Source organism: Zootoca vivipara, chromosome 4 (assembly GCF_963506605.1).
Source record: "Zootoca vivipara chromosome 4, rZooViv1.1, whole genome shotgun sequence".
Taxonomy (NCBI): domain Eukaryota; kingdom Metazoa; phylum Chordata; class Lepidosauria; order Squamata; family Lacertidae; genus Zootoca; species Zootoca vivipara.
Window position 1 is genome coordinate 81,094,801 of NC_083279.1, and position 144,179 is coordinate 81,238,979.

General features: G+C 43.4%; 2 protein-coding genes across 2 annotated transcripts; one reads left to right on the forward strand and one right to left on the reverse strand.

The window, feature by feature from the left end:
• Positions 1-16,071: 16,071 nt before the first annotated feature.
• ARHGAP20 (Rho GTPase activating protein 20) lies at positions 16,072-96,498 on the forward strand. Its single transcript, XM_035116227.2, has 15 exons — positions 16,072-16,413; positions 36,420-36,505; positions 68,390-68,560; positions 73,146-73,295; positions 75,105-75,146; positions 75,566-75,650; positions 78,242-78,319; positions 79,274-79,340; positions 82,367-82,555; positions 91,090-91,235; positions 91,407-91,568; positions 92,962-93,071; positions 93,453-93,642; positions 95,649-95,763; positions 96,181-96,498. The coding sequence occupies exons 1-15, from the start codon at positions 16,315-16,317 to the stop codon at positions 96,438-96,440; spliced, it is 1,950 nt and encodes a 649-aa protein (XP_034972118.2). The 5' UTR covers positions 16,072-16,314; the 3' UTR covers positions 96,441-96,498.
• A 20,399-nt stretch (positions 96,499-116,897) lies between these two features.
• FDX1 (ferredoxin 1) lies at positions 116,898-135,177 on the reverse strand. The gene is made up of 4 exons (XM_035115864.2): positions 134,881-135,177; positions 125,507-125,631; positions 119,462-119,591; positions 116,898-118,374 (listed from the first exon to the last, which is right to left on the reverse strand). The coding sequence occupies exons 1-4, from the start codon at positions 135,033-135,035 to the stop codon at positions 118,254-118,256; spliced, it is 531 nt and encodes a 176-aa protein (XP_034971755.1). The 5' UTR covers positions 135,036-135,177; the 3' UTR covers positions 116,898-118,253.
• Between the last annotated feature and the right edge of the window lie 9,002 nt (positions 135,178-144,179).

A 144,179-nucleotide genomic window follows, 5' to 3' on the forward strand; every position in this document is an offset into this window, starting at 1 on the left:
TATTTTAAAAAAAATTGCCCCAGTGTGCATCATTTCATTTTATACTTACTTGCACTGAACCATATTTGACATTTAATTGCCCAGCAATCCATTTTGGAGGTATCTTCACATTCCCTTTACCCTAGCATATGCATTTTTGTACACATTCCCTGTCTGGAGAAGTGCATTGCAAAACTGGAAAGAGTGTGAATTTTGAAGAATGGACTGGGTTTTGGTTCTCATATTCTTTTCGAAAGTGTGAATTGGGTAGGTTTGCCTTTAAATGTGGACTGAATCGGTTTTCTCCCCCATCTGTAGCAGTAGCCCATGGCAGGGCATAAGACTTGACCTCCTCCTCACTCCCTTGTCCAAGTGGCTTTCCAGCCAAATCTGCGTGGTTAAATTCTAAACGAAACAAGGAAATATTCTATCCCAGCCCTTTCTGGATAATCCACGGTGCTGTTTATTTTGACTCTTGAAACAGAGACTTCGGTTTTGGCACGGGTTTGGAGGCAACAGCTGTCTCCATGCCCATGTAGGTAAACAGAACTGTGTAGTGTACAACTAATGCTGTAATGCATTAAAAGACTGACCTTTGTTCCGGTTAAAAGACTGACCTTTGTTCCGGTTTCCGCCGGCAGGAATGGCGGACCTGTTTTCCATCCCTCTGACCTTCGTAAGGAATTTGGCGGTTGCTAGGGGAGTAAATGGCAACCCCCTACCCTCTCCGGGGGTTACGGAGAGGGGCCGCTGGCCCGCGATGCCCCCAGACCCACTCCGACTGTTTATGGAGTGGGGGGAGCTTGGGCTGAAAAGCACTTACGAGGGCCAGGACTCCCGGACGCTAATCTGCATGGCGGGGATTTCCATGGTTAAAGAAGATAATTAGGCTTAAATCTATGGACATACTTCAGAAGGAGGGGAAGAAGCGCTGTTTACTGCTGAGAAATCTATGCTGCTGAGGGAGAGGAGTTAAAGGCTGTATATCATCTGGAAGAAGGATTGATGGGGACGGAGCGATAAGGGAATTGAGTTTTTTTTTATTTTTGTTCATATGAGTTACTTCGTACCTTCCCAGACGCGATGTCCTGGCGTGTTTGGAGTGAAAGAGAAGCAAAAGACTGTGTGAGTTGAACTTTATAAACTGTTGTTACTGAGCATATTTTTTAAAGATGTGGAGTTGCCGATGAGAAAAGCCCCCCCCCTAGTCGGACGGAAGGAGTCCTGGACGCGTTCGGAGGATTTATGAGCTGTGACGCACTTTGAATTGGAGCAGCGACCTGAAGCTAAGTTCAGCTATAGGGCAAGGAGATCCATTAATTTACCAAGAGTTTATGGTTTGATGTTTGGGTCTTCTGCCTGGAAAAGCTGTAAATTTTATAAAGATCGTTAATCTTCATGGCTATGAGAGAAAACGAAAGTGATTTGAGCTTTTTAAGATGGCGCTGCTTCGACGCAACAGGGAGCTCCAGACTAAGAAGATTTATGGGGAGGCTGGACTGATTAACCCACACAGGAGAAAGAACATTTGTGAAACCTTGTTTGATATTTATCTCAGCAGCTGGGAAACAATCGGTTGAAAGTGGAAAACATCTATGTGACTGTAAGGGGAAGATCTGGATTATTATGAACTTGGAGGACGATTTGAACTTTAGAAAAAAGACGGCAGTGGACGGTTGCGAGGAATCCCCAATTTCTTGAAGCATGGGAACCCAAATAAAAAATTATTTAGACGATTTGGCATAACATTCGGTTTGATTGATATATATATGTGTATAATTTGAAATAATGAATGTGATATAATTGGTTTTAATTGGAAAATTAATAAAATATATTTAAAAAAAAAAAGACTGACCTTTGCTGTGTGCCGTGCATCATTTTACTCAGCATTGTCTGTGTTCTGTGGCTTCGTCTAGAAATCCCCTACGGCTCCAGCAGTTCATGCCGTACAACTCCATCTGGACCCCAAAATCTGGTGTGTTTGCTTGTGTTGAAATATAGCTGTGCACCCTGGTCTTGATTTTGAAAGCACAGATTATTATTATTATTATTATTATTATTATTATTATTATTATTATTATTTGCTTTGGGATTGTATTTCTCCCCACAGTGTGTGGCCAGGAAGAACACTGTGTATGCATTTGCAGAGTTACCTCTTAGGGAACTGGGGAAGAGGATAATTAGAAAAGAACAGGCACAGACCTAGTCATGGTTGGCATGTTAAACTGAATGTGATTCATCTGGCATTTGGGATCACAAGCAGGTTCAGCTGGAAGCTTGCTCAAAGGACAATACGTTATGACTTAGAGAGCCAGTGTGGTGTAGTGGTTAAGAGCGGCAGACTCCTAATCTGGGGAACCGGGTTCGCGTCTCCGCTTCTCCACATGCAGCTGCTGGGTGACCTTGGGCTAGTCACACTTCTCTGAAGTCTCTCAGCCCCACCCACCTCACAGGGAGTCTGTTGTGGGGGAGGAAGGGAAAGGAGAATGTTAGCCGCTTTGAGACTCCTTCGGGAAGTGATAAAGCGGGATATCAAATCCAAACTCTTCTTCTTCTTCTTCTTTTCAAGGTGGCAAAAGGATGCCCCCTACGTCTTGTAAGAGCCAACAGTCGGTGTAGTAGTACCGGTAATATGTGGGTTTCCAGACATGTCCACATGTTACCTTCAAAGAATGTACAGTCTGTGTACCTGTGTACACAATAGGTGAGCTGCGCAGATCAACATGAGTACATTCTTTCAGTACATGCCCAAACATCATCATCATGATCATCATCATCATCATCATCATTATTTATTGAATTATCTACCAGGGGTCAGCAAACCTTTTCAGCAGGGGGCTGGTCCACTGTCCCTCAGACCTTGTGGGGGGCCGGACTATATTTTTTTTGGGGGGGGGAATGAACGAATTCCTATGCCCCACAAATAACCCAGAGATGCATTTTAAATAAATGGACACATTCTACTCTTGTAAAAACACCAGGCAGGCCCCACAAATAACCCAGAGATGCATTTTAAATAAAAGGACACTTTCTACTCATGTAAAAACACGCTGATTCCCAGACCATCCGCGGGCCGGATTGAGAAGGTGATTGGGCCAGATTCGGCCCCCGGGCCTTAGGTTGCCTTTCCATGATCTATACAGTATCTCCCTTCATCTAAGGAACACAGGGCAGTTTACAAGATAAACACTGGTACACATGTAGAGACATTCTGCCATTTAAAACAAACAAACAAACATACAAATAAAATACATTAGTGAAATTATAAAGTAAGGTTTGAAATGAAGCATGACCAGGGATAAGGAATTATGAGAGTTGGAGTCTAATAACCTGTCTAGAAGGCCACAGGTTCACCACATTTGCCCAAATGAATGTAGGTAGGTCAGGCAATTGGCCGTCGTCAGAAACATTGTCCGGGCAGAAACTGGACGTATGGCAGAAAATCCAGACGTCTGACAGCGTCGTTTTTTTGGCAATTTCCCTAAAATTATCTCAAAGCCTTCAAAAAAATCTCAACAACTTTGGTCCCCTCCCCAAAAACTTTGCCCCCCCCCAAAAAAATCAACCACTTTTCTGTCCATATTTTCACTTTCTGAAATATGGCACCTATTTCAAGAGGCCTTTGCACCACTGAATGCTGCCCTAGTGCCCCTATTTTCTGGATGTCTCAATCTGTGTTTTAAAATTTGTATGTTTTTTTTTTTTGCACATGAGGTTTATGTTATGTATTGGTTTAATTTGTGTACATGAGTTTCTCTGCTAGTCCTGTAACTACCTTTCCCGCTCCAGGGCCATTCAAATGGGTGCGGTGACAGTTGCTATTGGTTAACTTGTTAGCACAATTTGGATCCTCACTCTGACAGGGTCCCGCCAAAATCTAAATGTATCCTTTCCCCAACCCCTGCTCCTGAGAGTATAAAAGGAGCTCACCCTTTCCCTCCAGTCAGTCAAGATTCCTACTGCAATAAAGAAGACTGTTCTTGCTATACTTGACTCCTAGCAGTTCCTTGCTAGTATGCTGAATCACTATTCTGAGCTGACTTCACGAAGAGCTGAAATCACACTCACGACATAACAGTTTATATTTCTCAAGTAAATAAAGAAAACCTGCTAACGCCTGGGGTGACTTTTCTGAAGAGCATCAGTGGGTCCATTTTTCTGCCACCTTGGCCTGATTCTGAGACACAACAGCGGATGCCTTATATAGACCTCTCCAGAGATCTCACCCCTCAAATCCCATGAGACTCTGAAAGTCCATGAGATTTCATACTCTCCTCTTCTCGAGGTGACAGGAAGGTCTCAGTCATCACAAGGGCTTCCTCCTCAGCTTGTGGCACCCAGGAAGCTTCCTGGACACCAGCAGTGGAGTCCAGCAATGGAGGACAGGAGATGGATCAGTGCTGCTTCCTCCCACCATCACAGAGTAAAGGGTGTCTAACTGTTATGGGCTCAGACTTCAGAATCAGGGTGGGCTACAAATCCAATAAAGGAGCTGTAAAATAAATACTGTAATACAATTTAATTTTGGACTAAATTGGGCCATAATGTTAAACCATGTTTAGATTATGACCCTGCAAAGGTTTAATCAAATTGCATACAGGTGCTGGAAATGTAACCTAAGAAAAGCAGATTTTTACAAGTAAGGTGGTCATGTTCAAAACTGCAAGGATTCTCAGATATGGTATTGTCAGAGTTAGTCAGCTTATCAAAAACTGGCTAAGGATCCTGTTGTTATAGGCCTTCTTGGACTATTAAATGTAATAGATATAGATGACTGGGCACGAATTTTAAATCTTTTTATTTAATTTTTTGCTGCAGCAGAAAATGTGTTGGCTGAGCCTTGGAAACATTATACAAAACCCGATCAGGACGGAAAACGTTTGCCTGAGGTTAAGGGTATATTGAGAATGGGAAAATTAAGACACAATATTAAAAATTACCAAAATTACGGTAACAAGAATCTTATATACAGTATTGTCAGTTTTTTCGTGGGCAAGTTAAAGAGACCAAGTCTATGTAATGTTCTGCTTTGGTTGCTGTTGAAAAACTTTTAATAACAAAAATTAAGATGCTGGTGATGTTTTACAAGCATCTGGGATTGAGCATGAAACTTACTTTGCAAGCAAAATTACTTGCAAAACTAATAAATACTAGGGAGGTAACCCCTTTCACCAGGCTTTTATAGAAAAATAAGTAAAAGGGGCTGCTCGCGAGGCCACTTTAAAGGCAGCTCGAACCACATGGAAGCAATACATTTTCCCATGGAAGTGTGTTTTGATGAAGTTAACGTATGGCATACATTCCATATAATTAGAGATGGTATAAAGTAACTGCAAAGAAAAATGAAAAAGCCCTCCATGAAATGTCAAGGGGCAACACAATTCTGTGCAATAAACAGCATGTGTTTATAAATAGAAGACCTTGCCAGGGAATCTTGATTACATATTGTGACAGAGTTTTAATATTCCTGGACAAAGGGAATGCGGGCAACGAAAGATTCTTTGAGTTTAGTAAAACAATGGATACAACCTCGCTTTCAAAATATTGATATTGGCGCAGATACAGACAACATCACATGGACTGAATGGGCTGCCTGAGTAACTATAAACACAAGGTTAGAGCAAAGAGCATATTGTCCCGCAAAGCCAGGATCTTAGGAAAGTGCTTCGTGGGGTACCCTACCGAGGCAGCTGTGGTTAAACATCCCTTTAATAGTGTCGGAGAGTAACTGGCCTCTCAAGGGAATCTCTGAAGATGAGAGGAAGAACAGCAAACGTGGATAAAGATAACAGATTTAAGCAGGCTGACCTAGCTAAATAATAAAAATTGAGCAGAAAATAAAATAGACCTATAGATTTAAAAAGAAGAAGAAGGAAGGCTAAGCTTATTCATCTGTTTATTGATTATTGGGAGCAGGGGTGGTGGTGGTTTATGACCGAAGGGAGAACATCCTTGTGTTGCCTAGACAATTGGGGGTAACGCTTCCTATTTTTATCACAGTATAGGAAGATATTGAGAGCCACCCCTTACCTATAATATGCAAGGGCACCTCTATCTTCCCATGCTGTGTTACAAGCCAGTGCTGGGGAAATATTGATTATCACCCAGTTGCAGTGCCGGCCCAATACATTTTGCTGCCTGAAGCAAAGGACGAGATGGCCAGGGCCCATTCTATGTGCAGAAGTTGAATTTTACTTCCACAAAGGTAATAATACTGATATAAGAAAGTAAGCTAAAACCACACAGGCCTTTTCCTGTCCTGGGGCAGGCTCACCACCACCTGTTTCTTTCCTTTATTATTTAAATAAAGTTTATTCAACAACAAACAGCAACAAATGGGATTGGGAAGCACCCTTCACTGCATCTGAGGCAAGCAAATGCACTGAAAGGCTAGGGCAGGGTCACCAACTGGAAGTGGCCCACGGAGGCAGTTTAATCGGTCCATGAGCCGCCCCCCAAAACAAGCCGCCCGCTCAGCGAGTCCCCGCGCTCTGTGCTAAACCAGCACAATGCGGCACAAGGACTCTCTTCCGCGGCTCCAGAAATCGCTTCATGCGATTTTCAGCATCTGGGCATGCACAGAAGCGATTTTCGGCGTCACGCACCGGCCCGGCCCATGGAGGATCTCCGCGGGAGTGATCCAGCCCATGCCCGGTAAGCCTTGCTGACCCCTGGGCTAGGGGAATGCCTGGAGACCCCAGGTAAAATGGCCAAGGGAAGTGCCACTGTTCTCACACAGGCAACTGTTCCACTCTGCCTAACGGTAGGGCCAGCTCTGCCCAGTTGCCTAGGCAATTTGGGACATCTCGTGCAGAGGCTGATAGCTGGAAAGCAACTGGAAGGAAAACCCTCAATAAGCATTAATATGCCTGCTAATGACATCACTCAAATCCAAGGAATTATGTCAATATAATCTCTTAGGGATGGGCCTTGTCTCATGTGCCAACTTTACTGAAACATGCGTTTCAGCAGACTAAGGAAGTACGAGACATCCGATTTGTGAGAAAAGTATTTATTAGAGGAGATACAGGCAATCATTTCCTCAAAGGGGTTATGGGGTTTTCTTTGGACATGTTAGCTCTTAGACACAGTAAATTTGAGAAGGCCTGCAATACCTGACAAATGATTTGGCATGTGAAATAATCACTCATTGCCAGCTTTCTGATTCCCCCTCAGCAAGGCGATGTGCAATGAGGTAACACAGGAATTATGGCATCCTTCAGAAAGTCGTATTGCAAATATTAAATCCACCACAGTGTCCGAGGCCAAGCCACTTTACCCTGAGAAATAGTGTTATTATGCCTGGTTGCAATAGTTCAGCGCTGAAGCATTTCAGGGCCTGAAAAAACAGAGGTGATGTCATGTTGTAAAGCAACAAAATTCCTTTAAGATCTGACATACATCTTCACATGTTTAAATTATAGTTCACAGACGACGATTTTTGCTTTCTTGGTTGCTCAAAATTAGCCCCTTGGGCACATAACTTGTCCAGAGTCCAAAATGCATTCATTTTCCTGTCAGGCCTCCAGAGATCATCATTACCCATTCATTCCTCTGGCCAGAAGGAAACCTCTGTGGAATAGAATGAAACAATAAACCTCAAAACAGCAAGAAGAACCAAGATACTAGTCCTTTGACTACTGATACATGTAGGAGTAAGACTCTTACTGAAGCAATTAACATGTCGTATACCTATCCGCACTACAAACTTATAGTACTTTTATTATCTTTGCAACTGGAATGGTTTCTTCCCAAAAGATGTTGCGAATTGTAGTCTGAATGAAGTCCTGAGAATAGTCCTGAGGTCCCCTTACAGGACAACAGTTCCACCTACCAGATTTTCCCGTGAAGGTGAAGGATGGTCCTAAACACTCTTACTACAGAATAAGTCCCGTTGAACTTAACGAGGAGGGATCTGAAGGAAGCAAGAGAGGAGAGCTTTGAAGGTAAAGTCAAGGAGCTTGTCCCGGATCTGGAAGTGGGCAGGAAATCAGCACAGTAGAGGGCTTTAAGGATGGATGTCATGTGATCAACATGATGACAGGAGTGGACGATTTTGCCTACAGAGTGTTGTATAGATGTGAGGGGAATGAGTGAGGTGAGGCCTCGTAAGACCAGAAAGGAGAAAGAGGTCTAGCATCAGCATGGCAACGGAGCGTGAAACACTGAAAAATGCTTTGCAAATGGGATATGGAATAAAAACCTGAAAGATCATTGATAATGGGCATGTGTAGTGCTTTGAGTCCCTGATTGAAATCTGACCTCAGTCATGACCATCTCGCTATTCTTTTTGAGCAGATCCACACCATAAATTTAAAACCACATTTCATGCACTTTTAAAGCATTTGACTTCTCCCAAAGAACCCTGGGAACTGTAGTTTGCGCCAGGCAAAGCTACAGTTCCCAGCATCCTTAACAAACGACAGTTCCCAGGATTCTTTGGGAGAAATCATGTGCTTTAAATGTGCCCTGAATGTGATTTAGATGTATGCTGTGGATATGTCCTTAGTCTCATCCACTCTCTGCCTCCCAATCTGCAATATGAGGATGATAATATTGACCTAACCTAAAGGGCTGTTTAAAGGATTAACTGAGATAATGGATAAAGGATGAGGACCCTGTGGCCTTTAAAATGTAGCTGAACTTGAACTCCTATAAGCCCTAGGTAGCATGGCCAGTGGTCATGGATGATGGGTATTGTAGTCCAACATCTGGAGGATCACAGTTTCACTATCCCTTATGTATATAATGTAGTATGAATACTCAATAAACTCTCCAACACTACCTACAGCGCAACCCCATGCATGTTTACTCAGAAGTAAGTCTCACTAAGATTGCAGAGATTCTGTGTTCATGTGTTTGGGAATAAGCAAAAGTGTGATTTACTTTTGAGGAAATCTGTCTAGGAGTGGATTGAAAGTGACAGCCTGAGCTTTTCAGAATCAATGCTCATACTAAAATTCAAAGGCATCTTCTCTATTGCAGGGGTAGGAAACCTAAGGCTCGGGGGCCAGATGCGGCCCAATCGCCTTCTCAATCCGGCCCGCGGACGGTCCGGGAATCAGCATGTTTTTACATGAGTAGAATCTGTCCTTTTAATTAAAATGCATCTCTGGGTTATTTGTGGGGCATAGGAATTTGTTCATTTTTTTCTTCTTCAAAATATTGTCCGGCCCACCGCATGGTCTGAGGGACAGTGGACCGGCCCATGGCTGGAAAAGGTTGCCGACCCCCTGCTCTACAGTATATTTTGAAAAGTTGTTTTGTCTGTTCACTATGCATTTGGACACCTCTTAAGATATCGCACCAAAATTTTGCATGATGGTTCCTGAGATCAAACAGGTGGTTTCTATGTGTGGATACAATGCATTTTGAATCAAGATGGCAGACTGAACTTTTCAAAACTGCACTGGTTTTTGTTTTTGTTTCTTAGACTTTACCAGAAATGCCAGGCGCTGCTGCTGTTTTGTTATGTTAACATTGTTATAGGTTTTGTTTTCTGATTTTAGTTCATGATTTTATTAGAATCTGTGTTTGTTTTGATTGTGATACTTGTATAACCTGCCCTAGAATTATTTAGTGAAGGGCAAGTTATGAATGAATAAGAAGTTATGAGCAAAAATCCTGGTTTATTCTCACCCCTTACTTTAAAAACTTAATAGCATTTGGGTTTTACTTTATGAAACAGCTCAGACTCTGCTTGCCCAGAACATATGGGAAAGCTGCTCAAAAATTAGATTTTACCTCAGAAGAAAAGAGCTGAGTTCCCTCCCAATTATTTCCTCATGTCCTCCTGCAGATTAAAGAGCCAAAGAACAGTTCCTTCTTTCTTTATTAGGAAACTGAAACTGGGATCACAATGAAAATGATTAATTTTGATCACAGTTTAGCGTTTTGACAGACTCTGAGCTTCGCTTCAGTCAGCTGCAGATGCTGTTAATAAATTTAGATGTGAAATTATAGCCACAGGTGATAAAGTTGTCAAGAAACATTCTGGATGCCTAGAATTAAGCTACTGGGCAGTTTTCTGTACTCTGAGACAAATGTCTCATTAGTACCTCATTAACACCAGCTGCCAATGATAGGCAGCTCCTGGGCAAGCTGCTGTTCAGAAAGAGACTCCCGTGAGGCCTGAAAAGAAAAAGCTTTGCCAAACGCACAGCCATCTCAGCAGGGTTGGCCCAAGACAACGTGCCGGCTGAGGCGAAAGACAATATGACCATATACAGAAGCCAACTACTGTATATGGGCACTTGAATCTGACTATAGCACCTGTGTTGGAATGTATATTATTTTGTTTATTAAACTTGTATACCGCCCTACATTCGAAGATGACAGGGCAGTTCACAACATCCTCCACCAAACATCAGACAACAGGACGGGTAAGGGACTCAGGACGGGCCATGTGAGAGATCTACATTGGCTCCCAGTACGTTTCCGAGCACAATTCAAAGTGTTGGTGCTGACCTTTAAAGCCCTAAATGGCCTCGGTCCAGTATACCTGAAGGAGCGTCTCCACCTCCATCATTCTGCCCGGACACTGAGGCCCAGCACCGAGGGCCTTCTGGCTGTTCCCTCGTTGCGAGAAGCCAAGTTGCAGGGAACTAGGCAGAGGGCCTTCTCGGTGGTGGCGCCTGCCCTGTGGAACGCCTTCCCAACAGATGTCAAAGAGGAAAACAACTACCAGACTTTTAGAAGACATCTGAAGGCAGCCCTGTTCAGGGAGGCTTTTAATGTTTAATAGATTACTGTGTTTTATTTTTCTGTTGGAAGCCGCCCAGAGTGCCTGGGGAAACCCAGCCAGATGGGCGGGGTATAAATAATAATATATTATTATTATTATTATTATTATTATTATTATTATTTTATTATTATGTGGCCACAGAGGGGAATGGCTGAGGGTATCCGATGCTGATACTCGCCTGAGGCAACCACCTCACCTTGCCTATTATTTATTAAATTTGTATACTGCCCTTCATCTGCAGATCTCGGGGTGCTTATAGTCTTGTGGCACCTTGAAGACTAACACATTAATTATGGCATAGGTTTTCATGGACTGCAGTCCACTTAATCAAACACATGAGGTACTATCCTGAATGGCAGGTATTACCTTATTGGCCCGAATATAAGCCACACTTCCCCCACCCACCCACCCCAATTCTGACCTTTAAAAGTTAAAGTGCGGCTTAAATTCGCAACCTTACAAAAATCGGCTTTTACAATATCGCTGCTGAAACAGACATACGGTAAAATGGAACAAAAAAAGTCACCTTGGCAGCGGTGGCCGCTGGGACAGCACACTGGTGACAAGGCAGCTAGCTATGGGGTTCAGGATAAGTCTCATACACACACATTTCTTCCAGTGTTCACCGCTGCTCCCTTGCCCTGCTTTCCACTGCCTAAGTTGTCAGCTTCACGCTGCCTAATGGTGGAACCACCCCAATATCTTTTAGTTAATCGCTAACTTCTAGCATCTCCAGACTCATCTGCTTGTATGCAGGAGCTCACACGTTGGATCCGGATTTTGGTTCTTCTAATGCTGCTAACGTTGTTCCAAATGGCTCACCACAAGGTTTTCCATGTAGCTGTCACAGGCTGATATGGTTGAGTTATTTCTGCTATGCTAAAGAAAAAAAACTGGTTGCACAATATGGGTGATGCATTTTTTTTAAAAAAATATATTCTTAGGACATTTGGCCAAATGTTAGTGCTCCTCCAAAAATACTAATTAGACATGAACGCTTTGTTCTATCCGGCATCTGCAGGAAAATTCAAGGTCGCAGTGCCTATGGTTCCCCCCCCCGCCCGCCCCGATCTAAGGGAGGCATAAAATGTTTATGAGGGTCAGAAGCTAGGGTTGAGAGAGCGTTCCAGGATAGCAGTGGAATATCAGCTCAGTGAGGACTCCTGAGTGGGACTTCCCAGTCCTGTGAACCAGAGCTTCTCACTAGGAGCCAGCAGATGGCAGCAGCCCCAGTTTGGGTTTCCTTCTGACATAGGATCCAAATCCACAAGTTCTGCCTCCTCAAAATACATTGGGCAAATTGTAAGATTAACTGTCAATGTCACACTGGGCTTCTAAAAACCCACATTTGGAAGTAATGTAATAAATCATCATCATCATCATCATCAAACCTGTGCCAGCTGATGCCAACTTAAACCAGAATAACCTGCATTACAGCTGGAACACGTGACACCACTTCTGTGCCCTTTCTACTGGGTACCAGTGCAATTATGAATCTTTAAGGCCCAAAATAGTTAGGGACTGGATTAATTTGAGGACCATCTGCACTGGAGGAGACATTTCTGAGAGTCTCATGGACTGCAAGCAGCTCAAACCTATCCATTCTGAAGGAAATCAGCCCTGATAACCTCAAAACAGGCCAGCAGGCATGGACCAGGGGACCAGGGGACAAAAAGCCAAGGGGGTAGAAAGGAAATGGGGAATGGGGTATCCTGCATGAGGGCAGGGCTGGCTGGCTGACTGAAATGCTGGACAGAAGCGCTGTGCAGCACAGCATTTTGTTCCAGATCCTGCTTGTTTATTGTGCTTGCCTGAGTGTTATAATGCATGGCCTTACTTTGGCTTCTTACAGCTGATATGGAGAAGGCGCTATTTCAAATGAAAAATTAAAGGCAGCAAGGATTCAATGAGCAGGAAACAACTTTGCTCTTGAAATGTTAATGCTCATGCAGTTGAAGCAAATGTGCAGACATTTCTCTCTGAAGGCAATACGGTCTAGGACTAGAAAATAATTGCTTCACCCCAAAGCCAAGAAAACTAAGTCATACAGGTCAAATCCTCCATAGCAGAAGGGGTGTCCCAGGTCCAGTGTCTGCTTGCCAAGGGATTACTATGCAGAATTGTAGAGTTGGAAGGGACCCAGAGGGTCATCTATTGCCCATTTCCCATTCTCTGGACAGAGGGAAAGGGAAACACTTGCCAATTACTAGGCAAACACAGAGAAGGCTATCACAGCTACTTATGGGAATTTGGAATAAGGAAACAAAAATCAAGTTATATAGTAGGGCCAAAATGCAAGCTACACATATTCCAAGTGGACTGTGCTTCTTTGTGGCTGGGGTGAGGTTTCAAGACAGTTTGGCAGGCACAATTTCTCCCTTTGCTGCAATAAAAGTGGAAGAAGACACCGGAATTGTGTCACAGAATTTCTAAAAGTGTGGAAATCTTATGCCACCTAGAACAGAACGAGTAATCCCAAGAGTGCCTACATGGAAAGGGCTGGTGTTTAAGGTTCTCTTTGTTTGCCCAGCCATTTCCTCTGAAAATACAGAGTGGTAAATAGTCGAGTTAAATCAAATGAACTGTAAAGAGACAAGTTGCTGCTAAGCCCAGCCTTAAAGGGGAAGCTTAGGGTAGAGCTGTTCCTACACATGAACAATATGGATACAGGATCTGAGTTGCAGTGAAGGCTTGCAGCTCCCTCCTTGAAATATACTCGGAGTCGAGAGTGAACTTCATGTTCTTTATCCATGCTCTTTATTCAGCAACAGAAGAGAAGAATGGCTCTTTCCCCAAAATGTCTGCTTATATACATTATTTACACAATGGGCCTTGCGTGATTGGCTACTTCAGGGCTGCACCTGTAGGCCAATCAGGTTGCGGGTTCACTTCTGCTAGCAGCCTGATTGGCTGCTCCTGCAGGCCAATCAGGTTGCTGACTCGCTTCATCCAGGAGTCTGATTGGCTGCTCCTGTAGGCCAATCAGGTTGCTGATTCACTTCCACCTGGAGCTGGATTGGGTGGCTCCTGCAGACCAATCAGACTGCTGCATTCTGGATCTTATTGTTCTAGGGATTTAGCTCAGTACATAACACTGCTGCTAACCAGTAAGGAGGGGCCGGAGACAGAGAAGTTAAAAGATGACACTGGGGGGGGGGGGAATCCTTTATTTAGAAGGTCAAGACATGTGGTCTTAGCTCTTTGCTCATATTTACATAAGGGGGTGGGCTTTTACCAATCCTTTCCTAGGAGGTCACCCAGCCCAATGCAGGATGGAGCTGTAGCATTCCTGACCAATGGCAGTCTGGCGAAGAAAAGCTCAGGAAGGCTGTTCCAGTGTCAAAGAGCTCATTCCATTAGGAAGCTTCTCCTTAAGCAAGAACAGGTGTGGGAAAGCTTTGGCCTTCCAGAAGTTGCTGAACTACAATGCCCATCCTCCATACCCATGAACATGCTTGCTGGATCTGATGGGTGTTGTAGTTCAGCAATATCTGGAGGGCCAAAGGTTTTCCTCACCTGTCCTGGAATGATCTCCTGCTCCTCTTTAAGGTGTAGACCGGAGTTTGCATTTGCAGGAGCATCAACATCCTGGCTTGAAAGCCTCTCCCTTGAAAGTCCTCCCTAGCTAGTAAATTTTACAAGGGCAGCCGCAGCAGATATACCAGCTAGGTAAGGTAAAGGGACCCCTGACCATTAGGTCCAGTCGTGACCGACTCTGGGGTTGCGGCGCTCATCTCTCTTTATTGGCCAAGGGAGCTTCCAGGTCATGTGGCCAGCATGACAAAGCTGCTTCTGGCGAACCAGAGCAGCACACAGAAACGCCGTTTACCTTCCCACTGTAGCGGTACCTATTTATCTACTTGCACTTTGACATGCTTTCGAACTGCTAGGTTGGCATGAGCTGGGACCGAGCAACGGGAGCTCAGCCCATCGCAGGTATTCGAACTGCTGACCTGATCAGCAAGCCCTAGGCCAGGCATCCCCAAACTGCGGCCCTCCAGATGTTTTCGCCTACAACTCCCATGATCCCTAGCTAGCAGGGCCAATGGTCAGGGAAGATGGGAATTGGAGTCCAAAACATCTGGAGGGCCAAAGTTTGGGGGTGCCTGCCCTAGGCTCTGTGGTTTAACCCACAGCGATACCAGCTAAGGAAGGGCTAAATTTCAAGCAGGTGGAACCCTCCTAAGATTAAGGATTTTGTTTCTAGGCACACTGCAGGAACACTGTTCTTGACTTTTGAAAATGGGCTGTAAGCTGCATTCTACACCAAGTTTATATTCTTTCTGATTACTCCTGATTTTTTATTATTTGCCTCACTGGGAGTGGGAGAGAATAAGGGAGGTCAGTTGCTGTCAGGAAGCATGAAAGGTCGTTCTGTTTACGATAATTGCAAAATTCCAAAGTTCACATCAGGGCAACACCTTCAGTTGGCCAACCTTAATATTATTTATACTGGAAAGACAGATCGTGAAGCTGAGGCTCCAATACTTTGGCCACCTCATGAGAAGAGAAGACTCCCTGGAAAAGACCCTGATGTTGGGAAAGATTGAGGGCACTAGGAGAAGGGGACGACAGAGGACGAGATGGTTGGACAGTGTTCTCGAAGCTACAAACATGAGCTTGACCAAACTGCAGGAGGCAGTGGAAGACAGGAGTGCCTGGCGTGCTCTGGTCCATGGGGTCACGAAGAGTCGGACACGACTAAACGACTAAACAACAACAACATTATTTATTAGGAACACAGAAAAGTCCACACCAGACTGACGCCTTTATAGAGCCAACCCAAATGGTTGTTCACTATTTCATGGCATTTTGGCTGCCCTAAAGTAAAGGTACACCTCACCCCCTTACCGACACGATTGTTTTCCTTATACAGCTCCCTCGGCAAGACATTTCTCCAATAATTACAACCCATAATAATAAAAATGACAAAAGAAATAAAATAACCACCAGCGTTGCAGCGAGCCTCTTAATGAAGAAATTGGAAGAGGGTAAAACGCGGATCTACACGGATCCTCATGGATCCCCCACTTTTTTATAAACAACTCCAATAAATTCACTGTCCCAAGAAATTCAACAAGCAAAAATTAGCAACAATAATGGAAGACTAACAAACGAGCAAACTTAATCAAGCCGCTTTACTTCCACCGCAGACCCAACCACGCGGTGTGTGGGTGGGCGTGCGTGCCATGGGGCGGGGCTTGTAATTGCAGGCGGCGTTCGAAAGGCTACCTCGAGGGCGTGGCTAACGTTGCTGCGGGGCGGAGCCTCGCGACGGAGCTTCCCTGCGCTTCGCCCTGGGGGGGCGTGGCCAGCTGCGCCGTTGCCTGGCGCACTCGGGTTGCCTCTATGCATTGGCGCGCGAGCTGTTCGTCCCTGCGAAGCTGCTGCTGTTGCTGGGCTCGTGGAGATGCTGCAGTAGCGGCGGCGTTAGCGTTGGCTGGGAAGCTCTTTGCTGCTGCTTCATTCATGGTCGCAGGAGGGGTTGCCGTGGCTGCCGCAGCCGCCTTCTCTTGCCCACGACCAGCCTGTGATGACTCCGGGCGTATTTCGGGCTGTTTGAACGGCGGCGGCGGGGAAAGGGGAGCTTGATGAAAGCGATGTCTCCCCAACAGGATCACATCGGGCAGGGGCGCTCTTCCTCCCTGACCGGAGGGTCCCGGCTCTCCGCAGCCTCCGACGCCACCAAGGTGAGTGAACCCGCCGCCGCCTCTTTGCAACCCTGCCTGGATCGGGGGGGGACGGGGACGGGACGGGACCGAAAACCACTTCCTCCTGTGCAGACAAGAAGACGGACCGGTCGCCTCCTTCGTCCTTGGGTTTTGCAGCGAAGGCTCCCCGTTGCTTATAATAATAGCTTAACCTGCCCCTTCCTGAAACTTGCAGGGTGGTCATTTTACGCGCAACTCGGGGAGCAAGCCCTATCGGTTTCCAATGGAGCTTTGCTCCCCGAGGAAGCCGAGCTAGCGCTGCAGCCTCTCCGCGTGCCCAACTTAAAGCACGCTCGTGGGGAAGCAGGTCCTGCAGAGCTCAAGTAGAAAAAAGACCTCAGTGGCAACTGCAGCCTCTTAACTGGTAGGGAGGGCTCGAGTCTGTGCAAGCCCCTCGTTCACTTTTTTATTGCATGAACCCCCCCGCCGCCTCTTTGCCCATGTCATTTTCTCTCCCTGTCCATCAATTTCGGGAAATAATGGGGGGCGGTGTACACCCACCTTCGATGTCCCCTCTCCACCATTTCCAGTGGGTTATCCTTGCGGGTGCATTTGTCCTGAAGCGTGCTGGTGGGCGGGGAAGGTCAGGGTGGCGGCGGTGCAAAAAGAATCGCTGCAACCTGCGAAGGTTCCGGGTCCTTAAATGCTGCAGAGAGACGGTCCTGCGCTCGCAAAGCCACGTTTTGGGAGAGCGCAGTGGATGGAGGTCGCTTGCGCTCGGGGGGTGGGAGAACGGGGCTGCACGCCTCGCGGAAAATGTGCCGCATAGCTGGCGCGGGGGATCGATCGATCTTTCCCTCCCTCGCCCTTGGTAAGATCTCCAACGGAGCGCACCACCACGCAGTTCGTCGTGATCGAGAGAAACCACCGAGCTGCTGTTCTTGGCACATCGCGTTCCTTAAAAGCGCCACCAGGAATCCCTCGGGAGGCGGGCGACCGCCTCGGTCCTTTTCCCCTCCCTCCCTCCCTCCGCGCCGCATGCGTGCTTCACCTTCCCTGCCCCAGGTGTTTTGCACTTGATGGATGGACGGACGCGGTTCTGTTTTTGAGTAGCCGCTGCTGCAAGGCGCTCTCGGAGCCCCGCAGGAGCAGCGGCGAAGGGGCTTCTCTTTCTTTCTGCGCCGGCTGCTCATGACGTGAGGCTCGGCGATCGGGGGACTTCGTGATCGGTCTGCTTTGAAGGTGGCATCGTCGCGACAGGCGTGCCGGGCGATCTCGTCGGGGTGGCATTTTCTACATAGATGCTGGCTAGATCTGTGGTGGCTCCCTTGGCATGTATTGTTCCAGGTAGTCTTGGATCCTGGACTTAATGGTCTTAGTCGTCTATCTTCTCTCCCACCAGTAATGTGTATTAATTCACCTGCTTCAAATTGTGGGGTGATTGAGGGCCCACCTACTCATTTTGCTGAATGGGCACCTGGATTGTGGCCTAAAGTCCTGTCCTTGTGGTGCCGACTACCTCTGTTGCCTCTAAATGAGAATGGGACAAAAGTGGAGGAGGGTTGGCATTCCTGGTTTTGCTTGCGCCTGCAGCTGTATTTCTATCTAAAATTACATATTTTAAATAGAGTGGTGCTCTTGCCCAGTGCAAGCTTATCTGAGATGTATGGGGAAATAAACCCCATTGAAAAAATAAGCATAGAATATTATGCATTCTCATAATTTGTGCAACAAGGTATGAGCGTGGAACTCAGGCTGAGAGATTGTGTCTGGCCTAATGTCATTTTGTGGTTGGTGAGATTTTTGAACTTTTTGGAGAAGTGAACGGGAGGTGCACTTGTTCTTGCTTTTTGCATGATGTTGTGGTTAATGTGTTTTGTTTGAATCAAGACCTGGAGACCAGTGTTCGAATCTCCATGGGGCTATGAAGCTCATTGAGTGACTTTGGGCCACCCACTGTTTCTTCTCAGCTTAGACAACCTCACAGGGTTGTTGTGAAGGGTAATAGGGAATCGTGAATGTCACCTGGAACTCATTGGAGGAAAGATGGGATTTATATGGAATATCTATAATATACGCTGCAGCAAGTCTGCCGATAGATGGCTGCATCTTTTTAACATGTGTGTTCTGTGTACCTGCAGCCACTTCCAGCTTCTCAGCATGTCTGTGAGACAGAAGCATGCAACTATAACTGTACATGCAGCTGTCACACAGTTTTCTCTGCAGAAATGACAGTAGAACAGGAAATATTGGCTTTCAAATAATGGCCCCTTTTTCTGCATGAAATCATAGGTTATTTCCTGGAGAAGGCCAGCAGATGATGGAGAGGAGAAAAGTTGGGTAGTTCCTCTTCCCATCACCAAAAAAGGGGAGTTTTAGACATTCCCTGCTGTTTCTGAATTGACTTTGGATAGTACAACGTTTTACATTGGCGTATGACTTGATTTTTATACCTGGCTTTTGTTATACTGCATAAGATTCCATATCTGCTTGTTTTTCCTTAAACAAACTCTTAAAAACTGCCCTAGGGTAGTAATAAAGGACATGAACTTCTGCTAACCTAAGAACTTAAGAAGAATCGCACCAAGGGTGCATCTTGTTCAGTATCCTGTTCTGGGAAGTCTGCAAGCAGGCATGAAAGCAGCAACCCTCTCCAATATATGTCCTGCCCACCCCAGCAGCAGCTGGTATTCTGAGGCATCCTGAATTTAGAGGCTCCATTTAGCTTTTGCAAACTGGACCTGCTGCAACAAAATTTTGCAGCGTGAAGTGCTGCTTTTCAGGGTGCTGGCCAGCCCGCCCCGTCACCTTCAAGGATATTCTTTTCTATTACCCCTCCCGCTTGGTTTTCTGTGCACTGCCCCTCCTCCACGGCAGCTTGACCACTGAGCATGCTCAGTCCTCATTGGGCTTTTTTGGATTCTTCTCCCTCCCCAAATATTTTTTTTCTTCTGCAGATCTTGGGTTTCCTCCAAAGCCTGCTGCTACCTCGCTTTTGTGCATAGGTGGCACTGTTTTTGCAGTGCCAGAATCCACATGCAGCAAACGAATGTACTGATAAGAGTATAAATAGTGCAATGTGGTGCCCTGAGGCTGACGGGATCCGTGGCAGGGGAGCATGTGGGTGAAGTCTGGTATGTAGGTTGACTAGTAATATGTTTTATTTTAAAAAAGGCTGAAATCTTCTTAGAAATCACACCTCCTGACCAAATAGAGACACCTGTGTTGGGAGCTGGTTGTGTTGGAGTATTGCTTTTTCATATTCTTCCACCTGTTCTAACTCTAACATTCAAAACATGTTTTGGGATGAGCCCTGGTTGAAAGTAAATGCTACTCTTGCTGTGTTGACTCCGCTCAATACTACAGCTAGTTACAGTATTTCTAGAGAACTCGTACATAAATTGAATTGATGGCTTTAAAAGACCATTTGTAAAATCTGTATTGTGTCCTGAAATACTTTTGGATATATGTTTATGGCAGATGGTGGTAAGCATTTCCTTTATTGCATAGCCTACTGGTCTTTCAGTGGAATCCTGATCATGATTCAGGTAACTTTTAACAACGTTTAGGAATTCGCTCCCTTTTTATTGTTTCGGATCACAGGATCTGTGATCTTCAACTGCTCATCCTCCAGAATTTAAGCTGAGCTCCTGTAGGTTAGCATTGGGTTATCAGTGTGGTGTAGCAGATAGCATTTCAGGACTGGGCGTGAGAGACCCAGGTTCAATTATGTGTTCCACCATAAGGACCAGCAAGTATCACCTTTTTGGAGGGATCACTTAGCTCTGGCCCAGCCATACAGTAAGGTGAAGTGACCAGGTTTGGGCAGCAGCATGAAATAAACAGAATACAGTAGATGAAGACAGGAATCGGTGCCATAGCATCAGCTTTGCCAGCAGAGTATCTTAGCTTCAATCCCTAGTATCTCCAGGTATGGCTGGGGGAAGGTGCATGTCTGATACCCTGGGAAGCTGCTGCCAATCACTGTGAGTGAGATCAACCAATGGTTTCATAGAATCATAGAATCATAGAGTTGGAAGAGACCACAAGGGCCATCCAGTCCAACCCCCTGTCAGGAAGTTCTTCCTAATGTTTAGGTGGAATCTTCTTTCTTGTAGTTTGAATCCATTGCTCCGTGTCCGCTTCTCTGGAGCAGCAGAAAACAACCTTTCACCCTCTTCTATATGACATCCTTTAATATATTTGAACATGGCTATCATATCACCCCTTAACCTTCTCTTCTCTAGGCTAAACATACCCAGCTCCCTAAGCCGTTCCTCATAAGGCATTGTTTCCAGGCCTTTGACCATTTTGGTTGCCCTCCTCTGGACACGTTCCAGCTTGTCAGTATCCTTCTTGAACTGTGGTGCCCAGAACTGGACACAGTACTCCAGGTGAGGTCTGACCAGAGCAGAATACAGTGGTACTATTACTTCCCTTGATCTAGACGCTATACTCCTATTGATGCAGCCCAGAATTGCATTGGCTTTTTTAGCTGCTGCATCACACTGTTGACTCATGTCAAATTTGTGGTCTACCAGGACTCCTAGATCCTTTTCACATGTACTGCTCTCAAGCCAGGTGTCTCCCATCCTGTATTTGTGCCTTTCAAATTTTTTTGCCCAAGTGTAGTACTTTACATTTCTTCTTGTTAAAATTCATATTGTTTGCTTTGGTCCAGTTGCCTAATCTATTAAGGTCATTTTGAAATGTCTGTCCTCTGGGGTATTAGCCGCCCCTCCTAATTTGGTGTCATCTGCAAACTTGCTCAGGATGCCCTCAAGCCCACCATCCAAGTCAGTGATAAAGATGTTGAATAAGACTGGGCCCAAGACAGAACCCTGTGGCACCCCACTAGCCACTACTCTCCAGGATGAAGAGGAGCCTTTGGGTTCGGTCAGTCAGCCAGTTACAAATCCACTGAAAGGTAGCGTTGTCTAGCCCGCATTTTACCAGCTTCTTTACAAGAATATCATGGGGCACCTTGTCAAAGGCCTTGCTGAAATCAAGATAGGCTATATCCACAGCATTCCCTTCATCTATCAGGCTTGTAATTCTGTCAAAAAATGAGATCAGATTAGTCTGACATGACTTATTTTTCAGAAACCCATGCTGACTTTTAGTGATCACAGCGTTTCTTTCTAGGTGCTCACAGACCGTTTGAGTGTAAGGCAGCATCCTATTTTGTTAATGGAGTAGCAATATTTTTAAGAGGTTAGGTATATTGTTTGGGTATGTTCAATGAAATACAGGTAAATTAGAATAAGCAGAGTGTTATCAACCAAATGCACCACTCTTAATTCATTTGGATCATCTGTTGTGCTTGTAAACACCTAGGAGAATTCCAGTGTAGAAACTGCCACCATGCTACAAAATTTTCCTGCACTTCAGAACATGCTTTGGTGTGTGGGCTTGCCTTTGTGTGTGAAACTTGGCAGAAGAAAGAGTGTGAATTATGAGTCAGATACTGTATGTTGGGGGCTCAGAATATGTTTCAGCATACATTCTCTCTCTCCCTACCCCCATTTTTGTTTCTTAAAAAACTGGCCCTGCCAGATACTATTCCAGAATAAATAGTGCGAAGACTAAAAGGAACCAAGCTGGGAAGGAAATCTCCTATTTGCAGGGTTTGCATTAAAATGTCATTAAATCCCCGCAAGCGCATTCTCCTTGGAGAATTGCTGCAGCAGGCTGCCAGATTGTTTATTGGGATTTTAATGCCTGCCTGGGTTATTACAGTACACTTCATAAATATTTCCCGTCCTGATCATGTTGGGCAGAGAGGGAGAGAGATGGGGACTCCGTATATGTAGTTTTCTCTTGGACCGCAGCCCTCAAGCACAATGCGAGATTCCTGTCCTGGTAAACATTTCGCTTTTGCCAGTGCATTGGCCCTTCAAAGTCAAGGGCCTTTGAGCATCTGAAATCCTGTTCGACCGTAGTTCTGGTGGCAATAAGAAATCATGCCTTGGCTTAAGATCACAGGGGTAACTGTGTTAGTCCTTTCTTAGTAAAGCAACACAGAAATTCCAATGAAAATCCTCATCTTTTTATATTTTACATGGCTGTTTATTTGCATATATTTTAAATTTTTATATATGGATGTTTTATTATGTTTTATGATGGCCTGTACTTATAATGCCTAATAAAGTTTTGGCAAAGTAAAAGCAACACACATTCTTGAGGCACCTTAGTGACTATCGAATTTATTCTGGCATACGTTTTTGTAGACTGGAGTCCAGTTAATCCAGTGCATTTGATAAAGTGAACCGTAAGCCACAAAAGCTCATACAGTAATATATTTACTAGTTTTAAGGTGCCACAATATTATTTGTTAACATCAGTCGATACTGTATGGAGAATAGCTGAAAATGTTTTATTGTAGTACTGCCAATGCCTCCTATATAGATGTTTATTTCTGTGTGGGACCAGGCTAGATTCCAGTGAGTATTTGAATTATCCTCTTCAGACTATTAGTGAGAGCATAAGTATATGAATACAAGTAACTATAAAATGAGACCGCACTATTTTGCAGTATCAAAATACTGCAGCAAGGAAATATTTGCTCAGGTATGTATTCTCACTATACGCATGGTTGCCTGTAGACATCCAGTTGGGAAGCTCTTTATACAGGGAAGGAGTGGGTTCTTATTTTCATGCATCTGATGTGCCACAAACATTTAAGTTTCCTTCTTTGATCTCATCCTCCTGTAAAAAGTTTCAGTTCAACATTGGCATGCATTCTTCTTGCCACATCTTTGAGACAAATGGGATACTTGTGGGAATGAAATCTTCCGACCTTGGGGTTGTATCCAATGTTCGCCCTTCTCAGGGCAGACCCAATGAAAAGGACTGACTTAATTTTAGCAGGTCTGCTCCTGAGTAGAACGTATTTAGATCCAACCCACGATTAACAAATGTGTAAGTGGGAAGCCTCAACCCCGTATGAACAGGATTGAGCACACTGTCATGTTTTGTAATGACTCTAAGGAGTTGCTGGTTTTTAGAAAATGGTGGCAGGTGAATCAGTGTAAATATCAGCTTGCAAACATTATATTGCGTAATTTCATGTAAGGTAGAGCTGAATTTTGATAGCTACTTACAAACGCACCACATAGATAATGTGAAGTGATTGTCCACACAATGAACTCATTTCCCTCTGTGGGTAGTAAGTATAACCAATTTTGGACTCACAGCTGTCCATGGAGGCGCAGGTCAATTCTGTGTCCAGGGCAGCTGTCTATCAGCTCCATCTGGTACGCAGGCTGAGACCCTACCTGCCTGCAGACTGTCTCACCAGAGTGGTGCATGCTCTAGTTATCTCCCGCTTGGACTACTGCAATGCGCTCTAAAAAAACTACAACTAATCCAGAATGCGGCAGCTAGACTGGTGACTGGGAGCAGCCGCCGAGACCACATAACACCGGTCTTGAAAGATCTACATTGGCTCCCAGAACGTTTCCGAGCACAATTCAAAGTGTTGGTGCTGACCTTTAAAGCCCTAAATTGCCTGGGTCCAGTATACCTGAAGGAGCGTCTCCACCTCCATCATTCTGCCCGGACACTGAGGTCCAGCACCGAGGGCCTTCTGGCGGTTCCCATGTTGCGAGAAGCCAAGTTGCAGGGAACTAGGCAGAGGGCCTTCTCGGTGGTGGCGCCTGCCCTGTGGAACGCCTTCCCAACAGATGTCAAAGAGGAAAACAACTACCAGACTTTTAGAAGACATCTGAAGGCAGCCCTGTTCAGGGAGGCTTTTAATGTTTAATAGATTACTGTGTTATATTTTTCTGTTGGAAGCCGCCCAGAGTAGCTGGGGAAACCCAGCCAGATGGGCGGGGTATAAATAATAAATTATTATTATTATTATTATTATTATTATTATTATTATTATTATTATTATTTTGCCTAGCGCCTAAAGATATGTAACAAAGCGTACTTAACCTGAAGCGAGCTTTCCCATTGAAAGTAATGGAAAGTGGATTAATCCATTTCAGACGGGTCCGCGAAGTACTCAACCTGAAGCGTACTTAACCCAAAGTATGAGTGTAATTGGTTCTGGAAGACTGTACTTAACCTGAAGCGTACTTAACCTGAAGCGAACTTTCCCATTGAAAGTAATGGGAAGTGGATTAATCCGTTCCAGACGGGTCCGCGGAGTATTTAAACTGAAAGTACTCAAACCAAGGCGAACTTAAACCGAGGTATGACTGTATCTAACTAGCCAACCTCCTGGGTGTATTCTGTCTCTCGCAAAATAAATGCAGAATGCATACAGATCTTGGGTAGAAATATGCAGTGAAATGCATCAATGTTTAATAGGTTATCCCTTAATTGGAATAGACAAAGATAAAGTGGGTGGGGTAGATTTTGCAGGAATGGGCTGAGAAACTATGGTTTGTGTCAAGCTTCTATCAAAATTTGGCCTATTAAGAATTATCATTGTGACGTCTGCTACAGGTCTTTTCTAATCACATCTTCTGAAACCAAGAGACAAATGACATTGTATGCTGGAAGATCTGTGTCTTCCCCCAAGTGGGCTAGCTTCCCTTGGTATAAACAGTGCTGAAAAAATACAGGTACTTCACAGGTATTTGATGCCAATGGTAGAAATGTGAACTTTTAAGGCAGCCAACATTTTCCCTCAGCGCTGGGACTTGGGTAGTTGAGGCTTGCCTCAGAGAATTTAAAAGAGAAATTCTATGATCTGGAAAGGAACTTGTGAGTCATCAAGCTGAATAGAGAGGAAGATATTTATATTAATTATCGCATCATGTCTCGTGCATGAGAGAGAGGGTTTAAGGTTGGTTATTTAATACAAATAATTTAAATTGGTTTAGGGAAGCAAATGCTTTGAGAGTAAGACTCGAGCACTTCAAACAGATGCACAACATATTGACTAGCAGGAGTTAGAAATTTGCAGTGGCTTAAGGCCTCTGTAGTATGTAATAGGCACATTTTTGAGAACTATTATACACATTTTATTTTAGGATAACAACTTTCCTAAAAGGTAACTTGTATAACAGTAATGCAAGTCAGAATTATCACAAGTGTAGGCTTTTCAGCATTCTAAAAGTGTTTATACATATTTAGTAGCAGCATGGCAGGCAGAGATTCAACAGAGGAAGCTTTCTAAAGCGTAATCTCAAGAAAAGTCGCATATTTCAAAATCCTTCCTTGTATCTGTTAATGACGCAGGAACCTGTTGGTGACTGCTGCTCCCCATGTGACAAGCTGTTCTTGTTCATAGATCATTTTTCTATGTGAATTCATTCAAGAACCTAAGGACAGTTTGTTATAAAAGCTGGTTGCTGCCAGGACAGCTCAGGCATTGTAATCAAGTGAGTACATTACATACTGTGACAGCCATGTGTCGGTCCTTTGTATTCTCCATTGTTTGTTATCAGAGGTGTTCAAAATACTGTACTGTAGTTGTGTTTCTCCGTATCTCACATTTGCTTTCTGCTGGAGCTTAGCTCAGGGTGACGTGTGGCTGGCTGGCTGGGACTGATGGGAATTGTAGTTCAAAATAGTTGGAGGGCACCAGGTTGGCAAAGGCCAGGGGATTCCGCCCTGCTTCCTCTGTAACCGTGTGTATGTGAGTCGGGGGGAGGTTAGGATGCTTTTTGAAATAGTATTGCTTCAGATGGCTTATCTCTTTCTGCCCTGACTTCTTCTGGAAAATAAGATTGGATCCTGTTTTGTGTGTTTGAGTCCTCTGCATTTCTGTTTTATTTGCTTTCCTATGCTTTTTATAGAATCATAGAATTGGAAGGGACCACAAGGGTCATCTAGTCCAACCCTGTGCGATGCAGGAATCTTTTGCCCAGCTTGGGTCTTGAATCCACAACCCTGAGGTTAAGATTAAGAGCTTCATGCTCCGTTGACAGAACTATGTTTTTATTCTTATTCTTTTATTCTTACTGGTTTTTAGCTGTGTTTTTGTGTTATATATGACTGTACCATTTTTTGAAACTTTAAGCTATTCATAGGTGCTTTTAAATAAATAAAAATACAGGATTTCTTTAAGGCTGCACATTTTGGAGCTCATCACATTGAACACTGAAACATTGAACGTCCATGTACACATAGAATCATAGAATCATAGAGTTGGAAGAGACCACAAGGGCCATCCAGTCCAACCCCCTGCCACACAGGAAACACCATCAAAGCATTCTTGACATATGGCTGTCAAGCCTCTGCTTAAAGACCTCCAAAGAAGGAGACTCCACCACACTCCTTGGCAGCAAATTCCACTGTCGAACAGCTCTTACTGTCAGGAAGTTCTTCCTAATGTTTAGGTGGAATATTCTTTCTTGTAGTTTGAATCCATTGCTTCAAACATGCTTCAAACAGAGTTGCAGGGATCTGGAAATGCTTCCCGAAACTAAAAAAAAAGTTTGTAAGGGTCAGCAGGGTATGATTTGCTTCACTTCAGATACTGGGTTAGCTTGTCTCATTCTGCATGATTTTATATCGACACCCTTGTCACCCTTCCCTTACGCTTTCAGACTGCGTCTATCAAAAAGTGTTCATGTGGTAATTATTGCTGAGATGACAATGGAATTCCGGCACACAGTTAAAATGGGAAAGTTGAGAGCGGCCAGGGTTCACTTTTTGGCCTTGGAGGAGGGTTGCTCTAGCCTTTGACATCTCTGTGATGGAAACTGGAGTAGAAAACCAGTTCAGTTTTTAGACCGAAGTGCCGAAGTCACAGGGATGTTGGACTGTATCTGTTTCTGTGGTCCTTCCTTTGTTTTGGGCCTCCCCATTTGGGGGCCTGTTCTCTTCCTGGGGGCCATTTTGAAGAAGGAAATGGCAGCCAAACAAAGTCACTCGCTGTGGGAACCCGGTTCAGTGGAACTGACGCTTTCTTGACAAAATGTCAAGACAGGAACAACATATATTGAAACCCTGTTTAAATATGGTCATATTCAAACGAAATTAGCATTTCGCGACAGGAACCATGTAAAGTGAGCTAAGTTCATAATTTAGGGAATGTGCTTTGTTATATCTCATAAACGCACGGGCAAAGGCTGCATGTACAAATTTAACATTGGTTGTACATCAGTGCCAAAGTTTCCACACAGAACCCTGGAAAATTAAAAGGCCGGTTCTGCCTTTGCAGAATTAACCACAAGACCTGAGTCCCTTCGAACGGGACAGTCGGTGTTAATTTGTCTTTTGGTTTGCAGCTCAGGAATTTCTCGAGACAGCAAGGCCAAAATATTAAGAATTGGAGCTAGTGCAAGAGGTATTGATGTTTGTTTTCTGGAATTGTGTACGTATTGTGGCAGATTTATTTGTCTCCTATCTCGCATAAGACGTGTATCGGTGTGACTGGCTTTACATTTGCCTGAACTGAGATGTCCAAATTTGATTTTTGGTGTTCCAATTTCGTTGTTTCCCAAATATGGAAAGATAAGAACGAAATGAAAAGAATGTTGACAAATGAACAGGAGAAAAAGTGAATTTTATTTAAAACAGTGTTGACTGTGTCTGAGAACTTTTTTCACATCCACATTTCCCCCAATGAGCACCTTCGTGTGGTATTTCTAAATAGAGCTAGAAAAAAAATCTAAATTTTGCTTATGGCAATGAATTCTTACATAAACTCTATACAGGACTCTTAAAAATTGAAAACATCCCTGCTTTGTTTTGAAGCACACTTAGTGAAGATTTTTATTATTATACTGATTACTAGGGTGGGCTATACTTGGGTGATAACTTAATTTATTCTGTTTTAGGCGTGGTCCTGCACTTCAGTGTAGCTATGTGTAGGATTGTACATGTAATTATAGGATACTTATCTAAAAATTAAAAGTGTGCCATTGTACTTCCATACTACAAACATAACTTTCATGATTACCTAGGTGAAAATTTGAGTAGTCTTAGGCTGCAACACTAAACACAAATTATTTGGAAGCTGCATTGATATCTTGGGCAATTTTATTATCCCAGCCATAGGCCAATGTAAGTTCATCCAACAGCAGCTATGTGCCGGTTAGCACAACATACCATGTTTAAATCAACACCAATCTGCCAATAAAAACTGCAGTATCAAAAGCAGAGAATACATTCTCAAATTGCCCAGGATAGCTGATTACATTAGAAACAACCCAATTGGACCTTAACCTCTGTTTAGCTATTGCAAAAGATGCTTCTCCCCTGGTCACAAACCCATTTCTGTGTGCATATTTTATTCTCTGTGTCCAGCAATGATATTTTTTTTAGGAGTGGCCTGAATAAGGAACATTCTAGTAAAGACCAAAGTTTGTTTTTCCTCTTTCTTTAAAATATTTATATACCATTTTTCTATTAAGATACAACTTCAGCATAGAAGAGTAATAAAACACATAAAAATATCAGACATGGAGAACAATCACTGCAGAGTGGGAAATGGCTTAGGACCACCCCTCTCCAAATGCAGCTACCTAGACTTTGAGGTCATCTGCCAAGACCCTCCTTTGTGTGCCTCCTCCACGAGATGACCTGAGGGTGGCAACACAAGAACATTCCTTTTCTTCATTGGCTCCCCATTCCTGAAATGCTCTCCCCAGGGAAATTTGGCTGGCGCCTTCATTATACACCTTTAGGTGCTAGACAAAAACTTTCCTCTTCTTCCAAGCATTTGGCTGATTGACATCCTTTTAAATAATTTGCAGGAGAGGGGATTATTGGTTTGCTTTTGTTCTTATTTTTGGTTTGTTTTTTATATATTATAATTTAATATTGTTAACCGCTCTGAGATCAACAGGTCTAATAGGACTGTATGTAATTTTAATAAATAATAAAATAAAATAAGTAAAAGTGCAGGCAACCAGCAGGTAAAAGAATGAACAGGCCCAGCAGTTTCAGTCACAAATTTATCAAGGAAGAATCAAAATAGGGGATGGGGAAGCTGTGGCTCTTCAGATGTTGATTGATTACAACTCATGTAGGTCCTGCTGGTTGGGGTTTATGGGAGTTGGGCTCTCAACAACATCACAAGAGCATCACTTTTGCTACCCTTTCTATGTGAATTGCTTTAAAACAAGCAAACAGATGGTCTTTACACTGCTCAAAAGACCACTGAGACAAGGCTTCCCTGGGATTTCCAAAGTTCAGCCACAGAGAGGTCTCTGCCTAGTCCATGCCAAACATCCTCATATGTTAGTGGAACCTGTGGAACCTGACAGGCTCTTTCAGGAGGAAGAGTGGGATATAAATAGAACAAATAATAACCTCTGAAAGTCATGATGAAGGGCAGGCTCATATTGAGAAGACCATTCTTCAGCTATTCTGGTCTCTATTATTATTATTATTATTATTATTATTATTATTATTATTGTCTCATATTGGACAGGAATGGTAAATATATGGCTCATGGGCTACATTCAGCCAGTAAATTTGTCTTTGGAGGCCTGCCAGTCCTCTGTCAAACTTGGATGTCTCTTCTATTCCTGTTTCCTTAGCACTAAGTCATATTAGCAGTGGTGCCATGCCAGAGAGAGAACATGTTCTTTTGCAAGCTAAGTGGAAGGCTTTCCTACTTATAGAATAATAATAATAATAATAATTAATAACAATAATAAATAATAATAAATAATAATAAATAATAATTATTTATTATTATTTATACCCCGCCCATCTGGCTGAGTTTCCCCAGCCACTCTGGGCGGCTTCCAACAGAAAAATAAAACACAATAATCTATTCAACATTAAAAAGCCTCCCTGAACAGGGCTGCCTTCAGATGTCTTCTAAAAGTCTGGTAGTTGTTTTCCTCTTTGACATCTGTTGGGAGGGCGTTCCACAGGGCAGGCGCCACCACCGAGAAGGCCCTCTGCCTAGTTCCCTGCAACTTGGCTTCTCGCAACGAGGGAACCACCAGAAGGCCCTCGGTGCTGGACCTCAGTGTCCGGGCAGAATGATGGAGGTGGAGACGCTCCTTCAGGTATACTGGACCGAGGCCATTTAGGGCTTTAAAGGTAAGCACCAACACCAACACTTTGAATTGTGCAGTGCTGGGCTGGGAGAAGCCCAGCTGCAATCGTGAGGGAAAATAATTGGTTCTCCTCTTCAGAAACCAGTCTCTGAAGAGTGATCTTTTCTTACTCAATGATTCCACTTCCACTGCTGTTTCTGATTGATTGACAAGCATCAATCCTCCTCTCTGTATGTCTGGTATGTATGTGGCTGTGAATCACTGAGAGCCTGTGTTTAATGGTATAGCTTCCTCTTGGTTTTATTCATAATAAACCCAACTACCAGTGATTGAGTCAAGTTGTGCAGAAAAATAAATTCCTGGTTCCTGGAGAATCCAGCAGCTGGAATAACATCTCTTATCTGGGTCATCTCTTATCTGGGTAATGCAGATTGAACACTGTGGGTATGTGATGTGAATAGATACTAGTGTAGCCTGCTGTAGGGTAAAGATGTTTCTCCTTGGCTGTATTTATATGTTTTGGTATTTATTCATACTTTGAATGAGTTTCACTCTGGGTGAACTTTTAAATTCACCTTTGTTGATGCCCTTGAGAGGGAGTTCACGCTGAGAAACAGTATCTGAGAGCCAGTAACTTGCTCCAAACTTTCCTACATGTTTTGAGGTCTCTGAGTGGGGTTTCTTCAGCACTGGAACTTGGCACATTTTGTGCTGGCTCACTTGCAAAAAGACGTATCCCTGGTAGCAGTTTGGAACAAGTTTAGGACTGTCTGAGCCATGTCATTTAAAAAAATCCTGCTGGGGAAGCCCTGAAGTCTAGGAGGATGGGCACACTCTGCCAAGTGTTAATGTACTTGCTTTGTTTGTGTGCATTTCTGTCTGTGTGTGTGTGTGTGTTTGTGTGTGTGTGTGTGTGTGTGTGCATGCACACTCTTCTGGTTAAACAGAAGCTGGAATAAAGAAGCATGTCACAGTTGTGCTGCAACACTATAACGTCATAGTCCTGGGCTGAAAGCCTATTGGCAAAGTGTCTTGTTTAAAACATCTGAGTTTTTTAAGCAAATGGTTCTTTCCACCCAAGTTTGATTAAATGGCAAGTGATCTCCTGCTGCCAAATGTAAATTATAGTCATAGTCTTGTGTAATCTTTTCACCTTTCCACTATTGATGATATATAGTGTACAGGCTTTTCTTTTCTCAACCTTGCAACAACCCTGGGAGCTGACTTGGGATGTAAGAAGCAGCTCTGTTTTTCTTCCACTGCAGTTCATCTTTCAGTAAAAACGATACTATTCATCTTGCTGTTTGTAGCACTGAAATTACGTAAATGACATTGTCATTATGTTATTCCATCCCATTCATTTTATTGCAAAGGAAACTGCAAATGTGGTGGTGGTGGTGGAGAAGTGATCAATTTCATCCTGTTTGTGGACAGAAGGCAACAGTAACAGTGATTACCAATTGTATTCGCTAGATTGATTTGCACTCCGGGCATGGGAATGAATATGTGAATATTGGCAATTTGTGCTTCAATTTCCTCCAGAATTCTCCAAAACCCCTTTTTGCAGGTTGAATGAGGCTGACAGCTGTTCTTCTGACCAAGGTGCTAGACTTGGGCTTGAACCCTATTTTCTAGGGCCCACACTATGGACTCTGTTTGCTGGGCTGTACTTAGTTTCTTAGGACAGAAGGAGCAGTTTCATACTTTGACTAAAGGACTTCTATCCCAGTACTGTCTCCTCTGATTGGCAATTGTCCTCTAGATGCCTTCTAATATACAGTACTGTATGCAAAAACATATGTGTGACCACTAACCACCCTCTCTCTTAAATTTTAACTTTTCACCTATTCTTCAGTGGGGGGGAGTTACTGGTTTTGCGTTTGCTTTATTGGTATGTATTTTGCATTTTCATTTTGTCTTTTTATGTTGAGAACCACCCTGTGATCTTTGAATGAAAGGTGGTACACTATTGTAATAAAATAAATGAATAATCTAGCTTTTGGACAAAAAACAAGATACAACTTTATTCCACAGCTGTTCTTCATTAGATTTCTTTCTTTCAGTTTGCAGTGTTTGACTTGGGAGGAAGCCTTTCCTTTTCATTATTACTGTTTTCTAGAAATTTTTGAGCAAAAAAAGAAAAGAAAAGAAAAGCTTTTTACTCAGGGGAGCTTACAGAATAAAGTTAATTGGGATCCAGCTCAGTTACACCAACAGGCTTTGAACTCAGTTCTATAGTTCAGGGCCTTAGTAAAGGTGTTGAACAACTTGATTCAAAGCCTTACTCCGATATCACAGACCCTTGCATGGCACAGCATCTGTGTAAGATTGCGTCACACAGCATTGCAACTGTGCTTCGTGAAGCTGTTCCCTTGACAGTGAAAAGACTAGAGGCTAGAGCCCATGGAGCTTTGTACCAGACAGAATTACGTGTTAAGAAATATGCTTTTCCAAACACCAAATAGTTTGTGTTGACAGTCCCTATCAAACCAGTTACGGTATGCTAATATTAGCTTTGAATTGGTTATCTGTTTCTAAAGTCTTTAATTTGCTGGTACCCCAGTTTTTAATCCAAAGACGATGGGAGCCAGGAAGAAAGTGATAACCCATAGTCCAAACTCCGCTTCATGGGTGTGTCTGTGTTTTGCCTGCATCAGTTTGTCCTGTGAGATGCCTGCCTGCCTGCAGGTAAAAGTGTGCCTGCTAAATTTATATCAAACTAACTATCAGCTAATCTTTCCACTATCAGCTAGTAGAAATGGAAGAATGTTAGCATCTTTCTGGAGGACAGCCAGGCTTGAGGTGCTTAAGGCTGTGATTGCAATCCTTTCCCCAGCTCAGCTCTTCTCCCATTACTTTATTAGTTCTAACCCTTCTCCCCTCTATTTTTGTACTTGTGTCACAATGTGTGTGTATAGGAAAGCGGAAAGCCCTCAAACCCTGTAAGCAAATCTTCAGTTGGGGTAGGATCGATTTATGAAACAGGATAAAGAAGTAAAGTTGTTTATTATTATTACAGTATTATTATTATTATATTTTGTATAAAGCATTTATAAATTGCTTAATGTTTAAAAATCTTAATCAGAATACAAAAGTACAACATGTAATCAAAACAGTATGATAAAAAAGAGAGACAAAAATCAGTAAAGTAGTAGTATAAAAACAGATGAAACACAGTAAAGATAGGGTCCAATCTTATGGGTCCAGGGCAGTGGCCCATTTTTTGTTTCACTACCTATTTTTTATGATATGGTGCCATGAGTAAAATTTTCCCCAGATTTCTTAAGTGGTCTTACAGGTCTGTACAGGGGCAGGTGATCTTGATCTGTTCACAGGTAACCAAGTCTATTCAGTGGATCAAGTGCTGCTTCCGTGGCCACTGGCTGACACGATGAATTACTGTTTTTCCTTTAGTTCAGGAAATAACAATGGAGGCAATGGCTGCTTCTGGGTGACCAGTTTAATGAGTGTTTAGTCTCATCTGTTTGTGGAGAGATCTATATGTTGTTGGCTATTCATCCTGATTTGATTGTGGGGGAGATTAGACAATGTTGTGTCAACCAAGCAAGTGGTGTTATCCCACACTTTCCAGTGCATTTTCCTATGACTTTCCCTATATATAAAAAAGTCTGATCTTCTGGGAAATCAGGCATTTTTCACAAGAGCTCCAAATCAGCTTGTGTGCAACCTGAATTTGTTGGGATGGGATAGAATTCTACCTGGAAATAATGACAGTCTGAAGGCACCCAATATAACTGATAACGTTTGTGTATTGATTGAAATGCAAGTAGTAACTAATGGGCCACAACCCAGGCTCAGGTATAGTAATGGGGAAATTTAGTTGGATTATCTGGGTTCTCCCACCCCTCAAGTCAATAAATGTACAGTGGAACCTCGGTTTATGAACACCTCGGTTTATGAATTTTCGGTTTACGAACGCTGCAGACCCATCTGGAACGGATTAATTCACTTTCCATTACTTTCAATGGGAAAGTTCGCTTCAGTTTATGAACGCTTCAGTTTATGAACAGACTTCCGGAACCAATTACACCCATGCTTCGGGTTAAGTACGCTTCAGGTTGAGTACTCCGTGGACCCGTCTGGAACGGATTAATCGACTTTCCATTACTTTCAATGGGAAAGTTCGCTTCAGTTTATGAACGCTTCAGCTTATGAACAGACTTCCGGAACCAATTGTGTTCATAAACCGAGGTACCACTGTATGTGCAAACTGGCTAGTAATTCCTGCACAGCAGGGGGTTGAACTAGATGTCCCTTGGAGGTCACACCCAAATCTATGATTCTATGATTATAATAAATTTTGAGGACTGGTAACTTGTTTGCAAGTCTGCATATACTAGGGTTGTCACCTGGCTAAAGAAAACTTAGCTGAATAATCATATAAGTGTTAATCTATTTCAGCAATTTGTTATCATCATTGTTATTTATTAATTGCCTTCTATGCAAGCGTTTCAAGGTGATGGACAATAAAACTGTGAAATACAGTTAACACAAATGAAAAACAAGGGATAGTTTTAAAAAGCAAAAATGAAATCAACATCCATGGTAGAGACCCATTCATCTAGCTGGGAAAGCCTATTGGAACAAAACTGTCTTCAGATGTTTCAAAAAGGACAGATAGTGGACACTTGTCATCTCTCAACAGGAATGCTATACCGCAGAATAGGGACAGCCACACTGAAAGCCCTACTCTGAGTTAGTATGAAGCAGACTTTGATATCTTTGGAACTTTTAGGAGAGCCAGTTTCTCAAATAACCTGGTCCTGAGTTAGTATACTGTATATGAGAAAAAGTAGTAGTTCTAAAAAGTTACTTGTTATTAGATTACGCATGCTTATGTTGCGGTTAGGCGTGAGTTTAGAGCAGGGGTCCTCACTGTGAGGTTTGCGGACACCAGGGTGCCCATCAATGCCCCCCATGGTGCCTACAAAAAGGTCCTGTGCCCTTTCCTGCTCCTTTAGATGTGGCAGCCATTTTGTGTTTGTCACACACCTCACAACCACCATTTGTGACTAGCGCCTGCACCGCTTCCTCAAAATTCCAAATGTGCACACTGGTGCAAGAAACCTCACTATCCTGTCGTACAGGCCTTCTCCCTTCTCACGCAGTGGACTGAATGCCGCTTAACATATGCTTGCGACCTGCAGTTTATAAGTACTTAGATTAAACACTTTGCCAAAATACTTTAAATTCCTTTATTTAACCGATTAAATGATGCCCTGACACCTACCAGTCTGTATAAGGTTACAATCTTGCAGTTACTTATTTGGGATTAAGCTCTAAGGAAGGGAGTGGTACTGTATTTTTTTATTATATTTGGTGGTGTCTCAGGAGACAGTTCTCTTTTTCTCTGGATTTCATCAATCCTGCGTGTTGGACATAGTTTAGTAGTGTATTTTTAACTAATCCCAGAATGTGTGCTCATGCTGATATTTTTGTTGCTCAAACTGGGAGTGGAGCATGTTACCATGAAGCATTAATTGTGTTATTGTGTGGAACCTTATGGAAAGCAGGTTTCCTATAGTGAGTGTATGTAATATATATAAAAATATAGCTAGCAGCAGGTGCCAGACTGGGACCTCCAAGTAGCAAAGTCTTGTAAAGTCCAGACAGGATATGGGTTATTAACAGTGAGCACATTACTCTGTCATCTTTATCTTGTTGTTGAACCTTAATCCATTTTTAAGGCAGAAAACTTTGAGGCTGCAGACATATAATTGTATTGTTTCTGTGTGAGAGAGAGGACACTTCCATGAGAACAAGTAGGATCTGGAACACAATAATTGCCAATTAAGACCAGAGATGTAATTGGTCAGTGGGCAAACAACTTTAGTAACTCTTCTGGAATAAAACGTGCTAGAGTCCAATAGTCTTCTATATTCCCTTACCTGGCAACCTTCACATTGCCAGCATGGAATATTCTGCAGACATTTCGCTTCTGAGAAATGGTGAAGCCATTTCTGCCAACCTGATGTTTTAGGACCTTCAAATGGAACTGACTTGGTTGTGGTGGTTATTTTTCCCCCTTTCATGTTTTTCTTCCATACAGCTGCTGTTGTAAAACATTTCTTACATATTAATTTTGTTTCTGTTTTTCATCAGAAAATGAAGAGCTTGGCCCAAAGGCGTCAATCGGCACCATCCTTGGTTCTCAGCAAAGCGCTGACCAAGTCCAGAACGAGTGTCAGGTAAGGTGGAATGTGTTGTTACTGGCTCTACTTTTTTGCAGATTTCCTGGCCCAGATCATAATGTGTTTTTGACAAGTAGTTAACCACACAAGGCTGAAACACTGTTTGGAGAGAGAGATGTAAGCCACCCCCACAGCAGCCTTTTCCAGGTGGTATTGATTCTGAAAAGCATGTTAATTTCAGTTGTTCTACTCTCAGTAAAACTTATTTTCATACTACCTCAAGGCAGTATATACAGACCTGCTTACATTTAGAATCTTATGAATTGCCCAGGGAACATTTTGTTCTAGGTTGGCCTATAAATGGCATACATATTTACCGGTAATAAGATTTTCTAGTGGGGATCTTTGCAAGCAAATTAGTTATTTGGAATCAAGTGCAAGTAGTATGCGGCCTGCAGGTTGCATGTAGCTTACATACCCTTTCTGCAATTTTTGACCTCTGGGTTATAATCTGTGGGAAAGCTGCTCCCGTGTAGCGTGTGATTTCACAGGATTATGCAGATGAATAAAGTGCTCTGCAAGTGAAATTAGCATGATGTAAAGGTCAGTTTGCTCTCTGAGGACCCCTTCCTGATGTTGAGTGGGAGCCCATTGCTATTTACTGAATGAATCTTCCACCCTTTCTCCCAATTGATCCCAGTCAGTGGCGGAGCTAGCCGCTTGGATGCTGAGTGCAGTCCATGTGTCCTGCAGCCAGGGGCAGGCTGAGCCTCTCATGGGGTGGGGTGCACTGGATGGAGCCTCTCCGCCTCCTCCTCAGCTGTAGGGCACCTGAGGGAGAGGTGGTGGGCAGACGCAAGTCCCATGCTGCTGTTTTAGGCAGCGTGGAGCCTGCAAGCGCCCAAGCCGCCATGTCACTCCCAGGAGACATGTGTGGCTTGGGCGCGCTGCAGGCTCTGCAAGTGTAAGTGCCAGCTCCCACGGTGTGGCGCCCAGTGCCAGCCACATTTTGTTAAGTTTGCTGACTGAACTATAAAAGTTTTGTGAGCCCCATTTTTATTGGTATTATTTTTTAAAACTCTTATTTTTGTCGTTTTGTCATCCCCATCAGTGGTGACACCTGGAATGGCCCCAACACCCCGCACACCCCTTCCTCCGCCACTGACCCGAGTTTATCCTTTCCACCATCCTGTAGGCAGGTTATGCTGGAAAACTGTGTGTTTGGTCTTAGGCCTTTCTAGTCCAACCTCTACCATACTGGCTTTCCACTGAAGACATGGCCCCGTGTTGAAAATGATTGGTGGGAGTGTGGTTTCCTGCTTTACAACCAACCTACCCATTGTTTTGCTGTGAAAATAGTTTTCATTGGTCATGAATATGTTAGTTGGCTTATGAAGCTTTGAATTGTGGAGATAATTCTGGCCGCAGTTACAGGGGTAGAGGAAGGGAGGCGAGGTGGCGGTCCGCCCTGGGCACCGCCACTGAAGCCATGAGCAGAGGATCCCTCTGCAGCTGCGAGCAAAGGATCCTGCCACCGTCCGTATGGTGCCATCCGTAGTGGCGCATTCGCTGCTGGGAGGTTTGCCCTGCCCCTGTAGGCAGTTCACCCCACCCCTCGGCACCCCACACTGGGTGCCGGAGAGCCTTCATTCACCCCTGCACAGTTATCCATGTGCTAGGAACAATTGCAGATAACTCTAATGATCTGTATAGGAGACTATCTTATCTGCTAGAGATGGTTGGTTTCAAACTTCCCATCTTCAGGGAACCACTTTCACACTGACTTGTCTGTCCCAGAAAGCCTGCCTACTGAATCCCTTTGCTTGTGCAGCAATCTGGAGCAGATAGGGTGTAGTCAGTTCATGCTGAGCACTGCACTATTAACTTGCTCTTCATGGACTGAGTGAACCATAGAGGACCTCTAGTAGTACACAAGGTACTTTTCAAGGAAGCTTGTACTTGATAGACTCGGAGCTCAAACTAATTTCTATGATACTGCATGCGACTTGAGATATGTCTGGATGATAAGATTTAGCTAATTCTACCTGCATTGTCTGTCTTAAAGGGCTTATGTATCAGCTATCCTCAGATTAACTGGCACTGGAGAGAGATGTATCTCTCTCCACATTTTAATGTTCTATCCCAATAACCTTTTGAAGCAATTCCTATTAATCTATATGATAGTTCGAATAATTTCCAGGAATTGCATCTGTAAAAGTACCAGTAATTGGCAAAATCATAGGAGCACAGTTTAAATGAACTCTGAGCTCAGTTCAGTTGATTATTTTTCTCTTACTCTCCCTTCCCCCCGCTCCCGAAATTTCCTTCTCTGATTAACAAGAATTCAGTCTTCTTCAACAATAATCAAACAAATGGTCTTTGAATTTTTTTTCTGTGCTCAGTAAATGCTTGACTCTTGTGGATTGCTCCTTTTTATAAGCAGAAAAGAGAAATGAGTGACATGACCTCTGGTATGTTCAGATATTTCAAATATTTTGTTTTTAAAGCTGTCTTAATACTTAGCACCCTTTTGTAGGCAAAACATTGATTTCAAGCTTAAATGGATTATAACTTTATTCTGGCACTAAATCCTGTTGTTGATACTTAGTGCACTGTCTTTTTAATGGTTGATTAATGACCTGTAGATTACAAAACTCCTTTCCAAATCCAACTTACATCTGTGGGGGATTTATATGAATAGCCTTTCCTTAGCATTTCTGTATTTATTAAACATAATGAGGGAGTTTGGTCAGGAAATATTTAGAAAACCTAGTAAGTTTATAGCTTCATACCATTTTATGGTCCATTCTCAAATGTCTTCTTAGTACATGTATATAAACAGTATCTCAACATAGCACTGGCCTATGCCTATGGGATTATCCCACTTCCTCCTCCTCCTCTAAAAAAATCTGAACGACTGTTACTAGGATCCAACTATTCTAACGTCTGCAAGTAGGTGGTATTAGCATTTTATGGAAATTCGGACTGTAATCATGCCCCGGTTAGGTAAAGGTAGATCCTGTTGACTTAGAATCATAGATCGTAGAGTTGGAAAGGAATCTCAACCAAAGCATCCATGACAAATGGCTATTCGACCTCGGCTTGAAAACCTCTAATGAAGGAGAGTTCACCATGTCCCGAGGAACTCTTTCATTGCATTACTATGAGCAAGATAGATGGATATTTTTGTGTACGTCTGCAATTTCCATTTTGTAGAAAGAAATGTGGCAGGAGGCACTCTATCCTGTTCTGTCCCCAAGGTTCCAGGTTGATTGGGTGGTGTTCCCCTGCAAAGAATAGCCGAGCCATGTTTGTTAATTTCATTGGGTGTTGTTGTTGTTTTGTTGTTTAGTCGTGTCCAACTCTACCGTGACCCCATGGACCAGAGCATGCCAGGCACTTCTGTCTTCCACTGCCTGCCACAATTTGGTCAAACTCATGTTCATAGCATCGAGAACACTGTCCAACCATCTCGTCCTCTGTCGTCCCCTTCTCTTTGTGCCCTCCATCTTTCCCAACATCAGGGTCATTTCCAGGGAGTCTTCTCATGAGATGGCAGAAGTATTGGAGCCTCAGCTTCACGACCTGTCCTTCCAGTGAACACTCAGGGCTGATTTCCTTCAGAATGGATAAGTTTGATCTTCTTGCAGTCCATGGGACTCTCAAGGGTCTCCTCCAGCACCATAATTCAAAAGCATCAATTCTTCGGCGATCAGCCTTCTTTATGGTCCAGCTCTCACTTCCATATATTACTACAGGGGAAACCATAGCTTTAACTATACGGACCTTTGTCGGCAAGGTGATGTCTCTGCGTTTTGGGTGTACTCTTGAGTAAAACTTAGTTCACTGCCACCCATTATTTTCTTTAGTATCAAAGCTGGGTAATAAGTGCTGACACATACATAATTAGAACCCAAAATGATTCTACTGAGAAACAAGAGAGAGATCTTGAAATTTTTAGGGGAATCCTGAGATTTGCATAAAATTTTTTTTAATCCCTTAGAGGACAACATTATTTAAAAGCCCAGTGAGAATGAACCGTGCTTAGCACCAACATATAAAGTTCAATTTCTCTTGGAAATGGAAAGTGGGAAACAGAAGGAGGAGCAAAATGGCTTGATTGAGCTTCTTATAGCTTATATAGTACTAGTGGTTTTCAGCCCGTTCAATAACGGGCGCTAGAATCCTGGGGTTCGGAGAAGCGCCTGCGCAGCGCTTCTCCGAACCCTGGGACCTGTCCTTGCTGTCGGTGGCAGGGGGACAGGAACGGAGGAGGAGAAAGCGCTGCTTTCTCCTCCTCCGTTTCTCTCCCGCAGCCGCCGACAGGAAGCAGACATCCCAGGGTTCAGAGAAGTGCTTGCGCAGCGCTTCTCCGAACCCTGGGACCTGTCCTTGCTGTCGGCGGCAGGGGGACAGGAAGGTTTCTCCTTCCTTCCTCTCCCCCCCCCGCCTCCTCCAACCGCCGCTCCTCACGGCCAGGGAGGGTTGTGAGGAGGCCTTCGCCGGCCTCCACCCTCGCTTCCCTGACGTGCCCTGCAGTGAGGCGGTGTCCGGCGGGAGCGGCGGTTGGAGGAGGCAGAGTGGGGGGGGAGTGCGCGCGCGCAGTCTCTGCTGTCCAATCCCTGTATCCCTGGGGCACATGCGCAGTGACCCAGGGACACACGGGACAACTGGACGCAGGGACAACTTGGACATTATTATATAGGATTCCATGGGACAACTGGCACCAACATTTCTGGTTGGGATTAAGGATCACAGCAGCATTTTCTTGCAGAGCCTCCTTGTATAAATATACAGTAATATAAATCTAGTTAAAACCAGGATGCAGCCTACTTGCTAATGGCAGTGTACCAACTGACTATGGGAGGTTTAAGCACACAGTTGATAGGAGCCACCTTACCCATGACCCATCATTATTATTTCAGGCTTGTCTGGATTCAGTGTCAATTAGTTTTGCCAGTTAATAGTACTGATAGGACAGCATTGGTAATATTCAGACATCCTTTCTATTTCTATGTTTCTTTCTTCCATCAGTGCTGGAAGATTTTACAAAATGCTTGCAGATTTTTTTCCCATTAAAATGGACTTTTGTGGGAAATGCTAAGCAGATTTGAACTAGACATGTTGAAAATGACAGTCCAGGTTTCAGCAAAAACTGGATCCTGCATTTAATTCTGTGAATATCCGATAGAAGGATAGCTGGCTGCGAGTATGGTACACAGCTGTAATCCACTTGTTTACCGTTGGGACCTCATTGTGTGGGAGGCACCTCAGTGCTAACTCGTAATGCGGTGCTTGAGATATGCCTGAAACCAAATAATTCTGTTCTTTTCCAATTCTAGTAAAAAAAATATATTACTAAATGAAGACCAGCTAACAAAGCCCTGGTGGTTTGAGCTATGCAAATACAGAACTTTTGGGCCAAAACTGTTTTGTTTTCTTCATACTTGCTTCCACTTCTACCCTGAGCAAAAGCATTTCAGAATTGATTTATTATTCATAGCCATGGTTGGAGGCAATATGCTTCTGAATACCAGTTGCTGGAAACTGCAGGAGGGGAGAATGCTGTTGTCCTTCTTGAGTCTTGCTTGTAGATTTCCCATGAGCATTTGGTTAGACACTGTGAGAACAGGATGCTAGACTCGATGGGCAACTGGCTTGATCAAGCAGGACTGTAGCTTACCCGTCATCTGCATTGTGTGGCAAATAGGTTGCACTCTGGATGTTGTGGACTACAGTTACTATTATCTCTATTGGCCATGTTCACAGGGGCTGATGGGAGTTGAAGTTCAGAACATCTGGAGGATACCTTATTGGCTGGTCCTGATCTATATAAACAGCATGGTAGGGTACTGTACAAAGCACAGACAAAAACACAATAAAATTATAAAAGCACCACCCAGCACATCAGAATAGAGATATGGAAAAACAAAGCAAGAGCAGCAGAGCAGGTCAAAGAGCAAAATTCCCTTAAAATTGCCAAGAAAACGAAGTACTGATCTGGCACCAAAATGACAACAATTTTGGCACCAGCTATTCTGCAAGGAGAGGTCATTCCACAAATAGGACAGCACCACTGTGCCACTGAATGATGAGAATATGGTGAAGAGCCTTCTTTGAAGATCTGGATCTGGTAGGAGTTCAGCATATAGAGAGCCACAGTTTCCTCATTTTTGCTCATTTTTGACTTGGTTCTCCAGCTGTTTTTGGACTACAGTTTCCACCACCCTTGACCACTGGTCCTCCTAGCTAGGACAGGTGGCGCTGTGGTCTAAACCACTGAGCCTCGAACTTGCTGATCGGACGGTTGGCAGTTCAAATCCCCACAACAGAGTGAGCTCCTGTTGGCTCTGTCCCAGCTCCTGTCAATCTGGCAGTTTGAAAGCCACCAGTGCAAGTAGATAAATAGGTACTGCTGTGGCGGGAAGGTGAACGGTGTTTCCATGTGCTCTGGCTTCTGTCATGGTGTTCCATTGTGCTAGGAGCAGTTTAGTCATGCTGGTCACATGATTCGGAAAGCTGCCTGTGGACAAACACCGGCGCTCTCAGTCTGAAAGCGAGATGAGTGCCGCAACCCCATAGTTGCCTTTGACTGGACTTAACCGTCCAGGGGTCGTTTACCTTTACCTTTTACCTGCTAGCTAGGGATGGTGGGAATTGTAGTCCACAAACAGCTGAAGGGCCCAAAGTCACCCCAGTCTAGAATGATCAGAAATATATACCGGTATGTGCAGAATGAGACTTTATCACTGCACTATGATGATTGTTCAGAGACCATCATTTTAAATTAAGCAACCTGTCTGTACATTCTTTAAGAGAAGATGGTGTACTTAGTACAGGCTGTAACCTTTTAAAAGGTTTTAAGTAACTTGTGGTTTTGAAATATCCTTTTGTAAAGATGTCAGAAATGAAATCCCTATGATAGGCAATATAATACAGTAGTCTAGAGATGGAAACTACTTGTGCTAAAGGAAGAATTTTTAATAGACTTTATAAATAAATGTATTAGAATCCTGTTTATAATTTTAAGTTTAGATTTGCAGACACTGAGAAAAGATGTGGGTTTTTAGGCATTTCCCTTACTTTCTTCCACCCATGCTGAAGAATACCAAAGATCCATGTTTCATGGAAATCCTGCAGTTGTTTAAATCACAGTAAATGATTTTGACATGTTATTTTATATCCCTGTGCCAAATGCTAAGTATTTCTAGATAACAAAGATCATATGTAGTATCTGGTAATGCAATAGGCTTAGCTCTACTATGGAGATACAGTGTGTACCCTAAAGAACTGCACAGAGCGTTCTCAAGGGTTTAATCAGAAGACATGTGGATCATCTGAGCTATGTGACTCGAAGTTGATGACAGGAGATCTATTAAATATAAATTGCCAGTTGCCAGAAGGCCTTAATTGTCCAGTCCAAGTAGACAGTACTTCGTCCAAACTATTGTGAATAACAGCTTTGCCATTCACATTATTTTACATTTGTGTATCATACTAACATGAGTTTGACCAAACTGCGGGAGGCAGTGGAAGACAGGAGTGCCTGGCATGCTCTGGTCCATGGGGTTACAAAGAGTCGGACACGACTAAACGACTAAACAACAACAATCATACAGTTTTCTGAATCTTGGTTGGTATTCATGATAAACAAAAAATTAACTTTCTAATGAGTAATCATGGTACACTGAGCTGGTATACCTAATCCCCAGTGTTTGTCTTGTAGATTACCCTAAGCCATTTTAATGCATAGAGGAGAGGTTAAACTTGTGGCCATGTTGGCTGGGATTGAAAGGAACTGAAGTCCAACAACATTTGCATGGGTCACAGTTTTCCCATCCCTAGTGTACAGGAAGACCTCCCCTCTGGAGTGACTACAGCTCTGGGAGAGCTGATAGCAGCAATAAATGAACTTGTTAAGATACTGGCTGGGTTCACATACAGGGGTAAAACATGGTTAGTTTTGTAACTCTGGTTCACTCAACAAATCGTAAGTCATCTCAAGACGAGCAGACAAGCAGGGGTGTAGCTAGCTGCTCCAGCACCCGGAGTGGCGGGGGCAGGGCAAGCTGCCCACGGGTGATCTGCGCACGGGGGCGCCGCAGTGATCTGTGCCTGGCAGACGCAAGCCCCATGCTGCCGTTTCGGGTAGCGCGGGGCCCGAGCCGCCATGTCACTCCCAGGAGAGACACGTGGCTTGGGCGCGCTGCAGGCCAGGCCCCCATGGTAAGTTCCATTTTGTCACCCGCTCAGGGATGACACCCAGGACAGCCCACATCCCCCACACTCCCTTCGTACGCCCCCGCAGACAAGCTATGGTATGGTTTTTTTCAAAGCTTGATTTGTTTTCCAGTCGCTATTATCTCATAAGAGCACCTGGGTTGAGGTGGCCAAATAAACCATGGTTAGACAAAGCTATGAAGTTTGTTCATAATGCCAGATCATAGTTAAAGTAACCTCCTGCCCTGCAGAGTGTTAAATCAGAAGGCCCTTGGGGTTCCTTATCGCTCTACAGTTCAATGATTCTATGAAGCCATGGCTTCATATTTGCTGGGCAGGGTTCAGACCTTCAGACAAACCATACTTTAGTTGAACAAATCATGGCTCAAAGTTATGTGTGAACCAGGCCACTGTCTCAGGTCTTGACTCTCTGAATTCAAAATGTGGGATATATATGTTGTCTGTCTGAAAATAATAATAATAATAATAATAATAATAATAATTTTATTTATACCCTGTTATCTTGGGTAGTTACAAAGTCACCGTAGTTGCAGTTCCTTGCCTGTTTGTATACTAAAGAAGATAATAAGGCCTTTTGTATACAAATAGCAGGGGAACTAATAGCAGGGGAGGTGGATAGTAATGCCTTAATGCCCCTTGTATAAAAACATGCTGATTATCTAAAAGGAAAATAAGTCCTACCTAGCTTTATCCATGACTGGTTTTCTATACGGGAAAGTGCTCAAGCATGCAGTCTCTACCATGACTACTTACAATTTCTTTCTAGTAGTGTAGTCCAGGAACACTTTTACTGCTCTATCTGCCATTTATTTAGACCAAAAGTCAAGATGTTCAACTTGCTTCAACCTGAAACCTGTTGTTCAGTGTTGGCTGACAGGACACATAATGGGGTTTGAGCCAAGTGATCAGCCTGGTGGAAAAAATGGGGTGAAGCATGATGCCTCTTCTCTCCCACCTTATCTCCATCCCAGCTGCCTATCTTGTTCTAGGGCAAATAAAAAGGTCAGATTCAAAAAAGCCTTTACAAAGGTCAGGGAACGTGGAACACATTTTTTTTCAAGGGGGAAAGATACAACAGTGATGGCTACCACAAGCCAAATGTTTACTGCTTTCAAAGCAGTCCATTCCTAAGTGGAGGTTGAATATGCATACATCAGAGAAGGAGGAGGAGGAGGAAGACGAAGCTATTTTCAATGCCTGGGGACTGCTGTGGAAGAAGGGAGACTGTGAAGCATTTTAATTTTGTTTTGAAAGGATGTATGTGTGATAATGTGAGTAAGCACTTTCCTTTTACCTGGTTATATCTTTTAGAAAATAAGCTTTAAGATGGCACCAAACCCTCACTGGCATTGCGTTTTGCCACCAGTTTTTTGGGCAATATTCAGGAAGAAGAAGAGTTTGGATTTGATATCCCGCTTTATCACTACCCGAAGGAGTCTCAAAGCGGCTAACAATCTCCTTTCCCCTCCTCCCCCACAACAGACACCCTGTGAGGTGGGTGGGGCTGAGAGACTTCAGAGAAGTGTGACTAGCCCAAGGTCACCCAGCAGCTGCATGTGGAGGAGCAGAGACGCGAACCCGGTTCCCCAGATTACGAGTCTACCGCTCTTCTTAACCACTACACCACACTGGCTCTTAACTTGTGTTAAACAGTTTCCCCCAGACATACATGTATGCACACTCTATTGTTGTGCTTTTGGATGGGAGGTTTTAATATTAGCGAATATTCCTCCAATAATGCTATTCTCTGTGCACTCATTTGAAGCTAAGCCCCATTGGAAGCACATAAAGATGCATAGGTTAGTTTGGGATTACTTAAAAGGACCTCACAACCAAGTGTGCCACTGGTGTGTGTAATAGTGGGGGTAGGTGTGTGTTATATGCACCGAGAAGAGGTCGAGTGCTTCTACATCTCTAAAAGCACATAAGACAACCACTGCTATTGAGTTTCAGAAGTTAAAGCTTTGAAAATACAGCACACTTCCCCCCCCCTACAGCCACCTTTGCAAGCAGCTGAAGAATTGCTATGTGTAATATTATCACATTGAGTAATTGTGCTATTGTATCTTCAGCTGCAAGTCATAGACAGACCCTGCAGGGAGCTCTACTGAGAGAGAATTACAATAATCTAACCTCATAGTTATGAGGGCAAATGTTGCTCTTATGGAGTTGTCCCAGGATAAATAAGGATATGACCTGCACACCTAAGAAAACACCTTTGCTCATCCCTGCACTGGCCTGCATAGTTAGAGAAGAGATAATAGTAAAACCAAGTGACCAAGTTCTCTTAAAAGCCAGAGACTAGCAAAAACCCTGCCCTTTCGTCTTTTGATGTTTATCTTCCAGCAGAAAGCTAATGCCTAGCGATATATATAATTTCAGTATTTTTCCATTTACTTAGATTGGTAAATATGATAAGCATGGCATGGGGTATGATATGGGAAAGCGTGGGGGGGGGGGAAACACCCAGAAAAATAAAACCACAGCTATTCTCATGTACTGAGAATATATTACACTCCAAAACTTGAGCAGTTTAGCTCTGTGATAGGAACAGCTTGAACTTCTATCCTTGCTACTTTGTTTTTCCAGTTTTGTTTTCCTCCCTAATTTTCCTCCTGTTCATACCCCTTGTAGCAAACTTCAAATAGCAGTTTCCTGTTTGAGATGGGCTACCTGCATCCTGGGGTGCAGGGCTGACCTAGGAAGCCTACTATGTGCCAAGCCAGTGCTTTGCTCCCTGTTACGTAGACCATACTGGTGTGGTTGGTGCTGTCATGCAGCAGGATGTTTTTACCCATGCACACAACATTCTGCGCATATGAAATTGGCATGCTACAGAGAAAGCAGGAGCTCTTCTACATTAAACTCCCACATGCGTCCCACATAACAATCAGAACTCATGGGTTAACTTTCTTTGGAATGTTTCTTTAGAAAGTTAGCCCATGAGTTTTGGTGGTTAAGGTTGGAAATAGCCTTGAGCCCACTCAAGAAACAAATGGCAAAAATATAAGCAGTCCAGTTCCAAGCTTGGTTCAGTGGAAGTCATAACATTGCCCTTTCTCAAAGTCAATGTGGCTGATATTTCCTTGTGACTTTAGTATATCACGGCTGGATCCTGAAGAAGAAAAGATAATAGAAACCGATCTAGCTATGTATAAAAATGTGGGAGTGGGCAGAATGCCAGCAAAGCAGGACGCTTAGTCCTCCTCATATGAATTCAATTACACCCAGTTCAAATGACTGACAATGCTATTGCACAAAATGAAATTTTGGATCCTCTAATTCCTGTTTCATTTGGGTCAATTATGATGCTAGTATGATTCTCCCCCCCCTTCCAAAATTCTGTGCACTTGAACTCAGGGTATTTTTTGTGCAATAACGAGATAAATTTTCATTAAAACTGTTAAGAAGGGACAACATGAACTCTCTGAGGCCTCCAGTAGGCTCTCTCCTCCCTCCCTCCACCCCAACCTCCAAGTTAACTTACAGACTTGAATCCCTCTCCTCCTCCTCCTCCTCCTGTGGTTTTCTTCCTTCTGTTTTTGTAGGACGTTCAATTCTACGGTTATTACATAAAAGTGGCTTATGGCTGTGTTTATACACCTGGAAAGTGAAACGGGCTGTTTCTACACACACACACACACACACACACACACACACACACTTTTATTAGAGCAAAAGGTAGAGTGAGGAAAGCAAAAGGAAGAAAGAAGGTTCTAAAAGTACATTTTCTGAGGATAACTTCGTTTTATCCAGTGTGGATCTATAATCAACTTTTCTTTCTGCAATAACTTTGCCCCTTCTAAATCAAAGGGAAGATTAAAATTGTTTTACCCCAGCTCTGAAAATGCATTTACAGAATTAAATTTCTAGAATGTTTATTAGACCAGCATTTGACCAGCATTCATCATACCAAATAGGGAATTAATTGACTTGTTGCAGAAAAAGAAGAAAAAGGGTAGAGCTGTGACTAGCAGAATACAGTCTCCAACCAAAGAAGATTCTGAAACTTTTTATTGGAAAAGTAGAAGGGTTCCCAGCTAAGTGACCCATTATTTACTGCTTCTAAATGGGCTTAAAATGAATTATTTGCTCTGTGTCTGCCTTTTTGCACAGCAGGTGAGTTTCAAGAATTGGGAAGACTTTCTATGTCGTCTTCTCAACCAACCAATGCAATGCTTCCAAATAAAAACCTGCTAAGTTTAGGTTCTCAACAGTCCAGTTGGCATATATATGAATGTCAGCCTCACCCACCAGTCTCTTGTACCAGGTCATATGAAATCTGGGTCATTCTGCATTTACCACAGCTAGCAAGTACAGAGGGACTGATTTAAAGTGAATAATCACTTTGGTACAACAGAATAATTCCTATCCAGTGGGACATGTATTTAAAATATTGTCTAAAGCTCTACAGATGAATCAAGGTTATAGTTATTCATGTTAAGAGTGCATCCACACTGCCGTTTATTGTGGACAATTTGTGCTTGGAAATTTCCCCACAGTATCCACACAATACCACCCTGGGCTCCTCTGAGAGAAAGAGTGGGATATACCGTAAATTCAAGAATAAATGAGTGTGTGTTGTCATCAGAATGCTAAACCATACTTTCTTGTTTTGTTTAATCTGGATTTCCCTTTAGTGCAGAAAATCTGGTGAGGTAGAAATAAACCTGATATACTTCTGTAGTCTCTGCTGCTGTGGAATCTTCCCTACCATGCTTTTTGGATTGGCTGTTTGTCAGGTGTGTGGTGATGGTTCAACATCGTTCGCCACACCCGTACGCCTCTTTACTCCTCGCACGAAAAGATTTGTCAAGCTCAATAATAATAATAATAATAATAATAATAATAATAATAATAATAATATATTATTTATACCCTGCCCATCTGGCTGGGTTTCCCCAGTTACTCTGGGTGGCTTCCAACAGAAAAATGAAATGAAATAATCTATTAAACATTAAAAGCCTCCCTAAACAGGGCTGTCTTCAGATGCCTTCAGCTCTGTAAAAAAACAAGTCTTCAGGGGCTGCTTAGTGCTCTGAGTGGGGTTTGTGGATATTCTACTGTTTCAGCAAATTAAGATAATGCCTATTTCTTAGCCTTCTCCCGCTGGTATGCAGCATCAGCTTAAAGCACCCAAGGATCCAGTTGTGCTGTGAGAGGATTCAAATAACTCTTGAGCCACCTCTAACTGCTTTTTCAAACTTCCTGAAGATTGTTCTGTAGTAGGAGAACAGGTTTTTTTTGGGTGGGGTGGACAACAAGAAGAGGCAAGCATCTCTGTGCAGCAGGAAGCCCTCTTGCCCCTTCTAGCTGGTTTAAACCCCCACCCAACCTTTCTGATGCTACAGGTGACTCTTGGCATTACTTAATTTATAGAAAGATTGAGCTTGAACACACTACGCTTAGAGAAAGAGGCAGCCCCAGAAAACTGTAAACATTTAACAACACTGACAGGACTGATTTAAAGCTTGATAGTTTATAGAAAGCACTGATTTACAATTAACATAATTTTGCGATTATCAGAATTGAATAGAGAGTAAAGAGGGGAAATATGAAATACAATTTTAAAAAGATATAATTTAAGGTAATCAAGGGCTGGGAGGGAGGGGAGTTGAGTGCTCGCGAGAGCAGAATATAATGTGAAAAATTTGAGTATGTTTTTAATATAAAATGGAAACAATTTTGAAAAAATAGAGAAAGAGGCAGCCCCATTTGTTTTTATTAGTTTTTTTTAAAAAAAACCAAGCAAACTAAATAGATCATAGAATAGAGCCATAGAATCATTGAGTTGGAAAGGGACCATGAGGGTCATCTAGTCCAACCCCCTGCAATGCAGCAATCTTCCGCCCAACACGGGACTATTCGAGCCTACATCCCTGAGATTAAGAGTCTCCTGCTCTACCAACTGAGCTATAATCCTACAGGGTAGGGGAAGGGGAAATGATTATGGGGAGGGACCAAAAGCCACACCTGTGATATATTCTTTCACACTCCATGCACTGGTATGGACAGTCCAAGCCTCAAAGTAGCAATGGATATGTTGATTGAAAAAAACAGAAATGTGTAGACTCTCATGTACCAAATGCGCTCCCAGCAACTGTAGATCAGAATGACCCATTTGCAAAATAAGGCCTCTGCCTGTACGGAATCTAATTCTGTGGTCTTGATTTGACCTTCCAGAGGCTGTTCAGTTTTTTAACATTCAGTTTGAGTTCCAGATTCCAACCTGGACTTCAGTTGTATTGAAAGATTTCCCTGGCACCAGTGGTGGAGCTAATGCTTTTTCTGAAACAATGGCGTAGGAAATGTATATCATACTGTGGAATATGGCATCTAGCCTGTCAAATGGAATTGATTAACTAAGAAAAGAGAATCTCCAGTTCAGACAAGCTGCATATTGCATATTTATCTGTAGGGGCTTCAGTGGTAAAAACAGAACTTCACAATACTGCAAACACCAAGGCATCCCCCTCCTATCATGGGAGGGTGAAATGTCTGGTTGAGGTGCCAAAGGTTTCCCATTTGTAGATCTGTATCCTAGTTTGGAAATTTTGAAATGTACTTTTAACCCAGTGTACACTTTTGCAGTTTGTTTTACTTGCATGTATACATTCATAGGGCTGAGATGTTAAACAGTGATGAAGAATAGGGTTTTGGTTTTTTTAGAAAGAAGAAACTAACCTTTTACTTTCCTCTTCTGAACTCTTATTTGGGTTCAGGATCTAGTTGTTGTGATCGACATGGAAGAACAACAGAGGGATCTTTGTACTATTTAAAAGATATAGAGTGGTATTTAATTGATATAATTGTTACGGGAATGCTGCACAAGGTGACTTCTGCTATGAATAAAACTTTAATGAGAGTGGTGGTTTGGGAACAGAGGGTCGATTCTTCTGCAGTCTGTATTTCAGCATACATCTCTCTATATTTATAAATCATCCTTCTACTCTGTAGACAAGTTGCTTTGGCCCAGTTGAGTTCACTTTTTGGGGTGGGATAGATGCCCTCTAAGTGATCTCTCCTCCTTGCTACTGTTGGTGCTGCCCGTCAATTTGTCCTCTTCCTTCAGGCCCAATTGCAAAGCCGTGCCAGAGGGAGAAGGTAAGGCAAGTGGGGTCTCCTCCTCCTCCTCCCTGCCACTGTTCACTCACCCAGGCAGCAACAGCAAGGAGAAGCAGGGCTTGAGCTGCGCTGGATTGGGCTGATGGGAGTTGTAGTTTAAAACATCTGGAAGGAACCAGGCTGGGGACAGCTGCTCCAAACTATGGAGGATTATCTGTGCTCATGGATCTTGCTGCTTAACTTTTTACTTCTTCATGTGCCGTCTCCACAAGAGGTTTGAAGGATGGCAACATGAGAACAAGTCTTTTCTGCAGTGGCTCCCTGTTTGTAGACTGCTCTCCCCAGGGCTGGTCACCTGGCACCTTCATTATACATCTTTAGATGCCAGGCAAAAACGTTCCTCTTCAGTGAGGTCTTTGGATGATTAACATCTTAACCTCCTTTTAAATGTGGGAGGGGATGCGAGGAAGTTGAAGAGAATTGGTTTCTTCTTTTTGTTCTTGTTTTTATTGAGTATTTTGTGCTTTTATATTGTATTTTTATGTTTGTGAACCACCCTGAGATCAGCGGACAAAAGGCGGTATACAAATTTAAATTACAGCAACAGCAGCAGCAACAACAACAACAACAACAACAACAGTATTTATTTACTATATTTTCACCATGCTTTTCAGGCAGTGATTGGAATGTGGAGGGGAAGGGTAGAGGAGAAAGATCAGTTCTTCAAGGCCAGAACAAAATGGTGATCCATAAGATGGCTTTATATCTGGTTCAGGCCAGTTTGATCTGTCTGTTGCTGGTGTTGTTGCTTGAATAACAAGAGTTGGTGGTTGTTCCACCAACTGATGGATGGCATCTGGGTGTTCTGCTAGTATCCTTTTGAATAGGCAACTGTCATTTGGAGAGGAGTTGTGGTAGAGCGCGTAGGGCGGTGGAGGTAGTGTGAGTTAGGCCAGTGATGGGCAACTGTTTGAGCTTCGTGTATCAAAATTCGCCAAAAAAGCAAGTATAACTCGGGTGGTGTGTCACTTCGAGAAAAAACCCATAATTTCACGATATTTATAGTTTAAATAACAAAAATGTATAATTGTAATATATAACTGTATTTAATAAACCAAAAACCAATTATTTAACCTAACCAAACAAAAAACCCCTTATTTATCACAAAGTGCCCAGAGTTGTACAGCTTTTTGGGGGGAGCTGCTGACCAAAGTTTTGGAGATTTTTTGGGGGGTGCAAAAGTTGCTTTGCTTATTGGGGGGGGGATGTCCCAAAGCTGCTGCGTTTTGGGGGGGAGAAGAGAACAGAAATAAATGACGAATAATACCTTCGCTGGAGCTAACACACAGCACTGACATAGTCTGCCAAAGTGCCCCCCCCAAAAAAAACCCAGCACAGAACGGGTTAAAAAATGAACGCTGTTACACCTAATCATCGTCTGCCAAAGCAGTTAAAAAACCAATCTCTGGCTATCAGCAACAAACAAACAAAAAAGGATCCGGGTTTTAACAGAGGAGACAAGATGTAGCGTGAGGAGGAGCGGGAGAACAAATTGGGGGGGGGCAACAACAACAGCGTGAATGGGCCAATGGGGCACGTGCCAGCAGTGAGGGTTCTGCGTGTCACGTCTGACACGCGTGTCATAGGTTTGCCATCACTGAGTTAGGCGGTGGAGGTAGAGCTGTTCCTTCTTTGATTGTTGCAGCCACAGTGATCTTTTTGGTAGAAGCGAAAGTATCTTCCCATTGATCCTTGGTCCCCTAAGAGGGAGAGGGAGTAAGGCGGCACAGGTAGGGTGAGTGTGAAGCAAGCTCCCTGTTGCTGTTCCTTCTTTGATTGTTGGAGCCACAATGATCTTTGGAGAACAGACAGTCACCATTTGACATACTGGCTTTATTAAGCTATTTTGCAAGGCGTGTGCAAATAAACGCTGATTTCCAGTGGTCTGGCAGATCCAGGCTTTTCCAGATGTTGTTGGGAATTGTTTTGTTTGGCTGTCAGATTCTGCTTTTTGTTTTTTGCTCATGTGGATAATTGGTGTTTTTTATATCACAGAAGTTTGTACTTCTTGATGCGCTGTTTTAACACCAATGAACTTATGCTGATAATAAAATCCCGATTCCTAGCTGCATATTTCCAAAAGGTGCTTGTATAATGGCATTATGACAGTGGCAATTTATTGTCAATTCCTTTCCTAATGATTGCTAGAATTGAATTTGCCTTTTTCACAAAGTCAGTGTCTTCACTGAGCTATCCACTATGACTCCAAGGTCTTTTCCTAGTAAGTCACCATCATGGGTGTAGCCAAATGGGGGCAGGGAGGGCAGTTGCCCCCCATCAATAAAACTCAATAAAAATACATAGCAAACTGGGGTTCTCCCCCCCCCCAAAGCAAAAGGCCTGCCTCCCCCAACAAAATCCTGGCTACGCCCATAGTCACCACCAGTTCAAAACACATGAGTGTATAGGTGAAATTTAGGGGGGTGTCCCAGTTTTCAACAGGAAACTGACCCTGAGCCCAAATCCTGCTTGATAGGGGCCTATAGCTGCTTTTTCTTCAAAATAAGTGCCCAGTTTTTAGCACACTTCCCCTCAGAATGAATACAGTTGTTTGACCAGTCTCTTGGCTACTGCCCTACGTTGGCTCTCTAAGGAAGATAAAAATTCAGCTTTCATTTCTACAGGTAAAATGTTTATTTTAAACTAAATTTTAAACTGGCAACAAAATGATTTCAGGCACAGAGGGCTGCGTCCTGTCTTATTAGTGAAGAAGGGCCTTGCTTTCTTTTTTCTTTTCCAAAATCACAATGTTTTTAATCACAGAAGTACTTCGACAGTTACAGATTTTCCATTGTTAAACAAAAGGGCTGCATTCTTGGAATGAGGCTGTCCTAGAGCTGAAGGGATCGTTGATGGTAAAATTTCAAAACAAGGTTGGCCGTCCTTAGGAGAGAGGAAGTTCCATGCTTTTCTGCATCCGTGTACTGTCTATTAATAGTATAATACAGCAACTTTATTGGAAATCTGGAAAGTTACTCTAATTTATCCCAACTTCTCAAAAGAAAAGACTCAAAACAAAAAATAGCTGGCATTTTAAAAATAAAATGTCTCACAGAGCAATGTTATTTAGGCCTACTCAGACGTAAGCTCCACTGAATACATTGGGAATTACTCTCAAGCAGTAGCAGGTGGTGTGGCCTTTGGGGGAGAATTTACCTGACCTGGCAGGTGAGTGAGCAAAGCTGCTTACTGGGAGGGTGGGGCAGCAGGAAAGGTGTTAAGGTGCAAACACACCAGTAGATCCCAATCTTGCACCCCTGCCAGTGTGTTTGCCCCACGCTGCCCACTTCACCGTCCTCCTCCTCTTCCTCCCATTAAGCCACAGCATCTCACCTGCTTGGAGATCAGGTAAGCACCTCTTTTCTCCAACACCATTTACTGCTGCTCCAAGGTAAGTAGGTCACAATCCTGTGCATTGAACTATAATGCTGTGCCCATTAACCCAAGTGGAAGATCCAGTGAACTTAGTGGAGATTACTTCTGAGTGGAAGGGACTCCGAGGGTCATCTAATCCAACCCCCCGCAATGCAGAAATCTCTACACACAGCCCCCCATCCAATGGCAAACCATACTGAACGCTGCTTAGCTTAAAAATGCGCTGGCAGTTTTATTGCTGGTCTCAGACCTTTTAAATAACTTAAATATACTTCGTCTCTCCATTTTTAAATCTGTGTTTTAGCTGTAGGTGGTGCGGTGAGTTTTGCTTATGTTTACATTTATGTAGTTTTCAACTATATGACTTTGTCTTAAAAATAACATAGTAAAAAAAACAGTAGCACTACTTCACTATGAAGAAGAACTAAAAGATGGGAAATCAAATAATTAAACCGTTCTCCTTCACAGGATTGGAAATGGACATTGGGGCTGTTAAGAGATGCTGTTCATCACTAATCTCCCACCCATGTACATCAGGAGACACTCAAACGGCCTGAGCCTTAAAACAGGGTTTAATTACAGACACAGGAGCCCTTAGAAGCTTTGACAGCATTTTACCTGCCCACATTAGACAGGCTGATACTGCCACTGTCTTTTATTAGAATAAAATAGCAACAAATCAGATCAGAGATGGGAAGGGAAGGGAAGGAGGAAATGGAAAACAAAGAAACGGGGGAAGCTACAATCTGATAGCAATGCTGTCTAGTTGGCTCCGTAAAAATAAAGAAAAATAGATTGGACAAAAGATGGCACAAAAAGGTCTAGTGTAGAAGCAGCAAGTCTTCTCTTGCAGCCAGGAAGAGTTTGTGATTTTTTTTGTAAGCTTCCCAGAAGTTTCTGGCTGGTTGCTGTTGACAGCTGGATTCTGGACTCGATGGATTTTTGGTCTAGCCCTTCAAGGCTCTTCTCATGCTATAGTTTTTCGCCAGGCCAAAATGGTTGGCCAGTCTGAAGGAATGATAGTTGCCATTTATGGCCTTGTATCAGAACATGAATTTGCTTGAATTAAGCAGGACTTATTTGTGAGTATGTAAATCTTAGACTAAGATCTTGGTCACAGGGGAGGGCTATTTCTGTGTAATGGGGATAAGGACCTTTTTCATCCAAGAGCCACATTTCGTTGTGGTCAGCCTTCCGGGGGCCACTGGGGCAAAGCTTGTGCACCTTACATTTGCACAATAGGCTACATTCCAAACAAGCAAGAGTTCCCAGGCCAGTTCCCAGTTGAAGGATGCCTTCCAGCCAGGCAAAAGGATCCAAGGAGGGTGTGGCCTATGGAGAGTCCCGAGGTCCAAATAGAGATGCCTGGAGGGCCAAATTAGGTCCCCAGCCCTGAGGTTTTTAAGCAGAGGTTGGGTGGCCATCTGTCATGGGTGATATAGCTGAGATTCCTGCATTGCAGGGAGTTGGACTAGAGTAGGGGTCCCTTCCAACTCTACAATTCTATGATTCTTTGAACTCTAACGTGGAAGTGAGTATATATAAGGATGTAATACTTGTAAGATGCCAGCTGAATATAATTTATATATGTGGTCAAATGGATTAAATGTGTGTGTTCTTGCAATTGTGACAACACCTTCAAGTGCTCTATAAATAGCTGCAGTATATGTTTACTTTTTGCCATATTCTCCTGTCCTCTGATACGCAGGTTGGAGGTTCATTATAAGATAATGGCTCTGAATGCAAATGATGTAGCAGGCAGAATTAGTTAATTATCAGCACTTTGAAGTCTGCTAATAATGAGAAATCAGTTTGGTTGCTGAGATCCAGTTAGTTACATGTTTAAGTCACATTTCTTCAAACAAGCTTTGAATTAATAGTGCACCAAAGGTTTCTTCTCAAGAGGAATTGTTCTGAGAATCTGAAAAACTGGCCATGAAATAGAGCAGAGGCTGCCATCGGCTCATCAGAATAATCTTTTTCAGAGTGAACTTGACCTAGCTTTGTCATCTTTGGATAATACCAAAAGAGAGCGTCACAGCATCGGTCCTCTCAATATGTGGCATGAAAACATTATTTGACACAGACTGGATAGTAAAAGAATTAGAGCAAGAATAAAATAAACTCAGGCGGAATGAATTGTACATTAGAGCACTGTGGTCTAAGTGGGTGCAATGGGCCCAGTGGGTTCTGTTTGGCAATGTTAGGGTTATGTAGATTAGCTGATGCTGGGTTCCCCATCTAAGTTTTCCGATTTCTGTGGATGGCCATCTGTCATGGATGCATTAGCTGAGGTTCCTGCATCGGAGGTGGTTGGACTAGATGACCCTTGGGTCCCTTCCAGCTCTTACATTCTATGATGTATAAAGGAAGGAAGACATGAGTAAGTCAAGTGGAAATGGCAACCATGATATAGATCAGGCACCCCCAAACTTCGGCCCTCCAGATGTTTTGGACTACAATTCCCATCTTCCCCAACCACTGGTCCTGTTAGCTAGGGATCATGGGAGTTGTAGGCCAAAACATCTGGTGGTCCGCAGTTTGGGGATGCCTGATGTAACTAGCTAGCTGTTGATGAAACAGTATTTAGTTTTAAAAATTTATTCAAAGTTGAGAATTCTCCTTGGCCATACCATTGTGTGGACAGGCAGAGTCCCCCAAACCCCAGGCAACCCCCAAGCGGAATAATGACTCAAGACAACGTGTTATGGGACTAAAATTGGCCACAACTTTATTAAGATTCAGATGTAGACAGACCTTTGCTCAGGCATTGGGTGTTTACCCTTCCCAGTCCCCAGCCGGGGATCTGGGGGACTTCAGGGTTATCCAGAATGTATGGGGTTGGGCTGGCTCTGGAGAACATATGTTCAAGCAGAGAGAGCCCGCCCCCATTCTCCGCCACTGGAGGGGAGAGCAGTGACAACCACTCGGTGTATGGTCGATGCCTCCCCCCAAGACCCCTTTAACAGGAACCCTGATCTTGATGCCGCAAAAGGGGGTGAGGTCACCACCTCACCCCCCCCCCTTAGGAAGATAGCCAAAAGGATTCCGCTCAAGGCCTGAAACCGCCAAAGTTGTGAGGTATTGCTACAGGAAAGGCGAAACCTGCCAATGCAGGGAAATTCCTTTCCGGCCCTTCAACAGCGGCCCTAACGTAGCAGCGCCTGCGTACCTGTGGAAAAAGAGGTTAACCTGCAAACTAAGACTTAGATGAGGGTGTGGTGGGTGGGAGAAGCTCTGGAGCTGACTGCTGGTTCCCAGGTAAGAATCCCCTTCTTTGTGTGTGCTGGATAATCCCTCCCCTTACCTGACCAATCCCATGGCAACTCCTCCCCTGGCAAGATTGGCCGATTGGCTGAGGTAGGCGGAGACCCCAGGTATCCAGCCAGGGGAGGATGCCAGTCCGAACTACTAGGGGCTGCACTGGGATCCAGGGGGCTGTGTGCGACTGCGCATAAGTCACCACACCCCCCCCCCATTTGATGTGGGGAGCAGTCATTATGAAAACTAACTAGGTTGGGAGTACCAGGGTTTTCCTGTTTAGTCCAAGTGTATGATAAAAAGTTCCCCCTTCCGCAAGCACAGACTTCTGGGCATATGGCATGACTCCATTGACAGCATTGCTCATAAAATTGTAGAATTGTAGAGCTGGAAGGGACCCAAGGGTCATCTAGATCAGGTTTCCTCAACCTCGGCCCTCCAGATGTTTTTGGCCTACAGCTCCCATGATCCCTAGCTAGCAGGACCAGTGGTCAGGGATGCTGGGAATTGTAGTCTCAAAACATCTGGAGGGCTGAGGTTGAGGAAGCCTGAGTCCAATGCCCTGCAATGCAGGAATCTCAACACATGGTCTCTCATCCAATTTGAAACCATAGGAGGCCCTCCTTAGCTTTGCAAATGTGCCAGCAGTTTTATTGCTGCACCTCTTACAAAGGTTAGGCCTCTTATAAGTACCCAGTGGTCATGGGGGGAAAGTGCATGTAACATATGCCAAAATCAACCCTGAGTGGCCTGCATTTGCACAGTTTGTCCAATTGCCAGTACGGATGACTAATTGAAAGGTACAAGTTTGGGGTGTCTGGTGGATAAGTTGACAGGTTCAACTTAAGTGGGGAGGAGGAGAAACCAGGTTTGAATTCTTCAGACATGAATGCAACAGTTCTGGTGCTAGGAATGGTAGCCATTAATTTACCTTTATCTTGCTGCCATGATAAGTGTCCCTTGTGGGATATGGATTGGAAGTTGCTTCTTTTGTGTCCTTCAGCAGTGCAAAAGGTATTTAGGGAGCAAAAGGTATTTTTCTCCCAGTCTCCTAAGATTTCCCCCCATTCCCCATCACTTGATGGGTGAAAGCCAACCCATGATAGGATTATTACCAGCAGCTTGACTCTCATTGTTGGGTACTTGATAGGGAAAATGAACCATTATGACTCAGCACAGGGATGATTGTTTATATCAGTTTCACACATTCAGGTAATAGATGACTACAGTTGTCACTCAAAACTACGTAGTGGCTCATGCCGCTTTTGCAATAGTGAGGGTTTTCTTTGCACATAAAGGCTTATTCCATTAGGATGGAATAAAAATATATGAAAGCCAAAAAAAAGTCTTGTGTAAATTTAATTGGAAGGTGGTTTCCACGGCATATCTAGATACAGGTAGATATCCTTAACTGTATTACCTGCTTCTGTCTTCCTGTTATCTTCCTTTCTCTCCCAGCCCCCTTTTTCACTGCTAAAAAAAATGGGATGGAAATGGTTTTATCTTTGAACAATACGGTATCTTTTTAATTCTAAGGGCATAGGTTGGGGTGGAGAATCTGCTAGTAACAACCATGATACTTGGCTAGAAAATATATTTTCTAGATTCTTTCGGCTGCTAAAGCTTCTAACTGTGCAACATACCCGCTCCTTCCTTTGATTTCAAAGGCATGCTCATGCTGATAATAATAATAATAATAATAATAATAATAATAATAATAATAATAATTGGTGAAAGTTTACGGAATTTCTATTTCCAAAGGGTTATATACCCGGTTTTGCCCAATTAAATTATTAGCACGGGGCTCTTGCAAAGTAGAACGGGCAATTTGTGCAAAGTTGAGCTGAAAAACACAAAGTGAATGGAATGCCACATGGTCCTTTAAGGTGGGAGTTGCTTTGGCAAATGAGACACATTTTTTTAAACAAAACCTTGCTGGATTGGACCAAAGCTCTGTTTCTGGCAGTGGCTGCCTGGAGGACGCTTCTGAGAGCCTTGCAACTTCTGAAGGCAACAATTCTCTCACTGTTCTCTATCCCCAGCACCTGATATTCAGAGGAATATTATAGGCTTGTAAGTAGTTATTTGTGTGCTTGCAAATGGCTAAAAATTATTGTCTCTGTTTTTGTAGATGGCTTGATTTCAAATGTTCATGGTGCTTCTCATAGATCACAATGTTATAATTACCATATGGGGTGGGGGGATAGCGAGGGTTGTGGAATTCTGACTTGCCTAAAATCAACTACCGTAGTCGCCTTGTGGCTAAGGGAGGTTTGAACCTAGGGACTTTGGCACACAACTCAGTTTTTTGTCTGCTGTGCAGAAGTAGTACCACCAAATCCTCCAGGGCAGCCTTTAATCATTCTTTATTCTTTTAAAAGTGCAGTGTTACCCAATCTAGATTGGCTCAGTGTTGTTCCATTTCCCAGCATTTAACAAGTCCATTGCTATTCCTTTGCTACACTTGATTTCTATGCCTTGTTGATTGCAAAAGCCCAGTTCCAGTTTTGGTTCAATGGATGTTGATGATGCTAGTGCTTCTATTTAAAATTATAGTAGGTTGGTAGGTTTCTAAGAGGCGTCATGATTTCTTGGTTCTGTTTCATCTTGGTTCTGTTTCATCTAGCAATAGATATTAAAATGTAGTATTAAAATAAACATTTTGGCATTCACATATTAAATGCCGAAGGCAGCCCTGTTTAGGGAGGCTTTTAATGTTTAATAGATTATTTTATTTCATTTTTCTATTGGAAGCCGCCCAGAGTGGCTGGGGAAACCCAGCAAGATGGGCAGGGTATAAATAAATAAATAAATAAATAATAATAATAATAATAATAATAATAATTGAGATATTGGTTTTATTTAGAAACACTGATGAAAGCTCTGGAGGAAGAAACTGTTTGCTTGTGTGCCCTTAGTTTAATTTTACTAGTGAGATGATGTCATAATGACATGAGACCGACAATGTTGTTTTTTTCCCATTCTGGTCGCAGCAGGATGTTCTCTTCAATATTTAGCTGCTTCTTAATGCTGGGCGCAGAGTTATCAGTTACCCATATTACACAAAACCTGACAAAGCTCTTTCAGGATGACTTCAGGAACGTGCTAGCTGTAAGTCAGAGGTCAGGATGTCACATAAAGAGGCAAAGTAGCGAATGGGTTTAGGCAGAATGACGGATTTTGCCATGAAGCTGCATTATGCAGAAAACATGTCTTTGACCAATGGTGCTGTCCAAGCAGGCTTTGGGTTCCAAGGCCCTATTTAGCAGCATAACCTGAAGGGCTACCAAATGCAGTAGGGTGGGCTTAACCACATTGTTAAGTAAGTGAAGTAATAATAATTACCGGGGAGGGGGGGTTAAACTGTTACACACAGAGTCTAAGATTACATATTGCACTACTGTCTTTCCCCTTTTAGAAGTTTCCGTTTTACCAGATATATTTTAAAAAGGAAACAAAGCTCTGGTTGAGAATTACACTGTCATTTGGGGAAGGGGCATGGGCATGAATTGTCCACATCCAAGATGATACATTCCTTGCCTCCTGTCATTTTCTATGTTCTTGGAGCAAGTTGGCTAAATCCAGAAACTGGGGAGGTGAAGTTTTTGTCAGACTAAAGCTGTCTGTCAAAATAACTTGGGGCCAACTAGATCACACTTGTTTTTCCTTCAGTAATTAAAGGACCAGGGGAATCCACTTCTCACTCTGAAGGCAGCACTTGAGAAGGAGAGAGTTATCCCATACCATTGCTGTATAGCTCAGTTGGTTAGAGCATTGTGCTGATAACACCAAGGTTGCAGGTTTGATCCCTGCATAGGACAGCTGCATATTCCTGCATTGCACGGGGTTGGACTAGATGATCCTCGGGATCCTTTCCAACCCTATAATTCTATTATCCTATCTTGTAATTCCCTGCTGATAGCAGAATGGAGATTGCTCTCCTCACATACAGGGCTAGGAAAATTAGGAAAAACTGGTACCAATGGGGATTCCCCCCCCCAAAAAAAACCCCTCCAGACTGTGTGGCTAATCTCTATGTTGTCTGCTTACCGAGTCCTGGGGTGGGCAGTGCTTTTGGCCCATCACAACAGGCCCTGATCCTGGGGAAGCAATGCTGGGCTAGGTGGCCAGCCTTTGGGAAATTCCCAGGCCGGTCGCTTGGGGATAAAGAGAGAATTGTCCTCTACACGAGCATGGCCTTTGCAAAAAGATATCTGGCTCCCTTGTCCCTGTAGTCAAGGAAAAACAATATACAAAGCTCCCTGCTACTTAATAAGCACAGGTGTAGTTTGGACCTCTGGGTGTCTGTCAGTGACTTTCTGTTGGCCATCTGCCATGCTGCCCTGGAGCTAGATTGTATGTCTGAATTGTGGATAGTATCCAGGTGCTCCAAATGCTAGGGTGGTCCTTGGTTCAGTTCCAAGGCTGGCAGCTGCTATTTTAAAAATATAACCAAACAGTTATAGGGTTATTTAAATTTCAGGAAAAGGTCATTCAGAGTTGACTGGCTTGGTGATGCACCAGCAGCAGGAGAGGAGCAGCAGCAGCAGGGACAACTGCAGAGCAGGTAGAACTTCTGCCATCTTGATGTTAGGTGTCTATTCCTCTCACTGTGCAGGTCACATGCCTGTGTTATGCATTCCAGCAAAGATTGTTGGAATCACGGGGAGCGGATGTTTGCTGTATTCTGTTTCCGTTTGTATCTTTTCTTCTTCGGACTTCTCTCAGCGAGAGGAGACATGTTTTCCTTTTGTTCTGCCTTATGCTTAATAAAGTAGCTTTTAGTACACAACCTCAGCCTGGCTCCGTCTGCGTTTTATCTCTGCTGGACTCTGAATATGTGCTCAGTGTCTCCAAGACATGAGTCGTAATAAATCGTCGGGAAGGGCTGTCGGAACTCCCTAGAGCTGAACACTGATGGGAGAGACGGGCTGGATTCGTTCCTGCATTATGCCTGTGGATCATTCCTGCCCTCGGGTGACACGACACTTCCTGCTCTGCTTTCACTGCTGCTGCCTCAGAAACAAGAAGAGAGATGCTGAAGGAACCTCCCCACCTACCTCTACTTTAAAGCAGCTGGCCTTGATGCCAGACTTCTTGATGGATGGGGAGAAAACTAAAGTCACTGGGTTGATGTGAATGTTTTTTCGGGTGAGGGAGGGGGGTGTCAGTGTTGAGCTTTTATTTTTGTCTGTTAGTGGGTGGGAGTATTGTTTTGTTTATTGTTTGTGTATTGCTGATGTTTTTTATTATTGTTATGGGGTGGGTGGGTTTTTTATTTCCTCAATATATCGTATGGCATATTCGTAAAGGTAAAGGGACCCCTGACCATTAGGTCCAGTCGTGACCAATTATGGGGTTGCGGCGTTCATCTTGCTATATTGGCCGAGGGAGCTGGCGTACAGCTTCCAGATCATGTGGCCAGCATGACAAAGCGGCTTCTGGCGAATCAGAGCAGCACACGGAAACGGCGTTTACCTTCCCGCTGTAGCGGTACCTATTTATCTACTTGCACTTTGATGTGCTTTCAAACTGCTAGGTTGGCAGGAGCTTGGACCGAGCAATGGGAGCTCACCCCATCACGGGGATTCGAACCGCCGACCTTCTGATCGGCAAGCCCTAGGATCTGTGGTTTAACCCACAGCGCCACTCGCGTCCCTGGCATATTCATAGAACTGTAGAATTGGAAGTGACCACGGGGGTCATCTAGTCGAACCCCCTGCAATGTAGGAACCTTTCGCTCAATGTGGGGCTCGAATCCACAACCCTGAGCTGAGATGAAGAGTCTCATGCTCTTCCGACTGAGCTATTCCTCACCAGATGTATTAATGCGTCATATGCCCCTCCCCACTGCTCTTCAAGGTATAATGTAAGTCACTTGAAGAGCTTTTGGGTGACAAGCAACTAATAAGCTTAACAAACAAACAATGTTGAGATGAATTAAGCAAAAGCTTACCTCAACTAGAAAAATTAAGGTCTCTATCGCACATGCACATACACAGAGAGCACTAAAAATTCAGGGGTTCTGGGTGAACAAATAATGTGATTTAACTGACAAAACTTTTGTTTCTCTTTGTTGTTGTTTTAAAAAATAAGAATGCTTAAGGTATTAATAGTTGATAAGAAATAATACTTAAAATACTAACAGTTGATAAAGAATCTAACACCCTATCCCATGCTTAATAGGCAAGTCCCAAAAGCTCAGGATAAAAGCACAGGATGTGCCCCTTTCTCTTATGTCAACCCAGTAGAATTACTTGGAAGTGACCTTTGATAACAGTCCACCCTGATGCCTGCTGATGCTCTCCAACTTGCTTGCTGTTGGATCCCCAGTGGATGGTGGAAATGGAAAGTGGCTCTTCAGTGACTCACTCAGCCACGTACCTTAGCCTGTGAACTTACACCTCCTCCAGGATCAGAGGTACTGTGTAGACCAGGCATCCCCAAACTCGGCCCTCCAGCTGTTTTGGGACGTCAACTCCCATCATCCCTAGCTAACAGGACCAGTGGTCAGGGATGATGGGAATTGTAGTCCCAAAACAGCTGGAGGGCCGGGTTTGGGGGTGCCTGGTGTAGACAAAGCGCTGGAAGTGGAAGAGGGCTGCTGCCCTCACGCCTTGCTTGCAGGCTTCTCATAGATAGACATCCAATTAGCTACCATAAGGAACAGGATACGGGGCTTTGGCCTGATATACCTGGGCTTTTCTTACGTCCTTAGGATATTGTATGATTTATTTTGTTGATGGAGAAGATCAAGTGAAAGTTGGTAGGAGCCAAGCCAGTCTGGCATATTGGCTTGGTTGCTTCCCCCGTCCTCCTTAAGTATACAGAAACTTCCAGAATGATTTTATCTTAGGGTCTAGTAAATATGCTTCTGTTTATGTACATTCTAAATGGTTTGGCTTTAGTTCAAGCAAATATGTTCTGAATGTTTTACTTTGTATGAGTTGATCTCGAAATGAGGGATGAGAGCAGGCTTCTCAGTTCCTCCCTGTTTACATTACTATTTATTTTGGAGGATTTTATTTTATTTTTGTAAATGGTATTATCTGCACATGCCTGGAACGTGGTGGTGGGGGTCCTCAGTTGGTGGCATTTCTGTCCATTTTCTTATTTTATGAATAAAGTAAAAACAAATAGTTTGAAAAGAGAGAGAAGAGCTTTGCTGCTTTACACCCTTCGGTGCATAATATTTCTCGGACAAAAGTTCCACAGTACACTTGATTGAAACTTTAACCCTTTGACTTTGCTTTTTTATTGCATGCTCTTTGGTTTAATAAAGTAGCTCTCAAAAACTGCACACACCCATTGGCCCCATTTAAAGCAATGGTTTAGCAGTTAATCTCATTTCCCAGGGAATTCTGGGAATTGTAGCTCTGTGAGGGCACAAGTCTTTTAACAAATCTCAGCACCCTTAACAGATTATAGTTCTCTGGATCCTTTGCGGGTAGCCATGACTGTCTAAGTCAGGGGTCAGCAAACTTTTTCAGCAGGGGGCCGGTCCACTGTCCCTCATACCTTGTGGGGGGCCGGACTATATTTTTTGGGGGGGAATGAACGAATTCCTATGCCCCACAAATAACCCAGAGATGCATTTTAAATAAAAGGACACATTCTACTCACGTAAAAACATCAGACAGGCCCCACAAATAACCCAGAGATGCATTTTAAATAAAAGGACACATTCTACTCATGTAAAAACATGCTGATTCCCAGACCATCTGCGGGCCGGATTGAGAAGGCGATTGGGCCGCATCTGGCCCCCGGGCCTTAGTTTGGGGACCCCTGGTCTAAGTGATACTATACTGCTTTAAAGGTATACTGCAGATGGGGCCTTTCTACACTTGCTGGATTCTTCACACTGCACCTGAAAAACCTCTTTATGCATATTTGCCCTTCTGGATAATAATGCAAGAATCAAAAAGGAGAAATTGCTTATTATCCCACTGGGGTTACAGTTACTATTTGTGAACGTCCTGAATCTTGGCTGTTATAGGATTTCTTATTAATAAAGGCTTTCAAAATTGTTCACCTCACCTCAACTACAATTTCCTCTGCTTGTCTCTCACCTCCCAGTTTGAGCACACTGTTCAGACATTATCACACCATCCAGTTTAGCATGTGAAATTTGAAGCTTTAATGATTTCTGCTTGCTTTTGTATATAATATGGGAGACATGCCAGGCAAAAATCGAAATGAGACCGAAAATCCCGAATACATTGTGCAACCAAAGCGTACCCTAAAAAATAATTCTTGAATAAGTTTCCATAAATGCTGAAATCCGCATTATCTTAATAATCTGAGTTCATTACCCTGGTATGACCCAAATGCATGAAGCAAAGAAGAGTAGAAAAACTTCTTTGTGCATTTACTTTTTTTTTAATCAAGAAAAGAAAAAAGATGATAAATGGAGGGTTTCCCCCTGTTTCTAAACTAAAGAAGTGCGCCCCCCCTAATTTCTGGAACACTATGTCTTCAGATGTGGGTACCGGTACTTTTTCTAATTGAGCTTGCTTGAAGGACTGCTATTTATTTCTAGTTTTCCCGCTGTATCTATTTAACAGCAGAATGCCAAGCAAGAATTCAGCAGATGCCATTTCCTTTACACTTTAGCTTCAGGGTTCCATTTCCATACAACGTTCTCAAAAAACCTTTGAACATCTGCTGTGGAATGCTAGTGTGTTGCAGAGCTATTTTGTAGCACGGCTATTCTTGATGATTGACTATGCTGGCTGGCTGGGAGTCTCACAAAATCCAGAGGGCACCCGGGTTGCCTATTCCTGATTTAGATTAATATCATGTGGTGGAATAAGATTATGACTAGTACCCAGATTGGGACAGAGTTTCTTGATTCACTGTTCTCCTTCTTGGAGATTTAAACCAAGGAGAAGGGGGCCTGTGGTATATGGAGAGAAGGGTTTGTCAATTTTGCAGAGTTGTTAAAAATGGCAGATCTGAGCCAAACTGGATATTAAACCTGTTTGCTGACCTAACTGGGGATTAACCCACACAGTCAGCAGTTAATCTCTGCTAGTTTATGAATTCACCAGTTAGATTCACCACTGTAGCAGTGAAAATATCAATCAGACTTAAGAAATAATAAAATACAGTATTTTTGACCCAACAAACAAATGATAAGGCTGGATTCTCACAGTCAGGCAGCAACTATATGCATCCTCCCTGTGGTTGTAGTTTGTGTCCTCTCAGCACCAGCTGTTAGGGTTTCCCAAGTCAGCATTGTCATTAGACACCTCTGAATGATGCAGCTGCACTCAGCAAGGGCCATAACAAACACCAGGATGGTGAAGCCAAGAAGCATCCAAACACAGCATTAGTCTCTCCACTCAGGGAACGTTCCTGCAAAGTTATTTGGGTGGTCAGCTGTTTCAATTGTTGTTGTTCCCAGTAAATAGGATTGGATGGGGAAGGATGGAAGATTCTGGGAAACTGTGCACAGCCAGATGCAGAAGGGGTGTGTGTGTAAAAATCTGGGTAAAGGAAAGCTGGGGACAAAACTGGGTTTTCCCAAAGATAAAATAAATGTTGCCCCACACATCTATGATACCAATAACTAAATCAAAACTTGGATAAAACTCAAGAATTGGAATTTAGCAAATTCTGATGGTAAAATTAAAACCGGGGGGTGTTACGTGGGGTGTCACTGGTATTCAAATAAGAGTTTGTGGAGTTTCTTTCTAAATAGGTTCCAAGTGTGATCATTTTCAAAGATCTGAATTTTTTTTGTCAGAGTTTGGAGGAAATCCTGTTCTGAGCCCTGAAATGATACCTGAATTTCATTTCCATTCTGAGTATATAAAACTTGTTCGGTTCTCAGCTGGATTTCAAATTTGAAATGGTTTCTTCATTCATATTGCTGTGTGGATGGCATGTGGATTCTTTGGTTCAGCTCACACTGTCTTCCTTTCACATTTGCTACAGGGAAAGTTGCTTCTCTCCCATCAGTCCAGAGACATGTCCGCTGGTGCAGTCCTTCCTTTGTCCCAGCAGAACATTCCTTATGGATGGACACGTGCAGCTGAAGACAGGCCTGCAGACCCAGGAACGACACCTTTTCCTCTTTACAGATATTCTTGTGGTCGCCAAACCCAAGTAAGTCCAGTGCTGAAGAAAGGACTCTCTGAGATTCCTGATAATTTTCTTTCTTTACAAACTACTGTTTTGGGGTTTGAAGCTCAGAATATTCCTGTAGTTACCTGGTTATTACTATTTCTTTAACCAGATTTATTACACCTAATAGATGGGGATAGCTACATGGGCTAATGAAGGCATAACTGTAGTTCAGGAGTCAGTTGCAGCATTGCATTCCGTATCACCTCCCAACTTCTTGTAAGAATTTAACCACAACTATAGCTGTTTCCAGGGAAGAAGCTTATTGCTTGGGCAGTTGCACTGGTGGCAAGTGCATGAATGCAGCTCATGCAAGCCCATTCATGGTGGGCCTGGGGGTTTGCTATTTTATGATTTCATTGTATTTATTAATTGTGCATTTGTATCTGTATTTATAGTAGTTTTGTTGTATTAATCTGTTCACTGCTTTGGAGGCAAAAAAGTGGTATACAGTGGTACCTTGGGTTACAAACGCTTCAGGTTAGAGACTCTGCTAACCCAGAAGTAGTACCTCAGGTTAAGAACTTCAGGATGAGAACAGAAATGTCGCGGTGGCAGTGGGAGGCCCCATTAGCTAAAGTGGTACCGCAGGTTAAGAACAGCTTCAGGTTAAGAACGGACCTCCGGAACGAATTAAGTTCTTAATCAGAGGTACCACTGTATAAATAAACCAATGATGGTCCTACCTACTATACCAAACTTCCCCAACCTGGTGCCCTCCAGATGTTTTTTCACTTCCACCATGGACTATGGGAAGACACCAAATTGGGGAAGGCAGTACAACACTTACTATACGACATCAGGCTTTTTCCTTCTTAGCTTCTTCCTCACATATAATCACATGTGAAAGAACCCTTGAGGATTGCCCGAAACCGCAAGCACTACAGGAGGCTGGAATGCTAGAGCTCCAGCTTGTAAATTTGATTTAATTTGTGTATGGCTGAGTGAATAATCCAAGCTCAGTGTCAAGCCTGACTGCACACAGACGGCTTACCCAGACTCCTTGGTGCTCTCACCTTCTGTTTCAGAGCATCTTCCAAACAGGTCTTGGTAATGCAAGATCATTAAAGCAAAAGGGTGTACTCGTGATAACAGAGCAGAGAGTGGCATTGAATGAAGTTTTATTCAGAGCACCCATTCAAATGAATGAACATGACTAAGTTATATCCATTACTTTTAGTGGGTCTGCTCTAGTAAAGTTTATATGAATACTACTCACTTAAATAAATCTATTTATGAGATAGTTATCGATAGGATCTCTCTTTGTTTTTAAACCACTAATTATTAAGAACTAGATAGATTTCCTTACCTGAACTCAAAGCCGCTTGAACTTGTCGCAAATGCACTCTGAACCCCAAAGACAAATTAAAGAAGGATTTTATTAGAAATATGAAGAAGGAGACAAGAAGGGAAAATAGGTTGGTGCTTTAAGAAAAGAAACATCAAATACCAAACTTTTCCATCTATAAGATGCCCCCATGTATTAGACGCCTCCTATTTTGGGGGGCTCACATTTAACAAAATGAGCAATTTTTTTGGGGGGGGATGCCGAACCAAATGTCACTCACCCAACTGGGCATATGCTAGCAATCGCAAGCAATGCAATGCAAGCCAAATTGCCAAAGTGACAGCCAATCCAAAGCAGCCATTGACAATCCACTAATAACCCACCCATTTGACAAAGCAGCAGCCAATCCAAAGCAGCCCTTGACGCATCCACAAATAATCCACCTGGTTGACAAAGCAGCAGCCAATAGAAAAGCAGCCCTTGCAGCAGACACCATTCACCCACCCAATCGCTAGATCCTGCTTGCGGAGGCAACTACCCATGTATAAGAAGACCCCACCACCACCACCATTTTTTTAAACTTTATTTTGGAGTAAAAAACCCTCGGAAAAGTAAGATAACTACCGTAGTTAATCTATGGAAAACATTGCATGTAGCCCTGTTACAGTCACCCAATGCATCCTTGATGGTCAAAAGTGGGGATAAAGGAATATGGACATCATATCCTGTATTTTTCATGTTCACACCCAAGTGGCTTTGATTGACAGACTGCCTGGCACAACTAATGTGCTAAGGCACTCTTAACGTTTTTGAAAGCCAAGAAGTGAAGAGAGCAAGGTGTTAATTAAAAAGGTGATTGCCAGGTCTGTTGCTGATACACAGGGTATATAATCAAAGGCTGGCTTAGATTGTGTAGTCAGAAGTGACAGGAGATACATGACTCGGTTCTTAGATTTTATTTGAGGCTGGCTCCTAGGAGATGGACATTAGTACCAACTCCATTATTGTAAACCAACTCTGTACCGTGTTGATTTAGGCAATTTGCGTTGAAGTGGTTTCAACAAAGAGCTGAGCTGCTGTAACACTTTTAATGGTTTAATTAGACAATGAATTGTCAGCTTGGCTGCCAACTTTTTGGATATTGCTTCTGTGGCTTTAATGACTGCTCAGTATGTGGAAATTTAACAGATAAAATGAAGCTTTTCCCGGCATGGGGATAAGTGATGAGGAAAAGCTGTGTATCTCAGATTTTCCTGGGAAGATCCCTGCCAGGAAATAAAAGTTAGCCATAAGAATATAACATTTCCCAGAAATGAAATATCTGAAACTGAGATAGCAGAAGAAGGGAGGTTTGGTGTGGATGTGACCAAAGTCTTGTGGCACCTTATTTTGGTCCAAACATTCAGCTTCATTGGATGCCCTGGGTTCTCGTACCATGAGAGAAGAAGATAAACTTTTCTTTATCTAGTTTTTTCCAAACCATATATCTATCTCGCACTTACTGTACTTACCTTTTTAAAAAAACAAAATATCTCCCAATGTTGTAATCATTTCTCATTGGGAGGAATGCTCTATACTCCTGCTGATTTACACTGCCATTTTCTGTATCACATTAACCCCTGAGAATTTCAACATTAAACACTGAACTAGGAGCAGGAGCTATGATAGGGAATACAGAAGTATGATTCTCAGAAGGCACTGTCTACCTAGAATGCCTGGGGAAACATCAGTGGAACTTAATAGAACAGCTGTGATCTTGCCCAACTCCTGTTCATTTCAGTGAGGTTTGCATTGGAGGCTGTTCCCAGCGAGTTGTGTCCAGAGCTATGTTTACATCTGTGGATATTTGAACTGGTGCCAGTTCCTCTGCGGCACAGCATCCAGCCCCAGCTGTTAACAGACCAGATATTAAAAGCTTTGGAAAAATAAGAGCATCATAAATGTAGGTCAGTCCTTTGAAATCCACAAGGGTCAAGTGCTTTCACATTGGACATCTAGATTGCTGAATGTGGCCTATGTTGTTTGTACTGCAAATTAGACTAATACTGAAGAACAAATGCCACTTTGCCTATCCCTCCCAGGGCTTGTTCTGCCCTTGCTTAGCCTTTGGGAGTCCTCTTGAAATGAGACTGGGAATGTGGAACTAAGGCTCATGTGTACCTTCCCCATAACGAGAACATGGAGAGATACCACATTTATTTGAATGTGAGATCTTCCTTACCCTGTGAGAACATGGAGAGATACCACATTTATTTGAATGTGAGATCTTCCTTACCCTGTGATAGAGATCAGCTACAGCTCCCTATAATGAGAATGACAGGTATGTGTGTTTATGGGGGAGGGGGGATTAAGGCATGCTCTCAGTTTCTAGTGCATCAGTTAACAATAAGCCAAACACTTCTGGACAGAAGTGACTGTTAAAGAAGGCTATTTGAACACCCACTGGAAGTTAGGTCTTCTCTGAACTCCTAATGCAAGGCTGATAGAAACTCTCTCATCAGCATTTTGGTTGATGGGGCCTGCATATATAAAAGCGGTGATGTCTAAAGTGGCTTGCAGTATAAAACACAATATAACCAACCAAAAGCAAGCCAAATTAGAAACATCAATACTAATATCAGCAGCAAAACCACACAAAGCAGTAATAATCAGCAAAATTGTGAATATGCTCAAGTCAAGTGTCTCTTCCATGTCTGTGGTAGGCCTGCTTGTCCCATTGATGCACTTCTGTCAAGAGTTGAGGGAAAGCCCAAGTACATGTGTCCTTCCCCATACTTACTATGTCAGCTTTTTTATGCTTCCACACCAGGCTTCACACACAACAGAGACCCTGAGGTCAGCAATTATATTCATTTTAGTTTTTATTTATATTAATGAGCTGCTTTTGTACCAAATGACTCAAAGTGGCTTGAATACCAAAGTGGAATCAGAACATTCTCTGACCTTTCTTGACATGGCTTTGAGATTACCCTTGTTTCCACTTGTAAGGGCAGATATATACTCCTGGATTCACTGTTTTTCTTGAAATACAGCATTTGGCAGCTGTCTTTGTTTCACTACAGAACTTGGTCAGGTCCAACAAACCCCATTTTTGAATTGGTGATAATCTGTTAGTTCACCCTTTTGCCTCCAGGGCTGTGTCAGTTGCAACTCCTGTGTGTAGTTTCAACAGAGTCCATTGTTTTATAGTTTTGTGCTGGCTGAAATGTGCCTGTTTTGTAGTTATTTCTAACCTTTGGTTGCTAGGAATGTACTAGAACAGACTTCTTTTAATTACAGGTCACAGTTGCATTTCAAACTGAAGAGCCAGGCGCGTCTCTGTGACATGTGGACAGCTTCTTGCCTGGAAGAGGTCTGTGAGGGTAGCACTGACCTGGAGAAGTCTTTTGTTTTAGGATGGCCCACCACCAACTGTGTTGCCAGCTTCAGGTATGAGAGACTATTTGCACTGACCCTTCCTTCCTGCCTGCATTCATCCAACAGTGTTAAAGTTCATGAATGACCAAGACTTGAAAATGCCCAGTACCCTTTTTTATGAATTACCTCAATGAGAGGCCCTTCATAGCGCAAATGAAGTTGGTGCTGAATCATGATTCCTTCTGCAGCTTGGAATGAGAAACGTGAAATTATAATTTACATACATGCAAGTCATACTTACTTTTCTCATGGTATTTGTGGTGCATTTGTGGTATAGACCTTCTGTCTTTACAGTTTGACTGTCATGGCTTCTCTCAAAAGATTCTGGAAATTGCCATTTTGATAAGGCTGCTGAGATCTCTAGTCACCTTCACAGAGCTTCAGTTTCCAGAGTTTCTGGGGAGAGGGATGCTATTGAGGTCCTCCTGGTGGTCCCCACAGTGGATATAGAGCAGAAAAGGGAAACAGTTGAGCCAGTTGGTCAGTCCCCTCTGATTCACTTCAGCCAAGAAGGGCGAGGGAGATGAGAAGACATAAGAAAGGTTGGACCCCTTCTGGTACTAGTATCAATTGCTGTCCGTGCCTGAAGGAAATGAATTTCTCCTTATGAATGGACTTCACCTCCAAAATCTGCCCGGAAGGGTTGGGGAGCAGATTTTAGGGTGTGCAGAGGTCTTCAGGGCAAACATAGGAAGGTGAAGTCCCATTTCGTGAGTGGGAGATACAGTAGTTGTGCAGTGTTGGATTCCATCCACTGAACTTCTGTCATTCTATTCTGGAAATCCATTGGCACTTCATCAGTCATAATAAAACCTTTATTTTTAACAACAGCAAAATGAAATCTAATTATATTGGGATAAATCCAAGCTTTTATCATACCCTTTTATCATACCTCTCTAATTCTAGGTTAATGTTATATTTTTTGCTTTCAATATTGGAGAAGACTGGGGCAGGAGGATCCCCTAAGAAGACACTTGGAATATGAGTGACAGTGTAGGGCAGGCTTGTATGTGGAAGGCTTTTTCTCTTAGATAGTCTATCCCAGGCCAGAACTATGTACCTTGAATCAAGCCTGGTAACAGATTGGCAGCCTGGCTTATTAATGGCAATGTCTGTATCTAGAGAGAATGTATAAGGTGGCACTCTTTTATTTATTGCCAAATAAATTTGACAGAAAAGCTTTGATTGTCTGTGCTGCAGTCCACAACCCACTTAATTGAAATCTCACTGACCTCCACTTTTACAGTTTTAGAGTAAGTAGGTTCTGGTTTATGGTGATAGCGTAGCTTTGATTTTATGTGTCAGTGAGGGAAAAAACATGATTTAATAGGTACTTTTTCTTGACTGTCTTTTGTTGACTCTGAAATAGTCTGACTTTATAAATATGATGGCCTCTGTTAAAAAGGGAATTTTAGATTTTATGTAAGCCAAGTCATTCACAATGGGAGGTAAAGAGGGCATTTGAAGAATTTTACAAGAGTTGTTGTAAAGGAAAGTCCAAATATTTATGAAGTGCATGATGTGGAAGCAATTTATACTTCCCTTAACATCCTCTGACTCCATGGGAGTCTTTGAAACACTTTCTGGGAGATGAAAAGATACAAAGACAAGAGGTACATGAATTGATGGGTCACTTGCTAAGGCCACAGCTATTGGTGCCATTTACCAGCTGGCCTCATCCAACCAGTTTGGTTTCTCAGCTAGCTTTCAGCTTGGGCATGGAGGGAAGGATCTACTTTGAAATTTTGATTCTAAAGCTTTTATTAAGTTGGGAAATGTGGTACATAGCTACCATTTAAAACTTGTTTTTCTTTGTTTCAGTTCCATCGAACAGAAAGAGAAGTGGCTTACTTTCCTACAAAGGTATTTCTGTTCTGCCACATTATCCATAATAGACCATACAAAGTCTTGTCTGTCATTTTGAACCTAGGACAGTTCCTTGTTGCCATCTAGTTGATATGTAGTTTCATTTTGTGCCTCCAGAAATTGAAAAAGTTTTGTGAAAGTAGATTAGAGAAACTGGTATGTTGCAAAATTGGATGGAGCTTTTCTTACTGAATAGGATTTAATTTTGCAGGATCCAAATCTAGCCATTTAAAGGGAATAATCAAACTATTTGTGTAGAAGAGGCCATCCTCATTTTAAAGGTGCTTTTTAGAGGCAAGCCGTTTCAGAAGAGCTCTTTGCATTTAGAGCATCAGCATAACATATTTTCCCTTCTATTATTCTGTTATTTCAATCTCCGTTTTGTGAAACAGCTCCATTTCTGCTTGCTTTGACAGCCGTATCAAGGAAGAGAAGGAAAAAGACTATCCCAAGAGCATTCCGTTGAAAATCATTGCAAAGGATATTGGAAACTGTGCATATGTAAGTGTTCATAAGCCGCGTTGAATGAAGAGTGCGTCAGTGCTATCGTTGAGCCTATTCCTTGGCAAGCAGCTGTGAAAATTCAAATGCTGCATGATGTGTAACGTTTATTTCCGAGTACAGAATTTAGGTGTTTGTTTTGTTGTTGTTTAGTCGTTTAGTCGTGTCCGACTCTTCGTGACCCCATGGACCATAGCACGTCAGGCACTCCTGTCTTGCACTGCCTCCCGCAGTTTGGTCAAACTCATGTTCGTAGCTTCGAGAACACTGTCCAACCATCTTGTCCTCTGTCGTCCCCTTCTCCTTGTGCCCTCCATCTTTCCCAACATCAGGGTCTTTTCCAAGGATTCTTCTCTTCTCATGAGGTGGCCAAAGTATTGGAGCCTCAGCTTCACGATCTGTCCTTCCAGGGTGCACTCAGGGCTGATTTCCTTCAGGATGGATAGGTTTGATCTTCTTGCAGTCCATGGGACTCTCAAGAGTCTCCTCCAGCACCATAATTCAAAAGCATCAATTCTTCGGCGATCAGCCTTCTTTATGGTCCAGCTCTCACTTCCATACATCACTACTGGGAAAACCATAGCTTTAACTATACGGACCTTTGTCGGCACAAAGGTGTTTGTTTACAAGACCCTTAACCAATACAGCACAGAGTCTTTGCAGACTATTGTTTCACATTACATGAACAAGCCATGGGCTTGAACACCATACCCCCTATCTCATCTGCTATGATGGCAAGGAGGCAGTCAGGAGCATCTGCTTTTAAACTAATCAGAACTCCCTACTGCAACCAAACGTGGGGAAGCTCTGGTTAGTTTAAACTATGGCTAGTTCAAGCCATGATTTATGACCCTGGCTTCTTCACAAACCATGGTTTATGACCACTGTCAAACAGCTCTTACTGCCAGAAAGTTCTTCCTGGTGTATAGTTGGAATCTCTTTTCTTGTAACTTGAATCCAATGGTTTGGGTCTTACCCTCTGAAGCAGGAGTAAACAAATTTCCTCCATCTTCCATGTGACAGCCAGTTAGATATTTGAAGGTGGCTATCATATCTCCTCTCAGTCTCCTCCTATTTCCTATGTTGGAGACTGTTCACCAAAGAGAAACCCAGCATCTTGCCTGTTGTTGTTTCTACAGATAAATGTAGGAAACCACTAATAGGCATCTCAGAAGCCCTTTGAGATTTTCCCTATGCTGTACTCAGTAGTCAGAAAATTCTAGTCTCCTGCGTGAATTCTGCTGGAGAGCATTGTCCTAATGCTTCCTTGTTCCCCCCAAATTTCCTTGTATATCTCATTCTAGCACTGGGATTTTATCCAGTCACATTTTACTAATGGTCCATGACCTTCTTTCTCATTTTTTATCACTCCGGCTCATTATAAAATGGACTATAAGGAACTGAGAATCAAAGCAAGTATTTCTGACCATATCCTCCAAACAAAGGGCAATCATACTGACAAAACTCAGCTGAGATGTTTGGGGAATGGCACCTGGCAGTTTTGTGTACGCACAAAAATTGTGCAGTAGTTCAGAACCTTTAAAACTGAATCACTGGAGATTCCCTTATACTGGTCATCATTGAAGTACAACACAGTAGTGCCAGAAATATCACTGATAAGGCAGTAGAGTGGCAGATGGAAGCTTCCTAAAAATCTGAACACTTTCTATGAAGCTCGCCTTCCCTTTTTTTGCAAGAGCAGCTGGAGATCTTGGGGAATTGTTTCATTTTATGCTAGAGTAAGGGCTAGTTAGGGAAGAGGCATATGCAGCACAAATTATTTTATTATATTCTCTAGCCAAAGGCAAGCCTTATGCAAATGCACTGACCTACTCCTGGGTGCCAGATGTCATTGCTTTGGGAAAATGTTATTCCCCCCCCCTTTGTTTATGTTCTGATCATTCAGCTATATCCCTAGGCAAAAATAGACTGCGTTTGTACTCCTTCGCTTAAGTCTTTTTGTCAGTTTATTATTTTTCAGTGGCTCATGCAGAAGCCTGTTTTTGATATTTTGCAGAGAAAAAACTGGCACAAGATTCTGAAACCGAGAAGTCCTGTGGACATTTTTTTACTTTATTTGTCTCACTATCTGCTAGGGCAGAAGCTTTTGCAGTTAACTATGTAATTAATTTTAGTGCATTTCAGTGGAAGAGAAGCGTCAAAAGCAATGCAGAAGATAACTGCTCACATAATGTTTGCTGACTGAAAAAACAACAATCGCATAGAGCACTCATATTCACTTGCATGATTTCTGTTAGTGATCTCAGACAAACATGCAAGTTGTGAGAATTTCTGCTCTGGTTTCAGTTCCTGATGGAATTTTTCTATCTCCCTAATCACAAGTTTGGTTTCCATGCAGCCATATTATATAATTATTTAAGAATACTTTTGATCTGCCCTTCCTCGAAAAGGTATATGGTATAGTTAAATGTTGCTTCATTAGGTTTGCTTCTTGGGTGTAGGTATTACATCAAAGTTCTAGCTAACATTTTCCCCTGCAAAAGTATAAGCTTCATGCTGTACTTAACTACTTTTAAAGTGCTGTGATTTGGGTAATAATGTTCTCTTCAACCTCTTTTCTCCCCCAACAGTCAAAAACCTTAACCATAACCAACACAGACACAGCAAGTGACATAGTCCTCATGTCCTTGCAGCAACTTGGAATCAACGTGAGTATTCATGATGTCATTTTTAAAAAATGTACTCTTAACAACTTGCATTATTGGCGGATGTGTGCTTACGTTATCTCATAGGTAGTAGAAAGCTATAGCACTCTCTAACTTGGGCCACCAGGAAAAATCATTGGTGAGGGAATGAACATTAACAGGACTCCGAGGAAATATATTTATTTATCTATCTGAGTTTTAATCGCCCCATCTCTTTTCAGCAGAAGAGATAATCCACCTCTTTGCTTCAGTGAATCTGTGCCTAGAGGAAGGCTTGGCTCTTGCTTCCACTTAGCCACCCACTTCTAAAGCCTCAGTTGGCCCAAGAGCTCATGCAATATGTACAAAACCTACAGAAGAATGGTGTGGGGCTCTCAACCAAGATTGTAGCTGGAGTCTGGATAAAGCGATTTGTTCTGCCTGAAATGATTTGGGATTCTTCCTCTTGCCTTAATTTTGCTTCTTAGGTCAGAGTTACAAATTGCCAAAGCTGTACGTCCTGCATTGTAGGAGTCCCTTCCATTAGCTGTGGTCCTCTGTTTCAGAGCCATGTGTATAAATAGCAGGACTTTGAGCGCTGATTCTGTGGGGGGGGGGGGGACTGCATGGTCTGCAGGCCACAGAAGTGAACCCTGCAATGCAGGATTTTATGGTGCAAGACATGTATTTTAAAGAATACCAAGAGCCATGGGGATCCCATCAAATACATCTTTCTTTCCTTCACCTATGTAGTACCTTGCATAAAATACCCCATCTCCTAATACCACTCAGCTGCATATTTCCATACTCCTGGGAGCAGGAAACCACAAAGCATAGTACCAGTTTCTGTGACTGCCCTGTATAATAGGAGCTGCCTTAACTGTGGAATTGCATTTCTTTATTTTAGTTTTATTTGGTTTTCTTCAATATAGAATTACAACAACAAATTGCAATACCTGTGTGGTTGTGTTTTTAAAGGGCTCTGAAAAAGAATATCAGCTTTGGGTGAATTCTGGTAGAGAAGATGCTCCATATCCCCTTATTGGTAAGTTTCTGTTTTAGTTCCTTTTCTATCCTGTCCCCTCCTCAGGGCTTATGAGCACATGTTGTTGTCGTTTAGTCATGTCCAACTCTTCATGATCCCATGGACCAGAGCACGCCAGGGACTCCTGTCTTCTACTGCCTCCCACAGTTTGGTCAGACTCATGTTGGTAGCTTCAAGAACACTGTCCAACCATCTCATCCTCTGTTGTCCCCTTCTCCTTGTGCCCTCCATCTTTCCCAACATCAGGGTCTTTTCCAGGGAGTCTTCTCTTCTCATGAGGTGGCCAAAGTATTGGAGCCTCAGCTTCAGGATCTTTCCTTCCAGTGAGCACTCAGGGCTGATTTCCTTCAGAATGGAGAGGTTTGATCTTCTTGCAGTCCATGGGACTCTCAAGAGTCTCCTCCAGCACCATAATTCAAAAGCATCAATTCTTCAGTGATCAGTCTTCTTTATGGTCCAGCTCTCACTTCCATACATCACTACTGGGAAAACCATAGCTTTAACTATACGGACCTTTGTCGGCAAGGTGACGTCTCTGCTTTTTATGAGCACATAGCAACAGCCAAAAAGCAAGCAACACACACACACACACACACACACACAAGACCAAAAGGAAACCCAATCCTTACTTGCACAAGTTTGGTTGTGGTGAGCCAGCAATTCTTATGGTGTTCTCCATTTGGGAGTTCAAATATGAAATATTAAAAAATATGCATCAGTCCATTAAAGTTCCTTTGGGAGGGTGGCTAGTCCTTTTCAGCCGAAGATGACAACCAACTTACATGAGGCACAGGCCTATGGATGGTAATGCAGGTCTAGATCCACTTCTTTGTTTCTGCAGACTGGGTAAGTAAAAATGTCTAGGGTGGTGGTGTGTTTGCCAGTACATCATTAATGATAAATAACTGACCAATGAAATCCAAGCATCCCACCCTTGCAGTTAAGAGCTGTTGTAGTTACAGGCTCTTAATAATAGTAGTACTGCTATATTACTGGACATTTTAATCAAGAAAGATACCCATTTATCTTCTTAGATTCTGCACGTAGTCTTAATTCTATATCTGTTGGTGCAAAATATCAGGAACAGTCTTGAAAAGCAGATGGAAGGATGTTGAGTTCACAGAGTCTCTTCCCCTGAAAGTTAGAACATAATTGTCTCTTATTAAAACCGTGCCAGATACTAAAGTGATACTCCTTTTTTTACATTCCCCCAGAAGCTTACCCAGAGCCCTGTTTCCATCTCTACTTGACTTGCAGTGGGAGTTGCACAGATGCAGATCAGAAGCCAAATTGGTGGCCCTTGTTACTTCAGCTTTGTTCTCTTGACTCCCATTTCACCCACAAACAGATTTCCGGTTTCATAGCTTCCAAGTACATTTTAAACGATTAATCCTCTGCAACATTTCACAGAAGTTATCAAGCGCACTAGAGGCTATTCCAGCATTAGACAGGATGTGTTTGAATTAATTTTGGAATATCTCCTTTTTCCTTTTGGAGCCATAAAGTGCCTCGGCTGTTCATATTTGTTGTGATCTGAAATGTACTTCTCTGTGCAACTCAGCAGTGGCCAGACAGATGCACCTGGAAGCTCCCAAGCAGCCTCACAACCACCCTCACTTGTTTGTCTGCATGGTGGTTCCATTTGGCTACCATGGCTAGTGGCAGTTGACAGATCTATACTCAGATCCAGCCCAAGGCAGTGTAGTGTAATGGCTAAACATTGGGCTAGGACTCAGAAGATCCAGGTTCATATCCCCACTCAGCGATGAAGTGCGCTGGGTGGTGTTGGGTCAGTCATGTTTTCTCAACCTGGCCTACCATAGTTTTTGTGAGGGTGAAGGTCTATGTATGGCACCTTAATTTCCTTGGAGAAAAGGTGAGGTGGAAATGTAATTTAGAGGAAGGGCTTTTTTTCAGCCTGAACTTGCCAGAAATCAGTTTGGGCACCTCTCAGGTGGGCACCATTGCCACCATAAAAGAATAAGGGAAGATGTTCAAATTGAGGTCCAGCACCTCTTTTTCTAGTAAACTAGCACTATTTAAATGTAATGAAACATTTGGGTGCCTGGGGAAACAGACAAGATGGCATTCCTCACCTTTCCCAATTCCAGATGCAGAAGTTTATAGGACTGCCAGTTAGATATTATTTCAGCACTGGCCGTGGAACAATGACCTCTATTGCACCTGAGGGCAGCACCTTGTCTTAAGGGCACAAGAAGCTCTTGTGGTGGGAAAGATGAAAGTAAATGGGCAAAAGAAGCTAAACTAAGAACTTGTGGAAGAGCTTCAGATATTTAAATAGTAGAAAGACTGTGAAGTTGGATGTAGAACCTGGTGCCTTTCAGATGTGGCTCAGCTCCCAACTCCCTCCAGCCCCAGCCAGTATGACCCCAGTTTCCCCATCTCTGCAGCAAAGGATAAGGAGCCCTATGTTGAAGCTTCATCTGGTCAACTGGGCCACCAGAAACACATCCTTTGGCAAAATGCACATGTATGGGGCATTTCATTTCCCTCTATTTCTGATGTTTAGGCTTATGCAGCCAAAGCAGGCTTGGGAGAACCCTGAAGTTTGCCAAAGTAGGGGAAATAAATATTTAGGTAAACCTTAAAGGCTTGGGACCCAAAGCAGCCCAAGGAGGGTTGAGTGTGTTCAGTGCCCATGCAATGGTGACTGACTATTTAGGGCAGGAGAGTGAAAACCAGGAATACAGTGGAGGAGAGGGAACCCTAACCTGGAGGCATGCCAGGCTGCAGCAGTCTAAAATCAGGCGAGTACCAAACTGCTAGCTAAGGTTTCGGGAAATGAGGGAGAACAGATATTGAGGCTTATCAGAAGAAACATTGCACGGAGATCATAGTGTAGTGTATGTCAAGTGGAGTGCATTTATTACGAGGGTGTGTGTCTTCTTTCTTTGTTTGTTTTTAAAGAGATAATAAATATCATTGCAGCATCCTTGGGAGGTGCTCATTCGTTGCCTGACCGCCACTCGGTGAAAATTAAACCCTCTTCCTCTTTCTTTGATAAGGACACGAATATCCATTCGGAATTAAAATGAGCCACATTCGCGACACTTTGCCTCAGACCCAGGAATCAAAGGACTGCGTCTGCCCTCTGGAAGTTCAGGAGGCCATCCTAATCGAGCAGCTGCCCCGTGAGCGCCAGTGCCAGTTTGTAATCAAGCCAAGGCGCCTGGCCACTGGGCATGAGCTGAATGGTGAGTCTCTCTGCTTACAGAAGCTTCGTTCAGAGAACATTTGTCAGATTAACTCTGTGTGGTAACGAGCCAGCATCCATCCTGGACAATGGGCAAAAGGAAGCACAGGGGCATGCTAGACAGGGAGTCATGCCAAACAAACTTCTTACTCCAGGGTTAGGAGAAGGTAGGGTGTTTTAATAATTCTTCTCTTATTAGACCAAAGCTTACTTGAAGCCAGCCAAAGCTCGCAAGGAAATGGCCAGATTTCTTCATTATAGAGTCTGTGCTTGTGAATGACTAGAGCTTTTGTTCAAAGCAATCATACTTCAGCTTCAGAAGGCCTCCTCGGCTTAAAGAGAGAACACATTGGGTCTAGTTGCCCCCTTTTCCACTGTTTTTTCCATAAGTGAACATTTCTCAAGGCTTACCTGAATGGTTTATCAGTACTTTTGCAATTTATTTATATACTATCAATTCACATTTTGGTCTCCTCTTGAGGGCCTTGGGGAAGTAACAATACTTAAAAATGAGGGGGTGGGGGGGTGGACTGCACATTTGAACTCTCTCATTGCAGTGTTGCATCAAAGGTTGTAGCTTCTGGAACCTCTTTTTTGTGAGTTGAGGAACTCCTGAACATTTGCAGAGGAGCTCCTGTGTGTGTCACAGAGGATTCTGGAAGGTGGTCTGGGATGCCCATGCAGTTCCCATGGGATTCCTGTTGATCTTTTCACTGTTACTTCCTATGACTTTGGCCTATAGGAGGGAATGGGCTTCTGTTGAGAACTGCGCTCCCTCAGATCTAAGCTGTCAAGGGCTGCCTACAGACTGTGGCCAGAGCCAGAGCCAGTGATGAATGCAGTCACTCACTTAGCCCCCCCCCCACACTTCTTTCCTTTCTCCTCTTTCAGTCATAGTGGAGAAGCTTGTTTGCTAGCTGAAATGCTAGATAAGCTTCCAGTTATGAATTTGGTGGGTGGGGCAGTCTGGATGAGACGCTGGTTCCCATCCAGGGCCTGTTTATAATCTTGTAGAAGAGGCTGCTGAACCAGCCAAAACAGTTCCTTTGTTAAGCTTTGGTTGGCCAGTTACATACAGGTATTTACTATATCCAAAGAGGTGGCTCTGTTGCCATAGAGATGAATGGGTGGACCATTTCCCATTTCACCTGACTGGATGCTACAATCATTTTAGGATGGAGAACAACAGGACTGGGGGGGGGGCTGTGCGAGAGAGAGTTGTGTGTATAAGAATTTGGCTGAAACTGAAAGCTGGGGACACAGAAGCATGTCTTGCTTTGTGCTGATCCCAAACTGTGGCTGCAGGGACTTTCCTGGAAACCTGGTGGGGAAGCAAGATCTGTTGGGGTGTTGACGCTGCGAGCTCCTTCAGCCTGTGCTCAGGTTGTGTATGTGGGTAAATGAAACCATATATCCTAAAGACACCACCATCTCCACTGACCATAATTCCATGGAAATTGAACCCTGGGTAAGCACAGGCACCTCAGCACTTTCTTGCTTGGAGATTGGGGTTGCACGCAACAATACATAGAAGATGGTTACAGGTAGGTAGCCGTGTTGGTCTGGATCGAAGTAAAATAAAAAAAATTCCTTCAGTAGCACCTTAAAGACCAACTAAGTTTTTATTTTGTTAGAAGTCTGAAGAAGTGTGCATGCACACGAAAGCTCATACCAAAATAAAAACTTAGTTGGTCTTTAAGGTGCTACTGAAGGAATTTTTTTTATTTTAATACATAGAAGACTTTGCCTACTGTTTTCAGGACTACAGCTTTGCATTGTTTTTGTGTAACAGAATGTAATGCCACTATCTAATGTAAGCAAGTGCATTATGGCATAGCTGTTCCAGTCACAGAATACACCTGCCTCCTCTGCCCTCCTGCCCAGGCTCCTTGCCACATGGTTTGCTATTTCTGAAGCAACTTTGCAAGTATAATGGACATGTTTATGCTCTTACCCATCACAGTCAGCAAAATGCTCCAAGTTCATTGACCAGGCCACCCTACTTGTGAAAGTGGAAGTAATTTCCAAATTTAGCTTCTCTTATGACCTCTACAAAGATCTCTTTTTAGATTCTCTTATTTATTTTGTTTGGGGTGGTGATAATTTCCACATTCAAGCTTCATATAATGCTTCTCTGAAGCTCCAGTATCTCTGTTGCCACTTTGTTCTTCTGTATTCATCAGGAGTTTGTTCTCTGTTCTCTGCGGAGTTATTTGGCAACAGAAGCACCCCCTTGTGGTTATTCAGTGCCACAATAAGAAGCATGCTCAGTAAACCCTACTGGACGTGCATATATTCATTTTTTCTTGAAACAATGATTCCTAGAAACTTAAGAATCTGAGCAAAGCATCTGAAACTCCCGGCTTTGTTGCTTTGTGAAGTGGTTGTATATCTTTGCTATCTTTAGCCCCTTCCTTAGAGGAAACAACAATTTTTAAAAGTTAGCAGTCCAGAATAGTCTGTTGCTGCATCAATGCTGCAGATGTTGATCTGATACACACACACACACACACACACACACACACACACACACACACACACACACATATATATATATATATATATATATATATATATATATATATATATAAACACAAACTTCAGTAGGAGGCTATATAGAAGTGGGTTGTTATTTTTAAAAATGTTAGTGCAGATGTCTTTGGCTTTTGATACAGAACCTGACCTTCCTTTGTCTCATTGTACTTCCTTTTGGACATCTTTTCTGCCTGCTGACAGCTGCCCAGGCTTTCCAGAATCCACCAGCAGCGTGAAATAAGTTTGCATAGGAATTAGATTGACAGTTGCTTCCAAAATGGATGTGCATTGCCTTGCAAGGCAGACATATTGCATCTCTGTTTTTTGACACAGTCAACTGACCAAGTCACAACTTGAGTACAAAAATATATCCAAACCATTCTGTGTAAAAGAAGCCTTTCCTTTTTGAGCAGGTTTCCACCCCTGCCCCCAATATTCATAGGCAGATGTCCCAACATTCACTTATCCACACAGTGTCTTATATTGATACTGCTAACAATAAATGTGATGTATTTTATCACTGCAGAGGGTCTGCCCTTCAAGAATTTACCATATTTTTCCATCTATAAGACACCCCCATGTGTAAGACGACCCCTATTTTGGGGGGCTTTGATTTAAGAAAATGGGGGGAGATGGCCCCTGTGTATAAGACGCCCCCAAATTTTGGACTTTATTTTTTTGGGGGGGAAGCTAGTCTTATACACAGAAAAATACAGTATATAGCCGTCTCTTATAAGGCAACTGAGCATTGTCATTTGGTCTCAAAGTAACTGAAGAAACACTGAAGTCTGCTGCACCAGTAGAACTATAGTGTTGGATACAACCCAGTATTTTTGGATCGATTTCATGCCAATTACATTGATGCAAATTACATTTGTCTTCTCTTGCCTACACGGCTCCCCCATTCTCTTCCAGGCACAATTCAAATACTGGTTTTAACTTATGAAGTGCTAAGCAGCTGCAACCCAGCACTCCTCCATATCGCTCACATAGGAAAGGGGTTGAAAATGAAACAGCCCAGATCATAATGCTGCTATACATATCTAGAGTATCTGCCTAATGCAACCATTTTGAAAATCAGCAGGGTCTTCGTGAACTTGGGGTTACGTCAACTGCTTCTGGTTCCAAGAAGATAACTGCTACTGCTGTTCTCCCCTCTGGCTAGCTGCCATGGTAACACAGAGGGTGCAGCTGGCTGCTGAGTCTGGAGGCCTTAGGCTCCAGAAAGGTGATTGCTGACACTGTCACCCAGTGCAGCATCAGATTCCTGAATGGTTAAGTTTCTAGATCTCATGGTTTGGAAAGACAATTAAGCAAAGAACTCCTACTCCAGAATTTGCTTTCAAAAGCAAGCCAAGCAGTGACAGTTTTCACCAGGCTGCCATGCAGTTGGCATTGTTTTCATTTTCACATCATTGAATGTTTTGTGGAAAGAACTCGCCAGCCAAACAAGTTTATAACAAGCTTTAAAACAAAGTACATTTTTCAGTCAAGTGCTGCTGACTTTTTTTAAAAAAATTCTTAATTTTCTTTTCTCTTATTACAAATATACTTATAACATACAGCTTATATAAACATCTCTCCCCCCCCTTTTGATTTCCCTCGACTTCCATTTCTGATTTATTAACCTCATTAATATAATCTGCTATTTTCTACAAATACCATATTTTTCCTTTTGTTACATTACCTATTCCCTATCCATAAAATTGTGAAAGTTTATTTAAATCCTACCATCAGATCAATATTCTTTTTTTTGTTTCTGCAAATATAATATAAAAGGTTCCCACTCTTTTTCAAAATCCCTATTGTCCTTTTCTTGAAGTCTGTGTGTCAGCTCCGCGTAGCTCATCAGTTTTTCTTGCCATTGTTCTTTTGTTGGAATTTCTCCAGTCTTCCAATTCTGTGCTAGCAATATTCTTGCCGCTGCCACATACATAAATAATGTCCTTTTCTCTTTTGGCAAGTCTTGCCCTAAAATACCCAACAGGCTTCTGGTTGTTTAGCAAAAGTTTTAAACATTTTTTTTAATTCATTGTAAATCATTTCCCAATATACCTTAACTCTTTTACAGTCCCACCACATATGATAAAAAGTCCCTTCAACCTCTTTACATCTCCAACATTCCCCCTGTTCATTGGCTAGTTCATTGGTCAGATATACCATCTATACATCATTTTCATATAATTTTCCCTTAGCAATATACAATCCGTAAATTTCAGATTTACTTTCTAAAGTTTTGTCCAATCTTCAAATTGTATATTGTGGCCTATGTCTTGTGCCCATTTAATCATTACTGATTTCACTTCTTCTTTTGTTTCCCATTCCAAAAGGATATTATACATTTTCTTTAATAATTTTGATTTTTCTTCTATTACCTCCTTTTGGAATTTAGAAACCATGTATGAAAAGCCTTTTTTGTTATCCTCTTAAAAAATATCTTTTAGGTGCCTATGATGCAACCAACTTTGAAGACGTTCCTTTATTTCCTCACTAGCTGACCCGGCCACGCGTTGCTGTGGTTCTTTCCTGTGATCCCCACCCACCCTGTCACGATCCATGACGTATCCTGCCCCTCCTCCCTCCACCCCGGCTCATCCCTGTGTTTCCGTAGGATACCCTTCCCTCTGTTGTCCCTGGGGAGTGTTGGCCCCTCCCCCCTGTATCTCCATACCTTGGCCCCCACCCTTCGAAAAGGACTATTTCCCAGCATGCACTTTTTGTCTGAACCCTCTGTTGTTCCTGGGGAGTGTTGGCCCCTACCCCCGGTATCTTCCTGCATTGGCCCCCGTCATTGGAGGAGTTGTCAGTTTCTGGGTTCTATTTCCCAGTATTTACTTTTGTCTGAGCCCTCTGTTGTCCCCTCCCCCCTGTATCTCCATACATTGGCCCCTGCGAACGAATCGTGAACATTTCTATATATTTAGATTAAGAATAGGGGATGATGATGTGCCCTGGGACCCAGATAACTACTTAAAGAATCCCAACCGGGGGGGGGAATCAAATAGCGAAGCCCCATAGCCCCGTAGCAACAGACAGGCCCAGACAGAAGGAGGGGGGGGTCATATGGGCCACTTGGGGCGGGCCTCCGAATCTAAAGGGGGCCTCGGTCAGCATATTCACAATCAGTAAAATGAGAAAAGTAACAAAAGGGTTTTTAAAAGGGCCACATTATCTACCTGGCCCGGGCAAGGGGAAGGTAGGGGATTGTAAATGGGGTGGGGGGTGGCCACTGCAAATATCTGAGGGCTTAAACTGGGGAGAGAAAGTGAATGGTTTTTTTAAAAAAACAACACAGAGGCTTACAATCAGTTGTTTCTCCTAAAATAAGACATACCCATAAAATAAGCCATAGCAGGATGTCTAAGCATTTGTGCAATATAAGCCATACCCCAAAAATAAGACATCATTATAGGCACAGTTCTGGAGGGCCCCAAGGAAGAGGCAAGGCTGGACGCGTAATAAAAAATAAGGCATCCCTTGAAAATAAGCCAATGTGGGGTTTTTTAAGGAATAATAAATATAAGACGGTGTCTTATTTTTGGATAAACATGGCAAAGCCTAAGTTAAAAGGGGCACGACTGCCCTTACTTAAAATGGCCGCCGGAGCCTCGCATGTGACACAACGCCCACTAAATTATAAAGCGAAAACCCCTTGCTGTGCCCCCAAGTGCGTGTTAGGAGAAATGATGAATGACTGCCTAATGCTGCCAGGCGTTTATTAATGCAGCCGCAGGGAGAGGCTTTGGGCTTGGGGTGGAATAGCTGTTTTGGTGGTTGCAAGGCCTCCTGTTTTACAGGATCTCGTGGCAGAGGCGGGGTTTGTGGGTGTGGTGTGTTGATGTGCCTAATCCCTGTGACTGGCCCCATGTGTCCCGATCCATAATCTATTCAGTTTCCGCCCCCCCTCCATGACCGGCGTATCTCAGGACGTTTTGAAGGATGGTACTTATTTTTGTCTTGTGGATTTTTTTTGGGGGGGGGTTAGTGGTGCTAAATTGTAAAGTAAAAACCCCTTGCTGTGCCCCCAAGTGCGTTGATGTGTGTTATCTCCCCCCCCACCCTACGTCAGCCCATGACCTATTTGGGCTCCTCCTCCCCCCACCTCCCACCCAGGGCTCCATTTGGGATAGTATTTAATGGGCTGTAGACCTGAGGCCTAGTATGTAAAATGGAGCCAAGGCCTCCTGTTTTACAGGATCTCGTGGCAGAGGCGGGGTTTGTGGGTGTGTTGTGTTGTTGTGGCTTATCCCTGTGACTGGCCCCATGTGTCCCGATCCATGATCTATTCAGTTCCCCCCCCCCATGACCGGTGTGATAGTGTTGCTAAATGGTAAAGTAAAAAACCCTTGCCGTGCAGGGGCCTACATAAATCAAAGGCTGTGCTGTGGCCTGTGCCACCCCCCCCCCCCAAGGCAGGCCCCAACCTCCACTTGGCAATGTTGGTTTTTTGGTGGGGTTTTTTTGGGGGGTAGTGGTGCTAAATGGTAAAGTAAAAACCCCTTGCCATGCCCCCAAGTGTGTTGTTGTGGGTTCCCCCCCCCCGGCCTGTCAGGGGCCTACATTAAACAAAGGCCTAATGGCCGCCTTGGGGGATTTTCAGTTGCTTGGTTGATGATGATGTCATTTGGTTTATGGGTGTGGCTTAGATTTCACAGGAAGGGAGGGGGTGGAGGAGGGTACTATGCCACTTGAGGGCACTGTTTGACTTGGTGGAAAAGCAGGTCTGTACCTGGGCAGGTGTGCGATTTGAGGGATTTTTGCCCCCAACAACGCTCTAGTGGCCTGGATCGTTGTGTCAAAATTTCAGGACGATCGGTCAAGCGGTTACGGAGAAAAGTGGCAAACGGGATTTCACGATTTTTACATTTATATATATAGATAGATATTCTTTCAATTCTAGTTTCCCTTCCTGTTCTACTAACAATTCTCTCTATGTTGGCCAGTCTCCCTTTTTTCCAGTGCTTTTAGTGATAATGCCTCAATAGGTGATAACCACCAAGGTGTTTTGGGTTCTAATAGTTCTTTGTATTTGTCCCATACCTTAAACAACGCTCTTCTTAAGTGCTGCTGACTTTTAAGCTTTTAGCTAAAAGTATTCCTCCCACTCCCATAGTTAAAGCAAACTTCTGTAATTACATGCTGTACAACAAAAACAATTTCCCCCTGCCTGAAATCATATTGCATGATTAATATTTTGCTGTATAACATGGCCAGGGATGGGGAACCGTTTTGGTTCTAATGATCTCACTGCCATTTTTTATCATTATAATATTTATTTATTTGATGGGTTTCTAGTCTGCCTTTTAGATGATAATACACTCCCAAGATGGTGGCTTTGACAGATGGAAGGGCTTGTGGCTAGAGCTGGAGGAGGTACATGCGTTTGAAATTCTGCGCACTATCAGAACTTTAAAGCTTCAATCAGCAGCGGTTGCCTTTTTGTACAATTACATTGGACATAAGTAGACTTTCTGTGCTCCTTCCCCTTATGAAGGGAAAGCAACATGGGGGAATACAAAAACTACCTGCGCCTGCAAAAGTTTCGGGGTGGTCATATGCTTTCCTACTGAAATATCATAACTATTCATGCCACAAATATTTGAGGTAGTGGGGTTGATCCCACTTGTATTGCACTACCCCCCAACAGTAATATTGTTGTAGCACTGGGGAAGTACCATATAGCAGAATAAAGCTGAATAAAACCAATCCTAATGCAATATTTTTGTGTCAAGAGCATGTTGCAGAATGTAGCTGCAAAATACCCATCTGGAGGAGGCCTTAGTGAGCTGGATTTTTAAAATATGCCCTTCATCATATGAATGCAGCTATCACTAAACCCAGTTCTAGGAATTCCTCTTAAAACCATGTACGTTACCCTATAGTGCGGATGCCAAACGGAAGACGGTAGGTTCATCGCAGCCACTAAAGAGAAGGAAATAAATGATATGACATGAATTTGTGTGGTGTAGTGTAACAAGAAACCTCTTTCTTTCCTTGCAGAGTGTAGCCAAAAGCCACTTAAAAGGAAAAGATCCACTATAAACTGGGCCTTCTGGCGGGGTGCAGAACCTCCTCCTTCCCCAACTTCTGCCCAAGGGAAGCTGTTTGGACACCCTCTGCCAGAAAAGCTGCCCAAGCCTATCTTGGTAAGTATCCCATACATTCAGTGACTAGTGACCGAACTTCAGTAGAATCCCTTTGGGGTGTTTTTGAGATTATCTATGACGACTCATTTTACATATGTGAAAAAGAAGACGTGTCCTGGAAAAACAGGACATATGGCAACCCTAATATATATATTTCTTTTTCTTTAACAGGACATGCTTTCTTTCCTGAACCAAGAGGGGCCTTTCACTGAGGGCATTTTCCGACGTTCTGCAAGTGCAAAATCTTGCAGAGAGCTGAAGGAGAAGCTTGATTCGGGAGCTGAAGTGAACTTACTCAGCGAGTCCATTTTGGTGATAGCTTCTGTGCTTAAGGTAGACAGGCATTTGTCCTCCCCCATCCCCTCTGCCACCCTCTAGGATTTATAATAAAAAAATTCCTTCAGTAGCACCTTAAAGACCAACTAAGTTTTTATTTTGGTATGAGCTTTCGTGTGCATGCACACTTCTTCAGATAAATCTCTAGGATTTATGTTATGGATTCTGTAGCCTAGTATGTTAAGAGCTGCCTTTCTTTCTTTCTTTCTTTCTTTCTTTCTTTCTTTCTTTCTTTCTTTCTTTCTTTCTTTCTTTCTTTCTTTCTTTCTTTCTTTTTGAACCAAGTTAGATTTCCAAAATAGTCATCTGTGTTGATCTTATCAACAACTGGATTATGGGCATTCTTGAACTATTTTTCGACTCAAGAATAGGATTTCCTCTGGGCAGCCAATTCAGATCTGCTCTTCTTACTCTCCTCTATGGGCAGGTCCAAAGTACAGGGATGGGAGGCCAGGACGGTAAAGAAATTCCTGCCCGGTCTTGTGATTTTACAGGGCTTTTAAAAAAAGAAAAGAAACCTTGTTAGGAATTTTAAAATAAAATGTAACATCTTAGTAAGGAGAGAGAGAGAAATCGTAGATCCTTCTGATGGCTTTCAGGGTGTTCTATAATGGAATGTGGTTGTGTCTAGATTAAGCTGGGATAACTGGGGCCACAGGATAACTTCAGAGTGGGATAGGTTTCAAAATGCAGGTGCTTGATGCCAAACACCTGCTGATGGATGAAAGAAGGAATAGCCACCACGACACACTCCAGATGTTGTGGGTTCCAACTCCCATCATCCCTGGCCATGCTGGAGTGCACCACTTTGGTCACCTTTCTTTAATACATAAGGAGATGTTTTATTTGCTCCTTTGGAATTTTGCCCTTCTTCCAAGGAGCTCAAAGGGGCTATCCGAATAAATTTGTGTAGTAAGCCTCGGAGGTTGGTTGGGCTAAGAGGTGCTGAACTGCATAGGGCTACCCTGTCTGTGTTGGACTTTGAGACAACATTTTGTTTGTTATTCTGCACTGGCCAATAACAGATTAATTTTTTCAGTCTCAAACCAGTGAAGGCGCTGTTGCACTCATGCCCTGCTCATGAGCTTCCAATAGGAATCTGGTTGACCGCTGTGGAAGCAGAATGCTGGGCTAGACAGACCTGTCTAGCAGGACTCTTCTTAGCATTATGAAGTAATTAGCTACTGTTTCATTTACTCTGTGAGAAATGATTCAAATCCATCCATAGCAATTGAAATGGTTCAGACAGGACCAAAACTGTTTAATGATGCACTAGTAGACAATCTTACGCTCTACAGGGATTTTGTTCCAGCAATTCCATGGTTTACTTCTTATGAAACAGTCCCCCACAAATTGTTGCTCATCCATACTTTTATTCCTTCTTCCTCAGGATTTTTTGCGTAATATCCCAGGCAGCGTTTTCTCATCCCAGCTCTGTGATCAGTGGGTTTCCTTAATGGATGAAGGGAACGATGAAGAGAAGATAAAAAGCATCCACAGGTAGAATTGTTTGTGTAACCTCCTGTGCTGCTTCCAAAAATGAATACCCAGAAAAAAGCAGAATGTTTGAGATGCAGTTCTTGTTGCAGGCAAGCTTATAAATTTAGATTTGATTGTTCAGCATTCCATTTTGGTACCCTGGTCAATATTCTCACCTGTTCATGGCATGCAGTAAAGTAGATATACAGTGCAGATCTCTGTGCTTTAAAATAGAACGTGGGGAGATTTATTTACTTTGTGGATTTCCACTTACCATGAAGTGGGCTCCAGATTGGCATAGCTAGGAGGCTAGGCTGGGGAATGGCAGAAGGAAGAGTCTTGAGTGTAATTTTTGCAAACAGTCTTGTGTTCTAAAGAGTTGTGCGTTTTGTGTGTTGCTAGGCTAATGGAACAACTACCTGGAGCCAATGTGATGCTGCTGCGTTACCTGTTTGGAGTCCTACACAGCATAGAAAGGCAGTCTGAAGACAACAAGATGACTGCGTTCAATTTAGCAGTGTGCATTGGACCCAGCTTACTCTGGCTACCAGCTGCCACAAACTCTTGGACTGAAGAAGAATTCACCATGAAAGTAGGCTAAGAAACAGTTCTGCTTAGAGGTTCCCATAAAGTGGCAGAAGGGCCATTTAGTCTGCCTTAAAATTAAGCTATTTGCTGTGTTGGCGGGGCAACCTTAGTGAGTTCAGACCCAAATCCCTTGCTCCTGATTTTTCCCAGCTTTTTAAGCTCCAGAGTTTACATCTTTCCACCATTATATTACCTGTTTTACTTTCCCTACTTCATTGGTCTTGCTCTGTGCACCTGGCCTAAAAGCTGGTGAGATGCGTTACTTGGGAGGAGGTGGTGAGGAACGTCATAAGTTTCTAACCTAGTACCATAGCATATCCTGTTCCTTCTTCAGAGATTGCCTCTAGAGCCAGGTGTCATACGCAGCTGCTTTTGAAGAAACAGATGAGCCTGTGAGCAGTATTCAGCTAAGTTTTACTCAGGGTAGACCCATGGAAATGAATGGACCTCACTTAAATACGTACATTAATTTCAGTGGGTCTACTCTGAGTAAACCTTGGTTGACTACTAACCTGTATTACTGAGACGGTAAAGATTTGTGATGAGCCAAAATGATCCTTCCAACCTTTGTACTGGGAAGGCACAGTTGCAAGATGGGAGGTGGGATGCAAATAGTGGTGAAGAGTTTGCCTCACTCCTGGTGCCATTTGCACTACCTGCTTGCTTGGAGTAATTTCTTCAGTGTGCTTCCTAGTTTCTTCTACCCAGAAGACACTAGTGTGAGGACAAGAAATGTAACTGCATGGCTCAGATTGAGGTCAGGAATAGGAAGTAATGCTTTCTGCCTTCTGCCTGGAATCACCTTTGGAGGTGCAACTAGGAAGCACTGAACAAAAAGCCTTCTCCACCCAGCCACCCCTGGCAGCAGCAAGGAACACAACCGGCACCAGAAGCAGCAGAAATATGTGGGCAGGGGCACAGCTTCAGGAAATCTTACCACCACCACGACACTGACCACCCCCAAGCACCCAGGTTCAAGGTGCTGTTGTAGCAAAGAGGACAAAAGCTATGCACATTTCTTTTTAATGTCTCTGTTAGAGACAGGAAGCTAAGATGGATTATTCATTAGCTTTAAGACCACTTTTGTATGGTTAACAGAATCAAGTAGTAAACTTCTGTCTCGACTATAGCCAGTGAGAGTTTGCTTGTGTGAATATTCTCCCACACACACACAAAGGAATCAACATTTTTGTAGAAAGCTTTATTTGAAGAAGAGAGAAAGATGTTTTCCCCCTCTGTGCAGAGAGTTTTTGTTTGTTTGTGGACAAGTAGTCAAATGTGCAGCTTCCAGTGTGCAGCTTGAAGTGTTTTAATTTAAAAAAAGAAGAAGAGGGGGGATCAAATTATTTTGTTGAATGCATGCATTTGCCTGAAGCTGGTGGTGGCTCCTGTGCTGTTTTGCCAAAAATAAATAAATGAATAAATGTTATTTTTGTTAACTGAAAAGTCACAGAAGTTTAGCTAGGTGCTATTAAAATCAAGAGCACCAGTCATCCCACCCTGCTTTCCATATGTGTCCAATAACTCTTATAGGGCACTTTCAGATTCCAGTCCAGTCTTTGGGAGGCAGCCTAGAACAAACAGGTTGAACTAGAAGGATTTGTGTGGGAGGAAAAGAACTGGCACAGAAATGAGAGCACACAACAGATGACAGGAGGCAGGCAGGCAAGGGAAATGTTCTAGCGCTAAGCAGAAGAGGAAGGCGTTGTGGAAAGAGCCTGTCCTGTGCCAAGGAAACAGCAGGGACTGGAAGGAAGGCTCATATGCTTTAAAAAGTTCATGCTAACACATGTATATGCTTTCTGTAAAAGAAGCATTTGCATAAGTGCACCTTTGTCCATAGCATACAACCCCAGAAATAAAAACGATGTGCTACAGAATGTGATATACAGAATGTGATAATGGGAGGAACAAGAGGAACTTCGTAAGGGTGGACCTGCCAAGAGAGGGCCAAGTTGGAGCTTTGTAATAAACTATGTGGTCTTCACAGCTACCTTTCTTTGCTTGCAGGCTTCTGTCCTCATAGAGTTTATGATTCAAAATGGAAGGAGGATTTTTGGGGATGAAATTAATTACATCTTTGCAGCCATGATGCCCCAAAATGACAACCAAGAAGATAGTTCAGGTAAAAGAAACTTTAAAAAAAAAGTAAAGTGGGGAGAGAGTGAGATTATATAGCATTTTGACTTGGACTCCATAGGAAGCCTGTTTGACATCTTCTCCATAGTGGTTGTAATACATACTCCAGGTCACAGTATGGTACAGGGAAGTGGGCAATGTGTGGTCTGGAGGCAAGGCTCATGAGATCAAATCTCATAAAGCTGACTGAGCAGCCTGCAGCAAGTCCACTCTCCTCTGTCTCCGTTTTGAACCATCACAGGATGGCTGTGAGAATGACCAAATTTAGATTAAAGAATGGTAAAATACGTTGCCCGTTGCAAAACAGTGGATAAAATTTTGCTTATGTTTTAATTTAGCAATGTTGTTTTTGGTGGAGTGAGTGACACCTGAGTATACTGACACCTATTTCATCCTCTTTCAGATCTCTCTTCTGTTCGTCTGCATGACTCTTCGTCCGAGAGTTTGGAAAATGAATTGAATGACTGCGCAAACCTCAATAAAAAAGAGGAGGGGAGCAAAGAGGTGGTGTCCCTGAGTGACATAGATTTGGACCTGCTGGAAGCAGAGGACCCCCAAATCCGCTGCACCTCATCAGGAGAGCACTCTGAAAGTGAGTCTGGGTATTCATCAACACCCATTTCTGATGCTCTCGAACCGCCTTCTCCCACCACCTCCACTTAAGTTGAATATTTGCTCAAGGGTGAGCTTATCATCACTGGGCACTTCCCCTTCAGGGTCTTCAGTGAGTTCTCAAGATAGTGTTGAAAACTCATTTAAGACCCTGAAGGGGGAAGAGCCCAGGGATGATAAGCTCACCCTTGAGCAAATAAGTGGCGGTGGTGGGAGAAGGCGGTTCGATGCATCTCTCTTTTCACTGCTATGGCTTTCTGGATCATCTTTGCCCATATCAATCCCCATAACCCTATGAGCGGGCTTCCACCACAAATCTCCATCAGGAGAGTACTCTGATGCATCTACAGATGCATCAGAGTGCTCTCCTGATGGAGATTCGTGGCAGTTTTTTTTGGGGGGGGGGGTCCTCTGCTACCGGTGGGTCCAAATCAGTGTCACTCAGGGTTAACATGGAGTCCCTACTCTTGTTCTCTTGATCTCGTTTTTAAGATGCATTAGAGTGCTCTCCTGATGGAGATTTGTGGCGGATTGGGGGGCGTCATTGATGGAAACTTAAATGAAACTCTGCCTGAGTTAAGGAAATCCACTGATCACAGAGCTGGGATGAGAAATACAAGGAACTCTGCTCATTTCACTGCTATGGCAAATATTCATTGTAAGTGGAGGTGGTAAAATACACAATCAAGAGGAAAGGATATATCATTTTCTTCAGCAAAAAAAGGACATGCCCAGACTCGCTTTCAGAGTGTTCTCCTGATGAGGTGCAGCAGATTTGGGGGTTCTCTGCTTCCGCAATATGTCACCATGGCAATCCAAGAGTCATAAAGGCAAAATGCCACGGACTTTTCCACACTTTCTTGGGGGGTCCACCTTGGATCAGGGGTTGGCTCTTTCCCTGGCCTGCGTGAAGAAAGTCTGGAGTGGCCTCCTCGCAAAAGCCCTGCTAGTCTCCACCCCAGCATGTGGCTAAAAAGCAGAGCCTCCATCATGAAAAGAGAAAAGGAACTGTCCCATTAAAATAACCTAGGAGTCACAAGCGTATCCTTTGGATGCCAGGAAATTGTTCTTCTGAGGGAGCTGGGCATCTCAGCAGCCTTTCCTTTAGACACTTACCCTGTTAATTTTAAGGCAGAGTTTTGGTCAGTCTGGGCTCCATAGCTATGGTATCATATTGCTCTTTCGAAGCTCCAAGGCGTTTGGTCCAATGGAAGTCAAGGATAAGTGTCTCTTCAAAAAAGGGAAAGAGCCTCCAAGCAGGAAGAGTCCAATTTTTCATGGTGGAAAACCACATAGTTTATTACAAAGCTCCAACTGGGCCCTCCCTTGGTAGGTCCACTCTCAAGGAGTTCCTCTTGTTCCTCCCATTATCACATTCTGTATATCACATCTGCCTTAAGAGAAACTCTTGATTCTACAGCACTTGCAAATAATTATACATGTGCTTGCTATTCAGTTTTTCTCCGATACATTCCTGTACATTCTAAACATTTGTTTTAAGGCGGTTTCACTCTTAAGGCAGAGTTTCATTTACGTTTCCATCAATGACCCATTGACAATCAGTGCTGAAGACAGCGCCTGGCTCGGCTCTATGTTCAGCACTTAGATTAAGGGAGGAAGGTTGCCTTTTAGGGGAAGGGGGAAATGAAGAGCTCTCTTCCTCTTCCTCTTACTTGCTTTGCTCAGCCAAGAGCTCCAAGGCATATGGCCCACTCTGAAAACAAGTCTCTGTGCTTCACACCAGGCTATGCATCTACACCCATCTCTGATCGATTTAACTGCCTTCCCTTGCCACCTCCACTTATTTGCTCAAGGGTGAGCTTATTATCCATGGGCACTTCCCCTTCAGGGTCTTCAATGCATCTACACTCATCTCAGATGGATTGAAGACTCCATCTCTCTTTTCACTGCTATGGCAATTATTCAATGTAAGTGGAGGTGGTAAAATGCACAATCAAGAGGAAAGGAGAAGTCCTTTTCTTCAGCAAAAAAAGGACATTTTTAATTGAAGCATAAATCATGCCCTCCTATAACTTACAACTCCCAAGTTTCGTGTGCATCTCCTTATTGTGTTTAATTTGGATATTACATTTTTCTTTCCCTTGTGAATTGTATTTAGGATTGTATAATATATATTGATAAAACTTTGCTATTGTATATGTTCTGAAATAAATGTGTATTTTTGTACTTGCAAAAAACGCTGCTAACTTTTTGGGTGGTTTGGGCTCTGGTGGTGATGTGTATTCATTGAGTAGTGTATTTTGAAATACCTGTAAATATAACATTTTTGCCATAAAGCTGCTGGGATGAAAACTGCTGGGCAAATGGCATTCTTCTTGGTGACTTTTCATGTTGATCTCTTCAAAGAATGAGACGTTCCTTTGAAAATAGAGAGCACAATTCATAAATAATTTTCTCCTCTGCAGTCCTCATAGAAATAAATTGCAGCCACGCAAGAGTCTCCACACCATTGCTGGATATTCCTGAGGATGACTTTGAAGTTATCCATGTAATATTGAGAGTTACCCATGTCCGGTCATCCTCTGGTTCAGTGATTATGATGAGGAGGTTGGGACATCCACCTTCAATTGCTGTTATAAAGACTTCTGGGTTTAAACAATCTGCTCCTCTCCTCTTCCCTTGGGGTGGCTTGGAGCAGTTTGCAATATAATGACATCTGTAGATGAATTAACATATATAAAAACTGTTAAAAACAATTGCAAATAAAAATAGCATGTGTGTTTTATAAAAAAAGACAAAACAAAACTGTAAATATAAACAGTTTAAAAGAGCAACACATAAAATCAACTCAGATCCAGAACTGATACTTTCTACTGGAATAAAGATTTTTGAAGGCTTGTTGGAAAATGAACACCTTTAGCAGGTGCCAAAAAGCCAATGGAGGAGACGCCCATTTAATGTGCAATGGGAGGGATTCTCCAAGAGTAGGTGCCACCACCCTAAAGGCCCAGTTTTGACAAAGGACCCCTTGAAGCTGGGATAGCTCAGGCAGTAGAGCATGAGACACTTAATCTCAGGGTTGTGGGTTTCAGCCCCATGTTGGGCAAAAGATTCCTGTATTGCATGCAGGGGGTTAGACTAGATGATGCTTATGGTCCCTTCCAACTCTATTATTCTATTATAGGGTGGTATCTGCAGGATGCTCTCTTCTGCAGAACACAACAATCAGTATGTAGGGGATGATGCAGTTATGAGGAGTATCTATCACACTTGGCTCACAAGTTACGTTACCAGTCATTTATCCATAACTGAAAGTCTAAAACTGGCTTGTGTACATGTGAACTGAGTCCCCATCTATCTTTTCAGATTGCAAAACAGTGGCTCATTCTCTTTCCCTTGCAGCTCCCTCTGGGACAATTGCTTCTCATTTCTATTACCCCTCTTCACCTCTACCTGCCCTTTTTGTATTACTTAAACCTGCCTGGAATGGTTTAAGTCGCTCTGCCAGAGTGACAGAACAACAGCCAGTGAAACATCCGCCTATCAAAAGCAACAGGAGTCTCTTGGGCTGAGGGTGAAAGGCTGTAATCCTGGCACCAGTTGCTTCATGACCTTTCCCTGAAAATGTGAGGCTTCAGAAACATGACATGCTAAGATTCTCATCATTTTAGCAAAGACTTCCTGAGCCAGGGGAGGGGAATGTAGTTTGGTGGGCTCAATGCAGCCTACATACCATGTTTATCTGAGCATATGGAAGCATCCAGAAGGGGTCTCTAGTTATCCTTTCTCATTGTAATAGTTTGGGATGGTATCGAAATTTGAGGTAGGGGGAGCTCATTCCTGATTTTCCAAGGAGATCTACTAAAATGGCATAAAATTGTTTTGCCCTTTGTCTTGTTTCATGGGATAAGGCTCTGTGTAGGTGGGAAATAGAGCTGACCCATGTGTGGGTAATTAAAAAAAGAATTGGTTGAGTGCCTAGATTCAAAATGTGGGGCTTTGCACACTTTTCAGCAGGACAGAGCCCATAGCAGAGTTTAAAACACTCTTGGAATTAAGAGAAGACTCTGGAAAAGACTCTGATTTTGGGAAAGATTATGGCCACAAGGAGAAGGAGACGACAGAGGACGAGATGGTTGGACAGTGTTCTCGAAGCCACCAACATGAGTTTGACCAAACTGCAGGAGGTAGAGGAAGACAGGAGTGCCTGGCGTGCTCTGGTCCATGGGGTCACGAAGAGTCGGAAATGACTAAGCGACTAAACAACAACAAAAAATAGTGTGGAATATAGATTGTTCAGCCCTTTTGCATATCCTGCTTTAAAGCTCTTGTCCCTCTCTCTACCCCTCTAGCAATGAACAGGCCACACAGTTTTGAAAAGCTTAGAAGCTTTACTTATTAAATCCAAAGGTCAGGTTCATGTGTTCTTCCATGCAGCAGCAAGGATAACATAAGTAGATTACCTGTGTGCAACAAGCAGAATGTAGTTTCAAACATGCGGTCTGAACTTGGACCAACTTCAGACATGTATGTCTTGGTTGATTACATGGTGTGGAGGGAGAGTAAGAGAATGGGAATCGAAGCAGCTTCACTTCCTCACAGAGAAGAGGGGGCATGACCCAGCCAAGTCTAGGAACAGAACTCTACAATCTTAACCCCTTCATGCATTAACTGAGCTATCTCAGTGATATGAAATTGCATCCCAGTTCAATTGCTCTTACATACAACTAGTCCAGGGGGTGGCTCTAGCTATGGTTGGCTTCCTCCTTCTTAAACCCTTGTGCAGGGAGGGCCAAAGTAGGGCTGGTTGTCTCTGTCTGTCATTGACTCTGGCACCACCTACGGTTAGCCCCCCTGCCTTCCGCGCCCCCTAGCTCAGTGGGCAGCCAGCCATCACTGTAGGAAAGCAAACTGTGTTTCTTCTGCTGGAAAAAAAAGTATTGGTATAAAAAAAACTAATAAGAGGCAAGGCTACAACCCTAGTGTGTACTGCCTGAGAAATCTCCACTAAAGTAAGTTCACTTTCATAGTTTCCTCAGGCAGAAATATGGTCTTTGAAATAACTGGCAGGAAAGTCTGATCTCAAATTGTTGGCATCCATCTGTCTCGAGAGACAACAGAATGCGTCTCTTGGGGTGAAGTCAAACCACTCCATTAGCGGCACTGAAGTGACCTCCCCAATGTGTATAGAGGTCCTGGGCTGCCCTCTCGACCTCAGTGATGTGGTCCAAAGGAAAGCAGGGCAATACATTCGGCACCAACTTGGCTTCAGGACTTCCCGAAGGAGGCGTACGAGGTGCCAACCAACTGTCTTGGGGACTCCACACCGGATCTGTGTAGGATTTACTCCTTAGTCTTTCCTTCTCCTGAAGATATCCCACGAGGCAGCAGATGTTTAGGGTCAGGGTTTTCTTTCTCCTGGATGGGCTACCTTTCCAGGTTGATGAGCCCCAACTACCCCTCACGTCCCTCCACAGCATGTGCCTTCTTGACCAGTGAACCCAGTACTGGTCTCGTCTGCTCAATCGGTCAAAGCCTGTCTTTGCATGCAGGGGAAGACCCTGACTCAACCATGGATCTGAGACCCATCGGCTTACCCTCACTTCGTTTAAATGGCCAGTCGAAGCCATTCCCGAGGTGTGGCTGCTGTAGTATGCTGACAGCTTCTAGGAGCCACAGGTGAGAGCTGAGAGTGGACCAAAGGTGGACAAACTACCCCAAAAGGAGCACAATGTGTCCCCCCCACCCTCCCCTAACATGAAATTTACACCCCAAATATGATGTAAATAAACACGATGCTCATTACTTACAAAATACTTTACACCCCTTGTTTCAAAGTACTGTACCGTACATTTCCTGTGCATTTATCATCATCAACTGCAACAGCAGGCGGGCACCATTGATCGATTAAACACAATATTAAGCACTATCACTATAAATGAAATGTGTTGTTTTTATGGAAGGGGAGGGTAGGGGTGGGCAACGATTTACCAGCCAACTGATAATTGCATACTTGCAAATGTATAGCCTTGGTGCAGCATGCTGACAACATGTGAAATGTATTCTGGACTTGCGAAACTATGATAGATTAAGAGGAAGGGTGGGATATCCATCACCCTCTGGCTGTGATGAAACAGGCACAACCAGACCAAACACTTTGAAAGGAAAAACAAATTCTCAATAGAAAGCCTGAGCAGATTTGGTTACTATTTGAGTGGCAATACTTGCTCAGATTTGTAGCTGCCAGGAGAAACATAACATAAACCCAGGGTCCTGCAGATTAAAATGTTTTGCTGGCAAAACACAATAGACCTATTTAAAGTGACGTTACACCAAAATTATTTGTTTTTATTTACTGAATTCCTATGTCGCCCTTCATCCAAAGATCACAGGGCGGTTTGCAATGTGAAAACACAAAAATGCATGCCATAGTAACAAACAAAAGCAATAAGCAACAAAGGTCATTGATTGTTTACTCACCCCAAGGCCTGAGAAAGAAGGAATGTTTTTGCCTGGTGGTTAAAGCTATGTAGTGAAGGTGCCAGGTGAGCCTCCCTGGGAAGAGCAGTCCACAAGCGGGGAGCCACCTCAGAGGAAGCCCATTCTTGTGTTGCCACCATCTGAACCTCTCGCACAGGAAGCACATGAAGGAGAACCTCAGATGTAGAGCTCAGGGTCTGGGTTGACCTGCAGAACATCATCTTTGTATATGTGGTGCTCCAGCAAAGTTTACTCTGAATTTGTTCGGTAAGATGGTGATGATCACGTGAAAACCACCTATCACATCATTGGTTGCTATGGACCACAAGTGAAGAATATCATGAGGTCATGCTATGAGGTCAGTTCTTCCAGGTGTTAAGACTTAATACTGAACATGCAGTTGCAGCCAGACTTTTACTATCACATCTAGTTTTGCCTGTGGTGAATTGTTCCAGCAATGAAATATCTAGCATTAATATTTGTTTTCTCTTTTTTTTGAATAGGTTAGCTTATATTTTCATAAAAGAATGTTGTTGTTTTTCTTTTGCAAACACAGCCAATGTTAATCCGTTTCCCCCCAAGCAAGTATGCCAATGAAAACTTTAGAGATACTTCCCTTCTTGTCTTAGTTTGGTAAAAGAGAAAAAAAGAGTGATATTTAATATTTGCTCATCCTCCCAGCAGCCTCATTCCATTTATGAGGAAATAGCAGGCAAGAGGTTAAGAGCATTGCCTGAGCACACTGAGGGAATTGGTGTAAAACCCTGTATTCAAAAACTTCACCAGGGTCTCCAGTTTTGACTTCTCCTCTGTAAACCAAGCTCATTGTGGTCAAGTATAAAATATGATTGCGTCAGAATTTCACTCCTGTGCAACATTGGAATTACAGGCACATTTGGCAGAATGCATTTCATAACAGGTTATTTGACTTGAATAGTAAGTGACAACAGGATCAAGTGAAGGGAAATGTTTTCTGTGTTGAAAACGCGTCTCTTAAATAAGGTCACTGAATGGCTAAATTCTGGACTATTTAAGCTTGGCTACGGCTAGTTGTCCCCTAGAAACAGGTACCCGCCTACTTGTCCCCTAGAAACAGTTGACATTTTCAGTCAAGCCGCAGAAAGATTTTGATGTGATGAAAGCCCAGGGCAGCCCTCGCGTTGAAGGGAAGCCCATGTTCAGCATACAATTCACATTAACAAATTAAGCTCATGTGCCAAGCCTAATAGGCCTCATGTGGTAGACGTGTCCCATTGGAAACCCAAGAATGATGCAGACCCCTCCTTCTGTGTAAATGTGGATGAATTAGTTTGTGTATCCACTGTGACAACAATATTGCAGCTGTACTAGCAAAGTAAAAACATTTGTGGATGCTGACACGCCTAGCTCTGCACCTGAGGGGCGCTTCCCGTAAGTCAGGGAACTCTCCTGTTTAAATGTGCTTCAGATATGAACTCATCAGGCATATTTAGGGAAGGACTGACGCATTTTTTGTTTTGTTTTATAATAAACTAGTGCCATTCAGCCCGTTTAATAAACGGGCGCTAGAACATTCGGCCTTTTTCGGTGGCAGCAGTGTGTGGGAGGCTTTTATTCCTTGTCTAATTGATTGTTCCTCCCCCCTCCCTTTGATCCTTAATTTATCCCCAATTCCCCCCCCCCCCGTTCCCAAACCCCAAGCCAAAGCCCCCCCCTTTTTTACCTTTACAGCCCGGGCTCGGCTGGGGGGTGCGGGGGCTATTTCTTCCTTTACCCCCTCCAAAGCTTGTGTTTGGAGTGCGGATCCCTCCCCACCCTGTTTTCGCGCGCTTTTTGCGCCTGCCGTTTGGTTCCTAATCCCCCCCCGTCAATAGCGCTGCTGCTGCCAGGGCCCAGTGGCCGAATTCTGGCTCCTGGACGGCCCAGACAGCTGCTCCAGGGTGTACGCCCAGTTTTTCGGGGGGGTGGGGGTGGCTCCAGCTACTTTTGTTGGCCTCCGCGGCTGTTTTTCAGTCGCCTGCTGCGTCCGGGAGGGAGCTTTGCCGTCCGGGGGGCTTGCGCCCACACCGGCGCTTTCTGAGGGTCCCACGGTTGGCGCTGAGCATTCAGTGGCCTCCCCGCACCTTTCCTGGCCGTTCCGGCCCAGCGGGGGTCTCCCGGTTGCTTGCGCTGTTTGGGCCTCAATTTCGGGCCTGTTAGTGAAGAGAAGCCGGGGCCTCGATTTTTTGGTCATCCCGGCTTCCTCCTCAGGCCCTTGGGCATGTTGAGAGAGGGCCTGCCCTGCTTAGGGGCCTTGCTGCCTGCTCCTGCCTTCCACTGGTGGCCTGCTTTATCTTGCGCTGCTTGGGCCTCCATTTGGGGCCTGTTGGTAAGGAGAGGCCGGGGCCTCGATTTTTGGTCGCCCCGGCTTCCTTCTCAGGCCCTTGGGCCTGCCCTGCTTAGGGGCCTTGCTGCCTGCTCCTGCCTTCCACTGGTGGCCTGCTTTATCTTGCGCTGCTTGGGCCTCCATTTTGGGCCTGTTGGTAAGGAGAGGCCGGGGCCTCGATTTTTGGTCGCCCCGGCTTCCTTCTCAGGCCCTTGGGCCTGCCCTGCTTAGGGGCCTTGCTGCCTGCTCCTGCCTTCCACTGGTGGCCTGCTTTATCTTGCGCTGCTTGGGCCTCCATTTTGGGCCTGTTGGTGAGGAGAGGCCGGGGCTTCGATTTTTGGTCATCCCGGCTTCCTCCTGAGGCCCTTGGGCACGTTGAGAGAGGGCCTGCCCTGCTTAGGGGCCTTGCTGCCTGCTCCTGCCTTCCACCTGGTGGCCTCTGTTTTAACTGCTTATTGAGCCAGTGCAGGGCAGAGGGGTGGGGTGTGGGGTGGGGAGAGCGTGTGTGCATGCATGCGTGCGTGCAGTTTCTGCGTCCAATCCTTGTGTCCCTTGGGCACATGCTCAGTAGCGCGGAAAACGGGACACAGGGAATCTGGATGCAGAGACATAGGGACTTTATTATATAGGATAAATGCTATCTTCAGACATTAGCAAAGGTGAATAAAGCATAGTTGAATTAGTGAATGGCTGGGTGGGGAGAGAAGAATATGTCAAAGCATGAAGAGATCTCAGCAAAATGCCTTTTCTTCCTTCCTTCCTTCCCTTCCTTCTTTCTTTTTTTGCTATTGCACACACGAGGCATCTTCCACATCTTTGCCTTGGGGGCTTTTTGTTAATTCTGGCCTGGCCACAGGGCTGAGGTTGTGAGAGTCTACGATTCTATGAGATAGTGACTTACCTAAGGGTAAAATGCAACTTACAATGGCATGTTCCCCTTGTATAACATTACTGCAGGGTATTGGCAGGGGAGAATTGATAGGCAGGAGTGGGTGGGTCAATGTGTAATCCTCCTCCCACTCGTATTTCCCCAAGCGAGTTATTTCTAATCATCCCACCACCCTGCCAGGCTCTGAAATCATCCTCTAGGGTGAGAATTAGCAGGCACAGGAAGACTTCAAGTACACCTTTCTCTTTGTTCACCTGTTCTCCCCTGCTAGTGTACCCTTGCCATACATTATCTCCTGAAAAGGGGCTGGGAATGTGCAGTTGCTGAAGTGATGGCTAGTTCCTGCCCTAGGTGAACTGCTGAGTTCATGCCTGGCATCCTTATGGAAAGTGGACAACCAAAAATTTAAATAAAACAACAGAAGTTGGGAGGCAATCTTAAAGCTGGGTATGCTGGCAAACAGCTACGCAATAGGACTTTTCTCTTTCAACAATGGGTGGGCAATGTAGGTCAAGGAGCTTCCTGTGACCCTGCCTGCCCGTGTCTTGTTCTGCCGCTATGGTTTCCAAGCCAGCTGAAATAACATGGGCATCAGAGGCTGTCAATCCCTTGTTGACCCCCATGGAAATCCAACATTACACTCAGCAGATTGGGTCGTCACTCACAGTGATGTGAAGCAAACCAAAAGATGTGGTCTGCACTGTCGAGTCGCATTGCAAGCTGTCGTGTTAACAGCACATGACACGGCAGTGTTGCACATAGCCTGACACCAGATTGCAAAAACTGCTGATGGGCTTGTGCTAAAGAAGGAACAAAAGTCTCCCAAAGTGTAGCATATATAGAACCTTTTCCCAGGCGACCTATGCAGGGATGCTTCAGCAACTCATATTTGTGAATTCCAGTACCTCTCCCAGACTAACATGTGGCTCAAAACTAACTTATCCATGTTAGCCAAGCTGGTGCCCTCGGATGTAGTTAGAAGACGCTCTAGAATTGCAAGCAGCAAAGGAAAATTAAACTACTACTAGCCTGGTCTCACTGAGTGAGATTCTGGCCCAATCAAAGGTTTTGACATCTTTGTGTATCCTAATTGTGCCTAAGACAAAACACACACTATTTTCCCTGTGGCCCTAAAGGTAGCAGATAATTGATAGTTGCCACTTCCCTGCTCCATGCCGATCAGATATTTGTTTCTACGACTACCCCCGCCCCAATGTGTCACACATATTTGCTCATTTTATACGCTGTGATAGTTTGCCGCTCTCGGGAATGACAGAATTGCCTCCCTTCTGTTTTACGCATCAGTCATTCAGCAGCGACGCTTCTGGCTGAAGAGTGTGTTTCTGTGTCAGGCAGGAGAAGGTTGACAAGTTGAATACTTATTAGCTCCTGCGGTCAACCCTGCAGGCCCGAGGGCATATACATTTGTTTCCATTAGCAGACTGAATAAATATGACATAGATGAGACAAGACCTTCCCGCCCCCAACAAATAAATATAGAAGACATGAGCAAACAATAGAGATGTTTAAATGCATCTCCTGGCATTGTAATTGTACATTGTAATTGTAAAGAGTTGCCGCTTTGAAATTTGGCAAATTACTTCTACAGCCTTGTCACTTCTGTTTGATTGAATTATTCAGGGGCCCTCTCCGCAGAAGTCCATTTTGCCTCTTCTCAAGCAGGTGGCTTTGTGGGCAGGCTCCCAAGCCTCCTCTCTGAACTGGTCTATTGCAGGCCAGATCATCCTCCTGCCACCAAATTGGCCAATGGTGGCAGGAATTACAGGGCATTTCCCTGGACACGGGACCAACTAACCAATGGTGGCACATGGCCCTGTGTGCCCAGGGTAGGGATAAATTCCCAGCCTGCTGGGCCCCTCGGTCCTCTCCCCAGAACAATGGCTCTGGGGTTGGTATCTCTTCATGTGAAGGCTGATGTGTGTCACTACATTATCGGCATTTGCATATCCATAGTAATATGCTATTGCCTGTTTGTTGACTGATGTTTTCCTCCGTCAGCTTGTTGGTCGGGTGGTACAGTATTACTCCTAGTCTGCCTTTCTGGAAGGAACCAGGTTAGCAAAGGCTGCCCTGATATCTGGAGGACAAGGTAGATGCAACACTTTCACAGCAGATCCAGGAGACCCCTCACCTGCAGGTTGTGTCTCCCTTTGCAATTTACCTTGCAAGCAAATGTATCAACAAGACAAATGTTTCTTCCTGTTCGAACATAAGAACATCAGGCCAGCAACCCATGTGGTTCAGTATCCTGTTCTCCAAGTGGTCAGCCAGATGCCTATGGTAAGCCCATAAGTAAGATGAGCACAGCAACACTGCTATCAGGTTTGCTCCGCCACACCTCCTGCAGTTGGGCTATGTACCTTAAAAATATTGGTTAAGACACCATATGCACATTTATCCTTCATATTAAAACAAGGGCAAACAATCTACTATTCTATGATTTTTTAAAAATCCAGCAAACTGGCCAAGGGCTTGTGGGGGAGTAGAGGCAGACATGTTTTGGTGATGTCTTCTTCTTCTTCTTCTTCTTCTTCTTCTTCTTCTTCTTCTTCTTCTTCTTCTTCTTCTTCTTCTGCGACCACTCGTAGCTGAGTAAGATTGTCTTCCAGAAATACGGTCTTAACTGTGAGTCCATAAGTGACTGTGGAGGCCAATTCTAGATCAACACATCCTTCCACAGTGGGGACATAGGTTTCTGGGTGAGAGTTGATCATGGTGAGTTTGCCAATCATGCCTTCCTCTTAGCACATTTCTCGCTTTTGTCCTGAGTTTCAGAGTCTTCAAAGCCCATGATACCTTTGGTAAAGGCTGTTCTCCAATTGGAGCGCTCGCAGGCCAGTGTTTCCCAGTTGTCGGTGTTTATACTACACTTTTTAAGATTTGCCTTGAGAGAGTCTTTGAACCTCTTTTTATTGACACCAGCATTACACTTTCCATTTTTAAGTTTGGAATAGAGTAGTTGCTTTGGAAGACAATAATCATGTCATAGGTACATAGCCATAAGCACTTTCCACTATAGGCTTTCCCCCCAATTCAAACAGGACCGTGCTGAAAACATGCAAAACTCTGCTTTCAGAGCTTAATTTGGGACAGAAATTAGTGTGTTTATGTTGCCCTGCTTTCAAGACGCAAGCCCTGGTCTGAATGTGTGACATCAGTCTTCACCCTCTTCGAACCTCGAATACTTTTCTGGGGAGTGGGTGGGAACCTTATCTATCTGTCCAACTGTTACATTTTGGAGGCAGGGGTATAATCTTTTCAAAGTGGATATTTAAAAGAGCAACAACCATGACCTCAGCCATCTTTACAGCAAAGCAGGCAGCATCAAGTCTCCAATTAATATGATCCATCTGGGCTTCCATCTCCCTCATACATGACCCCTGTGGTATGTTGACTTTCACTAACATCACCCCTCTGGGCCCTAACTTTTCTGAAAAGCATTTCCAGTAGGGATGGATGGTCCAGCTCTTTGGAAAGAGACACCAGTGGAAGTGTCAAAGTCACCTCCTGGGCACAACGCAGGAGACCGGTGGCTGGCTGGATGTCCGAGTCAGCTGAATACACAGCATGAACTGCCCTGTGGGCATATTTACGTTCCTTTCAGTGCCAGCTCCCCATAAGCAGAGGCTTGTCAGAGGAAGACATATTCTTGCTAAGTGATAGCTCTGGAAGTGGTATGCCATTTGAAGCAGTTTTAGTGACAAGATCAGGCAATGGACCAAAGCTAGAGAGATGTTTAGAGACAGACACCTACAAGGGGCATGCGGAAAAGCAGCGTCTAATCTTGCGGCTAACAAATACCCTGTTTCTCCAAAAACAAGACATACCCATAAAATAAGCTGTAGCAGGATTTCTAAGCATTTGCGCAATATAAGCCATACACCGAAAATAAGACATGGTGATAGGCACAGTTTTGGAGGGCGCCAAGGAAGAGGCTAGGCTGGACATGTAATTAAAAAATAAGACATCTCCTGAAAATAAGCCACCGTGTTTTTGTGTGTGTGTGTGTTTTTAAAGGAAAAATAAATATAAGATCGTGTCTTATTTTCAGAGAAACACGGTATTACTGTACATTGACACACAATTCTCACCTTCCTTCATACTAGAGGGACCAGCACGTGACATTGGAGATGAATAGTAGGCAATGGGGCATTTTAATAATTTTCCAACTATTTGCAGAGATGTTGCAGCGTAGGTCTTAATACTTGGGTTCTGAGACAAGTCAATTTCCCTACCTTCTACAAATCTATACTCCAGAGGCTCCTCTATTGGTATACCAGACCAGGGGAGACAACACGCCTCCTAACTAGTTTGGGATTCTTCTTTTCTCTTCAGAAGATCTATCCCCTTCTGACTGAATTGAGACCCAAGTACAGCATTCCCTTACAACTCCACTTCTCCTTTCTCAAATTCAACATCCCAATTCTCATTTATCTGTTTATTCTTAAAAAAAAAAACACGAAACCCTGTATTTCAATCTATCCCCCAGCTCAAAGACTTCCTCCCCTGGCTGCAGATATTTCCTCAGGGCAAAATACAGAGAGCTAAGAGGCTGAACGCCAAGAACCTCAGCTTTTGACTGCTTTTCTTTCCCCCTAAGTACTAGTTGTACCTGCAGCCAATCAAAATGAGTCTCCAGTCCATCACTCTGAGAGTTAACACCACCATTGAGAAGATGCTTTTGCCATGAGTTCTTTTTTAAAAAAGGCCTATCAAAGAACCATTCTCTATTTGAAGGTGGGGCAGACAGGGCTCGCCCACCCAGGAAGGTAGCTGTGGTGGAAAGCTCAGGTAGACCAGAGTTTGGTGATGCAGTGCTGCGGAATTCCACCAGGGCTTCAGTTACAGGCAGATGTCATGGACTGGTTGGATGCAGAAATGGTGGGAGGAACCAACTGGGAGACCACCAAACCCTCCTCCCCCCCGGGAAGAAGGCTCAGAGTCCAGGGAGGAATGATGGGAAAACAACGAGTGGTTAGAGGGAGAAGGCTGGGAAGAGGAGGTGTCAGAAGCTGATGAGGTCACAGGGCTTGGTGAGAAGTGAGTCTCTGTGGCAGGAGGAGTCCAGAAGCTGAAGCAGAAGAGGAGGGAAGCCAAGAGGCAGAGATGGGTCTGGCTGGTGAAGATGTATGGGTGTCTTCCCCCTCCTGCTGCAACAAGCTCACCTCCCAGAACCAGGAGAGGCATAAAGAGGGTGGAGCATAAGTTCATACAGGCACAGTCTCAAATTGCTTGGGGAAAACCTGGAAGAGGAGGGGACTTGGGCAGCTGTGGGGAGGTGGGGACTTTCTAAAACATGCAAAGGAACTCGCAGCTTGCCAGACATGAAGCCCTGAAGTTAGGCTAGACAGAGTATTATCATATTCGACTGCAGCCGCCTCCTTCTGTGCCTACGGGGCCTTTGATGGCTAGAAGTCTTGGACTCCTCCCGTGAGAATTACTCAGAGGAAATGTCAACTCATCCCGCATCGTTCCAATTTATTCTGCAATTCTCTTCCGCTCCCCGTCTCGCAGTAGGAATGCTGCATCGGCTGCTGGCTGGGAAATTAGCCCAACAGAGCAAGCCGAACCGCTCTCTCTGCCCAAAGCCAAGGAGAAAATTGAATGGAGAGACTTCCAGTCTGTTTCCTCATTAGGCCAGTGAGCAGCAGCAGCAGCGTTTAATTTGCTGCAGGTCATGGCGGGCTGGCGGGTGAAGAGAGGGGAGCCAATTTGCTACCCACGCTTGTTAGCGTTCAGCACGTGAGTTGATGAGTTTAAAGGCCAGGCAGCAATGGTAGGACTCCCAAATTTGGAAGCTAATAGCAGCACAAACTCTTGAGTCCATAACTTGAAATCACACCATGACCTTCCCTTTCCCCATGTTTCTGCTCTTATTTCTGTTCTGTTTACAGCAGTGGTTCTCAAGCAGTGTGCTGTGGCACCCTGGGGTGTCTTGAATGATGGTCAGGGGTGCCATGGGCAACACTGGCCTCTGTCCCTCTTTCTTTCCTTCCTTCCCTCCTCTGATGCCCTCTTGTGTCTCTGCCTCCCAAAGGTTAGCTGCTTGTTGCAGCAGCCCTGGCTACAAGCTCCCCAGGCAAATGGTGCCTCTGGGGCTGACCAGGGGGTGTTGGCTGCCAGGAGCTGCAGCGGCCTCGGAATAAGCAAGCAAGCAGGCAAGGGAGCCCAGCCAGCCAGTCCTTGCTGTTGGGAATGGACAGACAAGCCCCAGACCCCTATGGGGCAGTTTGAGGAGGCACCTCTCTTTGGGGGCAGGGGGTGTAGCTCAGGGACTAGGGGTGGCAGCAACAGTTACCCAGAGGACTCCAAAGGAGAGGAAGCTGAAGGAACACTTCACAAGGGAGGGTGTTTGAAAAAGGATGAGAGGTTGCCAGCTCTGCAGGCAAGGAGTGATATAACTGGGCTCCTGAACTCCACAGGGGTGCCACAGAAAGAATGTAGTTGGTCAAGGGAGCTGTGGACTCAAAAAGGTTGAAAACATCTCGTTTACAGCATTCAGTCTTCCAAAGACCCAATCATTTTCTTAAATGGTGCCACTCATTCTTCCTCGCTGTCCCCTATGAAGGCCTGGTCCTACCGTTAGGCAAGGTGAAGTGACTACCTCAGGCAGCAGATGCAGGGGGATGACAGCAGCAGTCCCCTGGCCATTCCTTCTAAGGAGCTCCTGGCCATTCCCCTTGGTTGGGGGACAGAGATGTGTATGTTACATGGCCTACCTGGCCCCCGAAACAATTCCTTTTGCTTTTGTTGTCCTGGAGAAAGGTACAAAGACTAGGATCTTGGATAAAGTGGAGAAATTCTTGCAGCATTAAGCTGCAGCTGGGGAACCAGACAAAAAGTTGTGAAGGCTTTTCTAAATATCTCCCCAACCAATCGGAGCAAAAGAGAATTTGCTTATCAACTCCCCCAGGATGGGTGGAAAGGGCTCTAACTTCAAAGACGTCAAGAGATGCTCAGTCTTACAAAGTCCTTTCAAACAGCAAACCTAGACAAACCTTTCCTTTACACTACACCAGAGGTAAGTTGGGAAGCAGAAAGAAAATTGCTGTGCCCTAAGAACAAAGGGTACCTTATTCTCCTTCATGCCACACAGAATAATCTTCAACATCTTAAATTTCCAAGGCAGAAAACCAGGCAATTAATTTTAAATGCACTGGCTTTGCAAGAGAGAGATGTTTAATTCTTTAACTAATAAGAAACCTATTTCTCTATAATACAAGCTTTTCAATAATATTAGCACTAGGTTTTTCTCCAAGGAGTGTAAACTGCTGCTGTTCAGGTTTCCATCCATCCATGCCTTTTTCCAGGATACTCCGTTCCAGTTCCCCTTCCCCTGGTTTCCCATCCCCCTAACAGTCAGTGAACTTTCTGCACCCACTGAGCAGGCTCTTTTTAGTTATTCGCCTTAGCTTACTTTTACCCAAACCACTTTTTAAAATGTTGTCTGAACTTTTGGAAACCTTCAGGTTTTCCAGCTTGTTAATACCACCTCCTTCTGCTTTCTTGACAGTGGCATTGCACCTCTGGGTGTCCCTGCAGCTCATAGGGCCAGAAGGTAACGAAAACTGTCTTTGGTGGTAGGGTTCCACCCTGCCCATTATAGGTTAATGAGGTTGAAATGTGGAAAGCCTGTTATTTTATGGATGGGTTTTGATTTTCTGTTGTCAAGATGGTGTGTTAAGAGCATTTTGTCACATCCTTGTTGGACACAGAGCTTCAAGGGCATTCTCAGAAAGTGGTATAGACTAAAAAATAAAATTGCTGAAACTAGCTCCTATCTTTGTTCACATAGCAATTTATATTGACTGAATTAGGGAACAATTAACGGCACTGTAAATGCTCTGTGGTGGGACGCAGGTGGCGCTGTGGTCTAAACCACAGAGCCTAGGGCTTGCCGATCGGAAGGTCGGCAGTGCAAATCCCCCTGACGGGGTGAGCTCCCGTTGTTCGGTCCCAGCTCTTGCCCACCTAGCAGTTCGAAAGCATGCAGTTCAAGTAGATAAATAGGTACCACTCTGAGAGGAAGGTAAACGGCATTTCCATGCGCTGCTCTGGTTTGCCAGAAGCGGCTTAGTCATGCTGGCCACATGAGCTGGAAGCTGTCTGTGGACAAACGCCGGCTCCCTCGGCCTATAAAGCGAGATGAGTGTGCAACCCCAGTCGTCCATGACAGGACCTAATGGTCAGGGGTACCTTTACCTTTACCTAAATGCTCTGTACTTACCTTCCGTGTAAAACTTGATGGTGTGCACACGCAGGCACACACACACACTGGAAAGTGTAGTTTTCAGGCACTTTTCTTGCATGGTATCATTCTTTTGTTGAGTTGGAGAAGGTCTATACAACCCCTTGCTTAACACAGGAAATCTAGAGCACCCTCATGATGCACTGGGGTGAGAACTATAATACACCCTGGAGATTCTTAAAGTAAGCTATTTTTTTCTGTCTCCTGATGCAAAACAGAGACACACCATGTGATAGAACCCAGGTTTGATTAAAAAAGGCACCTACCTATTCAGTAGAAGTACCGTATGTGGCATAACCCTTCTCTGAATATATTAACTCCATGTGCATGGAAAACTAGCACATCAGGACCAGTCTATGGAACCCTTCTTCTTGATATGCTAGTTCCTCTATGTGCAGGGATTTTAACATGGGGAAAATATTCACTCATTCCAACCCCCCTTTGCATTACCCAGGATTATAGCCTATGCTTTCTATGAATATGCACTTTATCCCCAGAAGGCTCTGAAATATACTACACAAGAATAACTCCACAAGCTATCAGCCAAGTCTTGCACCTTACGTATGACTATATCTTAACATGCTGAAAATGCAAGTTGTTTTTCTAGCAGAATTGTGCCTGTGATTCCTCAACATGTGCATGCATTGTGACATTCCAGTTCAACACACGTTGTAAAGCCTTCAGGACATGGAGAATTATGAATTCAGCATACAGGAATCCACTGAAATTATGTCCAGTGATCTTGATGATGTGGACTTGGCTCTCAGTAGCTGAATAGTACCTTAACTTAGGGGGGGGGAAATACTCTTTGCTATTAATTCTTAAAGTCCAGTTGTTGGTTTTTTAAAAAACAGTTCTTCCATTGGTATTGCTTCCAAGGCCAACAAATCTCAATTCAGTCTTTGGCAACAGCTAAAGTGTAGAAAATTTGATGGATGATGTAGCTATTCAGGTTCCATACTACAGCCACAATACATGGAGCAACCAGGAGTTAGTTGTACCCCCTTGCCCAACCCATTTCTGACCTCCCAACTTATACTGTAAAAATATCAATGGTGGCAAATCTTCTAAACTGTAATCTGGACTCTTGAAACTATTAGCGAATTCTTTCTCCACTTGAAACCAATAGCTGATAAAAGAAACACAAAGCATAGCCAAGAGTCCAGGAATGCATTTCTGACTACTCTATTAAAACCAGATGTATTGAGCTTCCATGCATTACACACAAGGATACTCTCAAATCCTTTTTGCAAAGGCTTCACAACTATTTTTGCAAAGGCAGAAAGGGCAAACAGAACACACAACTGATCTACGAACAGCACTTAGTGATGGCGTTTCTCAGTCATTTCATTCAAACACAGCAAAAAAGATGGGCTTTTTTCTTAGGAAAGGGTGTTGTACAATGTAACCGAGATGAGAGCACAGAGGGAACAGTGCTACCGGTATCAGAATTGTCCTTTACACTGACCTGATAGAAAGAACAGCTGGCTATTTTGTGAAGCAACTTTGAAGAATGCTGCGAAATTCTTGTTTCCTTGTTCTTTCCATCAAAGCTGACATTTAAGCCCAGCAACTGCAGCAAACAAAACATTACAGATAAAAGCACTATTTTTGGAAATACCTTAGTGCCATCAATCAATTTTCAAGTTCAAGGGACTACTTTGCGTCCAATAGTAATCATTTTAGAAATATGATACGCAGAAATGCAAGCCACATTTAGCCAGAGACTTATGAGCATGGTTTGTTTGTCATTAAGCTGCTGTGTCAGGTTTGGATGATCCAATAAACCATGGTTTACGTGTGAATCAGGCTATCGAATGCTGAATGGAGTCCAACTTTCATATGTTAGCAAACCATTCATTCTATTCCAACAAAGCAACCTGAACTCCCCAACAGCACATAAGTTGCATGTATACACACCCTGCCCAAGACAGGTTGGTGGGTAGCATTCAAACCCACCACTATGTTCCTGTAATAATAGAAGCAGAGACCAGCTCCCCGCCCATTTAGGCCTGCAGACATCCCACTTCAAAGAGACAATATCACCTGTTTTGGGGTGGATGGGGAAGAATACAGATATTCAAGCATGTATTGGTCCTGTGGAAATCAAATGCTTTTCCAGCCTTGTAATATAGTAACAGTGCACATAATATTTTAAACATGCTTAAATTTCTCTTAAGACAGAACCCACATGGTCAAGAGTTTGCCGTAAGTAAGGGATGGAGTTGCCCCTCCCTTAGGTTTACATAGCTTTAGATGTGGGCATATCAACTCCCACGCCCAGACATTAAATGAGACTATCACAGGTAACAAATAATGTAAGTGTATATTAATATGCTTCAGGCTCTGAGGATCAAATGAATTTTGAAATTGGAATTTCAGGCCAAAATTATGTGCAAATGTGAATTTCCAATTGGGACTTACTTCAATTGGACTTACTTCTCAGTAGAGATGTATAAGACTGCACTGTTATTCTCCAACAAATTTGGCTCCACTTTCGCTGCTAAACACATTTGCTAATTAAACCTAAAGATGAAAGACACTTCCTAATTACAAAAGCAATAATACGGTAGAAAAAAGAATTTATTTTCAGATTATTAAAACTGAGAAATACATACATCTCCGAGTAGTCCATCACCAACATTTACAGGATAATTACAGGACTGGAAAGAAACATTGGTCTCTTTCTGCCTAACTACCTAGGATTAATTCAAGAAACATTTTCTTTTCAAAGGAAGCACAGGTAAACTTTGCATTGAAATGCCACCACAGAAATGCTCTTTACCAATCTAAAGCTTACTGTGTTTGCCACTTCACAATCACATTCATTTGATAATGTGGCAAGTTGCTTTAGGATAAAAGATTTCATCCTACAGAATGCAGAGTATAATGTTTCTGTGCAAACCATTGTGGCTCATGTTGGAAAAACCAACGTGTGCATGAAAATCTTCTCTGCAACAAAAACACCAACTCTAGAGCATTTTAAGTCATATTGTTTATGCATTTATTCTGTGCCACTGGAGTACAAGATGCCTTAAAGGGGACAAAAGAGGCAGAGCAGGATAAATGTGGCTCTTTTTCATTATGCAACTGTACAGTCCTCATGGACCAGTGGAGGAAGACAGTAATTATTATCATCTCCCTTGGCTTATTTCATTTCTTGATTCGTTCTTTTATGCCCTAGTGCATATTGGAAATTACCTTGATAAATGTGTTCTTAATGTGTTATTTCATGTAATATGCTATTCTAGAAGAAATCATAAACAGGTTACGGGGCCAGAAATCCAGAAGGAATGTCTGCCCGTATGCCAAACCCCTCATTTGGCCGATGCCACAGTCAGAAGTTACGTGGGTGACAACTGGGGAGAGGGACTTCTCAGTAGCGACACCCATTTATGGAATTCTCCCCCACAAAGAGGGGGGAATTATTAGCAGTATAGTGGATGCTTGGGTTGCGAACGTGATCCGTGCACCGAAACCCGGAAGTAACCTGTTCCGGTACTTCCAGGTTCTGCGCGGAACGCAACCCGAAGAGACTCAACCTGAAGCAGCTGTAACCCGAGGTATGACTGTAAATGCTAATAAAAAGGAAGCATTCCTCTAGGAACAAAATGGCACAATTGGTGAAATCCTCTGCATGTTTGTGTAGAAGTTACACTGTGTAGAGGTCACACTGAATTAAATGGAACTTGCTCCTAGATTAGTGAGTATTGGACTGTAGCCTGTGTGTCTAACATAGTCTCTCTAAGTGGTCTCTAATTTTAGATTCAAAAACTCTTAAGGCTAACAGATATAGACAATCCTTACAATCTAATCTTTATAATCAAAAAATGCATATTTCTGTGTATTTTCTCATTCCATTAAAACATTTAGAAATAAGTTATAAAAATATTTTATGTCCCCAAAAATACCCTGAAGGCCTTATTTCAAAGAGTTATTGCTCATATCCATGGACTGGCGGGCATCAGCAACAGCATCAGGCACTCGAACAGTCATATTGTTCATAGACTTCTTCAAGCAGATCTGACAACCCAGTCGAGATCTACAGAGGAGAAAAGAGCATTTATATAAACTTGTATAAATGCATGGATGTGGCACTCTTTGGGGGAGGGGAGAAGGTAAATTCAATGGGTTGTATCCAACGAAGTTTTACTCCGAGTACTCCTGTTGAAATTGTTGGACCCAAATTAGTTATGTCCATTGTTTTCAATGGGTCTTCCCCAAGTAGGATTAGCACTGGATACAACCCATTAAATATGATATGTACAAGGGCAGAAATCAAGGAAGAAAAGGCTTAAATTCACATACATTTGCTTGTTGTGATTCTTATAACAGCCCTGTACGGTAGGTCACCATTACGAACATTTTACAACTAAGGCTGAGGGAACATTTCCATTCCCAAGCTGTTCGTCTAAGACTGCATCAATTACTGAGCTTTTGGGTTTGTTTGCTTTTTACCAAATTAATAGGTATGGAATACCACAGGAGAAGACTATCTGCCAAAAATGTTTGCTTGTCAAGTCACACTAAGAGAAACTGACAAGGAAAATGTTTTTGGATGATAGTGAAAAGCTGCATTCAAAATTGTAAAGAAACTGAAAAGTATGGATTTGCTTTGGGCTCTTTCATTGTTTTGAATACAGTAGTTGATTCCAAATTTTAGAAGTAGTCAAAGAAGCTTTAGAGCCAGAGCCGATCTTACAGGTAGGAGCCTGCATCATAGATTGATAAATTAAAGAGTAACCCAGAGGATGCATGGCTGCTTTTATAAAGAGATTACTTTGGGGTATCATGATTAACCATCACAAAGGGAATGTGTCATAGGAAGCTTTGTAGCCATGCATTTCTTTCGTTCCTTGGCATGGCAGTGAGTAAATCAGAAACTTTTGCTTCCATTTTTTATTATTAACTACTGTTTAGTCCTAAAATGTAGTTAGTATCAACTAAGGTTTGTTGAAACAAGCCAGCTTCATAACCCATAGTGTGAAACTGTCTTGTTTCCAATAAAACATAGTTATGATAAGCCACTCTTTGCGGGGTTCATATACTTAGTATGACCTACTGGGTATGTCAGTTCTGGAGTGATACTATAAGATCATTTGGTAGATTTTAAGATGGTTTCACCTTACCTGTCTGTCAATCCATAGGCAAGGTCCAGCATATCCATTTCCTCATCAGTGATTGCATCTAGGTTTTTAAATATATTATCTTCAAAGATTAAGTGGCAAGTGGAGCAGGCAAGTGTTCCTTCACATGCACCTAAAGACAAACGTAACAATTAGGCAGACTAGTAGGCAGACATTTAAGACTTCTGCATTAAATTCTACTGTCGGTAAGATGACTTTCCCAGAACACTTAAAACTGGAAAATGTTCTGGAAGTTTTTTAAAATGACAAATTGATTTAGCCAATTTTACTAAGATTTAACAAACACTAAACAAGTATGCCTGTTGTCTGTTGTCTTTGTCCATGGAGTTTTCTTGGCAGGGATACTGGAGTGGCTTGCCAGTTCCTTCTCCAGGTGGATCACGTTTAGTCAAAACTCTCCACTATGACCTGTCCATCCTGGGTGGCCCTGCATGACATAGCTCATAGCTTCTCTGAGTTATTCAAGCCCCTTCGCCACGACAAGGCATTGATCCATGAAGGGGGAAAGCAATTGATGCTTTTGAATTATGGTGCTGGAGGAGACTCTTGAGAGTCCCATGGACTGCAAGAAGATCAAACCTATCCAGCAGAGTTTGAAATTAGAAGGAATGGTTTCGTTTAAAATGAACATAAGGTGTTCCTTAAACTTCTAAGATAAAAATAGTTCATCAATGACAGAGGGGTTGCAGAATCCTGGCTTTCTTTCTCCTTGTTAAAGATATTTTAGGAAACATGAACTGCAACAAGTATTAATAACCAAATATTAGGATAGTTTCTGTCAAATATGTGTCTTGTAATAACCGGTAACAGAAATAAAGCCAAAATAATTAGGTGAATATAAAAATGTGGTTGTAAACACCATCTTAAGGGCAACAGAGCATTATGCTAAAGGAAGGAAGATTTGCATGAAGCAGGCAAATATGTTTTAAGTCTTTCAGGAGCAGTAAGCTATCTAAATCTGCAATGCCCCCTAGTGACAAAATTTAAGACACAATTTTCAAAAATATAAAAAAAATCAGGAAAATCATTTGTAGCAAATTTAACACTAACTGGTAACCATTTACAATAGTCAGTGAGAATTTCCAACAGGAAAGTTAACTTTTCCCTAACTATCTAGATATTAAAATAAAAAAATTCCTTCAGTAGCACCTTAAAGACCAACTAAGTTTTTATTTTGGTATGAGCTTTCGTGTGCATGCACACTTCTTCAGATACAGTGAAATGGAAGTTTCCAGGCACTTATGTAGAGAAGGGGTGGGGAGGGGTGGGGATGGGGATGGGGGATCACTCAGAAGGGTGGTGGAAATGGGTGATTGACTGACTGATAGCTGTTGATGACCGCAAACGACTGCAAATGGTTTTGCATGAAAAAGCAAGGGTTGAGATGGCTGAAGATCGCTTATCATGTATAATGAGATAAGAACCCGATATCTCTGTTCAAACCAGGTCCCTCCATGGTTTTGAGCTTGGTGATAAGTTGCAATTCAGCAACTTCTCTTTCCAGTCTATTTCTGAAATTCTTTTGTAGTAAGACAGCTACTTTGAGATCTTGTATAGAATGTCCTGGGAGATTGAAGTGTTCTCCTACTGGTTTTTCTGTCTTCTGGTTCCTGATGTCAGATTTATGTCCATTTATCCTTTGGCGTAGGGTTTGGCCTGTTTGTCCAATATAGAGAGCTGAAGGGCACTGTTGGCATTTGATGGCATACACAATGTTAGAGGATGAGCAATTAAATAGTCCTGAGATGGTATGTTGGATGTTGTTGGGGCCAGTAATGGTGTTGTCTGGGTGTATGTGGCAGCAAAGTTGGCATCTGGGTTTATTGCAGGCTCTGGTACCAGTGTCCATGTTAAGTCTGGTGGTTGTATTATTGTGGGTGAGGAGTTGTTTAAGATTGGGTGGCTGTCTGTAGGCAATGAAAGGTCTTCCTCCCAGAGCTTGAGAAAGGGAGCGGTCATTGTCCAGGAGAGGCTGTAGATCTCTGATGATGCGTTGTACTGTTTTAGCTTGGGAGCTGTATGTGATGACTAGTGGTGTTCTGTTATTTTCTTTTTTGGGTCTGTCTTGCAGCAGGTTCTCTCTAGGTATCTGTCTGGCTCTGTTGATCTGTTGTTTAACTTCATCAGGTGGATATTTTAGTTCTAAAAAGGTTTGCTGTAGATCTCTTAGGTGAGATTCTCTGTCTGTAGAGTTGGAACAGATGCGGTTGTAACGTAAGGCCTGGCTGTATACGATGGATTGTTTGGTATGTTTGGGATGGTAGCTAGAAGCATGTAGATATGTTTGTCGGTCAGTTGGTTTTCTGTATAAGGTGGTGTCTATACGTCCATCCTGTATTTTTATAGTAGTGTCCAAAAAATGTATTTCTTGCATAGATTGGTTCATTGTTAGGTTGATGGTGGGGTGAAAGTCATTGAATGTCTGGTGGAAGGTTTCCAGGGTCTGTTGTCCATGTGTCCAGATAATAAAAATATCGTCAATGTATCGCAGGTACAGGAGAGGTTTGAGTGGGTAGGAGTTAAGGAAACGTTGTTCTAAATCTGCCATGAAGATGTTGGCATACTGTGGGGCCATGCGGGTGCCCATGGCTGTGCCGCTGATCTGGAGGAACAGGTCATCACCAAATTTGAAGTGGTTGTGGGTAAGGACAAAGTGGCAGAGTTTGGTAGCAAAGTCCGCTGTGGTTTTATCTGAAATGGTGTTCCTTATGGCTTGTAAACCATCATTGTGTGGGATGTTGGTATATAGAGATTCCACATCCATAGTGGCTAGTATAGTATTGTTAGGAAGATTGTTCAAATATTGTATTTTCCTCAGAAAATCTGTGGTGTCACGTACGTAGCTGGGAGCACTGATAGCATATGGTTTCAGAACAGAGTCCATATAGCCGGAAACACCCACTGTAATGGTGCCAATACCTGAGATGATGGGGCGTCCTGGGTTTCCTGGTTTGTGTATTTTGGGTAGAAGATAGAAAGTTCCTGGCCGAGGTTCCGCTGGTGTGTTTGTGAGGATCTGTTCTTGGATGTGTAGGGGTAGCTCCTTAATAATCTTGTTCAGTTCTTTTTTGTATGCTTGTGTGGGGTCTGAGTCCAATTTCATGTAAAAGGCAGTATTGGAAAGTTGTCTGTGGGCCTCTTGGATGTAATCAGTTTTGTTCATGATGACGACAGCTCCACCCTTGTCTGCCTCTTTAATTATAATGTCTGGGTTGTTCCTGAGATTTTCTATGGCTCTCCTTTCAGCATGGTTTAGATTTTGTTGTAAGCGATGGTGTTTTCTGGTCACATCCGTTTGGATTCTGTGGCGGAAGCATTCGATGTACAGATCTAGTGTGGTATTGCGTCCATCAGGAGGGGTCCATGTGGAGTCCCTTTTTGTGTAACTTCTTTTCGGTGGTAGTTGGTGGTCAATGTTCTGTTCATTGATGCGTTTGGAGGGTGATGGTTGTTCCCCAGTAAGTTGAGAGGTGTTGTGTTGTGGGGATGTAGTTTGTTCTACTTTGTCTTGTTCTTGTGTGTGATGAAAATACTCCTTCAGGCGTAAACGGCGGAAAAATGCTTCCAGGTCCCCGCAGAACTGAATCATGTGTTGGGATTTGGCAGGGCAGAATGATAGTCCCCGTGAAAGGACGGATTCCTCAGCTGGGCTGAGTGTTTGCTGTGAAAGATTGACAATGTTGTTGATCTTGTTTTGATTGGTGGCCTGTAGGTTGGAAAGGTTGCAGAGTTTTTTATTTTTCTGGTTCTTCAGTAACTCCAGTTGAGAGTGGTAAATGGTTTGTTTTTCCTTGTGGAACTTCTGCCAGGCCGGGTGATTCCTGATGGAGTTCTCCAGTGCAGAGAGTTCCTCCTTTATTAACTTCTGTTTGGAATACAGAACGCCGATAAGATGTTTCAGCAGTTTCTTAGATAAAGTGTGGCATAGTTTTCTGGCATATTCTGTGGGATAAGTTGATTGAAGAGGGTTCTTAATTCTAAGACCCTTAGGTACAATGTCCAGGTTTTTGCATTTAGATAGAAAGAGGATGTCAGTTTGTACCTGGGCAAGTTTCTTGGTGAGGTTGATGGACTTCCATTTCATGCGGCTCAATGTGGTGCCTTCCATAGTTCTGGTTACAGGTAGGTAGCCGTGTTGGTCTGGATCGAAGTAAAATAAAAAAATTCCTTCAGTAGCACCTTAAAGACCAACTAAGTTTTTATTTTGGTATGAGCTTTCATGTGCATGCACACTTCTTCAGATACAGTGAAATGGAAGTTTCCAGGCACTTATGTAGAGAAGGGGTGGGGAGGGGTGGGGATGGGGATGGGGGATCACTCAGAAGGGTGTGGAAATGGGTGATTGACTGACTGATAGCTGTTGATGACCGCAAACGACTGCAAATGGTTTTGCATGAAAAAGCAAGGGTTGAGATGGCTGAAGATCGCTTATCATGTATAATGAGATAAGAACCCGATATCTCTGTTCAAACCAGGTCCCTCCATGGTTTTGAGCTTGGTGATAAGTTGCAATTCAGCAACTTCTCTTTCCAGTCTATTTCTGAAATTCTTTTGTAGTAAGACAGCTACTTTGAGATCTTGTATAGAATGTCCTGGGAGATTGAAGTGTTCTCCTACTGGTTTTTCTGTCTTCTGGTTCCTGATGTCAGATTTATGTCCATTTATCCTTTGGCGTAGGGTTTGGCCTGTTTGTCCAATATAGAGAGCTGAAGGGCACTGTTGGCATTTGATGGCATACACAATGTTAGAGGATGAGCAATTAAATAGTCCTGAGATGGTATGTTGGATGTTGTTGGGGCCAGTAATGGTGTTGTCTGGGTGTATGTGGCAGCAAAGTTGGCATCTGGGTTTATTGCAGGCTCTGGTACCAGTGTCCATGTTAAGTCTGGTGGTTGTATTATTGTGGGTGAGGAGTTGTTTAAGATTGGGTGGCTGTCTGTAGGCAATGAAAGGTCTTCCTCCCAGAGCTTGAGAAAGGGAGCGGTCATTGTCCAGGAGAGGCTGTAGATCTCTGATGATGCGTTGTACTGTTTTAGCTTGGGAGCTGTATGTGATGACTAGTGGTGTTCTGTTATTTTCTTTTTTGGGTCTGTCTTGCAGCAGGTTCTCTCTAGGTATCTGTCTGGCTCTGTTGATCTGTTGTTTAACTTCATCAGGTGGATATTTTAGTTCTAAAAAGGTTTGCTGTAGATCTCTTAGGTGAGATTCTCTGTCTGTAGAGTTGGAACAGATGCGGTTGTAACGTAAGGCCTGGCTGTATACGATGGATTGTTTGGTATGTTTGGGATGGTAGCTAGAAGCATGTAGATATGTTTGTCGGTCAGTTGGTTTTCTGTATAAGGTGGTGTCTATACGTCCATCCTGTATTTTTATAGTAGTGTCCAAAAAATGTATTTCTTGCATAGATTGGTTCATTGTTAGGTTGATGGTGGGGTGAAAGTCATTGAATGTCTGGTGGAAGGTTTTTTTATTTTACTTCGATCCAGACCAACACGGCTACCTACCTGTATCTAGATATTGGTTGTTTTGCTTGTTTTCCCTTGTTAGTTAGATAACTGGAAATTTCATATATTGGCATGTCAAACAGTAAAGTATGGGCGCATCTTACGCACATTTAACTTGCATGAGTTCAGCCAGAGAAATTGGAAACATATCCTGAATAATGAAATACAGTTACTTTATAGTCATGAGGCAACCAATTAAATTTGGAGATCTCTTGCAAAATGCATTGTAGAATAAAATTAATCCAACTGAATTTTTGGAGAAAGACCATTTTTTCAGGCAAAGCTACCATTTACTCAGAGACCAATGTCAAATGAAACTCATGCCTGTTTCAGAATGCACTATTTTGGCTTACTATTAAAATTCACTGGCTTTGAAGCTCTCTAGTAAAAAATCGTCTCTCCCATTCAAATCAGTAGGACCTAGAAGAAAGCATCCAAGACTAGATCCAACTAGTCAAACAAAGTAAAACAATATTTCCTTTCCCTAAGAACTCTTATTCTCTAGTTACAGGGAAGTACTTACCAAATCCATCTATATCTAGGTTGTTATCAACCACAACATCTAGAAGAGAGTCCCCAACCTTCCCTTGGGCTGTTAGCTTGTCACCATCACGATTTATAAAGTGCACAGTAACTTTATCTTCTGAGCTGAAAAACATTAAAGAAACAACTATCTTTAGCAGCCTTTACCTATAGTAGTGTGAAGGATTCAAAAGGATCACAGAATCATAGAATTGTAGAGTTGGAAGGGACTCCAAGGATCACCTAGTACAGTGGTACCTCTGGTTAAGAACTTAATTCGTTCTGGAGGTCCGTTCTTAACCTGAAACTGTTCTTAACCTGAGGTACCACTTTAGCTAATGGGGCCTCCTGCTGCTGCCGTGCTGCCAGAGCATGATTTCTGTTCTCATCCTGAAGCAAAGTTCTTAACCCGAGGTACTATTTCTGGGTTAGCGGAGTTTGTAACCTGAAGCGTTTGTAACCCGAGGTACCACTGTACAAGCCCCTGCAATGCAGGAATCTCAGCTAAAGCATCCATGACAGATGGTCATCTAACCTCTGCTTAAAAACCTCCAAGGAAGAAGAGTCCGCAACCTCCCAAGGGAAATTGTTCCACTGCCAAACAGCTCTTAATATCAGAAAGTTTTTCCTGCTGCTTAGTCAGAATCTCATTTCTTGTAACTTGAAGCCATTGGCTGCAGCTCCATCCTTACATATTTAAACTCTAATCACCAGGTTGAGCATTGCTTTCCTTTTGTGTGAAGACAGAGGCAAAGCAGGTGTTGAGTAGTTCTGTCTTCTCTCTGTCACCCAATAGCATTTCTACATCTTCTCAATGCAGAGGACCTAGCACAGGGATCCCCAAACTGCGGCCCTCCAGATGTTTTGGCCTACAACTCCCATGATCCCTAGCTAACAGGACCAGTGGTTAGGAAAGATGGGAATTGTAGTCCAAAACATCTGGAGGGCCGAAGTTTGGGGGTGCCGTCCTATCACTTTCTTGTTCTTCCTCTTACTTTGGACATAGCCAAAGAAACCTTTTAAAATTATTCGTAACCCCTCTTGCAAGCATGAGCTGATGTTGAGCTTTAGCCAGCCTGACCTTCACCCTGCAACTGTTGCCTACTCATGCATACTACTCCCTTGTGATTTCCTCTTTCTTCCACTTCTATACATGCCCTTCTTAACTTTCATCTTATCTGTAAACTCCTTATGCAGCCACACCAGTTTCCTCAGATGCCTAAGGATATTAGTTAAGTTAAGCAACCCAACAACAAACTGTGAATAATTGGACCACTTTGAGGAGAAAATTGGTTGAAGATTAGAACACTTTTGATAAATATAGATCTTTTACTGCAATCCTTTAGTGTAGCTATAAATATATTTAGTTTACTTAAACATATCCAAAAACATTTTTTTAGTACTCTCAAGTTGAGACTTTTATTGTTATTGCTCAGTTTCTTTAGTAGTCATTGCTATCAGAATTATTGAATGCAACCTCTTATTGTGATCCCTTTAAAGTGGAGAATGTTCTCTGCTTAATATCTCCATCAAAAGTTGGTTTCCAGAACTTTTGTTTGATTGGAAGCCATTAAATTAACAGTAGTTAACCATGGATGCAAGTGAAACTGTGCTTCGTAGCTTTTTATCTATAGTATACGGTTGATAAACTGCATTATAACCAAAGTTCTCTGGCTGGTTTTAGAGATTAAAAATATAACAAACATTATAATCAAACAATAAAATGCAATCAAAACAGTGCCATCATAATATCACAACTTGCTTTTAAAACAGAGTGGAAAAGGAAAAGATCTTACAGGAGCAAATCAACACAAAACTGAGAGCACAGCACACCTGAAGCAGCATTCGAAACTCCCATTGTTCTAGGCACATTTTGTGATGGGGAATTTCATTAATACGAACAGTTTCTGAGCTCTGGGGGAAGTACTGTGCCTAAGATTAAAACTACTACTGCTGGAACGAAAGGAGGACCCTTTTCTGCCTCCCCACTTCCAGCCATTCTCTGAGGACTGGAGAAGGGACCCTCATAAGAATATTAGGGGGTGGGCAGGGCAAGAATGGCTTTGTTTTTTGCAGTCTTCAAATGAGGACCAGACCATGTGAAAAATGAATATAAGATTTTAGCTGTTCATTCATTTTCAGCTTTGTATTCTTGTTATAAAAAAGCGTACCTAGACATTCCGTTGCAGCGCTCATAACCTAGGTTTAAGCTGCCATTCAGCTACTAGCTTTCATATCTCAGTTTCTAACACTGACCTAGAGCTTCTTCCCAGTTAGAAAAGTGAGAATGCCTAGCAATATAATGGAATAAAGACACCACAAAAAACTATTAATAAAAAATAGGTTGAGATGATGTTGGTGCCATGTAGCCCTCCCTAAGGAGAGCATTTGATGGATGGTGAGCTATTACATAAAAGGCCTGCTCTCTTGTCACCACCCTCCAGACCTCTTCCCCAGGTGGCATGCAGAGAAGGTCTTCAGAACTAGTTTAAACACTTATAAGAAACAGTTTCTAGCAGATCACTTGCTTGCAATGCTTTCAGCCTCTGTAGTAGTAGCAGCTGTAAGCATGAGATATACTCCTTTGTTATGGGAACTTGTTTGGCTGCTGGAAGGAGTCTTATTTGTCACAAGCAACCACACTTTTCTTTTGTCACAGTCTGAAAATTTGCAGTTTTTGCTGTGTATTTTTTTCCTGTTGGCTAGGAATAGGTGATAGCTCTGAAAGAGCTCAGCTCTGATCACTGTGAGTTGCTTAACAGGAAGATTTAGTTCTATGCATTGTCTGAAGCTTTCCCTCACAGTTCAAGTATTTCTGTAATTCACAGGATTCTATTCTCTATGGATTATTCGATGTGGATCAGGATTACACAGAAAAGCTTGTGTTTTTCAGTAGGTATAGAGCTTTCTTTCTTTAGGGGAAATTGAGCTTTCCATGTTCCAATCATTAGGGTTTGCCTGTTGAGAGTTCTCCAATTTCTTTAAGGATTGATTTATCATAAAAGCTCATTACCACAATCCAAGCATGCATATGGTTTCTCTCCTGTATGGTCTTTAATATTGTTTATCCCTAGACTAAAGCTTTTCCCTTGCTCCAAAAATGTATATATAGTTTCCCACATGTGAATTCTTAGAAGTGATGCAAGATTGTGCATCAAAGTGAACATCTTTCCACACTCCAAAGTTTTAAATGTTTGTATGCTTGTTTGTTGCCTCACACACAGATAGAAGCAAAGCACCTGTGTACAAGGAAATAATATCTAAGACACAATATGAGAGAGAAAAGGAATGGGGAGGGATGAGTAAGAAAAGCAAATTCAACAACTGATCCCATAAAGCAGTAAACTCATTCTTGGAATACTGAGCCTTCTATTGCTGAAAGAGCACCATCCAGAACCTTGGGGAAACCTAAAAATTTGCATTAGTACAAAAACACTTTAGTAAAACAAGACAAAAGAAAAACATAAGGAAATGAACTCCTCCAAACATCCTAACAAGGATGGTGTAAGCCCAGTAAAATTATAAAGATAATTTTGCTTTATCTTTCATGTGACTGGCCTATTAATTTTACTTAAGATTTCTGATCTGACCTACTATCACCAAATAGGTCAGGTATAAAATTCTATTTTGTATTAAAAGGACAAAAAATTATTTTAAATTAAGTATGATGGTATCCCCTTTAAATTATTCAGCATTGTGTGGCATGATTTATTATGATGCCACATTCAATATTATGATGCCATTTTCAATTCTTGTCAAATATCCCCTCATTCCCTCTCCCCACTCCAGAAGACAGTGATAAGCTATTCTCAAGAACATGCCATGAGACATAATCAAAGATGAAAGAATGACCTTGTTTATCTGCAAAATTCAGTCAAGTATTTGCTAATTTGATGGTTAGTTAACGTCACAAATTTTTACAAAGCTTAAAACAATAGCATTTAAAGATAATGAATTTCTACACACAAACCTTCCAAGGTCTTTTTGCTTCTTATGTGGAATTTTATCTGCAGAAAGATCAGAACTGACTTGAAATTCATGCATTTCCCCCCTCCATACCCCCTAAAAGAATTAGACAACTGTTATAGGGATATCCTTTGTTTATTTGAACATTTATTCATTTTTAAAATGTAACCTCATTTGGGTCTCAAAGCAGCTTATCAAAAATAAAAAATATGCAAAATTTGAAACATAAATGAAAACACTGAAGAATGAAACATCAGCACATAAATCAAAGTGCAAAGGCCTCCTGAAATAAAATCCTATTCTCCTGATGTCTGATGCTTGGCAGGGACAGTGCCTGCCTGACTTCTAATGGGAGGGAGTCCAGAGTGTTAATCACATATCAATCTGGGACACATAGTCTATGTTGCTCAGGGCTTAATACATTAGCACAAGAACTATGAACCTGGCCCAGTAGCAGGTCTTTTAACACTAGCGCCATGCGCTCAGGATAGTTTGTTCCCATCACCAGTCTAGCTGCAACATTTTGCACTAGCTAAAGCTTGTAGATCAAACCCAGGGCAGCCCCACATAGAATGCATTGCAGAAATCCAGTCTTGCGGTTACCAATGCATGGACCACAGCTAGCATACTGTACCAGTCAAAACTGACAAAAGGAACTCCGAGCCACTGGGGCTACTTGTGCCTCAGGTAACAAATATGGTTCCAGGAGTATGCCCAAACTTAATATTTGCTGCATTAGAAGGAGTGCAACTGACCTATCACCTAGATCTGGGCCAAACACACACACACCCTGACACTGAGAGATAAAAATATGCTCTCCTCTGCAGAATCAGGGAGTTTCTGTTTATTTGAATGCAGGATCTCCTACTTGAACTGTCACTTCCATTCACAAAATTATCAACTCACTAAGTTACAGCCAGAGGCTTTCAAAGGAAAACATGAATAGTACCAACATATTGCAGGTTATATGCACATACATTTGAAATACAATGGTAAATACAGTCCTCCAATTACATATTATGCGCATTTAACTTGCACAATTTCAATTGTATGTGGTTGAAAGTTAAATGCAAGTTAAATGCAAGCAAGACAAAGGAAAACTTGGTGCAAAAGAGTTTTTAAGCTCTCCCCTTGGGAAGGAAGGCCCTCTCTATGCATCAGGCCTGGGATGCTTCCATGAGATCAAGCAGGAACTTGGACAGCTCCATGAGATATTGTGACAGCATTTGGCTCTGGAAGCCCAGAGATGCTCAAACGGGGGTGGTTTTTTGCGTACAGTCGTACCTCGGGTAACGTACGCTTCAGGTTGCGTACTTTTCAGGTTACAAACTCCGCAAACCCGGAAGTGTTTACTTCCGGGTTCGCCGTGGTGCGCATGTGCAGAAGCGCACTTTTGCGGTTGTTTGGGTTGCGTACTTTTCGGGTTATGTACCACACCCCGGAACGAATCAGGTACATAACCTGAGGTACCACTGTATACACAGAACCTCTGGAACCAAACCCCCCACATAATATGTGACTGTACTGTACAGCAATTCAAAGTTATATACTGTACAAGCAAGACTGTGCTGCCACAAGTCAAATCCATGTTATGGGGAAATACCACTCCAGTACACACTACAGCACATATTGTACTGTACATACACAACAGCATCTCTTGCAGTTTTGTCTTTAACCTACAAGACCGAGGAGCAAGCACTAGCATAATGTGACAAGGGACATGTGATGGGGCATTGCCATAGCTCACAAGCCTATCATGTTGGAGGATCTCTTTCTAGCCTCACTTTTCACTATCTCTGGATTCTCTCTTTCAAAAGCATCTTCTTCTGTAACCCTGCTCACTGTGACAAAATTGTAATATGGTTTGGAAAGGAAGCAGGCAGTGAAGCAGGAGTGAAGACCACCCTTCAAAAGGACATGCAACAATTTTAACATGCCTGGAGAAGCAGCAACTATGACATACCATGTAGCTTAAACCCACACCATCCCAGGTACAGTGTGCAACTGTCCTTGTCCTGCACAGAACGTTAAGTTCTCAGTCAACAAGCATCTCAGTCAACTGTAAATATATTACACAAGGGGTTGATTATAGTCAGCTTTCTTGTAGAAGATTATGCCAGCCTTTCTTGCATCACCAAATGGTGGTTAAAGAAGGGATTTGCCTCTCCCAAACGTGTCCTCTAGACCAGGCATCCCCAAACTTCAGCCCTCCAGATGTTCTGGACTACAATTCCCATCTTCCCTGACCACTGGTCCTGTTAGCTAGGGATCATGGGAGTTGTAGGCCAAAACATCTGGAGGGCCGCAGTTTGGGGGTGCCTGCTCTAGACTGCACTGTATAAACCAGCCTAGGCTTGAGGGGCAGTGTGTGGCTATCTTTGAGATAGCCTACATGTGAAGATATGTAAAAACTGTAAAAGAGTGCGTGAAAGTAGGATAATTGCTTACGTATATCAAGAATGCGTCAAGGATGTTTGTGCAGGAAAAGTTCAGCCTTGAGCTGGTTTGATAGGAAGTAGGGACCCTGAACTTCTTGCTGAATCATCCAGTTCACAATGCAAGCATGATATTCTTCTGAGAAATTGACTTAATTTCTATGCTTGTGTAAAGCTAAGGCAAGGGATTGACTCTATATAAGCCTGTATAATTTGCTAAAATTGCCTTAAACATCACAATTGTGTGCTTATTGAAGAAATCCCATACACAGTGATTTGATCTCACTGACTATGTACCCTGTCTAAACAGTCATCCAGATTTGAGTGTTTGTACCTGCGATGGAAACATGTTGGTCAAAGTGCTGATGACCGCAACACACACTATCTTGAGGGACCATTCATGCTTGAATCAGCCTTATCAGAAGCCGCTCGGGACTTTGTGGCCTCCAGAACAATCATAACTCTATATTGGGGGAAGATGATCTGCGGATAGGGGAGCAGAGTTTGCCTCCATTGTCATGAACAGATCATTACTTGATCATGTTTAATATCAATGCTGCCTGTAACAGGGGCAGGGAACCCAATCTCATGATTAAGCTCTGAAGACGGATGGGTCCTGAGGTTATAAAACTGCAGATTTAGCTGGTGACCCTGCCAAAACCAGGGAAGATGGCCAGCATGTCAATACAAACACTCCTAAGCACCCTTGATTCAGTCCCAGAGCTGCAGCAGTTTCTTTATATTCCAAGGAGCTGAGGGTGATACAGCAATAAGGCCAATAGCTTTAATGTAAATGGCAAAAGTCTTGAAAAAAATACAACGAAACACAGGAAATAACCTATTTACAGTCTTAATGTCGAAGATGTCAGCAAAGAAGCAATACTTTTCCATCAGTATTGCATCTGCTCAAAATCATTCAGTGGAGTTTTTTCATGTGGTGAAGGGCCTCCTGAAGGTGGACATAGGGAAGAGGCTCTAGAACTCTCAAGAGCCTACTGTGAGGAATTAGCTATAATATATTTAGGAAATGAAGCCACTCATATTCATGTTGACATGCATGCTATACTTTTGAATTTCAGAATGGTTTGGGACTGAGTTACTACTTCAATGAACACTTGCACCTGGATCAACCTACCTGTGCCACTTTTGGCTCTAGCTGTCACCCACCACTGACTTCAACCCCCATCCCAGATTACCCTCAGGGGAATGTGGCTCTTGGGGAAAAGAGGGTTTCCCACCCCTACACCAACCACTACACAACACTGGAAGCTTCTTTATGGTTTTATATATAACCCCAAGCAAACCTAAAACCCTGAATGAACTGGACTTCACTTTCAACAACTCAAAATCCTCAAGCCTATTACGCATGGGTTTCCTCAAATGACGCAGAGACCTATACAACCTTCTCTCCTTACATTTGACATGGGGCACTTGTGACCCTTCAGATGTCATCAGACTCCATCAGCCCCAGAAATCAAAGATAATGGGAACTGGAGTCCAACAACACTGGAGGGTGACAGCTTCCCCACATCTATTTTACTTCTTTCCTTCCTCTAGAAAGCGCTTAAGGCAGCACACCCATGGTTCTGGAGCCTACACCTACTTTATTCCTACAACCCCATGAGGTAGGTCAGTTGGGGAGTAAGTGAGTGCGTGTGAGTGACTGAGACAGAGGGTATGTGTTAGAGAGAGAGAGAGAGAGAGAGGGTATGTGTGCGAGAAAGAGTGTGTGAGGGAGAGGTGAGTGGGTGTGAAAAAAGAGTGTGTTAGGAAATAAGCAACTATCTTACTTTTAGAAGACATCTGCAGTCCTGTTTAGGGAAGTTCTTAATGTTTGGTGTTTTGAGGTTTCTGTTGGGAGCCGCCCAGAGTGGCTGGGGCAACCCAGCCAAATGGTCAGGGTAAAGGTAAAGGGACCCCTGACCAGTTGTGTCCAACTCTGGGGTTGCGGCGCTCATTTCACGTTACTGGCCGAGGGAGCCAGCGTACAGCTTCCAGGTCATGTGGCCAGCATGACAAAGCCGCTTCTGGCGAACCAGAGCAGCACATGGAAACGCTGTTTACCTTCCCGCTGTAGCAGTACCTATTTATCTACTTGCACTTTGACGTGCTTTCGAACTGCTAGGTTGGCATGAGCTGGGACCGAGCAACGGGAGCTCACCCGTCACGGGGATTCGAACCGCCAACCTTCTGATCGGCAAGCCCTAGGCTCTGTGGTTTAACCCACAGCGCCACCCGCGTCTCCAAATGGTCAGGGTACAAATAATAAAATTATTATTAATATTATTAAATTGACAGTGTGCGAGAGAAGCAGGGGCGTCCAACTCCCAATAGACTGTGATCTACTCAACACTATTAAAAAACTGGCAGTGATCTACCAACCCATTGTTGTAAAAAAAACTAGCAGTGATCTATCCAAAGTTTTTGAGCTTTTTTAGTTGTGGAGCTCTTTTAGAAAGCCAAAGTTGTGGGTATTTTTGCTTTTTTCTAAGGAGATCGCTTGGGGAAGGGAAATCAACCAGGATCTAGCAGGAATCCCTCCCCCCCCCAATCTACCAGTATTTCACGATCTACCTGTTGGAAATGCCTAGCCTAGATGATCGTGGGGTCCCTTCCAACTTTATACTGTATAGTGATATAGTCAACAGTTATATGGGTGTTTTATGGTGGCCTATGCTCGCAATGCCGAATAAAGGTTTGGCGAAGTAAGTCAGCACGTAGTTCTATACAGAGGGAGAGAGTGTGTGTGTGAAGGTGAGGGGATGAAAGAGAATGTGAGATTGACAGCGCGTTAAGCGCGCGCGCGTGTCCCCACTCCCAGGCCCCCCTGACGAGAGGCAGCCTCCCCTCCGCTCTTGAACAGAGAGGCTGAAGCTGGAGCAAACCCCACAGAGACTCCGTGAGAGGAAGAGCGGGAGAGAGGTCGCGAGGAAACGCGCCGCGAAGGGCGACCAAGCACAACCTTCCCGCTTACCTGAGCGGCGCCCGGGCCGAGGCGTGGAACAGCCGCGACGGGCCCAGGCTGGCAGCGGCAACCCAGCCGCCTCCGGCCCCCCGGGAGGCCGAGAGAAGCCGGCAGCCGGAGGAGGCCGCAGCCCGGAGGAGAGCGGCGGTGCTGGTAGCAGCCATCACACGGCAGCGGCGGCGGTAATCGAGGAAGGGACTCTCCGTCAGTCTCGGCAGCAGCGGAAGAGGCTGGAACTGCGGCTTCCTTTCACTTTCCCCTCAGGACGACTAAAGTCCGAAGGCCGGGCCCTCCCCCTTACGCAACCGGCACCAGCTGCGGCTATTCTCGTAAGCATTTAGTATGCGCCGCCTGGCGGCTCGCTTAGAACGAGTCCCCGCAAAGTGCGCAGGGCGGGCGCTTTCCTTAGCGTAGGCGGAGCGCTCCCAAGTTGCGCAAAAAGGCGCCTTCGGGTTCACAGAGTTTGGCCTTGAAGGGCGGCTCTTGCTTGCCCAACTCTCCGCCTCCGCCAAGGCCGTCCTGCTGCTCGTGTCAGGGGAGCGCGAAAAAAATACTCACTGCCTTGCAAGGTTGCTTCCAAGGTTGCAACCCGACACTTGGAAGGCCGTTCTGCATTGTTTTATGCTTTCTGGCTGCCCCCACGACCATATTATAAAGCACCGCTATACAGTACGCCCCCCCCCACCCCATGTATTTATTATCAATAAGAAATTGGGTGTGAATGTTAAGTCTCAATTTCGGGCACACCAAAATCTCACTCTGCCTGCCTTTTCGTCTGCAAATTTTGTCACCCATTCCTTCAGGTCAAGTGCTTGGGCACGTTCAAATGATATGTAGTTGCCGGGCCAACTAGTCTCACTTTGCAACAACATTGTTGCAAAAGAATATTTATATATATATGTTTGAGCTTTGAGAATCTTTTGTTCACTGCTGGCCACTGAGAGTGGAAATGTGAGAAGAATCCTTGGAGCAACAGAAACACCAGGCACATTATTCAGAAGTTTTTGTTGTACAGTATTATGAAGATAAGTTCTCATTGTGGTGGCATGGCAAATTCAGTGCCAAAAAGCTGAAGTGAGAGGTAGTCCTATGTTCTGGGGCATGCTGTAGTTTATTTGTGTTGTGTATATTGCGTTCATTACAGCGAAATGCACAATAAGCTGAAAGTTTATGTTCTGAACGTTCCTCCTGTTTCTGTTGACCTAAAGGTAACCTAACCATTGCTGCCAAGTCTCCCGTTTTTCACGGGAAACCCCCGGATTTTAATCCATTTCCCGCTGTTATCCCAAATAGAAAAAAATCTCGGAAATCCCCTGGATTTCCTACTTGCCAGGGAGGCTCCATTTCGGATGCCACTCTGCCCATGTCTGGGCACCGGAAATCGGGCAGAGCGGCACTGGAAGTTGCTTCTACGTATGTCTGTATTGAATTACAGTGGAAATTGGAGTTCTTGGGAGAGTCCAGAAATAAATGATAAATTACAAGAGTTCTTGTAATTTATCATTTATTTATGGTCTCTACGTATGTCTGGACATGTGTAGAAGCGACTTCTGGTGCTGCTCTGCCCATGTCTGGGCACCGGATTTCAGGCAGCGCCGGCACTGGAAGTTGCTTCTACGCATGTCCAGACATGCGTCTTCCGGTGCCGCACCGCTGCTGATCCCACATTTTTCAGTGGGAGACTTGGCAGCTATGAACCTAACCTAAAAGCAAATAGTTGGAATTTAACTATCTTGCAGCTTCCAGTACTTAACCGTTAAATACTGAAACCACAAGACAATGATTCCTGGGTAAAATAACTGGATAGTCCAGTCCTGCCAGAGCACACGCTACCCTGAATTTCATCATTAAGCCTCACAGTTCTTTATCCAATTACCCAAAGTGATGGAGAAAGAACAAACATCTCCTTGCCACTCTTCCACCTGGACTGCTTCCCAAGAGGTAAACCGAATCAACTGGTGTCAAGCCCTAAGGCATGAAGGCAAGGATTTGGTGAAAAGCCAAGCAAAACTTTATGCAACTCATTTTTGCCTCCCTTAGTTGGTATACACAAAAAACCACTGAATCCAAAAGGTAGCCTGCCTGCAAACAGGCATTCTCTTAGCTGGAACAGGTGTATGGTGAATAGCTTGTAGAGTTCCAGCCAACCTCCTGAGAATGTTTTAAATGCTTTTGCTCTTAACTTGTTTTTAGTACTAATTTCTTCCAACATACCCTTGTTTGTATGCAGTGTAGCATAACATACACATTTTTGCAAAACAGTTTCCCCTAATATAACACATTTTTGTATGCTGTTTTCACATATACAGACTTTACCCTAGGATTACTGCGTCTCAGTTTGTGTATTGTTTCAGAGACTGCAAATAAGATGTGTTCTCCTGTAAATGTGAACTGAATTGAATTTCTCCCCCCATCCCTAGTGACAAAAAGGGGGAAATGGAAGCAATGGAGGTAGGAGAGTTGGGTTGTGGTGACCCCCCACCCACCTGTGGCTCCAACCCTGCCCAACGTTGCAGTCTAGGTCCCACAGATTGCCCCAAAGGCTATCTGTGGTCTCAGCAGAAAAAAAGGTTGCCTATCTAATGCCTCCTAATGGATTTTTATTCCTCTGGCTCAGCTCATATATTCAATTAATTACTCGTCACAACTCCAAGCTCACTTTGGCTCCATCTGCTCTGTACATTTGAAGCAATGCCACACCACTTTAAACCATCTTTGCTTCCCCCTAAAGAATCCTGGGAACTGTAGGTTTGTCTCTTTGCTTGTTTTTTTTAATTAAAAAACCATGTTTATTAATTTTGAGGATATAACTGCAAAAAAAATCAACAGGATGTGCAAATCAATCAAAGAAAAACAAAAACAAAAACCCATAACTGTAGCCATGACTGTGACTGAGTGAAGTAAATAGATGGTTTACACCATCTTCTTCATATTCAACACTAAAAAATAAATATGGCGCAATGGATTGTGCATTGCTAGGGGACCCCTCTACTCCCCTTACAGACTTATGATTCCCAGAGTTCCCTGGGAAGAGTGATTGTTAAAGCACTCTGAGAACTGTAGTTGTGTGAGGGGAATAGGGGTCTCCTAACAACTCTCAGACCCCTTAGCAAACTACAGTTCCCAGGATTCTTGAGGGAAGCCATGGCTATTTAAAGTGGTGTAGCATTACTTTAAACGTATAGTGTGCAAATGAGGCCTGAGTTTAACATTAATTGCACAATGAATATTAGCACAAGATGTAGTAAGATCCTGTGCCATGAGGGGGCAGAGCAAACCAAGAAAGGACAATGTGTGGTGAGAGAGGCTGCACACTTCTGTGTACAATAGGAATCCTTCAAGCGTTTGTTGTATTAGAAATTGGTACACCTGTTGTACATTGAGAGAGGTGCTCCATACAGCAGGCTAGCAAACAAGTGGCATAAGCAAAGGAGCCTTTAAATTTTTTTTGAAATCATAACATGACCATAAAAGAATTAAAATAAAATTGACATGAAACTACACTTACTTTAAGTACCATAGGAAGCATAGGCAGCCATTGATGGTCTGTTGGTGAGATGAGGAAATCACAGTAGGGACCAACCTTCACTGGGACCAACTTAAATGCTAACAGATAGTGAGCAGGCTTTTATGTCAGTGGTTCTCAAAGGGCGCCCTGGTGTGGCAGGAGAGGATGGCAAGTGTGGTGTGAAGATTCAAGGACAATCAATATATATAGGGAATGATTCATGTTCTTATGCAGCTGCATTGTTTTATATTTTCTGGATGTTTCACAATCATAGTATAAAGGGGTTGTGCTCTATGTTATAAATAAAGCGCTGCTAGGAGTTTAGTTTTCTTTTCCAATGTATTTCTTAGCAATAAAAAAAATTCAGTGTGGCGCAAGCACATTTTTATTCTGAAAATGTGGCCCAGATAAAAAAGTTTGAAAACCTCTATTTTATGTTCTTCCTTCTTATGGCGGCTAACAGATTGAGGTTGAATCCTGACAAGACAGAAGTACTGTTTTGGGGGGATAGGAGGTGTGGAGGACTCCCTGGTCCTGAACGGGGTTACTGTGCCCCTGAAGAACCAGGTGCGCAGCCTGGGAGTCATTTTGGACTCACAGCTGTCCATGGAGGTGCAGGTCAATTAGGTGTCCAGGGCAGCTGTTTATCACCTCCATCTGGTACACAGGCTGAGACCCTACCTGCCCGCAGACTGTCTTGCCAGAGTGGTCTTGCTTGGACTACTGCAATGCGCTCTATATGGGGCTACCTTTGAAGGTGACCCGGAAATTCCAGAATGCGGCAGCTAGACTGGTGACTGGGAACGGCCGCCGAGACCACATAACACCGGTCTTGAAAGACCTACATTGACTTCCAGTACGTTTCCGAGCACAATTCAAAGTGTTGGTGCTGACCTTTAAAGCCCTAAACGGCCTCAGTCCAGTATACCTGAAGGAGCGTCTCCACCCCCATCATTCTGCCCAGACGCTGAGGTCCCGTGCCGAGGGCCTCCTGGCAGTTGCCTCGCTGCGAGAAGCCAAGTTACAGGGAACGAGGCAGAGGGCCTTCTCGGTAGTGGCACCCGCCCTATGGAACGTCCACCCACCAGATGTCAAAGAGAAAAACAACTACCAGACTTTTATAAGACATCTGAAGGCAGCCCTGTTTAGGGAACCTTTTAATGTTTAATAGACTACAGTATTGTATTTTAATATTCTGTTGGAAGTCCCCCAGAGTGGCTGGGGAAACCCAGCCAGATGGGCGGGGTATAAATAATAATAATTAATAATAATAATAATGGCCATTGCTTTTTTCCGGATTCAGCGCCAGCGTCGATCGGCGGGGTTTCGTCTCGTCTCCGAGACGGCCCGTCTCTGCTAGGAGTGGGGAGGGCAGCGAGAGCAACGCTGCGCCCCTTAGAACCTCGGGAAGGGCGTCCCGAGGGCAATTTGCTCGGCACAGACCCAATCCGGACTCCCCAACTCTTCGGTTAGCTCTAATAAGAGCTCCGGAGCGAGGAGGGTAGAAGTCGCGGGGGCCATTTTGAGCGGCAACGTTATTCTAGCAGGGAGAAGCTTCAAGCCGAAGGCGGAGAGCGCTGGATTCTTCCGAAAATAAAACGATTGGAAAAGACTGTAAGTAACCTCACGATTTGGATTATAAAACAATTTGGTCTGGGAGAGAGGGGAGAAAAAAGGAAGCCACCCCCCCCCCACGGCAACAAAGAGACAGTAAATAGAAACCCGAAGCCATAAACAGAAGATTTGTAATTCAAAAGGATCCCTCAAAGGCATCAAAGAGAATATCCCCTTTGATGCAGGGTGAAAAGGGGAGAGAGACTGTGGTTTATGACTGCCCTGCAGCAATGAGGTAAAGCCTAAGAAAAACCTTTCTTTCCCTCGGGAGCCGGCAGCTTAGGCAATTCAGTGAGTTGATCAGGATTTATAAGTCAATTTTTACTTCACTTTGTATTTCTGGACTTTGTGGAATTTCTTTTTTGGCTTAAGTGCTTGTGAAATGTGAGTTCGAACTTTATTGTTAACAAGACTTGAAGAATGCAGCCAGCTTGTTAAAATGGAGTCGAGAAAATAAACTGTGATCATATTCCACCCCACGTGATAAGTTTTGACCTTGGCAGGACTGAAATATGTCAACAAAAAAGTGTTCCCCTGAGTTCCAGCGGTCTGTTTTGACCTTAATGTGGGAAACAAGAATAGAGTTATGTCAAGAGGAGACACGACGACAGGAGTTACAGCAGAAATTTCAGGAGGTGATGGCGGAATATGATTTTCTAGGAGATGAAGCTTTTGACACTGAAAAAGAGCAATGTGAGAATGACAATGATGGGGAAGGAAAAGATGAAGATGAGGACTGTGATGATTCAACACAAAATGAAACACACCATGAAAAAAATGATGACTCTACTCTACAAAAAGTTGGATGGAGTGCCCTGTCTTTGAGGGGGGCACGATTGGTATTATTGGAACTCCAGAACGCCCACAGGGAAGAAGGAAAAAATATGCAGAGAAGAGAAGAAATTCAGGGGTCCTGTATGGTGACCTGGATGGCAAGAGACTGTAAACAGGGGGTGGGGTGAAGGGAAAGTGATGTTGTGATTATAAGGATGGATTAACAGGTTTATAACTGGTCTGCTGATTTTGGAATTTGCTGGATTGGGGGGGGTGGAGCCGGTAATCGGGGATGTAAGGTTAAATTGAGAATAGTTATAGTTTTAAAAGTGAATGGATTTTGGAAAATGTGAAAATATGGAGGCTTATAGAGGGAGAAAAAAAATTAGGCACGGGAAGAGAAAATGGGAGTTTGAATTTTCAGTGATTTGAATATTAGATGAAAATGTTAACAATTGATTTATAAGTTGTATAAGATACAAAGGTGTATTTTTATAAAGTAAGAAACTGTTGCAGATGATAAAAAAGGGATGAAAACCGGGGAAGGGGGGGAGGGGAAGCCCATAAAATATGGTTTTTCAACTATGAATGCAAGAAAATTTTTTCTGTTTTGTATTGTTTTTTTCTTTTTCTTTTTTTTCTTCGCCCTTTCTTTTTCCCCTTTTTTTCCTATTTCTATTTTTCTCTTTTTTTGGTATAACAATAGATGGTTGGATGGATGTCCTCCTGCGTACTGCCCTGGTTTGCTGGAGCTCCCTGGTGGCAGGGGGGGGCTTTGGGGTCAGGGGAGGGGGAGGAGGACAGAAATCCAAGCATAAAATGGACCATTTCTGACTGTTCACAAACATGGGATACTTCTGTGGCAGGGGAGGACCCATGTGGGTGGGTAGGAAGGAGGTGGAAAAGGGGTTTAAGTATGTACCGTTTTTTTGTTTTTTTGTATTTTGTAAAATTAATAAAAAGTATGTTTAAAAAAAAAAAAAAAAAATAATGGCCATTGCTTTTTTCCCCTGATAAGAAATGTTATGGGGTACTCTCATTTTCCTACACATATTGAAATACTGCCTCTCAATGAGGCCAAACTTAGATTCACAAAATGTTTAGGGGTATGTGTACACCTGCATCCCCCCTGGAAAACAAGCGATGATGATGATGATGATGATGATGATTTATTTGTACCCGGCTCATCTGGCTGGGTTCCCCAGCCACTCTGGGCAGCTTCCAACAGAGTTTAAAAATACATTAATGACCCATACTTAGGTGTCATCATGGCCCTTGCCTGGCTGATTCAACAATGTGACCCTTCATTAGATTTTAACACTTGCTGGATCCAGGAATTAGAAGGGATTCATGTCAAAGTAAGAGTAGTGATATCGCAGCTAAGAAGCTTAAATCATATATATGACTGACACCAGTGCTTTTTTTTCTGGGGGTACTCAAGGATATGCAGTACCCGCACCATTTTTCCTAGAAGAAAAGCACTGACTGACACCCTTCTTTGGAAATTAAACCCATGTCCAGACTAGTGGTTGCTCTGCTCTTTGTCAAGCCCTAACTGGAACACACAGATTCTGGGCAGGGACATGTGTGTAAGAACAACATGATAATCTTTACATTAGTACTTATTTCAGCCTAGGTAAGGCAATGCATCTATTTGGACCAACAAAAATGTCTCAAAAAATTGAGCAAGCTTTTGAGTTGAAGTGGCTCAGTGACCGAGTAATTGCTTCACGTGGAAAAGGTTCCAGATTTAATCCCTGGAATCTCCAGGTACCGTAGGCAGACCTCATATGCATTACACATTTAAAATTATATCGCAAACAGTGAATCCTGGGAGCTGTAATTAGTTAATGCTAGTGCTGAGAGCTGTTAGCAGAACCCTATTCCCCACACAAGGCTACAATTCCCAGAGTTCCCTGAGAAGAGAAATTGATGGTTAAACCACTATGGAAACTAGCTCTAAGAGGGTTTGATTGAAACTTCCTGTATATTTGCTTTGCCTCTGTAATGTGTAGATCGACTTGCCGACCTGAGTGTGTCCTTTGTCTTTGTGGTTTTCTTGTTGACTTTGGGCATTTACAATTGTTAACACAATAAAAAAATCCTTGATACATATTCAAATAAGGAGTTTCACTTAATCTGTCGTAGATAAACATGTTGTGTATTTTAGCCACATGTTAAGTTTGTTTGCACAAGGAAAGTCCATTCAGTAGCTAGCTTATATTTTTTTATCAACTAGGTCTGGCATCATATACTCTAATATGTGCACTGCCAATTATAAACATTACAGGCTTCCCCTGCAAGAACCACACCTTCCTGCAATCTAGATATGGCCTCAGTTGGTTTGCCCACATCCTGTTAGCAGTGCCAAGACTGCAGGACTGAGGTAAGGTAAAAGTAAAATCCTATACTTTGATACGACACCATTCAGTAGTCCCATTTACACATCAAACAGGAGAGGATCTTCCTCACAGGTGGGGCTGATCCACCCATGAAGCAAGGTGAGGCAATGACCTCAGGCAGCAGGATCCACTGGGGCAGCAGATCCACATGTCAAACTTTATTCTCCTCTTATTCTGGATGTAGATCTCCCCTCATCCATTCTTCCCTGGCAGGGAGGAGAGCACCATTTTGGGGCCTGGCTCAGGTGCTAACATGGCTTGGATTGGCCCAAGAATAAGCTTGAAGTGACCATATATTGCTTGGTTGGTTTTACTTACAGCATTTTTACCGCATGTTTTACCCACGAAAGCTCTCAGAGCAGCTTACAAGGATCCATAGATAATCTTGTTTCTGGTTTTTTTAGATTGTATAAGCTCCTTGGTGTAACCCAGGCATCCCCTAACTGCGGCCCTCCAGATGTTTTGGCCTACAACTCCCATGATCCCTAGCTAAGAGGACCAGTGGTCGGGGAAGATGGGAATTGTAGTCCAAAACATCTGGAGGGCCGAAGTTTGGGGATGCCTGGTGTAACCTGTTCTTTTAAAGGCGTCATATACACATGGCAGTATATAAGTAATGAAGCCCTAAACAGCCTGGGCCTAGAATGCCTTGAGGACCTGCCTGGCTCCTGAGGCTAACTGTGGAGGCTGCACTCTCAGTTCAGTTATGTGGGGCTGGGCGTGCAAGCATGAAAGAGAAGGGATGGGATCCACCCCCTTGAAAAAGGAACCAATTCTGTTCCAGTTCAATTCAGAATTCATTCATGCAGTGCATTCTGCTTGTGCACCAATAAGTTTGGGAAATAACCCTGGGTCTTTTCAGTGGTCGTGCTGTGGCTTTGGAATGACTGTCCAACCAGTGGATGCTGGGCCATTAGGATGAATGGGGCCAAACTCAATCTGCCCTCAGCCAGCCCCCACCTGCCTTGCATCTATTCTAGGAGGTGACACTGGCTGACAGTTTTCTTCTC

Coding starts and splice junctions, on each gene's coding strand:
- ARHGAP20 (XM_035116227.2), top strand. CDS start 16,315: ATGAAAGCGATGTCTCCCCAACAGGATCACATCGGGCAGGGGCGCTCT. Junction 91,236..91,406: donor AGCTGCCCAAGCCTATCTTG/GTAAGTATCCCA, acceptor TTTCTTTAACAG/GACATGCTTTCTTTCCTGAA. Junction 91,569..92,961: donor TGATAGCTTCTGTGCTTAAG/GTAGACAGGCAT, acceptor CTTCTTCCTCAG/GATTTTTTGCGTAATATCCC.
- FDX1 (XM_035115864.2), bottom strand. CDS start 135,035: ATGGCTGCTACCAGCACCGCCGCTCTCCTCCGGGCTGCGGCCTCCTCC. Junction 125,632..134,880: donor TCGGCCCGGGCGCCGCTCAG/GTAAGCGGGAAG, acceptor AATGTTTTTCAG/CTCAGAAGATAAAGTTACTG. Junction 119,592..125,506: donor CCTAGATATAGATGGATTTG/GTAAGTACTTCC, acceptor GTTTGTCTTTAG/GTGCATGTGAAGGAACACTT.